This window comes from Panthera uncia (assembly GCF_023721935.1).
Source record: "Panthera uncia isolate 11264 chromosome B3 unlocalized genomic scaffold, Puncia_PCG_1.0 HiC_scaffold_1, whole genome shotgun sequence".
Classification (NCBI taxonomy): Eukaryota; Metazoa; Chordata; class Mammalia; order Carnivora; family Felidae; genus Panthera; species Panthera uncia.
The window spans coordinates 81,096,981-81,229,267 of record NW_026057582.1 but is presented as its reverse complement, the minus strand read 5'-3'; the positions used below and the strand labels follow the sequence as shown (position 1 = coordinate 81,229,267).

General features: G+C 43.8%; 1 protein-coding gene across 1 annotated transcript; it reads left to right on the top strand.

Annotated features, from left to right (window-relative positions):
* Positions 1-52,100: 52,100 nt before the first annotated feature.
* RASGRP1 (RAS guanyl releasing protein 1) lies at positions 52,101-130,380 on the top strand. The gene is made up of 17 exons (XM_049613303.1): positions 52,101-52,202; positions 56,633-56,817; positions 96,079-96,184; positions 101,847-101,909; positions 102,877-103,008; positions 105,110-105,263; positions 109,315-109,488; positions 110,465-110,581; positions 112,764-113,039; positions 114,360-114,440; positions 115,706-115,810; positions 116,527-116,636; positions 117,330-117,474; positions 118,429-118,465; positions 119,212-119,364; positions 120,516-120,901; positions 129,544-130,380. The coding sequence occupies exons 1-17, from the start codon at positions 52,168-52,170 to the stop codon at positions 129,676-129,678; spliced, it is 2,394 nt and encodes a 797-aa protein (XP_049469260.1). The 5' UTR covers positions 52,101-52,167; the 3' UTR covers positions 129,679-130,380.
* The last annotated feature ends 1,907 nt before the right edge of the window (positions 130,381-132,287 follow it).

Here is a 132,287-nt window from a genome sequence, read left to right as displayed (position 1 = left end):
AAGAAAGAAAGAAAGAAAGAAAGAAAGAAAGAAAGAAAGAAAGAAAGAAAAAGAGAGAAAGAAAGAAAAAAAAAGGAAGGACAGGGAACAGGGAGACCCCTCTGAGAAGATGATTATTTGGACTGATACCAAGTATTGACGATGAATTGACAATGAATGATAAGCAACCACTTAAGGCACTGCACAGAAGAAACTGCACAGAGAAAGTACCTTTAAGTGTCCCTCAAATAAAGGATAAATGAAAAATTTTTATATGTAAACAAGCTGTAATACACTTATTAAAAAAATTAGGTCAGTACATCTACATGTGCATATAGGAAAAGATATCTAAGATTACTCTTAAGTAAAAATAAAAGCAACTTGCAGAAGTATTTTTAAAGTTTTAAAAAATTGAAATAAAAAACATCCTACGTATACACATGTTAACCCACCCCCAAGAAATTTCCGGAAGGATACCCAAGTGAAAGTTCAGAGTAGCAACTTCTAGGGGTGATAAAGAAAGGCTCTGATACATTGGCTTTCTATTTTATACCTGACTGTGCAGCTGGAATTTTTATAAACATGTATCTCTTCTATAATTTTAAACACAAAAAAATCAATTTTTCAAGGAAAAAAATTTTCCTCCATGAAACATTCTTCAGTGTTTTTAGTCTATAACTTATGGGTGAATTTTCCCTAACATACTGGGGGGAGATTCTTCTCATTCTCTTTACCATTAATGAAGTTTTTATCCCTCTCTCCTCACTTCCCATGGTAAGGGTCCCCATCCCTTCAATACTCTTCACACACACCACATGGCTGCTCACCCTCACAGTTTACCAAGGGTATCTTGTTTTTTAAGTTTTTTTATTTATTTTGAGAGAGAAAGAGAGTACATGTGGGAAAGGTACAGAGAAAGGGAGAGAGAGAATCCCAAGCAGGCTCCACACCGTCAGCACAGAGCCCGACGCAAATGGTGAGATCATGACCTGAGCCAAAATCAAGAGTCAGGTGCTTAACTGACTAAGCCACCCGGGCACCCCACTAAGGGTATCTTTTTTGACTGTATCATTGTGTCCAGAACCATTGATTGAGATTCACCATTTTAAACAGGCTGGGGTTGGCAGATAAAATACAGAACACCCAGTTAAGTTTGGGTTTCAGATATACAGTGAATAATTTTTTAAGGTCTGTCCCAAATATCGCATACTAGAAAATTATACTAAACAAGTATTCTTTGTTCATCTGAAATTCAAATTTAAGTAAGCGTCCTGTTTTTGATTAGCTAAATCTGGCTACTTTAAAGCATACACATGCCCTAAATAAAAGATGTTAAAATCTTGAATGAAGGACATTAGATCTTCTCCATAAGCATTCCCTCCACAGAGTTGGAAGAATAATGGCGCATTTTTCCAAATCTTGACTCTGAACATAATCCCCATGGCTCCCTTTTCATTGCTTTCTTTCTCAAAAGAAGAAGAAGAAGAAGAAGAAGAAGAAGAAGAAGAAGAAGAAAAAGAGGAAAAAAAAGAAAATCTAGGGGCACCTAGGTGGCTCAGTCAGTTAAGCATCCAACTTCAGCTCAGGCCATGATCTCCCAGTTCGTGAGTTTGAGCCCCGCGTCAGGCTCTGTGCTGACAGCTCAGAGCCTGGAGCCTGTTTCAGATTCTGTCTCCCTTTCTCTGTCTGCCCTCCCTGATTCATTCTTTCTCTCTCTCTCTCTCTCTCTCTCTCTCTCTCTCTAACATTAAAAATAATTTTTTTAATCCACACATGATAGAGTTTCATTTTGTGCTTCAGTATTTATTCCACTGTCCTTCCTTAAACCTTGTCTATATCCATGCTGACTTAGAGAGTCCAGCAGAGAGAGCCCTTGTCCTCATATAGATCCACGTCCTCGCGATGGCACGTATAATGCTCCAGAGCCAGACTCTGCTTTCCTTTGGGCAGTGGGGCTGAGCCCTGATTGCACCCAATAAACTTTTTCAAACATTCCCATCCTAGATAAATGAATGCAGACTCCAAAGCAGGGCGGCCCAGTCTTTAATATGTTCTAAAGTTCCCCAGGTGATTCTAAGGCGCAGCCGGCCTGGTGAACCATTGTCTTAGCACTAGGCCACCCTCGAGTTTTAAGTCGCGTAAAACCGTGCCTCTCAAACTTCCTCTGCATGGAGATAAGCTTGGGATGCTGTTAAGTTGCAGATCCTGGTTCCATGATTCTGGAGTGAGGCCTGAGAGTCTGCCTTTTTAGTAAGCTCTCAGGTGATGCCGCTGCTGCCGCTCGACCTTGACACATTTGGAGGAGCAAGGCCCTTAAGTACAATGCGGGGCCAAAACACCTGGCGACCAAAGTCATTGCCACTTTATACTTTATAATCCATTGAAGAAGCAAAATAATAAAACCTGGTAATAAAAACTTTCTCAGGATCCACACAGATCTAAGACTAGCACCATATGTGAACTGCACTTCCAAGTCGCAACTTTTCTGGATCCGTTTCCTATCTGTGGGAAGCTAACGAGAAAATAATAATGGTTCCAGTTCCAGCACACAGATTTTTCTCAGACACAAATAGTCGGAAACCTCAGGCTAAAACTTCCTGTCTCAGGGTCATGAAACCCCAAAAGATGTGTCAGACTTACCTGTGGAATGACTTCACTCCCAAGTATTTTCAAATAGGAGCGACAACATCCTGGTTTCCACGTGCCACGGACAAGCGTGAGACTCAGGAGCCCCCCGGCCCACCCCGCTCCCCCCCCTCCAGGCTCTGGGGTGAATCTCAGCTCTCTCACTGACAGGCTGTGACCTGGGGCAAGTTATGTCACCTCTCTCACCCCTTAGAGCCCTCAGGTATCTCGTGGAAAAAGGAAATACAGGGGCAGCCTGGGTGGCTCAGTCGGCTAAGTGTCCAACTCTTGATCTTGGCTCAGGTCATGATCTCATCATTTGTGAGTTTGAGACCCACATCAGGCTCTGGACCGACAGCTCAGAACCTGCTTGAGATGATCCCTCCCTCTCTCTCTGCCCCTACCCCCTAGTGCGTGTGCTCTCTCTCAAAACTAGATAAATAAACCCTTTTTTTTTTAAATTTTTTTTTTTAACGTTTATTTAGTTTTGAGACAGAGAGAGACAGAGCATGAACAGGGAGGGGCAGAGAGAGAGGGAGACACAGAATCCGAAACAGGCTCCAGGCTCTGAGCAGTCAGCACAGAGCCTGTCGTGGGGCTCGAACTCACGGACCGTGAGATCATGACCTGAGCCGAAGTCGGACGCTCAACCGACCGAGCCACCCAGGCGCCCCAAACACTTTTTAAAAAAAGGAATACAAACGGACATGTAGATGAAATTATAGGTAAGGTATCTGGTTAGCCCAGTGCCTGGTACATCGGTCACATTAAATCTTTGCTGTCATTGGTATGGGTCCTCCTCCATTTATAAGTTAGGTAGAAATATAAGCCTTGACGTGTTAGGTAGAAAGTTAGGTCGAAATATAAGCCTTGCAGAGAGAAGTTGAATTGCTGCATTCAAGTACAGCACACACACCAAAGTCCTGTTGCCCTCCACGCTCTGGCTTTTGGTTCGAGCCCGAGTGAAGGACAGCAATTGTGCCCACAAACAAATGTAACAATAAGCACATCAGATCTGCACACATTAAGAAACCATATAAGGCTTGAAGGCAAACAAAATCCATCAGGTTCTTCTCCCACTTCATAGAAAAGGAAGTTTGTCTTGTGACCAGGGCTGCTTCCTTTTAAGGCCACGGAAGAGAGAACTAAGGACAGCTTGCGTTACTCGGTGCGCCCTTTATAGGAGCAGAGCCTTCCAGTGCGATGCTATTAGTGGGGTCTGCAAATGGCAGGAGAGAGGAGCCAGTGAAAAGAAAAGTGCCATAGCTTTTTAATATGGATGAGAAGCTGCCTGCTCTCTCCTAAGCTACTGGGTAGCTACAAGAGTAGCAAGGAATTCAACCATATTTACAGGTAGTCTCTGGAATGAAGGGTAGACGGCAGAGGTGACGTTGTTCAGAGCCATGCGGTGGTGGAAAACCTACCAGTATCGAGTCTGGCTTCTGGGAGACAATCCCTGGTTTGTTTCAGCAGAGAGACAACCAAAATGCAAAAATAGCAGATAACCCTTGAAATGCCAGTGTCAGCCCCCAAAGAACAGCTTCCAGGGATGAGGGGTGGGTGGACTTCCAGAGACACAGATTCAGATTCTAAGTTTAGCCTGGACTTTCTGAAGCTGCTTAGCAGTACCAGGGGAAAGATTTGGTGTGAAGGTGGCTAAGAATAGCAGCTCAAATCAGACTGTGGAATTAGATGAGTCTTGATCAGCCGCATGCCTCCCACCCCCCAGTCTCTCCCTTCCTCCCCAGTCCCAGTTGGACCTGAATATCCTTAACACTGGAGAGGCGGGGCTCTGAGACTGAGCTTAGACCCAGAACAATGACAACAAGAGCTGACATGTGAGTGATTAGGACGGCAGGCCTTATGCTAAGTGTTCCACACAGATGGATTCATTTAAAACTCACCCAATACTGGGGCGCCCGGGTAGCTCAGTTGGCTAAGCATCTAACTCTTGATTTAAGCATCTGACTCTTGATTTTGGCTCAGGTCATGAGCTCTCGATTCGTGGGATTGAGCCCCACATCGGGCTCTGTGCTGACAGCATGGAGCCTACTTGGGATTCTCTGTCCCTCCCCTGCTCACTCTCTCTCTCTCTCTCTCTCTCTCTCTCAAAACAAATAAAAATAAACTTAAAAAAAGAAAAAAACCAACACTTCACCCAATACTACGAGTGTCGTTTACCTTGCAACTAGGGGTACTTATGCTTAGAGATATCCAGACAGTAATCAAAGGTCACTCAGCTGGTTGTGCTGGAAAAAGAACAATGGGGTTCTGGGAAATGGGAAGAAAAGTGAGAAGAACAGGAAGTTCTAGGACCTTGAGAAGGAGGACAGACCTTTAAGTACAGAAAGGACTGGACACTGGGGAGATGTGGTTGTCCTTCTCCATGGAAAATGACCAGGGACTTCTCACACTGCAGCAAGGGGGCAAGGAATTAGGTTAGATCCAAGGGGAGAAAAAGAAATCTGGGTTGTGAAAATGTGTGACATAGGATTCATTATTGAGGGACAATGAGAAATCTGCTAAGTTAATTAAAAACACACAGATGTCGGGTGGTTTTGTGTTTCTCCAGGTATATTCCACAGGATATTGGTTCTTGAAGACATTAGTAGGTGTAACCAAATACAGACAGGAAATACTGGGCTATTCAGAGTCAAACAGCTTTCCTGCCTGAAGGAGCTCTAGGAGCTCTTAATGAGCTAATAGACGTTATGAATCTCTAGTAGTAGAATACAGTAGGGAGTGTTTCCCAAACTTATTTGACCAGAACCCTTTTTCAAACTAGCCTTTCCTCAAATACACATGAGTTTTCTAAGATGATCTAAGTCGGAATGTCCTTGAGGCCAGGGACTGGCTATGCTATTCAGAGCATGTTCCATGTATTTTGTCATCAGAATAAGGCATCACTTAGGAGCTGGTGAGAAATACAGAATCTTGACTCCACCCTTGACCTACAGAATCAGAAACTGCTTTTTAGCAGCATGCCCTGATGATGGGGCACCAGGGTGGCTCAGTCAGTTGAGCATCCCACTTTGGCTTGGGTCATGATCTCGCAGTTTGTGACTTTGAGCCCCACATCGGGCTCTGCCACAACAGCTTGGAGTCTGGAGCCTGCTTCAGATTCTGTGTTTCCCTCTCTGCATGCCCTTCCCTTCCCTGCATGCACTTGTTCTCTCTCTCTCAAAAATAAGTAAACAAACTTAAAAAATAAAAAGAAAACAAACAAACAAAAACGTATGCCCTGATGATGTATTTGCAGATTAAAGCTTGAGAAGCTCAAAACTTTTTCAAGCCTCAGGATTTGGTTACACCACATTTCATAGCAACAACAGCCTGACATCAGCTGTCTGTTGCAAAACAAACACCCCAACATGTACCGTGTCTTGAAATACTAATGATTTCTTTCTCATGATTCCGCAGGTTGATTTGGCTCAGTTGGTGGGTTCTTCTACTTCAGGTGGCATGGCTCAGAAAATCACTAGGCTGCATTCGTGGGCTGGACTGTAAGATTCGAGGTTTCACTCATATCTAGGGCCTCGGTGCTCCTCCCTGGGTTTCTCTACATGGATAGCTTGGGCTTCCTCAAAGCACAGTGTTCTTTGGGCTTTGGATTTCTTACGTGGCAGCTGGCTTGCAGAAAGTAGGACATAGGTCCTGTCAATTCTGGAGGCCTGGGCTTGGAGGACCCAGAACATCACGTCTGCTGCCTTCTATTTGTTAGTGGAAACAAATCACAAGTCCAATTAGATTCAAGGAGAGAGAAAATGGTTTACACCTCTTGATGGATGAAGTGGTGAGCATACGCAAAGAGGGAAGGAACTGGTGGTGGTCATCTTTGGAGAGTATCTATTGTACTGCCCCTCTTTGGTGATATCACATGTTGTGCCTGAGCCCTCCCTAATCTCTAAGTGCTCAAAAAGTGCTCTGGTGTATGTCCTAGACTGGCTCTTTCTCTGAGGTAACTAGGCACCTCAACCCACTTTGCAAAAGGGAAGCTATGGCCCATCCATGGAGCATGTCAGTGCCATGGGGATGGGGGAATGGGTTAGGTCTCATCATTCATCAAATACTCAAACTATTTATTCTGGACCTACTGTGTGCCAGGAACTTATCACTGGGCATATAGCGGTATACGATAGTTTCATGCCTGCTCTCCAGAGCTTACATTCTAGTGGTAGGAAACAGCAAACTAGTAAACCATCAAATAAACACAATAATTTTAGAAAGTGATAAGGACTATGAAAAGAGTAAAATCACATACCGTAATTGTGAGTGACTTCCTCACTGAATTTAGGAGACCCAACAAGGTCTCACGGAGGAGGTGTCAGTGAACTAAGATCCAAAAAATGAGAAGAAGGCAGCCATTCAAAGAACCGAGGTCAGAGTGACCAAGTAAAATAAAAAGCCCCTGAGGCAGGGGCATGCTCTACATGCTGAAGGGACTGAAGGAAAGCCACTGTGCCTGGAGCACATTCTACAAGGGGAAGGTAGGCCGAGGTGAGGCTGGATTGCTGGGTGGGGGCCAGGGCTTCGTAGGGTTTTGTGGGGCTGAGTAGACCAAGGCAGGAACATAATGACTGGACCTGGGCAAGAATGACAGGGTAATGGAAAACCACTGGACAATTTAATACAGAAGGCGACACAGTTTGGCTTGCATTTTTTATGATTTCTCATTTTTTATGAGATGACTGGCTGCTATGTGAGAGAGAGATTATCGAAGGAGAGGCACAGAAACCAAGAGAGCACTTAGGGGCTGGTGCAACCATCCTGCACCACAGTGGAGCTCTGAGTACTAAAGGACCTGTGGAATGTCCCTTCCTCTCTATCCTGCTACTGGGGGGGAAATGCAGTCAACTGTCCTCAAAGCCCCTGTGTCCACTTGAAGAAATACACCTTAATTTAGGCCTTCACAGAGTAATATTGCCCAGCATATCTATCTTTTTTTCCTCTTATTGGGTTAAGGGGACGAAGATTAAAATAAAATTTTCCTACATGTCCTTTGGTACGTAGAAATATGGTGACTTTGAGACTCTCATTTCCTTCCTTAATCATCCAGTGTCTTGACCTAAAGCAATTGGTCAGAATTAGCAAAAGGCCAGTGTGATACCACAGTGAGCTTTGGTAGCAGTTGGATGACACCAGCTGATTAACATCAGTTATCTTTGTTCATGTTTCAGATATTTTGGCAATCTCTAGCCTTCCGAGATTAAACACAAAGAAAATGCTATATGATTCCTGTCTTCCAGTTCGGACCCAGAATGTGCACAGATGCCTTAGCTAGTGCCCACCCCCACCCCCTAGCTACTCCTGACTTGTGACAATGCTAAGTGACAAAGTTTGCCTTTCTTGTTTCTAAGATAGTCCTTTTAAATCCTTTACATGTCAGTTTCTGGTCTTGCAAGCCCTGAGCATGACATCACGTTTAATTTTCTGAGATCACCAGTTTTTACATACTTTTTCTTTTCAATAAAGGTGACTCACGCAATACATAACTAAACAAAGTTCATATTTATACTGTTGCTGTTTCATGTAAGTTTTAAAATCAGAAGCAACTACTTCTCAAGCCCTCTCTCCAAATCTTGTTTCTAACACATAATCATCATTGGGTGCCTGGGTGGCTCAGCTGGGTGTCCGACTTTGACTCAAGTCATGATCTCATGGTCCGTGAGTTCAAGCCCTGCATAGGGCTCTGTGCTGATAGCTCAGAGCCTAGAGCCTGCTTCAGATTCTGTGTCTCCCTCTCTCTCTGCCCCTCCCCTGCTCACACACACACTCTCTCTCTCTCTCTCTCAAAAATAAACAAACACAAATTTAAAAAAATTTTAATAGTCATCATCAATAACCTCTTCCTCTGAGAAGGTTGTAAGAAGTATCACTTTGCACATTATTGGCTCCTTCAAAATAAAGCATTCATTGCACACCCACTACTTGCCAGGCTTGTGCCATGTGCCCTCAGGAAATTCACAATCTAATGCACTTTCAACCATGGTGCTCTAATCAATTAGGAACTTAGTAAATGACGTTTGGTCATGATAGTTATTTTCTTTCAACTCGGTTGGGTAGAAGTTATAACAAACAGCCTAGGTAAACTACATGTAGTAAACGACAAGGAGAGAGGCCAGGAGTACAGAAGATCTAGCAACACACAACTTATTTCCACCTTCATTGATTTCCCCAAAACCTCTTTTAACATTTGCAGCTAAGAGGAGAACAAGCAGTTTGAGACCTCAACCCTAATAACCACTTTTCCATGAACTGATAAGACAAAGGACTCAGTTTCCCCAAGAGTTCGTCAATAAAGGCAAAGAGTGGCTTTCTCTCCCTTATTCCTCTGAGAGCTTGGAAGAATCGTCTTGTTTCTTGCGCATTATGTTCCAGAAGCTGTCACTTATAAACAGAGGTAATAGGATTGGTAGTAAGCTGGGCTGAGGAGGGGAGGGAAGAGAGAAGGCAGGGAGAGAGAAAAGATGGTTAAATAAAGAAGAGGGAGGAAAGAAACGGAGATGAGAGATTATTAGAAAAGAAGTAATGATGGGGTGCGTGGATGGCTCAGTCAGGTGAGCGTCCAACTTTAGCTCAGGTCATGATCTCACGGTTCGTGGATTTTAGCCCCGTGTCAGGCTCTGTGCTGGCAGCGTGGAGCCTGGAGCCTGGAGCCTGCTTCAGATTCTGTCTCCCTCTCTCTCTCCGCCCCTCCCCTGCTGGCACTCTGTCTCTTCCTCTTAAAAATAAGTAAAGATTAAAAAAAAAATTTTTTTTTAAAAGAAAAGAAGTGATGAAAGGTGCCTGGGTGGCTCAGTAGGTTCAGCATCCAACTTCAGCCCAGGTCATGATCTGGGAGTTTGAGTCCCATGTTAGGCTCTGTACTGACAGCTCAGAGCCTGGAGCCTGCTTCAGATTCTGTGTCTCCCTCTCTCTCTGCCCCTCCCCTGCTCGTGCTCTCTCTGTTTCTCTCTCAAAAATAAATAACATTTAAAAAAAATTAAAAAGAGACAGAAGAAAAGAAGTGATGAGTTTAGGATCACCGTATCCCAAACCAGAAGTGCAAACTCATTTCTCCCACCGTCCCTTAAATCATCAAGAGACTGAGACAAAGTGGCAGAGGTGGGACCAGAACCAGGCTCTTCTGATTCTCAGAGCCTTTTTTCTTCCACATTTACTTTATTACATGGTGATTTTGAGGATCTTGAGAAACTCTGCCTCCGTGCGTGTCTGTGACATAGCACCTTACGTTGTGTATAGCCAGGGTAAAGAGCCTTGTAAAGCGCTGTGGCTTGGTCTTAGTTTAGAATTCCGTTCAGTTTCAGTGCCCTCAACCCATGGGGTTTCTCCCTGCTATCTGCTGGTGGGATGCAGGTGGTCATTGGAAGGAGAGACATCTAAAAGCAAATGAAAGAATGATTTTCAGTCGCTCGGGGTCAATGGCACAGGAACCAATCTGATAGTGGCAGCTCCTTGCTGAGGACCTGGAATCCAAAAGGTGAAGATCTCCGGAAAATGCCTGGCAGAGAGCATTCTATAAATTTTCGATAAATGAGTAAATAATCCTGCCCTCTGCTCCATGTCTTACAACACAGTCCTGAGCACAGAGGAGAGGCTTGAACACACAAAAGGAGAAGGAAAACATTTTAAAGGTAGAAAATAAAATCATAATGCATCGGTTCCTCTGTTGCCTAGGCGTTCAGTTCAAAGGAGATCTATTTAACAGCCAGGAATGCCCCTCCTGAAACTGTTATTTAAATACCAAGAACTGATACTTCAGTACTGAGTGGGTGAGTGAGGTGAGGCGTGGGGCACCTGTGAAGTAACGAACAGTAAACACATTAAGTCAGAGACAAACAGAAGTAGGGGCCTGTTCCACCAGCCCTGGAGGCAGGGAGAGCTGAAGACCATGGGGAGCTAATGACACGAGGATAATTTGGTCCTGGACTTGGTGGAGAAGAGGAGGAGCCAGTAAGAGGATTCTTGATTCCAGGTGGGGATGCAGCAAAGGAAGGTCTGCCAGCCCCACCTCTGGACTGCAGTCTTGACACTGACCTGAGCACACACGAGCCCTGCTGAGGTCTCTAACACCCTGATTCACGTGTGGGGAGGAGAGTGGAGGCTTAACCGAGGAGAAAAGGCAAGCAGCCCCAATTTGTTTTTATACTAAGAGGCAAATATTCAGACATTCAAGCAAATAGTAAGAAAAGAAACCAAATTTTCAGTACATGAGATATCCAAAACCTCATTTCTGACCCCTTTAAAACCAGCAGGGTTTAGGGGCACCTGGGTAGTTCAGTAGGTTGAGTATCGGACTTCAGCTCAGGTCGTGACCTCGTGGTTGGTGAGTTCGAGCACCACATCGGGCTCGTTGCTGTCAGCACAAAGTCTGCTTTAGATCCTCTGTCCCCCTCTCTCTCTGCCCTTCCCCTGCTTGCACTCTCCCTCTCTCTCTCTCTCAAAATAAATAATAAACTGGGGTGCCTGGGTGGCTCAGTCGGTTAAGCGTCCGACTTCAGCTCAGGTCATGATCTCGCAGTCCGTGAGTTCGAGCCCCGCATCGGGCTCTGGGCTGATGGCTCAGAGCCTGGAGCCTGTTTCAGATTCTGTGTCTCCCTCTCTCTGACCCTCCCCCGTTCATGCTCTGTCTCTCTCTGTCTCAAAAATAAATAAACGATAAAAAAAAAATTTTTTTAATAAATAAATAAATAAATAATAAACTTAAACAGTGGGTTGTATCCAATGGAGACAGGGATTAGCTGTACATCCTTAGCACTTACACCTATAAGACTACCTGCTCTAAGAGTCCTCTTGTCATCTCTTCTAAGATAATAAGTTCCTTGAGGGCAGGACCCAGATCTATTTCATCTCTGTATCTTTCAGCACGGAGCACAGTGGTTTACACTGTTGAAAGGCTTATCATGGAGGAAGGCTATCCCCACAGGCTTTCCCGGAGGTCTTTCCTCTCTCCCCACACACTCCATATTTTATTCCAAAGCCATATTAACCTTTGTAATATACAATTCTGAGTATATCCTATTTGTACTCAAAAGTGTCCATGGTTCCCTAGTGCATACAGTTTATCAAGTCCACTGTCACTGGCTGATGGGGATGGCCAATCTACCATGCCAGCCTTGTCTCACCCCTTCCCCTTTAAACCCCGTCTGCTTTACAGCCCTCTGCCTGCAACTATTCCCTAATTCCCAAACACTCTCCATGCTCTCCAGTTCTGTACCTCTACTCACGCCTTCCTTCCGCCTGGGAAACGGCAGCAGAAAGACCAGACGAGGAGTCTGGACTCTTGTTAAATCCCACCATTAGCTGTGTGACCTATGGCAATTTGGGGTTTTTGTTTTTCCTGCCGAGTCTCATTTCTTCATCTTTAGAATTAGAGATCATACTAGTAACCTTGCAGAGTTGTTGTGGAGAGGCATAAAATTAGATGCCCTCTGCGAAAGCGCCAGGTACTGTAGCTGCTCCATCAGTGTTTGTCCCTCCTCTTTACGATCCTTCTGGCCTGAGCACACACTGGCGAGAGAAGAGCCTCTCCCTGCACCGAACCTGAGCAAGTAGGTAGGGGAGGGTCCAGCCCCAGGTTAGCCACGTGGAAGCAGACAGCCCGTGGATGACACAGCCACCTGTCCTCAGACTCAGACCTGGAGTCAGAGAGGTAGAAAATCCTGGCAGATTATCCAGCCAATCTTCTGTTTCAGAGATAAGGAAACTGAAACCCAGCAAGGAACCAAGGCCGGGCTCCCGCCTTCTGTGCATTACTCTTCCCCATGCCGGGAATAAGAGCTAATGCTCACAGGAATGCCTCAGGCTGAGGCTGGAACCAGAATCACAGACTAAAGAGCTTCCTTCAGAAGCATCCACTCCACCACCTTGCTCCAGACAGGCCTGATGCATCTACTACTCACTCAGTGCCTATGGGGCTCCTACAAAATGTTAGCTCCACACTGACAAGAAGGGTTGTAAAATGTCTGAGATGGACTCCATCCCACCCTTAAGATTCACAACCCAGCCAGGGAGGTGTCATGTGTTTAAACAGCTGCCATGCAGCATGGGAACTGCGTCCACCCCACCGCAGGAACACCGAAGGACTGGGCCAAGCTCCCTGGTAGAGCAGAAAACACTTTCCAAAGCAGACAGATGAGTTAGGCCTTGAAGGATATGCAGGCCAAGTACCCGGGTGTTGGGAAGGACATTCTCCTTTGGTCATTGATTTTTGCTGTGCAAACAATGACAATAGCAGATGCTGGGGGTGGGGCCACACACCGGAGTCTGCCGGTGACGATCTGCTCCATGAAAGGCAGCCAGGAACTCTCTCAGGATGCGCCAGGCCCCGGAACATTTTTGAGCCAAATACCTGCTGTCGTTCCTAATGTATTTGTTTTACAAAGGTTACTTCCAAGGGTCCCTCATCACCTCCTTTATTAGCGAGACTGAAGAGGGCCTAGATGAAATAAATCAGAACCTCAGATACGGGAGTTTTCATCCAGAAAAAAAAAAAAGGCAAACACAAATGGGAAACCTCTTAAGTGAGAAATAAGTGAGTAACCTCTCAAGAGAAAAGGTATTGGTGCACAGTGGGCTGGTTGGCTCCCTCCAGGAAGAAGACAAGACAGAGTTAGAGGGGCACCTGGGCAGCTCGGTTGAGCATCGGACTTCAGCTCAGGCCATGATCTCATTGTTCATGAGTTCAAGCCCCACATCAGGTTCACTGCTTGTTGGCGTGGAGCCCACTTCACATGTGCAGGTGGGAAGGGATTTATTTCAGGGTATGAAATGGCTTACAGAATCGTTGGAAGGGCTGAAGAAATGGGCTGTAAGTAGAGCTGTCGGTGGAGCCTCAGGAAGCACACTGTCCCCACCTCTCTCTCTCTGCCCTTTCCCCACTTGCGCTCTCACGCTGAAAAATAAATAAATCTTAAAAAAAAAAAAAAAAAAAAAAAGACTGAGCTAGGAATCCAAGAGATTTGTTGGAGATGAGGCCTGTGAAGAGAAAGAAGACAGGAGGCAGGAGGGAAAGACCTCAGACCATGATAGAGGCCTGACACCTGTGAAAGGTAAAGGGCAGAAAGGAGGATTGGCAGGAAGTTCAGGTGCAAAGATTGCCTCTAGAGGTGAAACCATTGGCCCCTGGGCCTCCCTGAGCTCAGTGTTGGCGAGGGCTACCTGGGTAGTGCTAGATCAGTCCCAAAACCAAAGCAGATCCCCAGGGAACTGCTGCTGACAGCAGGCCTTGCCGTGGGTTCTCGCTTAAAGAAAGATCTCAGCCACACGTCTCCATGGCTGCTGTATACATACATGCATCCTCCTGGAGTACGAGAATTTGGAGGAGAATTTACTGTGCTGGTACTTAGAGACTTGTTCTAGGAATGTGGGGAGTAGATCCTGATCTTAAGATAACAGAGTAATTGTAGGCTCTGTTTGTTGGTTAATTATTGGTGTCTGGCAGGGAAAACTCAATCACTAGTGTTTAGGACTGGCCTGGGTTGGGAGTACAGCTTTGGTCCTGGAACTCTTGGCTCCCTAGGAACCAAATTCTTTGCTTGAGCAAGCTGCTCAACTGTCTGATCACCAAATGAAAAGAAGTAAAATGGAAAGAGTCAATGCTCTCAGCCAGGTAGACAAAATGGAGGAGGCCAAGAGGAATAATCTACTAGATTTTACAACCATAAATACAGGATTCCATTGGTCTTTTCTCCCGGTGAATAGCCAGCTGTCCTAGTAGCTGGCACATGGAGGCCCTTAATATATATATGGGATGAATGAATGAATGAATGAATGAACAGATGAATGTCACCTCCCTGTGTTTAGCTTCACAGACATACTCCTTTGATTTTGTTTTCTGTATTTGTACATACCATGCTGTATCGGCTGGGGTTAAACTTTCTAACAAGTGTAGGTGGGAAGGGATTTATTTCAGGGTATGAAATAGCTTACAGAATCGTTGGAAGGGCTGAAGAAATGGACTCTTCGGTTGAGCTGTCAGTGGGGGACTCAGGAAGCACACTGAAGAACCAGCCCATCCAGGGGGCTGCTTCCTCTTCAACCACCTTGCCGCCTCCACTGGCACCACACTGCCACGGCGGCCCTCTGGAAGCTGCCAACATCTGGAATCTTCCACCGCTGCCAGCTCTGGATCACACCACAACTGCTGCGATACCAGTGAATGCCCCATACTGCCCCCTCGCCACCCAAGAAAGTGATAAATGGACTCTGGAAAGGCTAAATGCCTCCACGTGCTTTTTGGACCTCACAAGCAGCAAAAGGATGGACCCTGCCCCATGTCTCTCTTCCAAATCGACAAGAGTGCCACATGTTGGTCAAGTTTGAATCGGAAGCCTAGCTTCCGAGGAGTTGACAAAATGTTTAATTCCAGCCTCTGCAGGATAGAGGCAAGTACTCTCAAAGCGAGGGAGGAAACCACAGAGAAGGTCCCGTTCTCTATTCTGTGTCAGTCACAACCTAGGCACCCTCAGGCCAATCTTTGGGTTGCATCCTCACTTGTGAAAAGGTTTAAAACAACTTGAGTGCATTTTCTATAGAGATAAAAGAGCAGGAATCATCGATCATTAGTTGTCCTCCACAAAGGGACATCGTCTATAGGCTTTGGCTGCCTGTACACTCCACCCCATTCGGAATGTCACGTGGCCGCTGAGGTCACTTTGTAATTGTGACTTTTGTGAGGTCAAACACTTAACAAGCCTAAGTACTCCGTAGCAACACCAAACCGCAACTTCTAGGTTTGGCCTTTGGTGTTCTTATAACTTCTGTATCTCCATGTAGAAGGTTCTGGTATTATCATTATAACCTTGTTGCCATTACTCAGGAAAAACACCTGCTGCATGTCAAGCACTGTTTATATATGTAAGAGGCATGTTGAATAAGTATGACTCGTGATGTACTCAGAATGTACTCAGTACTGTTTTTGTCCCCTAAAAAACCTTAATGTTTTTTTCAGTGTGTTAACCTCCCTTGCCCTTGGATAAAAAAAAAAACCCTGGCAGGTGTTTTGGCTTTTTTGCTCACTTCTAGGTAATAGCACAGTATTGGAGTCGCTTTAGGCACAAAGACATTCTCATTTTCATCAAAATAAGGTCTAGTCTCATGTAATGGTCAAGAGGCTGAACCCCACTTAGTATTGAATCCTCTCTCCATGGGCCAGCCACAGTCTGGAAGCCCACAGTGGAGCAAGAGGCTTGATATCAGCTTTCCTCTTCCTACCACAATCTTCCCCACTGTCAGATCTAAAGGAGAAAAGGAGGAAAGGAGTGAGGAGAGGTTAGGGCACAGGACCATACTTGATGGATGGCTCTGTGCTTCCTGGGCCTGGCATATGGTTCATGTTGGTATCCTTGGGTAGGAGAACTCTTTCTCTCTTTTGTAGTGTTGCATGGGTCCTCTCCTAGACTCACCTCTCATGCAGACCCTTTTGACCTGGAAAACACACTTCTATTCTTGGTGGCCTCTTCCAACTCCTTCCTCATCCCCTGGGCATTAAGCGGTGTACCTCTGGCTCTTTTCTATGGGGTTTCTCCTCTCTTCTCTGAGACAGGACCACTCTTATTGGATGGTACCCAGCCTCACATCTCTCCCAGGTAGCCTTTGTCTAGCCCACAGGAAATGCATCCCTGCCCTGAAAAGACCTTGATCTGCCTGAGGGGCTGAGGGACATGAAACACGTCCTCAGAGTCGCTTCTTCTGTAAATCTGCAGAGGGTATGGAAGTGGTAGGCTTTGTTTCACACTTTCATTGGTAGGTCCCTGACCCTTTATACAGTGAGTTCCTCAACAATAGAAATCCTGCTTGCATTGTTCTCCCCCGTCACTAGCCATTCCCTCCACATCCTTCAAAATCCAGCTCATTCTTTATTCCTTTCGTAAAGTATGAAGTCTTTTTAGTTCTTTCTGACTGGCTAATGTTTCTCAATCTTTCACGTTTATCAACCTTTCACAGGCCCTCCATGTTTGCCTTATCCATGAAGCCCTGATCTACCTGAATGCCCCCATCAACACAATTAGCTCCCTCCTTGGAGCTCCCTTAGGACATTTACATAAATCCATTGCTACATTTTGTGTTGCTTTCTCCCCTAGCTCTTTGCCTTACATAGTAGCCTAAGAACTCTTCAAGAACAGCACCTATGTCTTAGCCAATCGATGCCTCTAAGTCAACTCATACCATACCACACTTAGTCAGCTCCTACCTCTAGCATCATACTCAGCCCATCAAAGGCAATCAATTCATTTATCCAACATGTGCTTATTTTTTTTAATATAAGTTATTGTCAAGTTGGCTAACATACAGTGCACACAGTGTGCTCTTGGTTTCAGGGGTAGATTCCCATGATTCATCTCTTACATACAACACCCAGTGCTCATCCCAACAAGTGCCCTCCTCAATGCCCATCACTCATTTTCTCCCCCTCTCCTGCACTCCCCTTCTACCAACCCTGTTTGTTCTCTGTATTTAAGAGACTCTTATGGTTTGCCTCCTTCCCTCTCTGTTTGTAACTATTTTTTCCTCTTCCCTTCCCCCATGGTCTTCTGTTAAGCTTCTCAAGTTCCAGGTATGAGTGAAAACATATGATATCTGTCTTTCTCTGACTGACTTATTTCACTTAGCATAATACCCTCCAGTTCCATCCACGTTGCTGCAAACGGCAGGATTTCATTCTTTGTCATTGCCAAGTAGTATTCCATTGTATATATAAACCACATCTTCTTTATCCACTCATCAGTTGATGGACATCTGGGCTATTTCCATAATTTGGCTATTGTTGATAGTCCTGCTATAAACATTGGGTACGTGTGCCCCTATGAATCAACACTCCTGTATCCTTTGGATAAATTCCTGGTAGTGCTATTGCTGGGTCGTAGGGTAGTTCTATTTTTAATTTTTTGAGGAACCTCCACACTGTTTTCCAGAGTGGCTGCACCAGTTTGCATTCCCACCAGCAGTGCAAGAGGCTTCCCGTTTCTCCACATCCTCACCAGTATCTGTTGTTTCCTAAGTTGTTAATTTTAGCCACTCTGACTGGTGTGAGGTGGTATCTCAATGTGGTTTTGATTTGTATTTATCCACCATGGGCTTACTGAGCAACTACTATGAACACTGAGGTCACCATGGTGAACCATGGTGAAGGCATTTGCCTTCATGGTACTTGAAGGAAACCAAGATCATTGGTGGCATGTCACAGAATTTCCCTTGCTGAGGTCCTGGTCTGTGCTGGGCCCCTTGCAGGTGCATCCCCATAAATAGGTTCAGTGGGATTCTCCACTACTTCACATGGAGGTCCAGCACACTTCGAAACACTTGCCACAAATATCTCTGGAGAAGTCTGACCTATTCCAGAAATGTGGATTCACCCATTCAGTGGCACAGTTTATTCAAAAGAAAGCCTGTGAGTGACCTGAAAGTCTAATATTGGGGAATGGTTTATACTTCATGAGAAAAGTTATGCTCCACAGAGGGGTGTGCCCCTCCCCTTGAGTCACCCAACCACGCACCCAACCCAGGCTTCCCCAGCAATGACACTGGTCTGTGAATGCAGAAAGGGGGAAAAAAAAGGCTCACATAGCAAATGTTCTTGCCTTCGCTTCTAATAAACGAGTATGGCTTCTTGAGTTTCTAGATCATGGGACTATTTGTTTTGTTGTACTTCTTTACGTGAGGTGGAGAAGGAGTGTAACCATAAGGCAGATCATACCTGAACATTGGAAGTGAAAAATACCTGAGTCTGAATCTATAGTGATAACAAATTCTGTGCAGCAAGCACACTGGCAGCAACAGCCTTCTCATAGAGGGTGACCTAAGGGCAATGGGGCCTAGGAAGGACCTTCTATCCAAAACACATTTCTTCCCTCACTCTACAACACGAAGCAAGAAATTCTCACCATGGCACTCTGGCTAAAATAAGATGTTTCTAGACACTCCATGTTTAGATAGCCATGAAGGGCAGTGGACGTCAGAAACTCCAATGATAGTTATTGACAATAGATTCCTGGACCCTAAATATTTTCATTCAGAGAGCTTTCAGAATGCAAAACACTGTAGAATTTTCTATAGCTTTTTCTATACTTGTTATAGAATTTACTCTGTATAGATTCAATCCGTCAAATGTCTGTGCCTGATCTCAAAGGACACAGGATCGCGGAGACCTGACAAAGGAAAAGTTGACAGACCATGTCCAGACTTTGGGATCGACACAGAGGAGAGCAGTCCCGGGGAGGCAAAGCTGTGGGAGCCCAGGAGCTGAAGGAACCCCTCACAGAAGACAAGCTCCACATCATATCAATGCCTAGGCTGCTGGTCACTGGAAGGGAAGGGAGGCAGCAGGCTGGTGTTCAACATAGAGTTATAGATAGCAAAGGCACATGGGAAATTTTTCTTTTAAAATCTTCCTACTTTCTCAGAAGGCTTCCTCGCTAGGACTCCTCTGTCCTGCACAGCCCTTTCTTATAAAAGAGGGTGTCAGTACCACAAAACCAAACTGTGAGTCAGCTAAGCTGCCAGCTTCCTGGAGGCAATCACCGAGCACGAGACTGGCTCAGATTGGACAGAACTGGCTTTTCCAGGTGTCTTGACTCAACCAGCTGATCCAGAATGTCCTTGCAGAGATGAAGTGTCCCTTCAGCAAACACCATTGGTCTCCTCCTGGCATTTGGAGCTGGGATTTGCTTTACAACCCTGACAGTAGAGACCAGGAATAGAAATGAGACATTCTCAGAGCCACCAGGCCCAGCAGGAGCACTGCTCCACCTACAAGAGACTGCTGCAAAAGAAAAAAAAAAATAGGCTAAGATGATGCTGAATCTGCAAATGTATAGGCAAATTTTAAGCCTGAAACTCTGCCCTAGTGGCTCTCCCTTGTGGACCCACTACTCCTGTTTCATAGGCCTCATTATTCCACACTCCATCCTCTGCCCCCAGTAGATGCCATGGAGAGTCCAAATTCCCTGCATTTGCTCCCCCTGTTCCCCTTGTCTGGAATGATTCGCCCTTTTGTCTCTCCATCTCGCAGCTTCTAGGATGCAGGTCTAATTTTCAACCTTCTAACAAGGTATTGTTGAGAACTCCAAACTCCAAAAATCCTAACTGAACTGTAGTTCCAAAGTCCGGGACAAAACAAAAGTTTCTAAGGAGATTTTTCATATTTACCATTGCCCTCCTCAGACTGTCTGAATCTGAAATTTGGGGAGTGAGGCTAGAAAATATGTCTTTGGTTTGGGTTTGGGTTTTATTTGTTTTTTAAATGTTCTCATACATCCTCATGTAAGGGTCATTCGACTATAAAGAAACATGTCATGGGGTGCCTGGGTGGCTCTGTCAGTTAAGCATCCAACTTCAGCTCAGGTCATGATCTCACAGTTGGTGAGTTCAAGCCCCGCATCGGGCTCTGTGCTGACAGGTCAGAGCCTGGAACCTGCTTCAGATTCTGTGTCTTCCTCTCTCTCTCTGCCCCTCTCCCACTTGGTCTCTCTCGCTCGCTCTCTCTCTCTCTCTCAAAAATAAACATAAAACTTTTTTTGAAGAAACATGCATACTTGATACATACTATCACATTATTTTTCAATTGTTTTGAGTTTGTTATTTTGTTTTTTTCCACCAACCCATCAGCTCCTCTGACCAGGGGCAGGGCTACACACACACACACACACACACACACACACACACCCCAGTGCAGTATTAAGTACATGGTGAAGATAAAATAAATAATTCTTGCTGGATTGCCATACCTGATGAAAAAAGAAGGAAATGGAATGTTGAGAGATTAAATTATTTATATTGTCTTCCTTTTGTTGTGACTCTATAAAGAACAATTTCCGCACATGACCTGGACCATTCTCTCAAGAACCAGTCTTAGAAGGGGAGGTTTGTGGCCAAGAGCACTGACAACACCAAATGCTGGTGGGGATGTAAATTAACAGGAATTCTCATCCATTGCCGTTGAGAATACAAAATGGTGCAGCCACTTTGGAAGACAGTTTAACAATTTCTTAAAAAACCCAACGTTCTCTTACCACATGATCCAACAATGCCACTTCTTGGTATTTACTCAAATGCATTGAAAATTTATGTCCACACAAAAGCCTGAATGGATATTATGCCAGCTTTATTCACAATTACCAAACTTGGAAGCAACCAATGTGTCCTTCAGTAGGTGAATGGATAAATAAACTGTGGTACATCCAGACAATGGAGTATTACTTAGTGCTAAAAATGAGGTGTTAGGATATGGAGGACGTTTAAATGCATATTACTAAGTGAAATAAGCCAGTCCAAAAAGGCTACGTACCATATGAGTACAACCCCATGACATTCTGGAAAAGGCGAAACCATGGAGACAGTAAGAAAATCAGTGTGGTTGCCAGGGGTGGAGGAGAGGGAGAGATGAATATATGGAGAAGAGGACATTTAGGGCAGTGAAACCACTCTGTATGATATGATAATGGGGATACATGTCATTATTAATTTTTCCAAGCCCCGAGAATGTAAAACACCAAGGCTTCACTCTAATGTAAACTATGGACTTTGGGTGATAGGTCGATGCAGCTGCATCAAGTTGAACAAATGTGGTAACAAATGTACCACTTTGGAGGATGTTGATAATAGAGAAGGCTCTGCAAGTGTGCGGGGAGGGAGTGTATGAGAAATCCCTGTGCCTTCTGCTCAGTTTTGCTGTGAACCTAAAACTGCTCTAAAAAATAAAGTCTATTTTTAAAAAGCGGGGGAGAGGGTAAGTTATCTCGGTACCATATGACAACCCATGCATTCCCGGCAAGTCTCACTCTAGTAAAAGGAGGGTTATGGTGAGGATACAGTGCTGGAATCTTTTGGAGAGGAAATTAGGTAAAGAAATGAGGAGAACTGACAAGCCATCAGAAATATTAATAATAATGATACTGGCTGTCATGCAGTGAGTGCTTCTCCTGTGCCAGGCACTGTGCTAAGCAAGTCACCTGACACCAACAGTCCTACTTTAAAGGTGAGGAAATAGAGTCCTAGAGAAGCTAGATAATCTGCCCACTCATAATTAACAGAGTCTAGATTCCAGCCCCAGCCTATCAGACCCCAGAGTTGAAGTGTTTGGGTTTTGTTTGGTTTTTTTCCCCCATTTCTTAGTGTCCTATGGGCTCTTTCTTTCGTCTGCCTTACTCAGTGCAAGAGTTTTCTCTACCTCCTCATCTATTTGCATGGGATCCAAAATGGCTGCCTCATCTCCAGAGCTTTTATAGAGACTCTTATCTCCAGGACTCCTAATTCACTTGAGAAAATAGGACTAGCCAATGAATTGGCCGGCTTTGAGGCCAGTATCCATCCAGGATCCAATCAGCTATGGCTAGTCCACTCAGCTATGGCTGATTGGATCTTGGATGGATACCTGTCTGGTCACCCCAGAGCTACAGGTACCATAGGCAATTTGCCTGACAAGTCCACCATATTGGGACATCACTTACTATCCTTGAAACCAGAACCCTAGGGTAGGCATTGTAAACCTGCTGCTTTCCTCACATGTAGAATCAGGCTAATAATGATAGGCCCCCATGGTGTTATGAAATTTAAAGGAGATAATCTATGTGAAGTGTAGAGAATGACACAGTAGTTGCTATGAATGGTATTAATTTTTTAATGTTTATTTATCTTAGAGAGAGAGAGAGAGAGAGAGAGCAGGAAAGTGGCAGAGAGAGAGGGAGACACAGAATCTGAAGCAGGCTCCAGGCCCTGAGCTGTCAGCACAGAGGCCAAAGCGGGGCTTGAACCCAGAAGCTGAAGTCCAATGCTCAACCGACTGAGCCACCCAGGTGCCCCCTATGAATGGTATTATTATTCAAGCTGTCCCACAGGTATTCGTGCTGGTCTTCTAGTACCCTTATGTCCTTAACTTGCAACTTTGTTTGCCTGACCCACCCCTTCAGGAATATTTGTCTTAACAATTGCCAAACATAAACGTCCCTGGAAACAAATCCTTTCTTCGTGCAGGTTTGCGAACACCCCTTAGACAACGGTTAAAAAAAAAAAAATCTACTGACTAAATTTGAAGATCTAATTACCTATATCAGTCATTTGATACAGCCATCCCCTCTAGTAATTCGAAAGACCCTCTGCAAAATGGAAGGATTTTACAAGCAGAAGGAGGGTGCAGCAAGGAAGTTATTCGCAAAAGAGAAGAAAAGATGGTTTCAGGCCAGGTCATCTTTTGCGGGGAAGTGAACTGCAGGGGCCTTAAACAGATCACCTCACTCGTGCTGACCAGGAAATTTCAGATTGATTGTTTAAGGGTCCCATGTCTGGGAGAAGTCTTGGTTTGCTGTGATGGGGCAAGTAACTCCATTTTGAGCTCATTTTGAGCTCATTGTTTCTTTTCCCACACAACAGAGGTGGATGATTCCCAGTCTGAAAGCATCAGGTTTATTATTCTAAAATGACCCAAATCAATGCTAGCCGCCTTCTTTGGGAGGGTAGTTACAAAAGCAGGTCTTCAAGGAAGAAAGCTGAGTTCACAGACGTGGTAGGCAGAAATGCCCGGCAGCAAACTCTGCCCCTGAAATCACAGGTTTCACTCCACTGACCCATTTAACAAGGAAACGATTCATTAATGACTGTGAATAACAGGGGAAAAGGATGATCAGACTGAACTTGTCCAGACAACCAAAATGACTTACCGCATTTGCACGATCTCCCTAATAATGCCACCACAGTGATCTGGGGGATTTAAATATTTCCAGATGATTGCTATGAATCTTAGCAAAGTTCTTCTAGAATCAACTCAAACAGGGCTTTACATAAAATAGGCATTCAGGCTTTCGTTGACTTGATAAAGAGTAAATAAAGAACAAAGAGGCAGTGCTGCATGAAGTTTCATCCAAACAAACAAGATAAGGGATTTCTCAGCCCACATTATCATCGCAATCTCCACGTTCCATGTAGGTTATTTCAAATTTCTTATTTGATATTCCCAACGATTGCCCTGCAAGCGAAGGCCACTATTACTCAGTTTTACAGGTGATAGAAATGAGGCCCAGCAACTTGCCACTACTTGCCATTGCTAGGCAGAAGAAGATAGGACAGAGCCCTGGTCCCCTGACTCATGTTGGTTCCCTGCCTCATGATATCTCTGTGGTATGTCCTGCTGAAAATTCTGGAAGGAAACTTCCAAGTGGGGAAATCAACGAACCAGTTGAGAAATAGTCAGCGTCCCTTAAAGTGTGCTCCTTCAATCTCTAATGTGCCATGACATTTCGAGACTAAGTTTAGGAATTACTGCTCACCAGATAATCTACCTTGATGTGCACCACATCTGAGATCTGAGCAATCCTACCACACAGAAACATGTACAATATATTAACCCTGTGTTCCTCAAACTTATTTGAGGAAATAAAGAAAATTCCTTTCACGTGCATTATCTATTCAGATCTCACAGAGGAATATTGTTTAGAAAATATTTTAGATTATCTTAAAAACAGCTATTCAGTGACATAAGTAAATTAACTAAAAAATTGTGCCTCATTCTACCTTGCCTAATCCCTAGTTTCTTAGGCCCAAACTAATTTCTAGAAGTAACCCTAATTGTAAGGAACATTTCTGGACATGCAGCCTGCTATTAGGAAGTCTATAAGGAGAGATGAAACTTTCAGAAATTGAAATAGGCTTTAGGAGGGCAGATTAATATAAAAACAGAGTTTCTATCTCCAACCTCCTGGTTCCTTTTTTTTTCCCTCCACCTATAGCTTTTCGTGTATCTACAGCTATGTCAGTGTTATGAGGAGTAAGATATTTCTCCTTCTCTTCCTTATCTGTGGCCCTCCCCAAAGAGAACTTTCTCTAATTTGGAAGGAGAAAACTTTGGCTCCTTAGAGACCAGCATCTTATATGCAGTGTAGAAAGGTCACCCTGTGGTGGCCAGGAACACTGACCTGCAGTGGTAAGGAAAAAGGGACTGTAACTTACATGCCCTTTGAAAAACCTTATCAAGCATCAATTAACCAACCAACTGAAATTTACACATGAACAGAATAAGCCCTTTCATTATCAGACTTCTCTTGACCACCTTCTCATTAGTGGCTGCATGTTTTGCTTGGGGGAGGCAAATTATCTGAGACCGAATTTGCCTTTGCAGCCATTTATATAACACGGGTTCACTGTGGAAATTTTGTAAGCTAATAGCATACACGATAATGACTTTTTTTTAAAGATTTTTTTAATGTTTATTTTTGAGAGAGAAAGAGTGTGAGTGAGGGAGGGGCAGAGAGAGAGGGAGACAGAGGATCTGAAGGAGGCTCTGAGCTGTCAGCATAGAGCCTGATGCGGGGCTCGAACTCATGAACCATGAGATCATGACCTGATCCAAAGTCGGACACTTAACCAACTGAGCCACCCAGGCACCCCAGGATAATGACTTTTAATAAGTCAAAAAATAATAACACTCTAAGCCAATCACACTATTGTTCCAGGCAAGGAGAGATAAAAGGAGTAAAGTCCAGGGGCACCTGGGTGGCTCAGTGGGCTAAGCACCTGACTTCGGCTCAGGTCATGATCTCACGGTTTGTGAGTTTGAGCACCCCCTGGGGCTCCTCTGCTGTCAGCATAGAGCCTGCTTCAGATCCTTTGTACCCTTCTCACTTTTCCTGTCCCCTGCTCGTGTGCTCACTCTCTCGCTCTCTCTCTCAAAAATAAAATAAACATCAAAATTAAAAAAAAAAAAAAAAGGAATGAAGTCTAGTCTAAGTTTTGTGTGTCTTTACACAAGTTGGTACTTGGGGGAGATGCCATAGCCAACCCAAAGCTGAAGTCCAGCTGCCAGCGCAGAAGGAAATGTCTCCTGTTGCCAGAGCATGTCTCTAGGGAACGACGGAGCCAGTGTCGATGGCAACATGATCTTTGTGGGGTCACTTCATGGCTTTTGCTGCTGTTGGTAAAAGACTCACTTTTACTCCTGCAGGAGTCAATTGCCCCAAGGTTTTCAGAGAGCTGTTTAGATCAGCGAAACACAGCCTTGCCCAGACAAACATTCTCGGATAATCCTCACACACTCAGTATTTATAGTCTAAATGTCCCCTTGCTTTTTCATGTGTTTTTACTGATAAGTCCCCAGCAAGACCTTCGGCAGCTGAGCTACTGAGCTCTTATGTGAGGACAGATGAAATGGTGCCCAGTTCCGCAGCACATACGCTAAAAACTGGACCAATGCAGAGACCAGCATGGCCCCAGCACAAATTCACAAAGCATTCCATAGAATAGATGAAATGACGACATCCTGACACAACTTACTTCATTCTTACCTCAAAACAACTTTACTTCTAAAAACAACTCCACTTTTCTGGTCAGAAACAAATAAATTAAAACAACTTTGCTTAAGTCTTAACAAGAGGATATGAAATCACATCACACCAGGACACAGCCCTGCAGCTCCCCAGTTAACTACGAAAGCCCCTGCCCTTGAGAGAATTTTGACTCTTCTTGACCCCCCGCCCACCTTTGATATCCAGATTGAATCGTTGAGCCACATTGCCAATTTATGGCACATATTTCCCACTTGGGGAAACACACGAGCTTCCTTGCCTATGGCCATTCCCTGAAGCAGCAGTGTTTAGGGCTCGTCTTTGGCATCACCCAGGGGAAACTGGCTGCTTTCTGCGACTTTGAGTTTTCCTTCTTACACGATCCAAAATGGCCTCCCAGAGATCTCCCTCCTTCTCAGGTTCTCAGTTCTGAGGTTTCTTCTTCACCATCAGGACAGTTCTCTCAGGAAACAGTCTCAAGGCTTAGGACAACATGCCCCGAGGCCAGCCCCTCCCGCAGCCCACAGGCTGTGGCATTACTTCCTCAGTGGCCCAGGCTTCTCTCCACAAACAGGGTTTCTCAAGAGTGGCAATGGGTTGGGGACTTCCTGAGCGCCAGCTGGGAGACACATGGGGGTCCACAGCCACCATGTCCACCTTCCCCACCTCCGTGCTCTCCCAGCACTCCTGAAGCAGGGGTTTACCAGCGAGATGGTGCGCTTCCTCACAGCTCCCCTTCTCTGGGAACTGAGCCCTGGAAAGAGCCCCATCATTTGTCAAAACTCTATGGCCAACACTGAGCACTTTTGGGTCACCTTTCTGGGAAGGCCAGTGTGCTACCATCTCTTTAGTCCCTCTCCTGCTCAGAGCAAGAGCAAACTTAATTCCCTAGCCATTACAGAGTGCAGCATTCTTTCTCGAAGATTGTAACCACCCAGGGCAGAAAAAAGCTCAAAAGATTGCCCTTCTTAGCTGCTTGTAATGTCCTCTGTACCTTTACACCTACCCAAGTTAGAAGTGGTACGTTTCTTTCTTTCTTTTAATGTTTATGTTTGAGAGAGAGAACACAAGCAGGGGAGGGCACAGAGAGACAGAGACACAGAATCCAAAGCAGGCTCCAGGCCCTGAGGTGTCAGCATAGAGCCCAATGCAGGGCTCTAACTCATAAACCCGAGATCATGATCCGAGCCAAAGTTGGACACTTAACTGACTGAGCCCCCCAGGTGTCCCCGAGTGGTACTTTTCCTAAAGTAAAAGTATGGAAAGGAAAAGTGGTCCTTTTCCTAAAGTATTAAATAATATCTTCCAATAACAAATAGTTATTTAAATAATAAAATCAAACACATGTAAAATGCACATAAGTGCTTTATCAGTGTTAATGTTTACATTGTATAAATATAGTCAATATGAATAAACTCACATAAAATGCTATGATAGTGACTATTATTATTCCCATTTTACAGATTAGAAAACTGAGGAAGAGAACAATAAATTCCCTATACAGCCAGTATAGTGAGGGGGAGAGCTGGTGTTGCTTTTTCCCCTCCCACACTCTACCTGGTATCCTTACTGAAAGGTATTACTCTCCCTGGGAAAGTTTCTCTCTCTCTCTCCCTCTCTCTCTCTCTCTCTCTCTCTCTACCTCTCTGTCTCTGTCTCTCTCTCTCTCTCTCTCTCTCACACACACACACACACACACACACTATTAAGTTACTCTGGCTTATTGAAGACTATTGCAATAGGGGTATTGCAGTAGGAGAGAGAGGGGCGCTCAAATCCAAATACAACAAGGACACATGGGGATTTATAGCCAAGGTGCCAAGAGAGGTGTCAGTGGAGGGAACGTTGCTGAGAGGAGACATCAGGGCTAGGGGGATTCTTGCTAAACTGGCTAACAGGCCCAAGACAGGATGAGGGCCAAGGTAGAGACCTAGCTGAGAGGAGGCCTCAGAAAGGACCTCACTAAAGTATGGTCAAGGAGAGAGTCTGTGCCAACACATGTGCATGCGCACACACGCGCGCACACACACACACGTGGCCACACACTCACTACGTGAGACTTGCCCTCTGGCAGTCTCACTAGTGTTCTTCCTTTTCTAAAACAACCTGGGGGCAAGTCAGTGATCAGAAAACTTGAATTCTAAACATGACCTCCCCCTTGCTCTCCCCCTCTTTATCCTTGAGCCCTGGGGTAAAAAAGGATACACTGAGCAGGCATTCTCCCTTGCACAAGACTCCCCGAGAAAGTGTTGGGTGGTGGAGAAAGGCAAGAGAACCATCATCAGGGGTCCCCATCGTGGACACTAGGTGGAGGCAGGCCCTGTGGGGCGGAGTGCTCCAGGAGCGGCCGGAGGCCACCAGGCAAAGCAGGCTTGGGGCCCTGTGCAGGTTCCAGGAGGAGAACGAAATGCTCACTTAAACTCCTTTGGGGCTGGGCTATGTAACAATGTTGCCAGAGGGGAAATTAGTGCTTGGAAGGGTTTCCTGGAGTGACTTCAGACAAAGGCTCTCTAGCCCCCCAGCTGACTGGACTGAAGCACACAATAGGGTCAATGAACCCTGTGAAGAAAAAAAAAAAAAAACAACCTTTGAAATTGGCAAGGTGATTGTGCCTTTCAGTGGAATGCAGGATATTGTCTGGAGGACCCTTCCAGGGTTGTTGGATTCATTAGACTCATTAGAGTCTGTGCCTTTCTTGGCCTTCAACTGTTTTGCAACTCTAGGTTTTGACTTGTGGAGACCTGAGAGCCATGCAAATGATGCCTGTCCATTAAAAGCAAATGAATTTGGTCCGGTGAAATCACAACTGATTTCCACCCCTGTGGTACAGGCTGTTTTTGCATCACCTAGCAAGTTAAAATCAGCATTTCTGGTTGCCCATGTAAGTGACCATCTTTGGCTTTTCCTTTGAAGTAGTTGTAATATCGTACTAGTTCTCTCAATATTAGCGAGTTAAATAAAGTATTTGACATGGGTCCATTCTGCATCTGTATGCGAGTCATGGTTTTACTTTGAAAACAATTATTCTCTAACAGTTGAGAGTCCACAATTCAATAGCTAACAATGAAATCCTTTCTCACTCCTCTGTTCTCAGCCGTGACCCTAAAATTAGACCAGATGCCGGTTCGTGCTGGCTCTCAGAAAGACGTAGCTTTATGGTTTTTTTACAGCTTTTTATTACTTTTTTATTTTTATTTTTTTAGTATGAAATTTATTGTCAAATTGGTTTCCATACAACACCCAGTGCTCATCCCAACTGGTGCCCTCCTCAATGCCCATCACCCAACCTCCCCTCCCTCCCACCCCCCATCAACCCTCAGTTTGTTCTCAGTTTTTAAGAGTCTCTTGTGTTTTGGCTCCCTCCCTCTCTAACCTTTTTTTTTTTCTTCCCCTCCCCCATGGTCTTCTGTTAAGTTTCTCAGGCTCCACATAAGAGTGAAAACATATGGTATCTGTCTTTCTCTGTATGACTTATTTCACTTAGCATAACACTCTCCAGTTCCATCCACGTTGCTACAAAAGGCCAGATTCCGTTCTTTCTCAAAAAGGCGCAGCTTTAAAAGTAAGTAAATGAAGTTTTAAAAGGTTCCTTGCAAGGGGACTAAGGACCTCATTGGCCATGTGTCATTCATTGGTAAAGACCACCTGGTTCATGGAGGTTGCACCTGGGCAAGCAGGAAACTATCAACCAGCAGCATCTGGCCAAAGAAAGGTCCTGAGGGGGGATGTCTGCAAGTATAGCTCGTGTGTGCTAGCCTCACACTAGGAGAGCTGGGACAAAACTTTCTTAAAGAGAGGGGTGGAGAAAGCAAAAGTGCAGAGAGCAAGAAAGAGTTCTAACTCACATCACTTAAGTTACTTGAGAATTGGGGATGTTTTAGTTGATATAGTCTCACTTGTCTATTTTTGCTTCCGTGGCTTGTGTTTTTGGCATTGTATCTAAGAAATCATTGCCAAAAGCAAAGGAATATTATTCAGCCTGAGAAGGAAATCTGGCCATATGCGACAACATGGATGAACCTAGAGGACTCTAAGCAAAGCAAAATGAGCCAGTTGTGGAAGGACAAACACTTGATTCCACTTGAATAAGTATTTAAAATAGTGAAACTCATAGAAACTGAGAGTAAAAAGGTGGTTGCCCAGGGCTGGGGGGAGGGGGAGTAAGGAGTTGTCATTCAATGGGTATAAAGTTTCAGTTACATAAGATGAATAAGTTCTAGAGATGTGCTGTACAACATTGTGTCTATAAATAACAATACCATATTGTATATTTAAAACAATTTTGTGAAGAGGGTAGATCGTGTTGTGGGGCAAGAATATTCCGTCTCCTTTACAGGCAGCAAGAACTCCTGTGCCCTTTAAAGTCTTTCTAGCTGGACAAAGAATCAAATTGACATGAGACAGATTAACAGGAGAAAATAAAATTTAATAGTATTATGCATGGAGAAGCCACATAGACATGGAAATTCCAGAGTCAGGCAGGCAAAATGGGATGTATATGTCATCCTGAACTAAGGAGGATGGGTAGGGGTCTGGGACTTTGAAGGGAAGGAATGAAATTCACAGAGCAATGAGGAGAAGAGCAGATATTTGGTAGTTAGGTGTTTTTCTGGCCAGACAGATGAGTCCCTCAGATAAGAATTATCTCTGGTAGTAAATCATTATTCTGGGAAAGACCCCCAATTTAGATTCTTCTGTTTAGTTAAGGGAGGGCCAAAATTTCTCTGGAGCCTGCAGGGTTTTGATTGTCATCAGCTCAGAATAATCATCATGCCAAAGTAACCATCTTTGGGAGGCCTGCCCTTGACCCTTACAATCTTGTTACCACAATAAAGGAAGGAGGAAGAGAGGAAGGGAGGAAGGGAGGACGGTCAGGGGAGGGAGGGAGGGAGGGAGGAAGGAACGAAGGAACAAAGGAAGGTGAAAACAGAGTAAGAAACTTAAAAAAAAAAGAATTGGGGGCTCTTTCAGATTCCAGCTTTTCATTGCAATGTTATTAACCCAAACCCAACAACACAGACCAGAACATGGCTATCATGATTGGGGGGGGAGGGGGGGCGGGGGACAGGCACCAAAGTTACATGGGCAGCTACTCCATTCCATGCCCCTGAGTTTTGAGCTCCTTTGATCCTTCTTAACCTGAGAAAAAAGGGTCAGAGGCAGTGAGCAGTACTTGCCCCATCACCACACCACTGCCCAACTCCCAACACCACCACGACAGCAAGTAGCCTGGTGTCATTAAATAACACACGGGCCCCACGGATCAGCTGGTTTCCATTCATGGTCCCAAGACCACCTGCATCATAAAGCTTGTCAGAAATTCAGGTTCCCATTCTCCACCCTAAACATTCTGAATCAGTTGGTGATATGAATGTCCCTAAAAGTTGGTAAGTCATTAAATTTTAGTTCAAACATCCAAAAGAGGGAAGCATGTTGCTTATCCTCTGTGGGCCTTAAAAACCAGACAGAGCTGAGTCAGAACTGGGTGCCAGCTATCCAGCCATGCAGGCTTCTCCCACCAGGCCCTGCTGCCTCTGAGGCACAGTTGAGGTTGAGAAATGAAACCAGCTTGATAAAAGTGTTTTGCTCTTTACCATCTGTTTACCATTTTCAAACCATCTGTTCCTTCTCATGAACTATTTTGGCTACTAAGGCAGTAGGGACTGGTGATTAGGGCTGGAATCTTGACCTAGAATACCAAGATTGAAATTCTGCCTTTGCCACTTTCGAGCTTTGAAACCCTGGCTAAGCTACTTAACCTCTCTGTGCCTCAGTTTTCTCATGTATAATAACAGTATTTATTATTGTTGTTGTGAAAGGTATACTCATGTAATTAATACTCTTTAATGCAAGTTGTGATAGTTTAACACAGGCTGTGTGAACTCAAATAACAATGTATGCAGAGAGTTTAAAGAGAGCCTCATATGTAATAAATGCTCAGGAAGTAATAACTGTCACTCTTCTTATTATTGCCTTCTCCCCTCTGATTATTTCTTAAGATAGGATGAGGGTTTAACAAATAATTTGCATGTTGTGGGTTAATACTGAGAGGCAATGGCCCAGATGTCTTCTTAGTCCCCTGGCTTAAACTCCTTCATTTGGCCTTATCAGTCAAGGTCACGACCTTGAAGTCCTGCCCAGGTGCAGTTTCAGTGAGAACTGAGCTTGGCTGGCACAGACTGTATGAGATAAGAACATGAAGGGGAACCCAATTATGTTGTGACTGTGAGATATGTCACTGCTGGCTACTTTTCCCTTGGCTAGCTTTCAGTAGAATCAAAGGTCTCCTTTAATATTCCATCCCCCTGGCAAAAATCAGAAAGGCGTCAATGAAGACTGAGCACAGGCTCCTGGGGTAAGAAAAGTTTGAGACGTCTCCCTCCCACCCTGATTGGACCTTGTTCTTATATACCTCCCCCAGCTTTCCTACCAGATCCCAGTCAGAGGACTCTCTCCGCGCGGAGACTAGTGTTGTGATCAATTCTGTACACCTGGCCTCTTCTGAAGCACTTATAGCATGAATCTTGTCCTTTTAAAACATGACATCAGGGGCGCCTGGGTGGCTCAGTCGGTTAAGCGGTCGACTTCGGCTCAGGTCATGATCTCGGGTCCGTGAGTTCAAGGCCCGCGTCGGGCTCTGTGCTGACAGCTCAGAGCCTGGAGCCTATTTCAGATTCTGTGTCTCCCTCTCTCTGACCCTCCCCCATTCATGCTTTGTCTCTCTCTGTCTCAAAAATAAATAAACGTTAAAAAAAAAAAACAAAAAAAAACACATGACATCAAGAGGTGGCTATTACCAAACCAAGTCTGTCGCTTAAATAAAGTTCGAGCCCTGGAAGCGAGAATCACTTGAGGTAATAACTCTTCTTGCTGTTAGGAGAACTCATGACACTCACCATGCGCATTGGGTTGGAAAGTCATTAAAACCGCAGAAGCATGTTGTGTTACAGTGCACTCTGTCATGGAACCCCTAGACTCCTCCGCCCCCCAACGCAACATAGGCTGGTAAGCGTCACAAGTCTCGGAAGTGCCGCCGGCTTATTAAACAGCAAATATTTGTCCTACGATGCTGTGGGCACCGGAGGCCACAGGGGATGTATGAGAACCGTTCTGCGTGGCCACGTGCTGTGCTCCTGATTTGGAATGAATACTGCAGGTCTCTCTGAAGTTTGATTTCCTCATCTGGGACACGGGGGGCAAATACTTAAGTATATTAGTTAGGATGCTTTCTTTGGGCGGAAGTTACTGAGTGCTTTAATAATCATGGGAAAGCCCATCTCATGGAACAGCAAATGCCCAGGTATGCTGGGAGCCAGGGCCTGCCTCTGCTTTGCTTGGCTCTGGCCTCTTCCCTCTGTGCTGGCTTCTGTTTCAGCTATAGACATTCCAGGCAAACATCTAGATACCAGAAGGTCCAGAGTAAGGAAGAAGGATGTCTCTTTCTATGTACCTGTCTTTCCTCAATGAGGAAAACTTCCCCTACCCCCAACCCTACCCAGCCAAGCTTTACTCAGGCCTCCCTGGCTTGAGCAGGGTCACATGACTACCTCTGAACCAATCACTGATGATGGATGCCATGACTGGTTTAGAGTATTCAGCACTTACTCCTGGGCTGAGGGCAGCATCACCTTTCCCTGGGACAACGTGATAGGAAAACAAACCTACACAATAGCAGGACTTTGCAGGCACGGAGGAAGCAGTAACTGGCTGGGGTATAGACAACCCACAGTGTTTGCTCAATACCCTATCAAATTCTACCATGAATATAGGAGATGGTGGATGAAAATGGCCCACCCAGTGCCTGGAAAGTGGGAATAATAATAGCAGTTGACATTTTTGAGGACTTATAATGTGCCTGTCACTTTACATAAATTCTCTGCCCTATAAAGTAGGCACCACTGGTATGCCCATTTTACAAATGGGGAGGCTGAAGCACAGGTGAGTTAAGTAACTTGACCAAGGCAGAGTCTGCATTGAAACTCAGGCAGTTTGACTTCCAATTCCTACCCTCATGCATTCATTGTCTAAGACTTACTGGAATGGTAAGTCAAGTTCATCACCACATCTCTAGCCTAATCTCAAGAACTGTGTCAATGTTAAGGTCAGTGGGATTCACACACATGAAAAATTTGAACACACTACAATATAGCAGCTAATGACAATCTCGGTGGTATAATAGACGATAGAAGTAACCCACCCACATGCTGAGCATAGGGAAGACAGTAGGGGATGATGCCATGTTAAGAACACAACAGGGCCTGAGCCTTGGTGGAGGTAGAGGGAGGCAATGGAGAGCATGCCAGACTGGGGTAGCAGCTTATAGTTCTCAGGAATAAAAAGCTACTCTTATGTGACTTGGCCAAAGGGAAGTGGCTTTGGAATCTACTCGAAGGAGTGGAGAAGCAGAGTAGGGCTCCAGCCACATTAGACTCTGGGAGAAACCTTGAAGGCTATTTTGCTCACAAAACCTTGGACTTCTGAGGTGCATTCCAGTGGACTTCCTGAGTCATACCACTTTTGTGCAAGGCAAACCAAATCCCATCAGTAAACTCTAGAGGTTTCCTAGTGTTCTCATAACTCATGCCTGTGGGCTCCAATCTGTAGTATTTTTTTAAGTTTATTTATTTATTTTGAGAGAGAGAAAGAGCACACATGAGCAGGGGAGGGGCAGAGAGAGAGGGAGAGAGAGAAAATCCCAAGCAGTTTCCACACCCTCAGCACAGAGCCCGACTTGGGTACTAGAACTCACGAACTGTGAGATCATGACCTGAGCTGAAACCAAGGGTAGGGTGCTTAACCAGCTGGGCCACCCAGGTGCCCCTCTATAGCACTGTAACCTTCTAAGAGAAGTTTGATATAGGTGGACAAGGCCTGGAATGCCCTGCTGCCCCCATCATGGCAAGATCTCTTATAGATTTGAGTTGGATGAAAACAGGTGCTCAAGTTCAAACTCAAGGTAACTGCACATATGCTCATCTCCCCAAGGATTACATCCCATGCCTGCAGCTTGGGGGCCCAAGTCTTCTGAATGACTGGAGATTTGGACCTAAGCCTCACATTCTTATGAAGAGTACCTTGGGCTTCCCACTCAGAGAGAACACGACAGTGTTAAACACTAGATGGTATTTCCCAGAGGAATCTGACTTGAGGCAGGGAATTTCTCCTTATGTGTTACACCTTTCTCTGTAGCACCAACTTTCATTCCAGGGAAGTATCTCCAAGAATATGTTCTGGGCAGCATTTCAAGTCATATTCTGTTCCTAGGTTGATGTGTTTCAATCATATTGCTAGGTCTAGATCCTATTGAGTGAGAGTTTTGTCTCTTATCAGGTCTTGTTTATGATCTTTTACTTTATGTGGTCTTAAAAGTACTTCCCAAATTCCTTTGAAATCTGATATTTAGACAACAGGTACTTTTCTAGGTTAGCAAATTAGATCCAAGTTGGAGAAGGATGGTCTTTGTCATCAGAGCTGGAGTTTAAATTTAGAGCCTTGTCACTCACCACTGGATGCTTCTGGGCCCAGGACTGAACTTAGGAGGCAAAGACCCCACAGGCAAGACAGCAAAATGCTCCATTCAGGCAGGGTGAGCAAAGCATAAGGAAGTCATCTAGATCATTCTTTGGCACCTAACTGGTGTTTTAAATGTTAATTTCCTCCCCTCTGTCCTTTTCCCTTTATGGGGAGCAAGGGAGGTTCAAATGTAGTAAAAGCGGAAGAGTCCTTGTGTAGTTTACAAAATGCTCGATTGTGCTACTAAATTGCTGTGTTCCTTGGGGCAAAACCTTTACCTTCTCTAATTCCATTTTTCTCATCTGCCAAAAGAGGAGGTTGGATTTGATATTCTCAAAGTCACCTGTATATTTAGAATTATACTTTTATTATACACTGTGTACATTCCCCAAGTTCTGAGTCACAGGAATTTCCCCAATTCATCTGTCACATCCAGGCTCCCCTGTTGTCTCCCTCAAGCAAGCAGGTGTGGCCTGGTTTCTTCTCTTTCAATTTGGCCAGGAGGACCCCTCCTGCTTCTGACCTGTTGTGAAATGGCTGCCGGCTAAGATTAACAAGTACCTACCGACCCCTTAGGGGGGATCTGGCGGGGACCCAGTGATAGTGATCTCAGAATGGTCTAGACTGCTGGCAGTTCAGTCAAAGTACCTGACAGCAAAGATGTCAGCAGAAAGGAATGTGAGGTCACCTTGCTCTGTGGTTTACAAACTGTGGTGTCTCAAAGACCTAAAGTTTCCTCAGAGCCCCTGGAGGCTAAGGGGACAGGGAGGCAGAAACAGATGGGCCCAGCTCCCCTCCACCATAGTGGGTTTACCTCTGGTTCACTTACTTCCCAGGTTTCTTCAAAAGTTTCTGCTGGAACAGTATATTGGCTGAAAACAAAAGAAAGCTGGAAAGTCACCAATTTCATCTTAACCCTTTCATTTTACAGATAAGGAAACTGTACTTCATACTTCAAAAGCCTAAGAATGATTCCTATACCCTTTCCAATCCCACTTTCAGGTAAGTTATCCTAAGAAAGGATTGATTTGTGTAAGTGTCAAGAATGTTAACCATGCTGTGGTTTAAAATGGAAAATCGGTAATGCCCGCAAGAAAGGAGTAGTTGGACAAACACTGGTACGTCTCTAAACATGGCATATGGGGAAGTCCCATATATCATAGAAGGAAATTTTTTATATGGAGGATCATCTACAGTTGACCTGTGGCACTCACCTGTCCCTTCTCTCACCTACCAGCTCTCTCTCTTATGCATGACCTCTACCTCTGCCACCAAAAGAATAAGTATGTCCATACCACTGTCCTATCCAACTGTCCCCATGCTTCCATTACCAGTGCATGGGAAGTCTGCTGGGTTCTTGGCAAAACAGGTAACTCCAAGCCATAGTTTTTCCTGATCCTGAATCAGCCCTGCATGTGCCCAGAAGCACACAGTCTTTTTAAATGGTTCCATCCATTTCTGGCCACCACTGCCTACCCCACAGGTTTCAAGTCCAATACTTCAGCCAGAACTAGAATAGACCTCACAGAACCTTCCGTTCTCTTTCTGGTTTTACTTTTCTCTCTTCCCACAAAATAAACCAAAAATCTCCTCACTGTTCCTCATATTATAACAAAAAACATTTTCCCTGGATCTTGTCAATCTACAAACTTACATGGCAAAAGGGACTTTGCAGGTAGACATGAAAGGTCTTGAGATGGGGAGGTTAGCCTTGTAGGCTCAGTGTAATCACAAAGGTCCTCATAAAATGAGCCAAGAGGGACAAAGCCAGAAAAAGGTGATGTGACCATGGAATTAGAGATCAGAGTGCTGAGCTGGGAAGATGGAGAAAGTGACAACAGGCCAAGGAGTGCCCGCAGCTTCTAGAAGGTGGAAAAGTCAAGGACACGGATTCTCCCCTTGAGCCTCCAGAATGCATGCAACTCTCAACATGTGAGTACAGCCCATAAGACCCTTTTTTGACTTATCACCTGCTAAATGGTGAGGTTATAAATTAGTGTCATTTCCGAGTCACTAAATTTGGAGTAACTGATAGCAGTAATAGGAAACGAATACTGGAGGTTCAGGAATATGGTTGTCATGCCAGGAATAGCCAAACTATCCTATTGTATCATGGTCAGGGCAGAGTAAATATTCTTTTGCTTATGTGTGTTTCTTATCTTTACTAAAATGAACATTTTAGTAACAAAAAATGACAAGTTACTATCTTCGAAAAGAAAAGTCTGATGGACCATTGCCTTACAGTCCTAGAAGGGAGCTGGCCCCATGGCAACAGTGGGGAGAGGAAAGAGTCAATGGGAGATCCAGCATGCGGTCTGGAACATTTCTAACAACCATTATTCCCAGGGCAACAATGTACAGGAACTCTTGAGAGATGGCTAAAACAGCCCTCCAGAGCACCTGGCTTTCCCCACACTGAATGGAGAGGATAAGCAGGCACAGAAGAACAAGAAAAAACTGAGAAAAAAATGCATTAGGCAAAAACAGAAAAATTAAAATATTACGTGAAAGTGAATCCTCAGACATTTTATGAATCTGTATGAAGGAGGCAGAAAGAGCAAAGGTCAATCTGCTGGCTACGCTGAGCAGATGCATGGCTTGGAGGGATGTTTGCAGCACCTTTTTCTAGCAGATTCTGTGGGGTTCCTCCCATCAGAACATCCCATCCACACCCTTCCAAGAAACAGTCCTTTCTGCAGGTTTTTCCTAGCCCTTTCTTTCCCACCAAAATCTGTCATATTCCAAGGACTGTCCAACTGTCAGACATTTCATTAAATCAATGTCATCAGGCAGAAAGGAAAGAGGTACGTGAATGATTCTAGATCCTAGTTCTAGAGATTCTAGGATTCTAGATCCTAGTTCTAGAGAAAAGAGCTATAAAAGGCATTCTTCGGGGAATTGAGAACATTTGAACAGGAAATGGACAACTGGGGGGAAAAGGACTATAGACAAGTTATTGGATACTATTATAGAATTATTGTTGTTGTAAGTGAAAATTATGGATATGTGGGAGAGTGTCCTTATACTTAGGGGACTTAGGCTGATTGATGTACTTAGGGATAAAGCATCATGATGTCCGTAAATTATTTTTTAAAAGAAAGCAAGCAAGAGCACCTGGGTGGCTCAGTCGGTTGAGCGCCAGACTTCAGCCCAGGTCTTGATCTCACGGTTCATGGGTTCAAGCCCTGCATTGGGCTCTGTGCTGACAGCTTGGAGCCTGGAGCCTGCTTCGGATTCTGTGTCTCCCTCTCTCTCTGCCCCTTCTCAGCTCTCTCTCGCTCTCTCTCTCTCTCAAAAATAAATAAATCTTAAAAGTATTTTTTAAAAGAAAGCAAACAAACAGGGCAAACTGTTAAGAGTTATTGGGACCAGGTGGAAGGTAGGTAGGTGTTCTGTGTACTGGTCTTTCAACTTCTCTCCATGTTTGAAATTTGTAACAAAAACTTGGGGAAAACACATACACACACATCTGCCCTAGACTGCTTTCCAAATAGGGACAATTTATCTATTGAAAAGTGTTAATCTGCTGAATGAATTGTGCTCAAACATTTTTTAGGGTGAAATATTTTATGGAGGAAGCAGCATGGTTAGTAGTAAAAACTAAATTCAAAGACAAAAGATCAAGATTCCCGTTCTAGGTTTATCATTTACTAGTTCTCTAACTCGAGTAGCCCTATTTTGGGAGGTTGCAGTTCATAAATATAACCATACATATGGCTCCTTCTATAGGAATTCCATTGGCTCTTTCTATGGGAGCCAATGAGTGAGGAAGCTACTTTTGTGCAGAGGTACCCCGATGATACCGTTATGTGTCCACCTGGTTCATAATGCTGGTATCCTGGCAGGGGAGGGGTTCTCTGAAGCCTCTGTCCCCAGCCACATGCTCCTGAGCTATGGTGACAAAGTATTTGCCCTGCCCGAGGTACCATTGCCCCACTAGCAGGAGATGGATGGGCGGCCTGGGTCACCTGATAGCTGGAAATGGCTTTGAAATTATGAAATGTCAAATAATATCTAGAAGTAGAAATATCCAAATCATGTGGGAAGGGGCCATCCCCATGGACAAAGAACACCAGACATCCACTAAAACAGATTGTTTTGGAATAGTGTCCATTCATCCTCAAAGCACCACAGTCCATGTAAGATAAAGAGAAAGCAGATACATGGGTGTCCACATCTGTCATTTTAAGTCAGCCTCAGAGGAGTCAGGCAATGTCAGCATCAAAGAAGGAAAGAAAAATAAAGATTTTACTAACCGGAATTAAAGCTCCTGAAGGAGTTTTGCATGTCCGTGTTCTCCCTAGAAATTGGTTGAATTGGATTGAGTTTTTTTTTACTCTTTGCCAGAGTCAGGAATAGGATACAGGCCTCTTCTAAGTCACAAACCTCAAGACTCATTTGTTATCCCCAAACATAAACACTTAGCAAATACAGAAATAACTATCTATCTCAGAAATTCTATTCTGGTGGGTTCCATTTTTTCTTCTGCCAAAGATCTTAAGATTTCTGATGAAGTTACACAGGCCTCTAACTCCCCCTCTTTGTTTTTTATGTTGCAAAGTCTCTCTTTTACTTAATTTTAAAATTCCGAGATGATTGCTTTCCTCTTTTCTGTACAGGTAACTTCAATTGCCCTTGCTCCCTTCCTTGGGTCTGCTCCCCTGAAATCTGTCAGCACTAAATATCTATCACCACAGCACACACACCTGCAGGGGTACACACCCTCAGACACACATACACACACACACACACACACACACACACACAAACACATGCACCTAAACAGACTCATACATTTGAAGACCACACTCAAATCCCAGAGGTTGAGATTGTCCTCAAATATGGTGGGTCAGGCAGCCCTGGTGACTCTTTAGGTTAAGTATCCAACTCTTGATTTCAGCTCAGGACATGATCTCACAGTTTTGAGTTTGAACCCCCGTTGGGCTCTGCACTGACAGTGTGAAGACTGCTTGGGATTCTCTCTCTCCCTCTCTCTCTGACCCTCCTCCCCACCACCACCACCCCCCCTTGATCTCAAAATAAATAAATAAACATTTGAAAAGAAAACTCATGTTCAATCAGTCCCTCCAAACCTTATAAAATTATAACATCTAGATAAACTTCTCAAGTTTGGACCAACTGATGTGAAGAAGGTCAATGTCATATTTGTATTTATTTTTTTTAACCTAACTTATTGTCAAGTTAGCTAACATACAGTATGTATACAGTTATGCTCTTGGTTTCAGGATTCCCATGATTCATCACTTACATACAACACCCACTGCTCATCCCAACAAGTGCCCTCCTCAATGCCCATCATCCATTCCCCTATCCTCCCCATCAACCCTCAGTTTGTTCTCTGTATTTAAGAGTCTCTTATGGTCAATGTCATTATTTTTATTTTATTTTTATTTTTATTTTTTTTAAATTTTTTTTTTCAACTTTTTATTTATTTTTGGGACAGAGAGAGACATAGCATGAACGGGGGAGGGGCAGAGAGAGAGGGAGACACAGAATCAGAAACAGGCTCCAGGCTCCGAGCCATCAGCCCAGAGCCTGACGCGGGGCTCGAACTCACGGACCGCGAGATCGTGACCTGGCTGAAGTCGGACGCTTAACCGACTGCGCCACCCAGGCGCCCCCAATGTCATTATTTTTAAGTCTCATCTATAGAATATCTTTCAGGATATGGATTTTTGGGTTTTTTTTTTTAACTTCACAGGACATGTATTAATTGAAGCTTCTTTTAGAATGTTGGCTCTACTTTGCTCAACTTCTCTGTATTAGTAGCAGCAGCATTTAAAAAACATTTGTATCTCCAAAGTAGTGTTCTTCTTAGCAGCTGAACTCCTTGCTCATCCAATCATATACTTAGGCTTAATAAATAATTTCTCCATATATATGTTTTTAAAACAGTAAGCTTCATCTCATACCTCTGGAATTACTAACCTCTAAAAGGATTGAGTCTGGAATAATGATGTTTTACTGTATTGCTTATGTAACTGAAGATCAGGGTGTTCAGTCAAGATTAAGTGAGATGGGGACACCTGGGTGGCTCAGTCGGTTAAGCATCTGACTTTGGTTCAGGTCATGATCTCACAGTTCGTGAGTTTGAGCCCAGCATCAGGCTTCGGATCTTCTGGCTCTGCCCCTCTCCCACTCTCTCTCTCTCTCTTAAAAATAAACATTTAAAAGAAAATATTAAGTGAGATTGGAAATTATCACAGATGCTATAAGTAGAGCACTGCCAGGAAGACTAAGATTTCAGGAGTGACCTGTCTAGTGTGCAAAGCAAAGAAACAAAGAACTGAACTAACAACCCACCACTGTTTACTTAAACGCTAAGGAAAACACTACAAATCTCAAAGTCTGATGGTCCCTGACCTGCCTTTTGAAACTAGTTTAAGGGTATCCTGGCCTTTGCAGCTCCAGAGAAGGAGAAAGGAGGGAAGTATACCTCTGGGACCATCTAGCCCCTCCAGAAGTTCATTGTATTTCTGATCAGTGCTCTTTGGGAATTTTTTCTCAAGAAAACAAGGTATGAAATTCAGGAGATTTTTGACATTTATGTTCATAGTAAAAATGAATGGATTCTTCCAGTTTATATACACAAGTCCCTATTAAAAGACAAAAATGACATATTCAAGGTCAATACTAAAACTGCTCTTAGGCATCGAGTTGAGTACTTGCTTCCCTAAACTATAAGACCAGACATGGCACACAGCAAGGGCTGCAGTAGGGATGATTTCCAGGATACACACAGTCTTTGATAAGTCATTTTATTTTATTTTTTGTTACATGGATTTCTGCCTTTTTAAATGAAACAAAATGACTTAGCAGAGAAGGAGTGCATAAAAATAAAATTGTATAATGCTGATCAATTACGAAGGCTAACCAGACTTTGCAAATACCTGCTAGAAACCAGGAAACAGAAATGAGATGAACAAAGGCAAAGACAAAAGTTTTACTACCTGTGACATAATCTTTTCCAGAAAGACTCGATGCTGTTTCGGTCAAGAGGCCAAATTTGAAGACATGATGCAATTCTCAATTTGTTACTGACTCACCTTGCAGCCTAAGACAAGTCTGTTATCTCTGTGCCTTGGGAAGGACTCTGGTGAGTAATAAACAAATAAAAACGGAAAGTCCTCTATGAACTAAGAGGCACCTCCTATCTACAGAAGTCCCAGGAAAAATTCGGGAAGATTTGGGATTCCCCACCCCTCAGCCCTGAAAGTCTAGAACTTCCCTGTGCTAGACAGTCCCCAGTCATGAAGACTCAGTCTAGCATGTTTCCAGAGGACTCCCACAACCCTAAATTTCCCCCAGCAAACCAGTGCATATTTAAACATTTTTTTTTTTATTTTAGAGAGAGGGAGCATTTGGGGGAGGAGCAGAGGGAGAGGGAAAGAGAAAGAGAGAGAGAGAGAGAGAGAGAGAGAGAGAGAGAATCTCAAGCAGGCTCCATGCTTAGTGCAGAGTCCAATGCCAGGCTTGATCCCACAACCCTGGGATCATAACCTGAGCCATAATCAAGAGTCAGATCCTTAACCGACTGAGCCACCCAGGCGCCCCACAATGACTTAGATTTTTAAGAGGACTTTCTAAACAACTGTCAACATCAATTATATATAATTGTCCAGGTCCATCCTGAGTCCAACCCAGATTCCTCACCCCCTCCCCACACAAATACAAACTTCTGACATCAAAGCAATAACACTACAGCGGGATCACACCTGCCTGGGCCAAATTAAGATCCAGCATGTGCTAACCTTCCTCAGTGAGCAAAGCCTCACTTCTGGGGCACTTGAAAAATCACAAATAATGGGCACTGACTGGATTTATCACAACATATGGCAATGCTTTTAACCAATTAATTTAAAATCAATTAAGCAGAACACTCAGTTGACTATTGACAGTGAGGTCTCTATCCATACTTATGAAGCCACAATGCAGACTTCTCCATCCAGCTGCACACTTTGCTCAGAGTTCAAAGTATCCTCAGTTTGATACAAAGCAAAAAAAAAAAAGGGGGGGGGGGGGGGGGGGGAGGAGTAATATGAAACAGCTTTCTTTCACAGTAAATTTTGGCTATCATTTGGCTGGACACTGAGATCAGTTGCTAATTAGACATGGAGGCAGATCAGTCTTGGTCAATATTTGCAGCAAATTTAAGCTTTGAGCTTTGTTTTTTAATCAATGCATTTCTAATTGTCATGTTGGTTGCTCTCTTGGGTGTGACTTTGTTATTCGTGAAACGCAAACTCTGTACTCAGGGAACACAGTTACCCACAAGGTTGAAGATACACCCTTCTGAACATACTTAAAGATCATAAAGGCCATTTATGAAAAGCCCACAGCTAACATCATCCTCAACGGGGAAAAACTGAGAGCTTTTTCCCTGAGATCAGGAACACGACAGGGATGCCCACTGTCACCGCTGTTGTTTAATATAGTGCTGGAAGTTCTAGCATCAGCAATCAGACAACAAAGGGAAATCAAAGGCATCAAAATTGGCAAAGACGAAGTCAAGCTTTCGCTTTTTGCAGATGACATGATATTATACATGGAAAATCCGATAGACTCCACCAAAAGTCTGCTAGAACTGATACATGAATTCAGCAAGGTGGCAGGATACAAAATCAATGTGCAGAAATCAGTTGCATTCTTATACACTAACAATGAAGCAACAGAAAGACAAATGAAGAAACTGATCCCATTCACAATTGCACCAAGAAGCATAAAATACCTAGGAATAAATCTAACCAAAGATGTAAAAGATCTGTATGCTGAAAACTATAGAAAGCTTATGCAGGTAATTGAAGAAGATATAAAGAAATGGAAAGACATTCCCTGCTCATGGATTGGAAGAATAAATATTGTCAAAATGTCAATACTACCCAAAGCTATCTACACATTCAATGCAATCCCAATCAAAATTGCACCAGCATTCTTCTCGAAACTAGAACAAGCAATCCTAAAATTCATATGGAACCACAAAAGGCCCCGAATAGCCAAAGTAATTTTGAAGAAGAAGACCAAAGCAGGAGGCATCACAATCCCAGACTTTAGCCTCTACTACAAAGCTGTCATCATCAAGTCAGCATGGTATTGGCATAAAAACAGACACATAGACCAATGGAATAGAATAGAAACCCCAGAACTAGACCCACAAATGTATGGCCAACTCATCTTTGACAAAGCAGGAAAGAACATCCAATGGAAAAAAAGACAGTCTCTTTAACAAATGGTGCTGGGAGAACTGGACAGCAACATGCAGAAGGTTGAAACTAGACCACTTTCTCACACCATTCACAAAAATAAACTCAAAATGGATAAAGGACCTGAATGTGAGACAGGAAACCATCAAAACCTTAGAGGAGAAAGCAGGAAAAGACCTCTCTGACCTCAGCCGTAGCAATCTCTTACTCGGCACATCCCCAAAGGCAAGGGAATTAAGAGCAAAAGTGAATTACTGGGACCTTATGAAGATCAAAAGCTTCTGCACAGCAAAGGAAACAACCAACAAAACTAAAAGGCAACCAACGGAATGGGAAAAGATATTTGCAAATGACACATCGGACAAAGGGCTAGTATCCAAAATCTATAAAGAGCTCATCAAACTCCACACCCGAAAAACAAATAACCCAGTGAAGAAATGGGCAGAAAACACGAATAGACACTTCTCTAAAGAAGACATCCGGATGGCCAACAGGCACATGAAAAGATGTTCAACGTCGCTCCTTATCAGGGAAATACAAATCAAAACCACACTCAGATATCACCTCACGCCAGTCAGAGTGGCCAAAATGAACAAATCAGGAGACTATAGATGCTGGAGAGGATGTGGAGAAACAGGAACCCTCTTGCACTGTTGGTGGGAATGCAAATTGGTGCAGCCGCTCTGGAAAGCAGTGTGGAGGTTCCTCAGAAAATTAAAAATAGACCTACCCTATGACCCAGCAATAGCACTGCTAGGAATTTATCCAAGGGATACAGGAGTACTGATGCATAGGGGCACCTGTACCCCAATGTTTATAGCGGCACTCTCAACAATAGCCAAATTATGGAAAGAGCCTAAATGTCCATCAACTGATGAATGGATAAAGAAATTGTGGTTTATATACACAATGGAATACTACGTGGCAATGAGAAAAAATGAAATATGGCCTTTTGTAGCAACGTGGATGGAACTGGAGAGTGTGATGCTGAGTGAAATAAGCCATACAGAGAAAGACAGATACCATATGGTTTCACTCTTATGTGGATCCTGAGAAACATAACAGAAACCCATGGGGGAGGGGAAGGAAAAAAAAAAAAAAAAGAGGTTAGAGTGGGAGAGAGCCAAAGCATAAGAGACTGTTAAAAACTGAGAACAAATTGAGGGTTGATGGGGGGTGGGAGGGAGGGCAGGGTGGGTGATGGGTATTGAGGAGGGCACCTTTTGGGATGAGCACTGGGTGTTGTATGGAAACCAATTTGACAGTAAATTTCATATATTAAAAAATAAAAAATTAAAAAAAAAAAAATGAAGATACACCCTTCTTAGTGGGGCCGACAGAGCCTCATGTCCTACTTCCAAAACCAGAGGAACACAGAAGACGGATGATTCCAGCTCACTCTATACTTTCCTAAGCCTGCTCTCTGCCCAGAAGAGTTTCACTCCTGTTCCTATGACAAAGAATCAGACTGAATAAAAAGACACTTACACCCCATGTGGGGTGGGGGAGACTGGGTTTTGGCACAGAGCAGTGGGATGGGGGTGAGAACCCCACCTACTGCTTGTAAGTTGTGTGTGAAATAAGTTACTTCAGTACTTCTTAAATATGAATAACGTATGACCCATTTTAAAGGGAAAATTGTTTTTTCTAGATTCTTAACTATATGTCTACAGATGACCCCCATTTGAGAAACACTCACCCCTTAGGGGCGCCTGGGTGGCTCAGTCAGTTGAGAAACACTCACCCCTATTACTGTACAGTGATTTTCCCCACTGCACACATGCAAGTGCATCTATTAATATTCAGGAGTTTTCATTTCAATCCTATACTTATCACAGTGCTTTTTTGAGTGTGTATTAAACAGTTTTTGTACCCAGAAAACCACATCCTTTGACTGGTCCAGGCCATTTGAATCTTTCTATGAACTGTTTTTTTCCAGCTTTTACCCATGTGTCTTTGTACAGGTTAAATTATTAAGCAGTAACGATGCTGACATGGTGCCAGGTACACAATAGGAGTTTTAAAAATAGTGGTTGCATTCCAAAACTAGCTGTAGCATTTAGATTATTGCCATTCTGTTTGCAATGCCAGCCATTTGAGAGGGAGCCCGGTGTTGGAGTTTAATTAACTCCGGTCCTTTTTCAACAGTTCCTTTCAAGCACCCAAAGGCAGACTTGAGGAGCGGTGTTAATTGAATCACGTCTAAAGTGGAGGGGATTTAAAGAGCTCATGGGGGGACTCATCAAGGTGTGAAGCCTCTCAGATTCTGTCAAGGCAACAAGATTAAGTCAGACTTGAGAACCTTATTTATCCATTGGCAGGGGGTGGGGAGAATCAGAGTAATTTCCTGAGTGTCCTACTTAGTTCAGCAAAGCACTTGTTCTTCCTCCTCCTTACTTCCACATCCTCCTTTTCTCTGAAGGACTCTCCCCTCCCCTCCCCTTCCCTGGCCCTTCACCTTCTCTCTCTGTTTGGCTCACTATTCACCTTAACCTTTGCATAGTAGCCTAGACCTCACTTCCTCTAAGAAGCTGGTTCCCCATGAATAAACAGCTAGGGTACTATCCCTTTGGGTGTCATCGCATAGCACTTACTAGGTTCTGGAAGCATTCACTTTGTATGCCCACAACTTGGCACCGACTCATCCCTCAGCGGTTGCTACGTGCTAGGTCTCGGCCATGTCATATCATCACCAGCAAAGTTCCATGAGGTAGGCCTTGTTTGTATCCATTTTCACAGACATGAAAATGGAGGTCTAGAAAAGTTAACTTGCTCAGGGTCACATTACCAGGAGGCATGAGGGCTGAAATGCGTGAAAAATATACTCTTTGACTTTATATATATATATATATAACTTGAACAAAGCAGATTCACCGGCAACTCACCTTTGCTGGTCCCAGCCTCTGGTTTTTTAAAGCCACTCAGGCCGGAATCAGAAGGTAAGCTCTATGTCAGAATGATTCAAAATAGGATTTATTTATTGAATAGATGCTTGTGCATAATACAAAAATAAAAGCTACAAAAGAGGAAACAATGAAAATTAAGATTCCGCCCCCCCCAACTCAGAGCCAGCTAGATGCCTTTTCCAGAAGTAACTATGAAGATCTATTGTTATCACGAGAGGTAGATCTAGAACTATATTTTATAAACAATGAATCCAGCCTAGTAATGGATCGATGCAGTGGGTCCAGAGCAGCATTCATTTTTTAAGGTGATTAAAAAGTTATATTTGAATGAGCACTGGGTGTTGTATGGAAACCAATTTGACAATAAATTTCATATATTAAAAAAAAAGATATATTTGAAAGGATTATGTTTCACACAGCTTGTGTGTTGGTTTTACACATAGTGTAAATGTACATCGGAGCCACAGAGTGTAAAATGTAACTTTACAGTTCTCATCACAAGGTAATGTTCCAAGGAGTCTGCAAGCCACTCACCTGGTAGACCGAGAAGTTGGAAATTATGAAAGCCACTCCCACACAGAACCTCCATCCTTACCTCCATGAGTCACTTTGAAACCCAGAAACCTGAATGACCCTAATGAAACAAGTCAGATCCATTTCTTCTCTGTTCAAAGCCCTTCAGGGGCGCCCGTCTGAGGAGGGCAACAGCTATAAGGCAGCATGTATTTCTCTTTGTTTGTTGTGTTAGCATCCTAATAAAAAATATATCCCAAATCAAAAATATGGGCTGCGTAATATAAATAAATATGGCTTTGTGGGGAAGGGGCTCTGGGAAGAGACTTCACAGAGATCGGCAGCATCCTTCAAAGCGGCTGAAATTAAGAATGGATATTCACAACTAGGGTCTGTATATGAGATGAGCCATTTTAAAAACAGGACATTCATACAATTCCCCTGGAAGAATTCTGGGCGTACCTGAAGGAGAACACTGCCCAGAACAGCTGGCCCATAGACAGAGAGGCTCCCAGGGAGGCAGGACTCTGCATCCATGAGAGGATGCCGAGGACCAAGAAATGAGCAGGGGTCCCACACAAACCCCCAGTCTATAGGCACGAAGCAAGAGGGGCTGCTTCTCGTGTGGGCAATTCCTGCAGCCTTGGTCCAAGGTGAGCGGCAGCAGGAACGCAGTGTCCGGTGTGCTGCTGCACGGGACAGCAGCACCATAACAAAATAATGAGGCCAATTCTCCGTGCCTCAGAAACAGGAGCAGCACTCAGCAGGAGAGTAAAGCGTGATGCCGCATCGGCTCCTTCCCTTCCCTCTCCATCCCTCTTCGCTCTTCTCTGGAGCTGTGGCAGCTTTGTCCTCTCAGTTGCATGTGGGGCCTCCACTGGGACACCTCATGGTGTCCCCAGCAGCACAGGGGTAACCAGACTCTGAAGGGGCAGCTCCTGGAAGTCAGAGTGTAAAATCGTGGTGCATTTGTTCATTTGTTGACTTGGTTACTGTCTGTCTGTTGGATTAGTGAGCTTGCATGAACAGGGATCTCATCTGTCTCGTTCTCTACCAAATTCTCAAGGCCACGGACAGCATCTGACACAAAGTTGACAAGCAGTGAATATATCTTAAACGGATGAATGTTCAGCAACAGAGAAAGTGGGAGCTGTGGTAGCCATAGGTTCTCCAAGGACAACTAGGCAGATTGCGAATGGTTTGTACCCCTCTGTACCTGGGAGGTAGCTGTGTATATCCCCTCTAGGGTGACTTGACAGTTTGCCATGCATATGGTGTAGCTGTGCCTTTGTGTGTTTACCAGGTGAAAAGAGACGGCAGGCGGAAGGAAGTTCACAAGCAAAAGCACCAAGGCTTGTAAGAACACAGGGCACAGCATTATCAGGAGTGACGGAGGTGCCGCCTAAGAGGTCAGGTGCCCGGGAAGGCATGGCTAGAGGCTAGGCTGGACAGGTAAGGTCCGGTTGTGGAGACACATACCATTAACAAGTTTGCACTTTATTCTGTAGCCAACTCGGGATCCCTTAGTGGTTTGGAAGCAGACTAATGATGTGATCAGGTAACTCTGAAAGCAATATGAAAGAAGGATCAGAGAAAAGGAGGTTCTGTAAGTAGGGAAGCCAATTATGAGTCTATGACGCATGTCCAGATTCAGAGATAATGGGGGCTGAGATCAACGTGTCGCCATGGAGATGGCCTCTGGGACAATGAAAAGAGGTGACCAGTTGGAAATGTGAGTGTGTATGTTAGATATCAATGTCGAATATTCAGACCGAAAGTCACATGGGTCCTGTTGAAGTCATGGAAGAAAATAAAAACACCTAATTTGAGTAATGTATCATTTAGAAAATCTGATGAAAACTGGTGTTTTTAGTTTCAGAGGCTTTGCACATACCCACCAAAAAAGCCAAGTAAAGGTCCATGGACATCAGTTAAGAACACCTGATTGAACAGAGGAAGAATGACGGAGCCCCAACCTCTCTCAACGACTACAGTTGGTATTGGCTACAGCCCATCCGAGAGGTAGGAGAAAACAGGACCAGAGAAATGGAGAACTTTTTCTTGAGGTCAGAGGTGCCTCACACAACACCAGGGAGACTAACCACATAGCAGAAGATGAATAAAGAGATAGAGCTCACTTCTAATTTTTTACATGTTTAGAAAAGATAAATTGTTTAAGTAGAAATGACCAGAAAGCCTCATCAAAGAACTCAGGTGGGTTCAGACACAGTCGGGTGCAGGTGGAGTGCAGCACTCTCAGGAAGCCAGAGATAAAGACGCTTCCCAGGCAGAAGCAGGCCTCTTTCTTCAGTAAACTCAGCAAGACTTGCTTACCAACTGAATCACTAATAATTTCTATACTTCTATATGTAACGGACTCTGGTGTTCAGGTGTGTGCAACTGCCTACATGTGTGTATACACCAAATATATACACGATACACAGTATTGTGTGTATACACCAAATAGCATATTTATCTATATATGTGGATATGAACACATATTTACATATAATTTTTCATTTACATAAAGGTATGTTTATCCATTTAGCATATATACATATGCATATGCCATATAGTCTAGAAAACTGCCATAATTTAATATTTAATAAATATCCACATGCTCCTTTTATATACATGGCTTGGACTGAGGACACCTTGGCTGTGACCCAATGTTTATGATGATTCTCTGGAGAAATTTCTTTGTGGTCTTACTATTAAGAAGAGTTGATACTCTCTTGAGTAATTTTTTTTGTCTTGCACGTGACAGAAATTTTATTCTACACCAAGCTCCCTTTTGAACATGGCTACTAGAAATCTGGGAGACAAATTTTGGTCCCAGTTGTGACCAAGTGCATGGGGATCTACGTGGTGAGTTAAAAAAACAAAAAAACAAAAACACGACTTTCACTTCTGGCTCCATTTTATATGCCTTATTTTTCACTTTTCGTTTCACTCACTTCTTTCTGTAGGTTATGTGCCTTTGTAAGCTTTTCTTTTGGCATATAAACATGAAGAAATATAGAAATGACATCACAGAGGGAGACTTTAAGGTCCAGAACATTATGGCTGGGAAGAAACCTATTATTGTGGCTGGAGTTAAGGCATGTAACGATGATAATGGGTGTGTTATTAGGACAGCCCAGCAGCGATTACAGGGAGTGAGACAGATCTCAGCCCAGGTCCCAGTTCTCTCTGCCGTTTACCAGTCCTGTGGTGGGAGGCATCTTATTCACCATGTCCTCTCATCTCGAAAACAGTGACTTCTTGGGATTTGGGGGGATGGCTTAAACGAGGCAACGTATAGAAAGCACTTTAGCACAACGCATTCCATCAGTTAGCTACTGTTACCACCACTATCTTTTGGACAAGCAGAGCTAGGCCGCCATTCCTGGCTCGGTCCGCTGTAAGAAAGTTCTCTCCACCGCCCCCCCTCCCCGCATCTCCCACACCCACAGTCGCCAGGCGGCCAGCCGTCTCCCGCCAAATACGGATCACACTTCTGGAGCGCACCTCCGCTCCCGCCGCCTCCCGCGGGAGTGCAGGGCGCCAATCTCCGGCCAAAGTCCCGCAAATTGCTACCAAGAAGGCCCAGGAGGAGCGGGCTAAGGCAGATCCACACCTGAGCGTTAGTTCCTTACCCCACCCCGGCTGCCCTCTGACACGTACAAGGGGGCCTGCGAAGGGCCCCGGGGTCCTCCGCGAGGCCGGACTGGAATGCGGGGGCGGGGACCCCAGCGCGCCGCCGGGCTGGCACCTCCCCCGCGGTGCCCCCGGAGCTTCCCCAGCCCTCGGCTCCCCTTCAGACTTGACCCGGGGGCGGGGAGCGGCGGGCTGCGCCGCGGGGCGCTCGCGCTGGATGGGGGCGGGCTTCGGAGAGGAGCCCGAGAGCGCCACACATTTCCTACACCGATAGCATCAGCGCGTGTCAGGTGGTTGGTGCGGGCGAGAGAGTGCGCGCGCGCGTGAGGGCGAGAGGGCGCGCTCACAGAAACTTTGTGCCTGCGGGTGCGCCTCGGGCGGGCTCGCCGGCTGCGAGAACGGCGTGTGGGCGGCCGGGGGCGGCGGTGGCGATGCGCCGCGCCCCGCGGAGCCCGTCCCGCCGCGCTAGGTGAGGCGGCCGCGGGAGCGCCGGCCGCGGCCATGGGCACCCTGGGCAAGGCGAGAGAGGCTCCGAGGTGAGTAGGGGCCCGGGGCCTCGGCGGCGCCGTCTTCCTTCCTTGGGGCGGGCGACCCCGCGAGCCCTCTCAGGGGACGGGGGGAGGGGGTGAGTGGGGCGGGCGACATGGGTGCCTCCTTCTACGGGAAGTTGCTGACCCGGGGTCCGGGCGGCGGCAGGCCAGGGTCTCGGCTCAAGTCCGGGGAAGCGGGCGACCGGGCAAGAGGGGCGGGGAGCTGGGTCGTGCGCGCCACGAGCTCCGGAGTTGCACCGACGGCCCTCCCCACCCCGTCCCGGCTCCCCGGCGTCCGGCACCTGGGTCTCTCCCACTCGCGGACTTTCCGTACCACCCGCACCTGCTGCGGTCCCGGGGCTCCGGCAGCGCCACCTGCCGGCCTCTCCCTGCCCTGCGGATCCGGGGCAGGGCCCGGAAAGGCCAGCGGCCGTTTGCAGGGAGCGAGTGGCGGTCCCTGAAACATACAGCCTTCTGGGTGGAAACTATGCGCCCCTCCACCCCCACTGCGATTCTAGAGAGATGTGTTAGGAGCGTCTCGAAGATGAAGTTAGTGTGGTAGTGCAAAGTCTTTTGGCAGGGGAAAGAGGCCTGGGGGGGGGGGGTTGCAGGCAACTTTGAGTGTGCCCCCTTAGAGCAGGGAGGGCCTGGGCACAGCACGTCAGTGCGCTCTTCCCAACTTCCTCTGGACTCTAGTGTGACCGGCTCGCAAAGACATGCCCGCGAGAGGCAGGAAGGTTTGCTCTGCTGGACTTTTTTGGAGCCGAAGGTTCTTGGCCCTTTCTGCACTCCGGCACCCTGACGGTGTTTGCCCCGGGGTGCAGCCCTGCACCTTCCCTAGATTGAGGGGAGGGGTGTCTGTAAGTTAAATTGAGTATACATTAGAGGGCTGAGGGAGAGGACAGGACTGGAAAGAATCCTAACCAGAAGCCAAGCAAAGCCATCTTCTGCTGCAGAGAAAGTTGTGGAAGTCTGTGTTCTCATTCCTCCGTTTCATCGCTTAACTCACTCTTCTTGGCTAGTTTTCCTAAAAAGTTCAACCTGAAAGTGTGTGCCCTCTGCTGAGGCACCTGTGCTGGAGAGGATTTCACCTGAGCCAGGTCAGAGTTTCCACCGCCTCCTTGCTTCCTGAGGCAAATTCCATGCAGCCTTGGCCACTCATAGTCTCAGAAAACCCCTTCAAGTTAATGTGTTTCTCTTTGGCCTTATTTTTTTATTTTATGTTTTAATTTACATGGGAACATTTGGCTCCAGTCCTTTAAAAATATGCCTTTGGAGACTTAGAGTATTCTTTCTATGATTTTTTAAATACTCTTAGATCTACCTATAATGAAACATTTTCTACATCCTTATCTGTAGGCCTTTCACCAGAAGACCGAGTGGTTTGAAGGTTTGTCAGGAAGCAGCAGTCAAGAGACTGAGCAGCCAAAGAGCCAAGTTTCCTACTTTATGGCGCAGATAACCCTATCTTCCCAGACCTCTCGGGATGCAGTGTGGTTTTTAGTAGCATCTCTTCTCCCTGGTGTTTTGGGCCCAAACTGTGCGTCTCTTTGGCCTCCATTCTCCCAGATTACATTTTTCACCTTCCCTTCCCCCTACCCTAAATACTCCCTTCACACTCTTTTTCTTTCTGTGTGGATCTACCCTTAGTTCCCTCTTAGTTCTGATAAAAGCATCTGCCTCTAAGAATCACCTTGTGAGCCATAGTGGTTTCCCCTACGGCTGACATTAGGAAGCATTACCAGAATTAGAGCCAGCGCACTTTTCAGAGTCCTCAGTGGTCGATGCCACCAACCGAGAGAGAAAATGGAATGTTTCCTGGATCCCACAGTTGAGAGACAGAGATTAACACCTCGCAGCCCCAGGGGAAAGAGCCGTATATGGAGATAGGGCCTGTGGCCTGCGGTTGAGTCCAGTGGCCGCCTCTCTTTGGAAGGCCTAAGAGAAAAAGACTTCTCTTGAGAAGGACTTCATTTTCATCTTTCCTGCCTTTGCCTTGGTGGGGGGTCTTCATGGTGGAAAGGCAGCAACGGAGGCAGAAGTGTTTCCAACACTGGACAACGAGCACCAGGTTTAGAGAGTTGTCTGTACTTCTAGGAGGGGAAGGGAGCCTGGCCGGGGAACCAAGCGTGGGGCGGAGGAGGCCCAGCTTCTACCAGCCTCTGCTCCAGTGGCATTGCCTTTCTGAGCCTGGACCTCCACATATGTATATGAAAGTTTGGAACGTGACCATCAAGAGCCTGCCCAGCTCTGAAGACTGTTCAAGGGGCCCACAGGAGGGTATGAGGTGGAGACTTTATGTTATCAGCTATGCTTTTGGATGATTTTTGAGTCTTAAACTTTTCAGCCTCTCTGTGGCAGTCTCCTTCTAATTCTAATGTAGTGAAAGTTGTATGGTCCCAAGCACAGTAAATATTTATCAAATAAAGCCAGAGAGGCATCAGGTACAAATCCCAGATCTAGCACATATGAGCTGTACAGCCGTAGCTATGTCATTTAGCAGCTTTTAGATTCAGTTTCAACTTCATGTAATGGAGGTGATCTCTTTCTGGGGTGTAGGCTTTAAAAATCATTTAAACCTCCCAGTACGGTGCATGTGATATCATAGGTGCTAATTTCATTATGGTCATTATTACTTTCTCTTGATTTCAGATACTGATCTGATCCTGGGGTTATCACAGGGCCTGGATAAAAATCAGTAATGGTCAGAAACTTAAGTCCTGTAACACCAACTTGATCTTTCAGAAATCACTTCCTTGGGTTAGTAGATTCTGAGTAGCCAGTTGTTGATGCAATTTCACTGGGCCCACCCCAGGCCAAAAGCAGAGTCCAGTGGTCACTGCCGGACCAGCGCCATGGAGCTAGTTTGAAACAGATCAGAGGGCATGGTCTTCCCTCCACTAGTCTGGCTGTGTACCGGGTGGCCCGTAGTTCAGTACACTCTCTTTTAGCAGAGAATCCATGTGTGCCCCCAGCATTTCATTTTGATCAAAGCATTTCAGCCCCTTCTGGGGGATGAGATTATATCTTACTGGAGCAGCTTCCCCCAACACTCCACCTGGAACTGGTTCTCTCTCTTCTGAGAACATCATGCTTCTTAGGCTTGACACCCACAGGACACTTAAGATTTATAGAGCTGTCTTTTCATGGTGTAGGTCTGATTCTCCAACTAGACTTTTGAATTAAGGAACTTCTAGTTTACCTTTCTACAACAGCAGCAATAACTAATGTAAGGAGTATGTCTTACAGTTTACAGAGTACCTCACATAGACTGTCTCACTCCAGTCCCCTTCCCCTCTGGCTTATCACAGTGTCTTACTAATAGAATAAGTACTTATTAACTAATGCCCTTATGTGTTTATCAAAATATATAGTGAGTGGCTAAAGTTATGGATTTGAGGTACAAATTTTTTTGTCTCCTCTTCGGTCGTAAACTCTGAAAGAACCAAAGCCACAGAATTAATTATATGTTCAAAGAAGTTAACCAGCAACGACACCCATCACTATTAAACCTGAAAAGATTATAGATATGCATCTGTGTATTTAAATAGGAAAGAAAGTAAAATACTTCGTCATTTTGCAAACAACTTGACCTGTACTGATGAGGTCATGACCAAAGACAAAAGCTAATTGAGAGAGAACATAGGTGACCTATTGGATTCCTAAGCCATTTCCGGATCCAGACCTCTCCTTTTACATTCAATTCTGAAATAAAGCTCACATAAGCTCTGCTTTTTTTTTTTTTTTTTTTTGAAATCAGTATTCCCCAATTAAGGACTTGATGGAATGATAATATTTAGTGGTAAAAACTGACATATAATGATTGCCAGTATTATCAACAATGGAAAACGGAATCTTCAAGATTTGTGAGAAAGGCAAGATTAGCTGAAAATCTGAACACCTCCACTGTAAATCCTCTCCCTTGCACATGGGTCCTTAGTCTTTGACTTCTCCCCTAAAGTTCAGAGGTGTTTTTGAGGCCACCTGACCTTCTGCAGCATCTCTGGTATTACTCAAGATGAATGAATTTAGTTGAAGATGAGACCAAATAAAACAATGCTTCAGACCCAAGTCAGTGGACTTCCAGCTAAAATATTGGTAGGAGCTAAGGACTACCTACGTGGCCTGGCCTCTGCCTCTCTGGTTCAGGAGCCAGAGCCAGCAAGCCAAAGCAATTCTAATCCCAGACTGAAGAGCCCTCGTTGCAGCCCTGAAATCTTACCTTATTATTTGCTTGGGAGATGTCTCTTTAACAGCCAACCAGTCCGTTTGGTGCGTTTGCCAAGTGGGAGGGGTATGTCTTCTATCAGCCCAACTCTCAGGATTAATTGTCTTATCTCTACTCCTTTCCTGCCCAATCTGCCTTCAGAGCTTGGAGCTGCCAGTCTGTCCCCTGGCTGCTTGGCTTGCACTCACTGCCTCCCCTCTTTCCCCAGGAAACCTTCTCATGGCTGCAGAGCTGCCACTAAAGCAAAACTAGAGGCAAAGTCAGCCAGCAGCCCCTTCCCTTCTCATCCCAGCCTGGCCCAGATCACCCAGTTCCGCATGATGGTGTCTCTAGGACATTTAGCCAAAGGAGCCAGCCTGGACGATCTCATCGACAGCTGCATTCAGTCTTTTGGTGAGTTCGCTAACTACCCACATGCATAAAAATCTATTACTTTGTTCTTCCTTAAAAAGTTGCTTTGTGGAATATCAACCTAGATTGTATTTTGGCTTTAAAAATATCTTTTGAGCCTTTGAAATGTTGGAGACCATGTGCAGTGCCTATGGCACATGACTGTGTGGGTGTAATAGGTCGTGATGAGAGGCGTGATTTCAAGTGAGAAAAGTTACGGAGGAGAGTTTGCATTTCCATTTCTCTTAGGATGGAGGTTGTTCCTGTGATGAGAAATCTCATAAAATGCTACTGTGCCTCTGGTGCTTTGACATTCTTCTGCCCTTGTGTTCGTAGGGCACACAAATACAAGGTTACGTGAGCAAACACTGTTATCAAACAGAAATTTGAAAGCCTTTGGATCATGTGGATGATAGAGTGTAATAATCCCCCTTACAAATGGAGGGTAGTTGTGAGGGACTAGGAAAGGACAGGATTTAAAGCCAGAATGTCTGTGACTGGAAGATACTGGTTAGGAAGTATTTGTGATTGGGGGTCAGGGATCTGGGCGGGGGGTAAGCAGACACACACATGGACCGTGACTTCTCTAGAATGCTGCCCTCTGTCATCACCATTCTCAGCCTGAAGGGTGCACGGTTTCATGCAGCTCACAAGCGGTTATCTGCAAAGATGCCCATTTTTTTAAAAAAATCTTATAAGCACTGTCTTTTTTTGGATTGTGATTTGTGAAATAGTGATTGAAAAATACTATATATTGGTTCCCCTCAAAAAAGGAATTATTAAGATCGATGGAAAATTCATAGATTTCCAGCATCACTGCTCCCCCCTCTGTGCCCCCTTTGAGCCCCTGCGTCTCCCACCAGGAAGCAGATGAGCACAGGTGGCTCAGCTCAGAAGTGCCTGCCCATCTTAGACCCTCGTGGAGCCTCCTGGGGGATGTAGGGGAGGCTCGACCCGATCCCAGGCAGCACAACACGCAAATCAGTTAGAATTCAGAACTAGGGATTCTTGGCTGGACATGTTTACCATTGGGCCAGACCTTATTTATGGAATCGGGAAAGATTTGACATCTTAGGGATACTTGTTTAGTACACTACAAGTACAAAATTGAGTAGTTCTTATGATTTCCACATTGGTTTAAAGCAGCAGTTCTCACATGTTGGTGCAGAATCACATGGAGGTTATCTTTTTTATGAACACAGATTGCTGGGCCCTGCCCCCAGAGTTTCTCCTCTGGTGGATCTGGGGTGGGGCGCAAGGATTTACATTTCTAACAAGTTCCCAGGTGATGCTGATGTAGCTGATCCACTTACTCACTTTGAGAACACTGCAATATTGTTGTAGGCTTTTTAACTTGGAAAAGAGGGAGCACTTTTATTATTACTAGGTGAGCCTCAAATTTTAATTAAATTTGTATGTATTTACACTCTAATTTTTCAGTTAAGAAAAATTAACTGAATGAATGGAATGAATGATTGTCTGTTTTAAAATAATCTTAGAAAATACACGAGCAAGGAGGTGAACCTAGAAGTCAGGAGACTAGCGGGCAGGTGGCTATGAGGAGCCATTGTTCTTCCTGGGTCTTACTTTCAACTGGCTCCCAACTGGAATGAGCTACAAAGATCCTCACGCAGTCTTGGTAGTCCTACATACCAGTCTTTTTGCAGGGCACTGTTGCTGTTTCAGGAATAAGGATGTTTATTCTTTTTCCATTTCACTTTTGAGAAAATGGGGACCGGGAATGTATTTATCACTAACTTTCTTCCTCTTGTGCCAATCAGGCAACTGCTGGCTGAGGTCAAAGCTGTTTTCCTAACCTTCCAATAATCATGACATCTACCTGAGAAATAGATGACCAGTTCTGAAGTCCTTCCCCAAAAGAACCAAGCCTAATCCACTCCCCTCAACAAATCCTACAGAGGCAAAAGATGTATTGTTTTCTGGAATATGTTGAACTGAAAAAAGTACCCTAAAACCCAAAAGCTTTAAAAATCCCATAGAGTCCAAGAGTCTTATCCACCCTGAGGAAGCACTGATTAAGCCCCTAATGGCAACAGACACGGGCTAGGCAGTGCACAAGGAGAATTAGTGTGACCAGACCCCTGTTCCAGTATCAGAGCTTAGAATACCTGAGAAAGGCACCTTTCAAGGGAAAAAAGATAGATACACAAGGCAGGGAAATAATCCAAGGCATGTAGGAAGAATAAATTCTTTATACATGTGGAGTTTTGAGAAAGTTCATTTCAAGGGTAAGGATGGATTAGGGAGAACAGCCACTGTTCAAACTCCTCTTTGGCCATGGGATTGCAGGGGAAAGGTGGGTAAGTAAGATCTCAAAGTTTTGCATAGTATGCATGCACGGTTTCCTGCCACAGAATTTATATGAGAGAGATGGAAAAGAAAAGACATGCTATGTCTGGAGGGAGTGAGAGACAGCACGTGATTTTCACTCATGGGGTATCGTGGCCATGTGTCGCCGGGGAAGGGAGGGGAGCGGAGTTCGAACAACAGAGGTGAGCAGAGCTGGGGATCATGAGCAGCTCTTGACAAAGAATAATCCGTGGCAGAGTGCCTGCCGGTGCTTCTGGAGGTCTCCTCGGAGGTGATCCGAAAATAGTAGAGTGAGCCTTCTGTTTCCCTTGAACCTCTTCTTACTAGTTATTTTCCCATGTTTGTATCGGAAAGTTTTGCTTTAGAAGAAAGCAGTCTAGCTTAGTTTTTTGTTAATGAGTTGAGATGTCTTATTTTAATGCCTGTGAAAAGAGAGGGAAATGGTACAGACATGTGGGGAGACTTTTATTATTGGTTTGGTTTTGGTAATCTTGCACTTCAGACTCTGGTTGCAGCCACTCTCCCACCAACTTGGGGGGAGGAAAAAAAAAGGAAAAAACACCTGTTTTGAGCATAAAGACTAATTAATTAATTTCTACTACCTTTTCAGCCGCACCTTCATGCAGATGCTTTGAGGAGGTTTGAATTAGCTAAAGCAGTATGGTGCAGTATGGTTTCTATTAGCCAGATCTGGCTATTTACATATACATTTCAACTAATTAAAATTAAAGTAAATGTAAAATGTAGTTGCTAAGCCTCACCCGGCATATTTCAAGTGCTCAGTATCTGCAAGTGGTAGCTGCTGCTGAACAGAGTAAACAAAATATTTCCGTCATGTATGGCAGAAAGTCTGTTGCGCAGTGCTGGATGGGGTAGATGGTTGACTTGAAGGGGGAAAGCAACAGAGAGACCTTCTGGAAACTGTGGAACTTGCATATTTCTAGCATCTCTAGGTAATAGCCTGAATACTCGCTGAGGTATCATAGACATTTGGATTTAGCATCTTTACTGATGCCTCTCTCTTTAGTGTTATTAACCATTAATTACCACCCACACTGTTCTCAGAGAGAGGACTTATGACAGTGCTTTTAAGGATGGGTGACCAGCACATACATATTAAGGGTAGTCTTGAAGGTCTCACAGCAAGCCTCCTATTGTCACATACAGGGTTACAGATCTGTGATTAGAAACTCAGAGCCTTGAGTCATAGTTCATTGCTTTAACCATGAGACAACCCACTCCCACCTTCTGTTTTAATTGGAGGTCATGCTTTACATTCTCAGCAAATTATTGCCCGTTAATCCACTCTTCAGCTGAGCATAATGAGGCAAATCATCACAACCTGGTACATTTATGTCAAATGTATGTGAATCACACCATCTGTTTCAGGGGTAGAAAAGACCTATGAGATCATCTGGTTTTTAATGTTTTCACTTTTTAAGAGGGCTGCCAGCATTTGGGACCAAACGGAAGGCTTCTCATGTCCAAATTCACAAAACTTCCCTTGTTCCCTTCTGAATGCCAGACAACTTTCAGCAGCATCAGAAAGAAAGCTATGAACGTGTCCCAGAAAGGGACCCTCAGCAAGGAACCCTCCTGCTCCCAGGTGGGGTGTAGGCGGACATTCAGCGTCTCTGTCGTACCTGTCAGTGTGAAGGGAAACGCAGCTTAGCTGATACCTTTATATTTATAGAGCGTTGTTTATTTTTTATTGGAGCTCCATATGTATTGGTTTTCTTTTAAACTCAAAACAGCTCTGAAATTGGAGGGTCAGGTGGTATTGTCTCCCCTGGACAAATGAGAAAATAAATTGGGCCTCTGAGAATTGACGCAATTTGCCTCGTGCCCTCAGTCTAGAGAGAAAACATGCTGCTCGAGTGCTTTTTCCTCTGTCCCCAACAGCCCCTTGCAACCTGAGCTGGGGCTCACTCAGACCCCTCTCCCAGGAAGGCCCCTCTTCGTGCATGGGATACCTGCATGCCACACGGGACATACCTGAACCCTGTGCCCACCTTCTGCAGGCCTGGTCTCCCCCAGATTAGAAGTTAAACTCATTCAATATGAGGACTGTTCATTGGACCCCACATATATATGTCTGCCTGAAATACTATCTTGAGCAAAGTGTTAATTAAAATTTCCCATAGGTATTGTGCTAATGCTATACAAAGGCCTCCCAAACTAATAGGTATATTTTCTGCAGCACGGAACACTTAGATGTTAGACGTATTTTATAGACCTCAGCTTGTTAAGGGCAAAACATTACACCCACTTTTAAAAATTGGAGCCAAAGAAGGCAAACACACACTTTTTGGGACCACACACAGTTCCCTCTGTGGCAAAGGGAAGGCTAGGGATTTCTTACCACTCTGCAGGTTACAGTCTGTGCACTACAGTGAGGTGTCCAGAGGCAACAGTAACACAAGACCAGAAGCCAAGGGCCATGATATCGAAGGGCACTCAGACCCAAGGACGGGCAACTCCAAGGAACAAAGCCAAGTGTAGTGTCAAGAAGGGACTGAAAGCCATGTCCATTGTCGAACACAGGTCCTTTGTGAAGAAGACCCAAGGTGACCCAGTAGCCTCCTCAGTGGAACCCCCAGGTGCTTGGGTGTCACATACAAAGGATGGTCCTTGGGACACGCATGTTCTAAGGCTTCTAGGCATCAGAACAGCTCCAGGGCGTCCCTGTCATTAGCCCTCTGGAGCAAATTCACATCCTGTGATCCAGATGCTATTTATTCCAAGCAGTACCTTTGCTGCATCTTCGACAGGCTGGCATCACCCAGTGCCCAGCCTGGCGTGTCCGCCTCTCATGGCTGTGAGGTACAGTGACTGCCAGGCTCAAGAAAGAAGGAGATAGGAAACCCCTGTCACTCGAATCTGTCTCTCCTGCCTGGTGGTGTTGACGGCAAGCTTTCCTCTGTCCAGAGAGATGAGGGTTACCACTGGGAGACATAGACAGACAGTGGACTGACGTTGGTTGAACACTTACTTCTTATGGGCTGTAGGGTACTGTGCGTTTACCTGAACTGGGCCCATCAATCTTTACAACAATCCTAATTAATAGGGAGTGGGAGCTCGGGGTGTCACATAACCTGGGGAACTTGGCCCAGTTCATTAGTTGGAGAGCCACTGGGATCTGAACTGTGGTCATCTTGTCCCCGATGCTCTTGTTCTTTCTACTCTACCAGAGGTTCTCCAACTTGAACATGAACAGTAATCATCAGGGGTGGGGTGTGTGCATTTAGATTCCTGAGGGTCAACTCCAGAGATTTTCATTCAGCCAGCAGTCGCTGTGGTTTTGATGGAGGTGACCCATGAACTGATTGTGAGAAATACTGTCCTACAGCACACTTGCTATCCCTTCTCAACTGTGCCAACTTCCTTCCAAACTTCCTGCCTGTCAGCGGTTTGGCCGTGGAAATAGACAGCGTGGGTGTTCCTTGCAACTACAGTTTGGTTCTTTGCACTCAAAGGCAGCATTCCTCGCCTGCATTTCTGCCTTTAAGCCATGCTCAGACCAGTTTACTGGAGTGCTTAGGGCACTGGACCCCGTTGTATGCTTGTCCCCCATAGGACAGAGCGTGGCAATGCTGGGAAACGGGAGAGGTGCTTCATCTAAGTACTTCTCCAAAAGTGCTGCTTTGCCAACAGATGTTTTAAATTTTTTTTATTTTATTTTATTTTAGTTTAGTTTAGTTTAGTTTTGGGACAGAGAGAGACAGAGCATGAACGGGGGAGGGGCAGAGAGAGAGGGAGACACAGAATCAGAAACAGGCTCCAGGCTCCGAGCCATCAGCCCAGAGCCCGACGCGGGGCTCGAACTCACGGACCGCGAGATTGTGACCTGGCCGAAGTCAGACGCTTAACTGACTGCGCCACCCAGGCGCCCCTACCAACAGATGTTTTAAGGCCACTTGTTGACATGAAGGTTGTTGAGTCTGTGATGGAAACACATCAGGAAAGGATGTGAAAGCAAAAGCACTGTAATCAGTAGTTGACCGAAACAGCAGTGATTGGGCGGAGGCCACTGGAGGTGGTCTGAAGTGCGGGTCCTGCCCCAGGCCCTCCTCCTGGTGGTGGGACCGACCCTCTTCTGCTGGCGCGGTTACAGCTGCTGGATTTGGTGGCTTGTTCTTTAGGTAGTTTGGGCTACCACCTAGCTGGGGTTGTCCTAGAGAGGGAGACAACAGGGGAAGACGAAGAGCCCAAGCAAGGCTGGCTTCACCAGCACCATACTCGGTTTAGTGCCGTTACAGTGCTGAAGCTCTTAATCTGCAAAAGCAGTATTAGATTTTCAGGAGTTTTCAAGCCAGTTGTTAGACACAACCACCATTAAAAACCTGAAATTATATATTAAAAATGAAGGTAAGAGGGGCACCTGGGTGGCCTCAGTTGAGCGTCTGACTCAGTTTCAGCTCAGGTCATGATCTCACGGTTTGTGAGCTCGAGCCCCAAGTCAGGCTCTGTGCTAACAGCACAGAGCCTGATTCTCTGTCAGAATCAGGGATTCTCTGTCCCTCAATCCCAGAGAATTGGGATTCTCTGTCTCCCTTTCTCTCTGCCTCTCCCCTGCTCGCTCTCTCTCTCTCTCTCTCCCTCTCCTCTCTCCTCTCTCCTCTCTCCTCTCTCCTCTCTCCTCTCTCCTCTCTCCTCTCTCCTCTCTCTTTCTCTCTCAAAAATAAATAAACATTTTAAAAAATGAAGGGGCTCCTGGGTGGCCTCAGTTGAGCATCTGCCTCTCAGTTTCAGCTCAGGTCATCATCTCATGGTTTGTGAACTCAAGCCCCAAGTCCGGCTCTGTGCTAACAGCACAGAGCCTGCTTGGGATTCTCTGTCTCCCTCTCTCTCTTCCTCTCCCCTGCACACACACACACACACACACACACACACTCTCTCTCTCTCTCTCTCTCTCTCTCTCTCAAAAATAAACAAACATTTTAAAAAATGAAGGGGCTCCTGGGTGGCTCAGTTGGTTAAGCCTCTGGCTTCCGCTCAGGTCATGATCTCATGGTTTGTGAGTTCAAGCCCCATGTCAGGCTCTGTGCTGTCAGCTCAGAGCCTGGAGCCTGCTTCAGTTTCTGTGTGTGTGTGTGTGTGTGTGTGTGTGTGTGTGTGTGTGTCTGTCTGTGTCTCTGTCTGCCCCTTCCCTGCTCATTCTCTGTCTCTCTCTCGTTCTCTCTCTCAAAAATAAATATTTTTTTAAATGAAGGTAAGAACCCTCAAAACTCATCATTTCCTAATGCATGACCACATTTTACTATTATTCTCTATTCTCCCGAGGCTATGCCTGTGGTCCCCACACGGTATGAATGCTACACGGTGGTATGCTGTAGTATATGCATCTCCTCCCCGCCCCCTGATCCGTGAAATCATGCTGATTGCTTGAAATTGGCCTGGGTTTGGGGTATTTATACCATGGAATAAATGTTTGTCTACTAATCAGGGCTTCACATACACTAGTTACTAATCAGGGCTTCCTGTTGAACCCTGTCCCTGGAAAGGCCACTGTTAAAGGTTTCTGAGCATAGCACTTACTCCCAGCTGCAGGGTTTACTTACATAGCGAGGTGTCTGTGGTAAAACCAGAAATGTTATTTTGTATCCCCTAATTAGGAGAAATATTTTGTCATCCTTTGGCTTCCTTCATGTAACAGTCATATACAACAACTCCATGTGCTCTTCAAAGAAAAGGAACAGTTCACCTCAGCTTAGAGATAAGAAAATCAAATGTGGCTGAAGTTGAAAACTTTTCTTAAAGTGACAGTGGAACTTAAAACTAAAACTCAGTCTCACTCAGAAGTTGAAACTGTTTGTTTTCATTTTTGCCTTTTTGGTTTACCTCCTCTAAACATTCCCCATGATTCAGCTGTCTCTCATTTCTGACCAGCCAGACCTCAGTTTTGTGACCTCCGTTCTCCACGTGTTATATGCTCTGTTTCTGAGTCCATCTATGTACTCGTTTGCCTCCATTTCCCGCTACGTGGTAACAGGTGCTATTGGTAGTTGGATAGATAGGTAGATCGGTATTTATTATATATATAAATAATTCCAAGCTTTTGTTGAATATGTTTTCATAAGTTTCTTTTCCAACTATATTTCCAGTTTTGTGAACTATTCATACCCTTTATCACTCTCTGTTTAATGTTCTTATTATTAGAGGTTTGCAAAAGCTTTTTATTTATTTTTTTAAACATTTTTTTTAACGTTTATTTATTTTTGAGACAGAGAGAGACAGAGCTTGAATAGGGGAGGGTCAGAGAGAGAGGGAGACACAGAATCCAAAACAGGCTCCGGGCTCTGAGCTGTCAGCACAGAGCCTGACGCGGGGCTCAAACTCACGGACTGTGAGATCATGACCTGAGCCGAAGTCGGACGCCCAACCAACTGAGCCACCCAGGCACCCCTGCAAAAGCTTTTTAAATGAAAAGCTCTTTGAATACCATTTTCTATAGGCATCCCTCCCACCCCAATCCTATTTTCATATTTTATGTTGGTTTTGGGATATTAATGTCTAAAAATTTTACATTTTTATGTAGTTAAATTGCACCACATGTTTAAAATCTTTTGCTTTATTAACTCAGAATTTTCTTTAAAAATATCCTTTTTACACAGATACAGCGAATGCTCCATTGTCATTTTAATCAAAGTTTGAATAAATCTATTGTATGATACAGTTCTGTAACCCACTCTTGTGAATGATCAGTGAAAGCTTGTCAGTAGGTTTTTGCTGAAGAAAAAGAAGCCTCCAGTTTTGTTTCTGAGACTCATTGGCTTAAAACCAGAGAGTCTGGACAGTCACTTTGTCACTCAGGGCCTCAGTTTCCCCTCGCCATGATGGCGTTGAAGTGACTTCTGAAAGTGACAGTGTCTGGGAGAAGGTATCATAAGGTCTTCTTGATCATGATATTGAATGTGAATTTGAAGAAAGTTCTTTACAAGTAATTTCTATGTTTAAAGAAAATACTTTGTTCTATTTGAAGCCAGTACCCTTAGGGTGGAGACTTAGATAACCAACCAAATTTAAATCCATTTTTTCCTAAGTTATTAATATAGAGTGAGTCTATATTCTTACATGTTTTTACTATCATAAAATGTACATAGCATAAAATTTGCCACTTATATAGACTTTTAAACTATTTTAGTAGTAGTTAACTTGAGTATTTACTGTGAACAATATGGTGTTTGTATTAATATGTTATAGATACATATTATCACTTAATCCCCACCCTTTTATAAGTTCTTGTATTTACAAAGATCTGACACTTAGCTCTCATATTTACTTTTCACATTTTAATAACTTTAAAAATTGTGTTCACTACGGAAAATTTAGAAAATACAGATGAGCAAAAAGAACAAAATTGCAGTCCTCCTTTCTACCACCAAGAGCAAGATAAGCACTATGAACGTTGTTTGGTATATCTCCCTCTATTCTCTTCTGTGCATGTTTACATGTACTGTAGTCTTATTGACTTTTCTATGGTAGACTTACTGTTATTAACTCTTTGTTTTCCATAATTCACATTTTAAACAATTGTTATCTTAAAACCAATATTAGTATTGGTAAAGAGGTATGCTAGCATACAAAGTTGCTACTCAATCATCAAATTGATTTTTTTTTAAAGTTTTGCCATAATCTCTTCAAATGTGGGACATAAAGTTGAAGGTTGTTTGGCAAGTAAAATGAGCCTAACAAGGATCAAGAAAAGTAGCTACTCATTTCTTTCTAATGCTAAGTGCTATAAGCATGACTGATTAGAGTTATGATAAATCAAGGAAACAAAAAAATGCTTCCATTAGCTTAAAATTCTAGATGTGAAGGTTTGTTTTGTTTTTAATGCACAGAGAAAGTCAGATGGCTTTTGTTGAAGAGAAGCTTTGCTTTGAGAAACAATGAAAAAAATCTCCTGTCTTTATTAACTTTCTGAGAGAATCTTAAGAAGTAGCCACTGGGAAAGATACATAGCAGAAACACAAAGATGCCACAGTTTGGTACATCTGTGATTCTTCTGCAGAGTAAGAGAGGTGCTGGGCAGTGGTGTGGCATAGGCCACGTTGAGTACTTTGGTTTTTTCCAGAGAGTGGTCAAGGGCCTTGCTGAGGTTCTTTCCAAAATCTTGAAGCAGAAGATACTGCCAGGATGGAGTTTGGATTGGAGGGATACCAATGATTAATTGAAGTGGACAAAAAAAGTGAGGACTTTGAGGCACTATCCTTTTTTTTTTCTTTAATGAAATTTATTGTCAAATTGGTTTCCATACAACACCCAGTGCTAATCCCAACAGGTACCCTCTTCAATGTCCATCACCCACCCTTCCCTCCCTCCCTCCCAACCCCATCAACCCTCAGTTTATTCTCAGTTTTTAAGAATCTCTTATGGTTTGGCTCTCCCTGTCTAACTTTTTTTTTTTTCCTTCCCCTCCCCCATAGTCTTCTGTTAAGTTTCTCAGGATCCACATAAGAGTGAAAACATATGGTATCTGTCTTTCTCTGTATGACTTATTTCACTTAGCATAACACTCTCCAGTTCCATCCACGTTGCTACAAAAGGCTATATTTCATTCTTTCTCATTGCCAAGTAGTATTCCATTGTGTATATAAACCACAATCACTGAATTTACCCAAGGGATACAGAAGTGCTGATGCATAGGGGCACTTGTACCCCAATGTTTATAGCATCACTTTCAACAATAACCAAATTATGGAAAGAGCCTAAATGTCCATCAACTTATGATTGAGGCACTATTCTTGATGGGGGGAGGGAGAAGCAGAGATTGCCAGTTTCATAGTGAAGGAGAGAATGGGCTAACCAGAGTAGTCAAGCGCTCAGAGATGAAGTCATCTGGGAATTTCCGGGGTGGAGGAGAAAAGGTAGCCATGTCTGGCTTCCCTTCACTGATCACTCTGAACCACCATCCAGGACTCATTTTTCTAAGTTTTAAGAGGGCATCCACAGCATTTAGGAGGCCAAGAAATATTCCAGAATTAGCATTTATGAGTCTGTTGTGTTAGACTTTAGTACAGTCTACAGAAAGTTCTTAAATCTGATGAGCAGTTAATCATTTTGGTCAGTTTTACCTCCAGTTATTTAATGCCAGGTATATAGGGGGGTTTTCGTGCTCCCTTGCCCTCTTACTCCCCAGTTCATTAGCATCATGGGTTCCAGATTTACTCCATCCAAACCTGCCTTGGTGGGTTTACCATTTACCTCTACTCCCAGGTAGTTCAGGTCACACAGTGAGTCCCTCCAGCTTCTATGTGCTGTCTCCCAGAACTTAGTTGTGGTACTCATGCTGCTGGCTGCCGGGCCCTTCAGTTAATGCCAAGGGTAAGCTGAGTACTTGATCTCAGCGCCTGACTCTGGGCTTCACCTGTTTGGTCCTGCTTCAAGCCCCAAAGGAAAACTCTCTACACTTACTATACCCATGGTTCCCCAACCCTCTCTGTCCCCAGTGGCTTTGAGTCCCCTTACCTGGTCTGAAACCACCAATATCTACCTGAGATGGACTTAGCTTTAGTTAACTAAGAAACTGTGCCCTAAAAATTGCAAGAAAGCTAGAGAAGAACTCTCTGGATTGAGAGAGACTTAAGGGACATTTCACCCAGTCATAGTGTATGAATATTTTTTCTAAAAATTGTGTGCATGTGTGTATGTGCATATACATACACACATACACTGGTAATTATGTTAGTATATGATTATTTGTATTTGGAAATTTGTATGCTGACTGGATAATTCTCATGTTAGGGAATTACTATTCATTTTGTTTTAGGCATGTTAATGCATTTTTTCTTAAGAGTCCTTATTCTTAAAAGTCTATACTGAAATAGTTACTGTTGAAATATCGCATTTGGGATTTGTTTTAAACTAATATGAGACAGAGAAGTGAGTGGGGTACACATGGACCAAAATTGGCCATGTGTTGATAGTTGTTGAAGCTGGCCAAACCCGTAGAGGTTCTCCACATTGTTTTGCCCATTGTGGTAAACGCTTATAATTTTCCATAAGATCTTGGAGTGCCAGTCGGTAGATCATGCATCTCTTGAGGTTGTGAGTTCAAGCTTAGCATTGGGTGTAGAGATTACTTAAAAAAAATAAAATCTTAGAAATAAATATAACTTTCCATAAGATCTTGAAAAGTGTTCTCAAACCTAAGAAAAGTAGATGATTAAGAACTAAAGAAAATTCAAAGGAATGTATTGTTCTAACTTTCTTGGATGATGAGCTAGAGTACCAGGTTTGTGTTAAGGAGGGAAGCAGAGAGTAAAGAATAAAAATGGGGTACTTTGTTGCCATATCACTGAAATTATTTATTCATGTCCCGTGCTCGATTTTCCCCATCACATGCAGCCTGTTCTCTATTTCAGCATAGAGATGTTGAATTTCTTGTATCCAGAAAGACAAAAAATAAAACCGAACACTTTCATCTTCAACCCCATCATCACAGGTGGGAGTTGGAGTGAAGTGAGAGAATGTTGTAGTCTCTCCCCACCGCACCTCACCCTCACACAGCCAGTTTTGATCTGGAAAATGCCATGGCTTTGGCACAGCCTGATTTCAGCAAGGTAGTGAGCAGACTGCAGAGGGACCCATGGGAGACCACATAGCACCATGGTCTTTGGGATCTGTCCTGACTCTACCACTCACCAGAGGCTGGCCTGTGACAGGCTGTTTTACTGTCATTTTCTCATCTGCAAGATAGATGGTAAGGGTGAAAAATATGAAAGGTTTTAGTTTGGGTGAAAATTAAATATGGTCTCTTATTATAAATAAAGCATTTATGGAAAATATTATCAAAATGCCATTACACAGTAGATACTCAAAAATAGTAGTAATCATCATTGCCATGGACTCGAATGTTAGTGAATCAGTCTCTCAGATTAATACAAACTGCCAAAGGATCCAAAACCACATTTTGGAGATTTAAGATGGAGATATGTGGCTGGAATGGCTTTGTCAAAGAAATAACCAGGATGTTTTAATGATAGACAAGCATGAGCCTAAGAAATAGTGCTATACATATTTTAAAATTTTACATGAACTTGAGCTACATTAATAGTTCAGCAAATAAGTTGTTCAGTAAATAAAGCAATTCTCTCATTTCTCAAACTATTAGAACAATGACAGAAATCTAACATGAACTATCCTATGGAATTTATTAAAAGGAATGTAAGTATTTCATATAACTAAGGCACGAGAAGATGCCTTAGGATGCCTATAGGATGCCTGTGGAGGCCTTGGGAACATCTGAAATTAGGGACTAGAACATTATCAGGAGACACTAACATGTCTCTGTCTCTTTCTCTGCCCTTACTGTTCCCCTTCTTCTATCTGTTCTCTTTCTCTTCTCTCACTGGCTTGCTTCTGTTTGGCAGTTAATCATTCTCTTTCAGTGAAGATTTGTTTCCTTCATGGACAGGAAGTATGGCACTAACATCTGCAAATCTTGCATCTCTTACCATTAGAGATTTAATTTTTCCCCCCTCAAGTTCAACGAAAAAATTGCCAGGGAAGAACTTGATTGGTTCCAATTGAGGCTGTTGCTTGAACCAGTGATCTGTGGTCACAAGGGTGGAGTCATTTAAGAATGGAGCCTTTCTCTCTAGAACCACATGAGTGAAGTTGGGGAAGTAATGTTTCCCAAAGGAAGGCTGATGTTCTGGGCATACAAAACAATATCTGTCTATTGCACCAAGACCTGACCAAACACTAGAGTACAAAGTGTTATTAAATTCAGGTTTAGTCTCTGGGTCTTAAGATAGGAATGGAATGTTAGAGACAGGATAGAGGAGATAAACAGTTAAGAAATGATATAGAAATAGAATCTATGAGAATATAAGATGGCAGCACCTGAAAAGAAGACAAATAAGTGGCTTTTTCTTTCTTCTTTGACTTAACAGTGTTGGGCATACATATGCCCTGATACTGTTAAGCAAAGAAGAGTTGGTATGAATTCTTTACCTCCGAGAGGATGAAGAATAAATGGATTTAAATTTCAGCAAACAACTGAAGCTTCCCATTCGTAAAGGTATTAAACATCAAAATAAGAACTTCCAGGTTTGGCTGTAATTAAATATTGGGTACTAGAATTATTTTCCTTCTGTAAACAACTATGTAACTGGACAAAATATGTGAAGCAGGTATTTTCAGGTATTGAATGACAGGACAGACTTGTAATTGTGGATGAAATCAAAAGACACAAGGTAAACCCAAAATTTATCTTGGCTCTCTGCTTTGGGGCACTTTACAAATTGTGGTATAGGGAACTAGGGCCCAGATAGCAGTGTCTTACCTGACAGAAGAAACAGAGTTTATATTCAGGGCTTCTGGGATGGCTGGCATTGGTGGAGTTGGGTACTAGGGAGAAGGGATCTCCTTTAGTCTTAGGCCAAATACTAAACATGGTGGGAATCCATGACACCAAATAGTTAAGGAGGTCTGTGAGACAGAAGAAGTTTCATCGCCTGAGAAATACTGCAGTTACAACTGGCCAGAATGGAGAGAGAGAACACTTTGGGCATTCAGTTGAAACATAAAAAAGATTGCAACATAGGCGTTGAGGTACTCTAGCCCTAGAATAAGAGCTAGTCTTGACCCATCCTAATAAAGCCTAAATCTAAGCCTTGACGGGATCAGTTTGAGGTTCCCATAAATTAACTGCCTCTGCAAAGAAATGTGATCCAAATTCTCAGAATTGTGTCCACTGTGTCCAGCATGTAACATCAAACTGCAGGAAAATATGACCCATGACCAGAAGAAAGAAGGTTAATAGAAATGAACTGAGTTGATGCAGATGTTGGAATTAGTATATAAGGAATTTAAGACAACTATTATAAAGATGTTGAAGGATTTAAAATAAGATGAATGGGGAGTGGGGTGCCTGGCTGGCTCAGTTGGTGGAGTGTATACTCTTGATCTTGAGGTTGTGGGTTTGAGCCCCACTTTGGGTAGAGATTAAAAATAAAATCTTTAAAAATAAGGTGAACAGATGGGCAACCTCAATAGAGAAATGGAAACAATAAAAGGAATCAAGTGGAAATTCTAGAAGTGAAAAATACACCAAAAGGAAAAATTCACCAGATGGGCTTAATATACTCCATTGGATACTGAGAAATGGAAGATCTGTGAATTTGAAGGCAAGTCAGTATCTCAGAAAAGACTGGGGAAAAAAATGGAACAAAAACTAGAGTTTCAGGTGACACAACTAGAGCTGATATGGAGATGAAGGGACCTGGGACAGCCAAAACAACCTGAAAAAGAAAAGTAAAGTTGGAAATTTTACAGTGCCTGATTTAAAGATTAACTGTAAAGCTACAACAATCAAGACTGTGAAGAAAAATATATCAGTGGAACAGAATAATGAATCCAGAAATAAATCCACATATATGGGCAATGTACCAAAGCAAGTCAACGGAAAAAGGAATGTCAACAAATGGTGACAGAACAAGTGATATCCATGAAAACAAACAAACCATTACCTATATTTCATACCATATACAAAAAATAATTTGAGATGAGTCTGGGACTTGAATATAAAGTTAAAACAATAAAGTTTCGGGGCGCCTGGGTGGCGCAGTCGGTTAAGTGTCCGACTTCAGCCAGGTCACGATCTCGCGGTCCGTGAGTTCGAGCCCCGCGTCAGGCTCTGGGCTGATGGCTCGGAGCCTGGAGCCTGTTTCCGATTCTGTGTCTCCCCCTCTCTCTCTGCCCCTCCCCCGTTCATGCTCTGTCTCTCTCTGTCCCAAAAATAAAAAATAAAAAAAAAAAAAAAACAACGTTGAAAACAATAAAGTTTCTAGAAAGAAATTTAGAGGAATATTTTTGCAAACTTGGGGCAGGTATTTTTAGACATAATGCAAAGAACTTGCCATTAATGATATATTTTGTAAGTTGGACTTCATAAAAATAAAAAAATTCTGCTCATCAAAGGATACCATTAAATAAGTAAATGGCCAAGCCACAGAATGGGGGAAAATGCTTGGCAATACATACCTTTCAAGAACCTTTATTCAAAATCTATATATAAAGAACTGGAACAACCGAATAGTAAAGACCAATGTAATTGCATGGAAAAATAGTTGAACTCCAGCTTCACAAAGGAAGATACATAAATGCAAATAAACACATGAAAAATCCTCAACATTACTGGAAAATGTGAATTATAATCTGAGATACCACCAGGCGCCCACTAGAAAGGCTAACACTGAAGACTGACAACAGCAATAGGTGAGGAGGCGGAGCATCTGGAACTCTTAAACATTACAGATGGTGTTGTGAAATGATCTGATCACTTTAAAAACTGTTCAGTTTTTTATAAAGTTAAGTATACATCTACCCGATGGCCCATCACTTCCACTCCTAGGTGTTTACGCAAGAGGAATGAGAACATGTATCCACAATATGACTTGTGTAAGAGGGACCATAGCAGCTGTAGACCCAAAAATCCCATGCTGAAAGCAACCCAAATGCCACTGAACATCAAAAAGAATAAGAAGAATGTTATTTATAGAATAACATACCCACCCAGCAATAAAAAGGAATGGACCACTGATACAGTTAACATGGGTTAACCTCTAAAACATTTTGCTTTGTTACACACAAAAATACATACTGTATGATTCCAATCATGTGAAGTTCTAAAATAGGCAAAACTAAATCTGTGATATGAAAAAATTACAATAGTGGCTTCATGGTGGGTCGAGTCGGAGGAGCTGACTGGGAAGATTAGGGAATTTACTGAGTCATAGAAATATGCTAAGTGTTGAGAGGAGTCTGGGTTACATGGATGTATGTATTTGTCAGAAGATGTCAAACTGTACATTAAGATATGTGCCTTTCATTGTACCTCAATTAAGATAGAAAAAGTTATTTTAAAAAAAGACAACGGCAGCACCCAAACAGGTGATGAGAAAACTGTAGAAGTTCATTCTGTAGGAACTTTAAGAGAGGGGAGGTCTCCTTTTAGCAATCTGTGGCCCCATGGCAGGGTTTGCTAGAAGGCAGAGCAAGACTTTTGAAGGCAGCAGCAGATGACTAACTTCTGGTTCACCTCTGGTCTAATCCTTTGGGTTCCTCTGTGGTTGTGTGTGCTCTAAAATGTGAGGAACAAGATCTGAGGGACAAAATGTCTAGTAACTCAGAGGCCAGGGCTCCCCTGTGATGACTCGTAGGGCAAGGGTAGGGAGATAAATAAGACCACCCACAGGGGCGCCTGGGTGGCGCAGTCGGTTGAGTGTCCGACTTCAGCTAGGTCACGATCTCGCGGTCCGTGAGTTCGAGCCCCGCGTCAGGCTCTGGGCTGATGGCTCGGAGCCTGGAGCCTGTTTCCGATTCTGTGTCTCCCTCTCTCTCTGCCCCTCCCCCGTTCATGCTCTGTCTCTCTCTGTCCCAAAAATAAATAAAAAACGTTGAAAAAAAAATTAAAAAAAAAAAAAAAGACCACCCACATATTTTGTTTTTTAATCATTCTTTTGAGTTTGTTCCGATTGCTTTACCAGAGTTGCTGAAATGCTATAAAATAACTAGCGTTCAGTCAATCCCCCTGTGAGTTCTCTCCCTGGCAGAAGTGTTGTTAGTGGTAAAAAGCCAAGAATTGGGTGGTGAGAAAGGGAATGAGAAGTGTTTTAATATCATGGATAAAATGCCCCAGTTTAAACAAAGTAGACCAGGGTCATCCGTGGGATTGAACTTTTGGTGTCCCTTCATCACGCCTGGGAAGTGATAGACCCCAGTGAACACTTCCTACCATACCAGGGGCAGAGGGGAAGAAGACTGCCTGCACATCACCATAGACAAACACCATTAATGAGGAGAGCCTGTGAAGACCCCAGGAGAGCTGACATCCTTATTTTGGAGAGTTTGAAGGGCCCTCATCTCTGCTTCAGGGGTAAAATACCACCTCAGCATACGGCTGTGCAAGCCCGATCGAGAAGAAAGCTTTGCTAGTTAACAGTAGGAAGCTCCCTGTGGCCCAGATCAATTACCTTTGATCATGGTCCTCTGGCACACCCCACATTGATTTCTGATGTGCTTCTGATTGTGCTTTATAAGTTAGAACTAACCAAGGCCCACTGGGCATCGGTAATGTTGATACCAGGTCGCCTGTTTACTTCCCTTGTGTCTAGCCCTGAAAACAGCCAAAAGACCTCACCACTGATCTCTGGAATTGGATGTGTCCTCACGGGGTCATATCATAGCTTGCAGACCTACCCCAGGGTGTGGAATGAACTAAACAGTCTCAACCAGCCTAATCAAACTTGACCGATCATCAGATCCCTAAAGAGATTTAAAAAAAAATTCTGTGCCCTATCCCCAGCTATCTTGATGCTAGCAGGTATGAGATGGGGGCTTGGAACCTGTTTTGGGGGAGGTTGTCTGGTTTATTCTTGCTTGTTTTTAAGCTACCCAGGAGGTCTTGAAAAATCAGGTTTGATACGTTCATTTGCTTCTGGATAAGCCTGAACATATTCTTTCTAATATAGAAAACCACTGATTTCCAACCCCCCTCCCTCCCTGAAACTCTTCATTAAGGCCTCCTCACGGTGGGGGGATCCACTTCACCTACCAAAGCCCAAAATTTTACACTATTGGGAACATTTTCTATTATGTTATCTCTTTTCAGAATGACTGTTATTATGTAAATAGTGGTTGACGATTATTGAAGTCTCCAACACCTTAATAGAGACACCTTTCCTATGGTTTCTGTAAGTAACCACATGTGCTGAGAGGCAGAAGGGAAAGGGAAAAAACACACCAGGTAGGGAAAGCATTGAAGTGCTCACCTGCTTCATATTCAGCTCTAGACCTCTCTGGACTGGCCGAAAATTATAATTTTACTTAAGTCACTAGTATGGATTGGGCAGATATGCCAGGTGGTGCTTCTAAGGGACCAAAGATGAAATGAGGATATTTACCCCCACTGTGATAAAACTCAGCCCAGCAGGTGAAGCGAAAGCCTTGCCAACTTTCAGCCCCCCTCCCTGCTGACTTCTTACACATTTGGGGGGTCTGAATTTGTTTGAAAGTGAGTGGTCCAGCATCTCTGTGACAGATCCAGGGAGCCCTAAAGTCTTTGCTCCTTTGTAATCATGGATGGCTTCCGTATGGTTCCTCAGCTTCTAGAGCAGATGGGGAAGGGTGTGGATGGGGAAGGAAGTTCAGAATTAAGATGCTAAGGCTGGCAAAGTGAGGTGGGAGTGATAATAATTGCAAATAACTGTCTTCTTTAATTGAAAATTAGTTGAGTTTAATGAAGAACAGCATTTCATACTCTGATATGACCTCACTGTGACAGCAAGTGCACATACATATACATACACACTTTCTAGCCTTCCCTTGGTGGCTGGGTCTCTTTGGGTCTTTGTGGTTAGGGGGAAATATGCACATAGAAATTAAAATAAGTTCAAGGTTCTTTAGAGATGATCCACCTTGAAAAAAGAAGGGCCAAGGTTGTAAGGTGCAAAATGTGGTAATTGGAACAGAATGCTAGGTGAGAGGACACTGCTTTGCTTCTTCTGTAGACCATCTGTTCTGGCAGAAGGTGAAGGTGAAGGTCACAGTAAGGGCAGCTCCCAAGTTTAGTGTGTGAAGTCCCCACAGTGCAACCCTAATCTCCATTTCCACATTTCTCTCCCTGCCTGACCAGTGCTTTCTGATTCAGCAAACTAGGCTTTACATCTTTTCCCAGATATACTTGTAACTGTCTCGTTTCCCACAAAGCCATTTCTCCCCCAGCCCAGAATATGCTCACTTCCATTTTCATCTGTCAAAATTTGAGCCCTCCTCCACACTGCCTTAGTGTTCTGTTGGTACCTCTCTCCAGGCCCTTGCTGTATTTGTACCGTATTTTTTTAGACCTGGTAGCTCCTGAATACTTCGTGGGACAGGATCCTGGTTCTCTTTGCACACCCCCCACCCCATACCTGTCACAGCACTCTTTAAACAAAATCCCTCGACTGATGATAAGAACATCCAAACCTGAAACTCCCAACTCTGCTCTTTGGTGATGGTGTTATCCATGAGCCAGTTGTTTATCCAGGAGTGATATGCAAAATACTTAATAACCCGTATGGCACAGGCCCTCATCAACCTGAACAGATGCCAGTTGGGCAGATTGAACATCTGCCCTGTTGTGCCTTTCTCATCTGTAAAAGAGATAGAGTCCCTAGCCACCTCCCAAGTTTATTGTGATAGTCCAATGAGATATGCAGGTGAAAATATTTTGTAAAGTGAAAAGTGTTACGCAAACCAAGTCAGGGTTGTTGAGTGGGATTTCTGGGGTATGTGTGTGAGGTTGGTTGTCCTGCCCGTTTGCATTGCCTTGTCCTGTGCTCTGAGCAGGATCCCAGGAGCTGACTGAGGAGGTGTTGGTCAGTTGAACAGGCTACAAAATTAGAGAAATCTTGCCATCAACCTATTACATCCCACAGAAACTCAGGATCTCAACTTGTTCAAGCATCTCCCCTTACTTTTCAGTTCTGAAAATGTAAATTTTTCAGTAAATAAGTTTTGGAAGATCTGATCAAAATGAAAAGACTAGAAAATGCTTTTTGAACATTAGTCTAAAAATTTTCTCACTGAGGGCTTTGTCTTATTTTTTATTGGAGTATAGTTGACATACAATATTATATTAGTTTTAGGTGTACTATATAGTGATATGCTATATGGTTACCATCTGTCACCATAAAAGTGATTACAGTATTACTGACTATATTTTCTGTACTGTAGTTTATATCCCTGTGATTTGTTTATTTTATAACTGGAAGACTGTACCTCTTAACCCCTTTTGCCTATTTCACCCATCCCCCTAGTCTCCTCTCCTCTGGCAACCCTCAGGTTATTCTCTATATTTATGAGTCTTTTTTCTGTTTTCTTTTGTTTGTTCCTTTCTTTTGTTTCTCAGATTCCACATATAAGTAATCATAAGGTATTTGTTTATCTCTGGCTTATTTCACCTAACACCTTCTAGGCCCACCCATGCTGTTGCAAATGGCAAGATTTCATTCTTTTTTGTGGTTGAGAAATAGTCTATTGTATATGCATACCACATTTTCTTTATCCATTCCTCTATCACTGGACAAATAGGTTGCTTCCTAGTTTGGCTATCATAAATAATGCTGTAATGAACATAGGGTTGTATATATCTTTTTGATTTACTGTTTTTGTTTTCTTCAGATATATACCAAGAAGTAGAATTGCTAGATATGATATTTCTATTTTTAATTTTTTGAGGAAACTCCATACTGTTTTCTATAGTGGCTGGACAAGTTTACCTTTCCACTAGCAGCACAGGAGGGTTTCCTTTACATTCTCACCAACAATGGTTATTTCTTTCTTTCTTTTTTTTTTTAACATTTTTATTTTATTTTTGAGAGACAGAGAGAAAGAGAGAGCTAGCAAGCATGAGCGGGGGAGGGGCAGAGAGGGAGATCCAGAATCTGAAGCAGGCTCTAGGCTCTGAGCTGTCAACACAGGGCCCAATGAGGTGCTTGAATCCACAAACCTTAAGATCATGACTTGAGCCGAAATCATATGCTTAACCAACTGAGCCATCCAGGCACCCCAACACTGGTTATTTATCTTTTTGATAATAGCCATTCTGACAGGGATGAGGTGATAATTTATTATGGTTTTGATTGGCATTTCCCTGATGATGAGTGATGATGAGCATCTTCTTATTTATCTGTAGGCCATCTGGATGTCTTCTTTGGAAGAATGTCTATTTGTGCCCTCTGCCTATTCTTTAGTCACATTTTTGGGGAGGTGTTAAGCTATATCAGTATTTTACATATTTTGGATATTAACACCTTGTCAGGTATATCATTTGCAAATATTTTCTCCTATGCAATAGGTTGCCTTTTTGTTTTGTTAATGGTTTCCTTTGCTGTGCAGAATTTTTTAGTCTGATCTAGTCCTAATTATTTATTTTTGCTTTTGTTACCACTGCCTGAGGGGACAGAGCCAAAAAAAAAATATTGCTAAAACCAAGATGTCCAAGAATTTACTGCCTATGTTTTCTTTTAGGAGTTGTAAGGTTTCAGACTTTCTATTTAGGTCTTCAGTCCACTTTGAGTTTATTTTTTGTATGGTGTCAGAAAGTGGTCCAGTTTCATTCTTGTGCATGTAGCTGTCGAGTTTTCCCTGCACCATTTATTGAAGAGGCTGTCTTTTCCCTATTGTGTCGTCTTGTCTCCTTTGTCATAGATTAATTTACTGTATATACATGGGTTCATTTCTGGGCTCTCTGTTCCATTTTTCTAGGTGTCTGTTTTTGTGTCACTCTCGTACTGTTTTAGTTGCTATAGCTTTATAGTATATCTTGAAATCTGGGATTGTGATACCTCCAGCTTTGTTCCTCTTTCTCAAGATTACTTTTGGCTCTTGGGATGTTTTGTGGTTCCATACAAATTTTAGGATGATTCATTCTAGTTCTGGGAAACTACTGGTTTAATTTCATTAACGGTAATAATTCTATACAGATTTCCAATTTCTTCTTGATTCAATCTTGGAAGATTATGTGCTTCTGGGAATTTATACCTTCTAGGTCGTCCAATTATTGATATATATGTACTTATTGTTATTTTGTAAATTGTTTTGTACGGTTGTTTTCATAGTTCATCTCTGTTTCTTTCTGTCTCTTCCCATATAATTTGATGACTTTCTTTAATGTTATTTTTGGGTTCCTTTTGTGTGTGTGTATCTATTTTAGGTTTTGGGTTTGTGGTTACCATGAGGTTCATATATAACACCCTATGTGCACAGCACACAGTTCAAACACATTCTAAAAGCACTACGTTTTTACCTCCTGTCCCCTAAATGTTTTATGTATTTGACATATTTTACATTTTTATTTTGTGTATCACTTAACTAATTATTGTAGATCCTGTTGTTTTTACTACTCTTTTCTTTTAGCCTTCATACTGGCTTTTATAGATGGCTGATCCATTACCCTTAGTATATGTTTGCTTTTACCAGTGACATTTTTTCTTTCCTAATTTTCTTCTACTTATAGCATTTACTTTTCTTCTTAGAGAAGTCTCTTTGACATTTCTTTCAAGGCCAGTTTAGTGGTGATGAACTACTTTAGCTTTTGTTTGTCTGGGAAACTCTATCTCCTTCAATTCTTAATAGGTAACCTTGCCAGGTAGAATATTCTTAGTTGTAGATTCCTCCCCCCTGTTACACTTTGAATATATCATGACACTCTCTTCTGCACTGCAAAGTTTCTGCTGAAAAATCATCTGATAGTCTTGTAGATACTCCCTTGTATGTAACTAGTTGCTTTTCTTTTGCTGCTTTTAATATTCTCTCTTTAACTTTTGACATTTTATTTTATTCTTGTTTTTTATTTATTTTGAAAGGCAGAGCACAAGCCAGGGAGGAGCAGAGATAGAGGGAGAAAGGATCCCGAGCAAGCTCCATACTGTCAGTGCCGAGCCCGGTGGGGGTGGGGGTGGGGGGCGGGTGGCCCTCCAACTCACGAATTGTGATATCATGACCTGAACTGAAACCAAGAGTTGGCCGTTTAACCAGCTGAGCCACCCAGGTGCCTGTAACTTTTAGACATTTCAATTATCATGTGTGTTGGTGTGGACCTCCTTGGGTTCATCTTGTTTGGAGCTTCCTGCAGTTCCTGGATCTAAACGTCTGTTTCCTTCCCCAGGTTAGAGAAGATTTCAATTATTTTTTCAAATAAGTTTTCTGCCTCTTTCTCTCTTCTCATTCTGGGATTCCTGTAATGCAAATGTTAGTACACTTGATGTCCCAAGGGTCCCATAACCTGTCCTCAGTTTTAAATTCTTTTTTCTTTCTGCTATTCACTATGGATGATTTCCACTGTGCTGTCTTCCAGATTACTGATCTGTTCTTCTGCATCTTGTAATCTGTTGTTGGTTTCCTCTAGTATAATACTGGTATTATATTTTCTCTTTGTTGAAATTGTGACCATATTCATCCATTCTTCTCCCAAGTGCAGTGAGCATCTTTATGACCATTACTTTGAACTCTTGATCAGAGGTATTGCTTATTTCCATTCTTTTAGTTCTTTTTCTGAGGTTTTTGTCTTGTTCTCTCTTTTTAACCATATCTCTGTCTCCTCGTTTTATTGAACTCTCTGTGTTTTTTTCTATGTATTCAGTAGATTAACTCCATTTCTGGGTCCTGAAGGACTGGCCTTATGTAGAAGGTGTCTGTGGGGCCCAGAAGCACAATACCTCTGGTCACCAGAACAAGGTGCTCCACAGGCATCTCCTGTGTGGGATATATGCACCCTCCTGTTGTGGATAGGCTGCAACTGCTTTGTGTGTGGTGGAGGGAAGGGCTGACTGTAAAGCCTAGCCATGACTGTTATGGGTACACTGGTGGGCCAGGATGCTACCCCCACCCCCCCCCCAATGGTAGGAGGTGTTTTGGAGGGGCGTTGGTCCCACCTGAGGCCACCTGCTGGGTGTGGCATAGTGGGAGACACTCGGGCCTGGTGCCAGTCCTGGCTGAGGCCAACTTCTGGGTGTGATGTGACAGGAGCCACTTGGAGAGGGCATTGTCTCAGCCAAGGATGCCTGCCAGGTGTGGCAGGGCAAGAGCCCCCTTGGAGGGGTGCCTGCCAACATAGGCGAGTTGGGTGGGACAGGTCTGCAGGGGAACAGTGGTGTTGGATGACGATTGCTAGCAAGGTAGATAGAGAGTGTCAGAACTGGCACCCACCACTGTTGGACCAGCTAGACAAAAGCAGAGGGGGGACAAAAAAAAAGTCGTGCCTACAAGCACTTCATTCCCAGAGAAAGTTCCTACAAATCCCTACCCCTCTAGCACGTGCTCAAAAATCAGTAAATCTCCTTTACATGTGGCCCAGACATTTTTTCATCTGCCATCTCTGTGCTGGGTCTTGGAGCGAGTGAGATTATGTGTGGACCCTTTAAGAGTGGAGTCTTGATTTCCTTTAGCCCTCTAGTTCTGTCTGCATTAAGCCTTGCTGATTTTGAAAGCCAGACTTTATGGGGGCTCATCTGTGGGGGTGCAGGTCCCCAGTGGTGGGGTGTGCCCGAGGTGGAACTCAAGCCCCTCACTCCTCGGAGAGGACCTCAGTACCCTCTCACTTGTGCACTGCCATGCTGGGGGTGTAGGTGCTGCCCAGACGGCATCTCTGCCACACCTACCCCTCTCTATATGACTTTTTCTTTATATCTTTAGCTGTGCACGAGCTGTTCTGCTCCAGGTCACTCTCAGAGTTACTGTGTATGTAGTTGCAGGCTTCTTGTGTCTGTGGAAGGCGCTGAGTTCAGGACCCTCCTACTCTGCCATCTTGATCCGGCTCCTCACTTGAGGACATATTGTTCTATGGCACAGTGACCTTAAGACGAAGGATTCTTAAAGGTATCTGAGAAGCTCTTATTGTTACTGTGTCAAGGGACTGTTCTGTCTAGATCTGTGAATGGAAGGAATTAAATGCCAGTGACATTAACACAGATTGAAATAACAGTCTAAATCTTAGTTCCTGCTTTGTCCTTATAGTTTCTCAACTCTTGTTTTCACCCTTTCTTTTTAAAAACTGTGTTAAAATTTCCTCGTCATCACCCCCCACCCCCCCGCATCCTCTCACATTCTCCAGGTCCTGGGAATATAAATCCTTAGCTGTTTCTTCCTTCTAAAGGCATTTAACTCTTCACAGTAAGTGTGTACTTACTGTTGTGTGTTAACAGTGGTTGCTAGCCAATGGCTATTCTTATACACTATGATTTAAGTGAAGGTAATGAACCCAGTGTTAATGGGTACAGTAGGGGACTAGAGACTGTAGGAAACTGATGGTTTCCATCATAGACTAAAAACCCTGGAGTCAGAATTATAACCAGGACAGGGGTGCCTGGGTGGCTCAGTCGTTTGAGCATCTGACTTTTGATTTTGGCTCAGATCATGATCTCACAGCTCATGAGTTGGAGTCCCACATCAGGCTTGCTTGATAGCACAGATCCCGCTTGGGATTCTCTCTCCCTCTCTCTCTCTCTGCCCCTGCCCCACTTGCATGCTCGCCCACCCGCCTTCCCTCCCTTTCTCTCTCTCAAAATAATTAAATATTTTTAAAAAACAAACAACGATAACCAGGACAGTAGTTCCCTTTCCTCCCAGCCTCTTCTCTTTGGGACCAGTCCTGAGTTATTTTACTTCTCTTGAGTGTTTCTTCATGTGTGAAATGGAGAATCATCTAGCGTACATAGGTGGTAATAATTAGAATACCTGGCACATGGGATGCTCAATCCATGGTGGCAGTTGTTGATGTTAGTATTCTCATTTACAGTCTAAGCTGGATCCAGCAACCGTCAGGTGCTGAGGTGAAGGATGTGCCTTTAATCGTCACGCCTCTCAGAATGAGAAGCAGTGGCATTCGGTGGAAAGGGCAGGGCTTGTGTCAAAAGACCAGAATGTAAGCCCCAGCAGTCACTCATCAGATGTGTCACTTGAGGCAGATCACACTGCTTTACTCTCCCATTTCCACCCCCCACCTCCCAAAAAATAATAAAAATAATACCTGTCCAACCGATTTGCCATGAGGCTCAAAAGAGCTAGCATCTGAGGAGACTGTGGTCAGCAAGAAAGCACCAATAAATGCACTTCAGCAACAGACTGAGGGTTTCATGTGCCTACGTGACAACTGTCAGGCAGCCTAGATATTCAGGACCCACAAGTCAACCAGATGTTACATGGTTTGGACTCAGTTCAGGACCTTGTTCTCCCCAGAAGATATCACAGCTCCTTCCTTATCTCGACTGATCTCCTGATTATCTCTCTACTGGGCGGCATGGGGGCAGGACATTGCCAAGTTCTCACTATGCAAATGAGCAGGCTGTGGCTCAGAAATGATCAGAGCTATCTGAGGTCTTGGTAGCCTGGGTTCAAATCCCTGGTCTGCCACTTCATAACTGAACTCGGGGAAGTTAGCTCAGCCCCTTTCTGCTTCAGTGTCTTTCTTAATCTGTCAGATAATAATATCACCTATGTCATAGAGTTAATACACGTAAAGACTCTCTTACACACAAGAAGCATTTCATGTGTGTTAACAAAAAGACGCAGAGAAGGAGACAGGGTCAGGCTAACATGTGAACGTGGTTCATTTCTTCTAGTCCAATGCCGCATTTACTCCAGCAATGCCAAATATCCTCCTGGCTCTTCCATCTTCTAGTTGGTATCAGCATTGTGTTTCACTGCTGCATTTGGGCTATTTCTGTAAGATGATGACAACACCAGTTTCTGTAAGGTGGTGACAGCACCCAACACCAGTTGGGGTGTTTTGGAACATTCTTATTTGGCTCTTGGCTCCTGAGTAGAGGGAAGTTTCTTTTGTCCCTCAGACTGTAAGAGATTCTTTGCCCATCCCTGCAGTTCTCTCTGGATAGTAAGGCTGTCTTACTATCTGTTCTCTCTGGATAGTAAGGTGTGTAGGTCTATTAGGACCAGACTCGTTTCTCAGGTCCTCATGCAGATTTCTCTGGCACCTCACTAAACTCTGAGCTTTCCTTCTGTCTTGAGAGTCTGAAGGGTAGGTGCACTTCAAACCTAGGATTGCAAGGAAGTTAGGAAGGCCCCCAACTAACTCTGCCATGGAGCGGGACCGTGCCTGAGAGGAAACCAAATCCAGTCTCATTGGCACAGGCAGCATTTCATACCACAGTGGATAGCCACTCTTTGAGTTATGGTTATAGTGTTTCATGAAGAGTCAAGAGTTCCATCCGGAGTAGCTGGAGACTAACAGGAGCAACAAGAAAAACAAAACGGTATTCCAAACCCAGCAAGAGAAATAAGAACAATTCACCAACTGTCGGAGTGCCTCACAGTTTACTGAGCACCTTTCTGTATTTAGTCAAACGTAATCTAATCCTATACAACCAAAGAAGGAGGGATGAGACTTTCACAGTAACTTCTGTCTGATTGCAAAAGACTTCGCTGAGTGGCTTTCGCCTACATGGTGATCTGATGATGGTCTCGTATAGGACTGCTCGCTGCAGGGGATTATACACTGAGAGCCGAGTCTTTGGTGAAAGCACAGTTTGTGATGAGACTATACTCAGCGTAGTGCTTTCTGATGTCAGTACATAGCGATTGCCTCAGTTCTGTCATGCCCTGGAACGAGGTTTGTTAGGATCAAGTCACACACACTGAGAAAAACTTGTTGAAGAAGGTGGACTGTGAGGCTAACCAATCCATCTCAGTCAGGCCTTGTACTAATTCTTTCCCTGGAGAGCATTTGGGAAGTTCCCCAGGCTGCTTCTTAGTACCTATTCGGCCTGACAACAAATATGCAAAAAAGGCTCAAAATGTAACAGTCAAGAATGAAGCCATAGGAATGTGCTCCAGCGAGCAAGGGAAGAGTGCTGTCCCAGATTTTCCTCCCTGTTTTGTTTGCGTTTGTCTCTTTTTCTTTGTGTCCACTCCCTCTTTGCTGGCCTCTCTCCCGGCCACCTGCTGGCAGCTGTCTGTGTCCTCTGGGGAGCCAAGACAGGTCTCTGCCTGACACATCCTTGTGCTGCTGTGGTGGGGGAAGATGACTGCGTGAGCCAAGTAGGCTCTACTGACAGTAGCTCACCAAAGACTCAAACGGCAGCATAGCTACCCAGGCAGATAATTTGCTCCCAGGGATTTGGACCCAGAGAAGCAGCTGCATGCTGGGTTTGGTTGGTGCTATCTTCCAACAGTGGCTCACAGAGTTTGAGATCATGGTGTTGTCCCAGGGTCAGATCACGGGGGCCCACCCAGCACCTGTCACACCTCTCCCTCCCTGTTCTCTAGGTGCCAGCCCAGTTCCCCAGCTCCCATCTCAAGAACTGTGTGCAATCTGCAGAACTGACGAGGACAGCTTCCCTCAGCCCCCTTGTTCTTCAGACGTGACAGGTCCAGATTGAGGCAGCAATCTCCAGGGAAGGCCAGCTGTCTTGCTCAGCAGAGGCGACACAGCTAAGAGCTCTTTTTCACATTAGGCGATTCATGCACTTGGTTAGACATTTATAGATTGCAGTCGCTCATCCGAAAAATCTGGGTCATCTTTTACATAGAGCTTCACACTTTGGAAGAAAAGCCGTGCCCAGGGAGGAACGTTCCTGCTGATGGCTTGGCCAAGGGAGTGGAGAGAGCACCTGCTGCACCAGAGAGGGGGAGGCAGGCCGACACGGGAGGGCTGGGAGCTCCCAGGGGCCTTGGCATTTCCACCCACATGGCCGCTGGCTCACCAGGCATTCTGGGTTCTGGTTGTCCTAGTTAAATTGTGCCAGCAATAGCTGCCTTGTGTTGATGCCATGAAAAGTGGTAGGTTTGCTAGGCTCTCCAGGGTGATTGTTAGGGAATGTGTCGTGATTGTAGTGAGAAGGTTGGTCTGTATGGGTGCAGGGCTTCTTGGACAGAGAAGCAGAAGTGGGGCTGCCGGTAAAGGAGTTAGCCTGGTAGCATGGATGGCCAAAAAGGTAGAGCTCTTCCCAATATAACCAGTCTTCACCCCATTCACCTAATCCCTGAAGAGACACTGGTGCCAAGGTAAGAGCCCTGGGCTGGGGGCCAGAGGATCATTTCTGTCCAGGAGCCTCCACTCACCAGCACTGTGACCATGGCCAAGGCATGATTACCTTATTTCTTCATCTTTAAACTTGAGCCAACGGTTCCTGAGACAGCACAGAGTTGTGAAACTCCCATGTTCCACACAGGTGATTCTGTATGTGAAAACTAAGTGCTATAAAAACAAAGTATTGCTATTAGGTGTTGTCATCTGGGGGAGACGAGCGCGGTTCTCCACTGGCTTCAGGGACAGCGTGTGTGTGTGTGTGTGTGTGTGTGTGTGTGTATGCATGCGTGTAAGTAGATGCTGTTCCACTTGAAATGCCTGCCACCCCCTCCCCCCAAATCCACAGCTCTGCCCTAACAGGATGGAAAGTAGGTAGAATGAAGGGATGGTGCACAGGTTCTTTTCCTTCACCAGGCATCTCCCTGGTTGGCCTTTCTGGGTCAGGAGTCGAGAGAGGCCTAATTAGACCAGATCCCCTTTATTGTAGAGGCTGCTGAGCCAGGTTTTCCCCTTCTCTGAGTCCTTCGCCTTGGCTGTCATCACCCCCCAGGGGTTGGGTGGGAGCAGAGAAAAGAGGTGAGCCTGACTAGCCTCTTCCCCACTTGGGTAATACTCTGCTTTTTAAAGGCCAGTTGCAGGGGCGCCTGGGTGGCGCAGTCGGTTGAGCGTCCGACTTCAGCCAGGTCACGATCTCGCGGTCCGTGAGTTCGAGCCCCGCGTCAGGCTCTGGGCTGATGGCTCGGAGCCTGGAGCCTGTTTCCGATTCTGTGTCTCCCTCTCTCTCTGCCCCTCCCCCGTTCATGCTCTGTCTCTCTCTGTCCCAAAAATAAATAAAAAACGTTGAAAAAAAAAAAAAATAAAGGCCAGTTGCAGAAGTTTGAAATTGCAGGTCATGGTTCACTTGAGGCTTGTGTATTGTCTATGTCATGGCATTCCCCGGCCATTGCAAATAAATAATTAAAAGCCAAATTCAACCAAGATACTCAGAGCTCCTGGACACTGTACTGGGCCACAGAATAGGAAATATTCTAACTAGTCCTACATCCTCGCACTCACAAGGCAGGCTCCATGCCTTTGGCCTGGGTGTGATATGCCAGGTTATCCCAGAGGGAGTAAGAGCAGGGCTGGATTTACAAGGCACTGGGAGCCTCCCTTCTGCCACATCCTCACCTTACATTAAAATGTTTGTCCTGGGTTAGAGCACTAACCACTTCAAGAAATCGCTGCTGTGATGTAGATCTCTCTGAGAGGGTTCACCCTCCTCCACCCGAGGAGCTTCTTGATCTGGATTAACTGTTCATTCTGACACTAGGCGAGGCCCAGAAGGCATGAGGTGAGGAGTCAGGAGCACCTGATAGGAAGAAGTACAGCAGGACGCTGGGCAAGACCGATGGGTGTCGACTTTGGGTCTGCTGCTAGAGTTTGCATCTGGCCAGAGCTGACTGCGAGCATCTCACCCCAGCTCCGCGCTCAGTGGCTTTGTGCTAGTAGCTTGGAATTGGCCGTAATGGGAGTATTTAGGTCATGGAAGTCTGCAAACACTACAAATCAGGGTCCCCCTCACCCCCAGGAGAGCTGGTCTCTAAACTCCCACCCGCGTACCGCTGGCAGTGGCCGTACTGATTGTCTCCCTTGCCCTGTGAAGTATGACTCCATCCTGGTAGATCACTCGCTTCCTCCTGCTTGTTCTCCTGCCCCCAGGCTTGAGGGGCTGGGGCACCAAAGCAAGAGCAAGGTGGTATCCGACACGTGTTGGAAGCTGTGCAGGTGGTAGAAGTTGTGAGAGTTGAAGGCATGCATCACCCTGTTCCTCCTTCATGTGCACTTGCTGCCCCAGTGGCAGCTGTTGGCACCAGAAAGCAAAACAAAACCAAGGACAATGACAAACTGTTAAGTTGTTTTTTCAGCTTGCTGATTTTTTTACCTTCTCCAAACAGGATTTAATGAATGTAATAGTCTTGCTGTCAAGTAGATTTTATTTCTTTAAAACATTTATGAAGTGTTACACTTCATAATTCTGTGTGTGTCTGTCAGCTTCTCCCTGGATCCATTCTTCTCATTTCTGGAGACACTGACCTCCATTAGCAGCTTCTGCCCTGCTCTGGGTTCTGGATTCACCTCTGCTGTCATGGTTTTCCGTCCATAGTGTTCCCATTACCATTTTCTGGTCACTGGTTTTGACATACCTGTTACTTTGTGTTATGCCCCCAATGGTGACAGCTGGCCTACCTGTGATAAGCCAATTTCTGACCTTTTGTCTTTGGTCATGAGACTTCTGTGTCAAGAGATTTCTGTGGAAACCAAAACAAAGAGGAAGCAAAGACTCTGTTCTGCAGTTTCTCTCGGGTGGGCCATATTTTATGTCCATCTTGGAGCAAGTGATTTGTGCCTCATCCCCAGGTGAACCTGTGCTGTAGGCAGGTCACCCCACTTGTCAGCAAGAAGCAGGGCCTGGAATGTGGCTGAGTACAGATTTACTCTCACGGGATTCTAATCATTAGGGAGTAGTTCGTTGCTATGAGAGGCAAATATTTAAGATTAAACCAAGGAAAGGAAGAAAAGAGTGTACAGAGTGATTGAGGGGCAAAGGACTGAACCATATGATCTCTTGAATAATCTCAAAGTTCTGGGTCACTTCACCACGGGTATCAAGATGCTTCCTGAACCATCATGAGTGGATGGGTCTCTGCTTCCTCTGAACTTTGCATCCTTCTGTGTGCTCTCTGTAAGAGCTTCGCCCTTAATATCTACTGCCTGATATTATCATGTGTCTTGGGTATGTCTTATTCCCCAACCAGATTATTGACTCCTTAATGACAAGGGGCTTCCTTAGAGCTCCTCAGCTTTCCTTTGGGATCTAAGATAGCACCTTGCACAGAGTAGATTACGGACCACTATTGGTTAATTGCATCAAAAATGTTTCCGGTTGAAGTAGAATGAAAAGTCACTATATGGAATAATTAGGGAGCCATATGCTTCCATTGGAAATGTGCAAGTAGATACTAGGTAACAAGTTACCTGTGGTGCTTTTAGGAAGAAACAATGCATGAGATAGAAGGTTGAGGTAGAAGATGTCAGAGGTCTTCTCCACCCTGAGATTCTGTGATTCCCTATAGTGTAGTCATGGCCGCCACTGAGTCTAATGATGGAAAATGGGTTTTTTGGTTCATAGACACACGACTTTCTGGAAGCCACATGGCTTTTCTTTTTTCACAGGTTGGGTGGGTCTTTAATATACCTCCCTAACAGCGTACGTTACTCCCCAAGTCTAGTGATAGATTATATAAGATTGACATTTTGTACCCACTGAGGTTTCAGCCCTTTAAAGAAGTCTCCCCTAAAGTGTTAGGAGGAGCAGATGGTACTGAGAAAATATGCACATTTTATTATGCATTGCACATTTTACTTATTAGAATTTTTAGTATGACACCCTGCATTTTTAAAAGCCTAAAGATGCAAACAAAATGAAATTATTCATTGAAATATTTAAATCAGCTTACAGCAATTATATCAAAATATCAAAATTAAATCTTGCAGTCTGGAAGGTAAATCCCCCTTGACCACCCACTTAGAAATCTGACTTTGAAAGGGAGGCGCTTCCTCTCAAAAAGGAAGAGGTGCTTGTTCTGTGAGATGAAGTCAGGAAGGGAATACATCCTTAATACATCTAGAATCAAACAGACCTGGAGCCAGATCCTAACTCTTTTTCTCTTTGACCCAGAACAGATTACCTCATCTTTCTATACTACGATTTCCTCGGCTATAAGTTTTGAGCAATATTGCCAAATTATTTTCAGAATTAGAAATAACATCATGAAGGTGCTTAGCACAGCTCCTGGAATTGGTAGGACTTCAATAGATAATAGCTGCTATGCCAGTCAAAATGATGTAATCAAGTGTCCCTCTCCAGCCTCCTCGTGAATATCTCTGTGATGGGAGTGCTTCCGTTGTCGCAGTCCTGTTGGTTCGAACCTTCTGCTCCATGTGGTACACAACCCTCTTTCTTTCTCATCCTCTTCTGTTTCATTCTCTCTGGTTCTGCCATTTGTGGCCACACAGAACAAATCTAAACCTTCTCCCACAAATAGTACCCCAGATATGTGAAGACAATCCTGGTATCCCTCCTTGATTTTCTTGGTGGCAGACCTAGTTAGCTCCTCGAATCCTTCCATAGGTCACTTGGTTTTGATCTCACCCAGGACACTCCTAAGCCCCTTCCCCCAATACGTGAGCATGCACAGAAAGATGCCGGCCAGCCACAAAGAACATAGCAAGCGTGTCTATACTGAAAAAGCCTGTGACTGTGTCTGTAGCTCCTGTGATATTCCAGTGCATACTCTACAAATATGTTTCAGTTCCCCTGCTTTTTACCCTAGTATTTGGAACATGACACTACTACCCTGGTGAGGAACGGAGCATTATAAAAACTATATTGTCAGATGCTGAACTGAAAAGTTATCCCCTCATAACTGTGGTAAGATGTGATTGCATTAGCCCCTTACCCCCATTTTCCACTTTCTCAGTGTCAGTGATATTTTTCACGAAACTTTAAGGTCCCTGCTCCTTCACTGGAGACCCCGCAGTGTGACTTGCTGTGGCCAGCAGAATAAGGCAGAAGCGACAACATGCCAGTTCCAAACCTAAGCTGAAGAGGCCTTCAGTATTTCCAGATGCCCTTTGGTGCCCTGCCGTCACCATGAAAGAACATACCGCAACTAGCCCACTGGTCCAGGGCAGCTGGGAGGTCTGCAGAACAGAGGCCCCCAGCAAAGCCCAGCCTCTATGTGCCGATCCCCTGTCCGCAGCCAATTCATAGCACTTGAGAAAAAATGATTACTTTCTGAAGTCACTGAGTGTTGGGTGGTTTGTTATCTGGAATTTTTGTGGCAAGAGATAACCATTACAGAAGTTAAGCCAGAAAACAGAGAGAGGAAAACTAACCAGTTCCGTGTAGTTGCTGTACAAACACACTTGCCGTGAGCATTTTTACCACAAGCATTTTCACTGCATAACTAATCAGCTGAAACACAATTTTCCAAAAAAGATAAAATCACAAAAAAAAAAACAGAAGAGGGACATTCATTAAAAACATGAAAAATGAATAACAAAATTAAAAACAGTATTGCAAAATACAAAATGTTTGAGTACATTTAAAATATGTGTTGGCCATACTGTGCAAATAACGGAGTTTATTTTGTGTATTACATCTAAGCATAGTCTTCAAAGTCTTTCATTCATAGTATTATCGTTTTTTTTCTTTCTTTTGTTTGATTTGTCTTGTGGCTAAAATTTCTTCCTTCATTAAGAGAGGTATCCATTTCGAAATACTAGGATGCATACTTGTAGCTGAGATTTGTATTGCGTTTTGAAAGCCTTCTCCACTGTCGCTTGTCCTTGGCATATTGTCACATGTCCACTAGCAGACATTCCAAGTTTGGCTGGAAATGTAGGTTCAAAACTCTGCCACTGTATAGACCATTATGAGGGCTGAGCTTTATAGCCTGTAAAATGGAAGTGCTGCATGAAGGAGAGATGAGGCCAAACTGTCCACCAGTTATTTTTTCAATGTTTGTTTATTTATTTTTTGAGAGACAGAGTGCGAGCAGGGGAGGGACAGAGAGAGAGGGAGACACACAATCTGAAGGAGGCTCCAGGCTCCGAGCTGTCAGCACAGAGCCCAACGCAGGGCTCAAACTCGAAAACTGCGAGATCATGACCTGAGCCGAAGTCAGATGCTTAACCTACTGAGCCACCCAGGTGCCCTCTGGTTAGTTTTTTAAATCTTGTACGACAAAATGGCCTTAAAGACTATTAGTTTTGTGGCAAAAACACTTGTGGGCCAAGATGCTCGTGGTGAAAATGCCCAACATGATATTAACTCTTCCTCACTAAGTTGAGAAGAATTGATGAAAGAGTAACAGAACTATAACCAGCCTAACTGAATACTTCATAAAGATGATTTGCCAAGTTTTGTTTTTTTCTTTTTAAAGTTCATTTATTTTGGAGAGAGGGGGAGAGAGTATGAGCAGGGCAATGGCAGAGAGAGGGAGAGAGAGAATCCCAAACAGGCTCCGTGCCATCATCAGTCCAATGCAGGGCTCGATCCCGCAAACCATGAGATCATTACCTGAGCTGAAATCAAGATTTGGATGCTCTGACTGAGCCACCCAGGTGCCCCAGTTTCTCAAGTTGTAACCTTGAGAAAACAAGTGTGTAGATTATGCATCTCATCAGCAAAATAGCTCATGACAAAGCAAACTGAATATCCAAAAACATGAAAAGTTAGGGGTTCTCCTGTTTGATACAGTTCACTCATTGACTCAACAACTATTTAATGAATACTTGCCATGTATCCTCCTTGTTCTAAGCCCTGGAAATATGGTCATGGGAAAAACAGGGCTCAGGTCTCATGAAGCTTATATTTCTAGTGGAGACTCAGAAAATAACAAACAAAAAGATAACTTCTAATAATGGATGATAAGTGCTGTGCAGAATCTCAGGCAGGGGAATGGCCACCTCAGGTGGTTCAAGGAAGACCTCTCCAAGGATGTGATGTTGAAACTGAGACCCGAATGACATGAATAGGCCAAGAGAAAAAAAGACCACATTGCAGGAAATATCAAATGCAAAGGCCATAAGGTGCATGAATAACCTTGGAAGGTCTGCGGTGTAAATAGAGGGATGGAGAGGAGTGATGTGGTGTGAAATGAAGTGGGGGATAGTAGAACGGGGCAGAACATATGGAACTTCACTGGCTACAGCAAGGATTTTGTGTTTTGTTACAAGTGTAATGGAATCCATGAAAGTGTATGAAGGACATGACCTGGTTTATGGGTTTTAGGGGCTCACTCCTGGCGTGTGTGTGGAGAATGGATTATAGGGGGACAAGACGGGAAGCAGGGGGTCTTTTAGGTCACTCTTGGGTGATACTGGTGACATTTTGCAAGTAGAATTCAAGACTTGCTGATGGATTGTGTGTGAGGGAAAGTGACAAATTAAGGATGACTCCTAGGTTTTCTGTTGGGGTAACTGAGTGTAGTTGGTGCTGTCATTTCCTGAGAGGAGGAGGAGGAGGAGGAGGAATGGGCTGGGGGGGGGTAGAGAGAGAGAGAGAGGTCAAGAGTTTTGTTGGGATGAGTTAGTTAAGTTTGAAATTGGACGTCTGAGTAACTTTGCCAAGGAGGACGTTGGACATGTTAGTTTGGTACTCAGGCTACAGATAAGAGTTGGGCAGTCATCAGCAAACAGATGTGGGATTTTAGCCATAGGAATAGATGAGTTCACCTAGAAAAAAGTTAAAAAGTTAAAATTTTCAATTTAAAATTTAACGAGTTTCAAAATTTTTAAATTATTTTGAAAAGAAGTGGGAGGATTAAGCCACAGAGCGTGGTGACATTTAAATGCTCAGCAGAGGAAGAGGAGACAGAAGACGAGCGTGAGAGAGAAACTGAGACAGTGTGATGTCGTGGAAGCCAAGAGAAGCAAGTGTTCCGGGAAAGATGGTTGTCAACTTAGGTTGGGTTGGGCTGAATGCAACTTGACTCATAAAGTTAACATGAAGCCAGAGAAAGAAACTATTGGATTTGGTGACCCTGAGAATAAAATATTTAGTGGGAGGACGGAGATAAAAGTCAAAATGGGACGGTTGAAAATAAATGGCAGGTGAGAAATTGATGACAGGTTCTGCTACAAAGGGGAACAGAGAAACGGAGAAGTCTTAGAGGTGGTGAGAGCTTAAGGTTTTGTTTCATTTTGTTTTAAATAGGAGATTGGGGCAAGGCGGGGGTAATGTTTAAATGCCATGGGTAAGTAAGGCAGGAGAGAGAGAAGAGTTGAGAATGCAGGAGAGAAAGTGGGCGAAGGCAGGATCATCACCCTAGAGAATGGAGGAGACCCCAGGCATGGTGGAAACCATGACCTCTGCGAGGCCTCTCATGGAAATGGGAGGGCAGGCAGTGAGAGTAAGAGCATGCGCACGAATTGGCGGGGTTGGTGAGGGGAAGGTAAGTGATCATGTCCATTCACTCATATTTTCTCAGTGAACTGTGACTTCAGGTCATCATTTGAGGATGAGCCAGGACTTTCTGAATCCTGAGCCCCATGTCCTTCATTTATCATTTGGTGCCCTCAGAGAGATGAAATGGCAGGGCAAGTCGTGTCTGTTCTTCCATCTGATACTGTGCCCAGAACCATTCAAGTTCCCGTCAGAGAAGCGAATTCATGTGGTTTGTTTAAATGAAAGCACTCAAACGAAGGAACTCCTCACAGAGATGAGGATGCTGTTAAGGGACGCTGCACCCAGGCTGTCAACAACCACAAGTTACCCCCCACCCCCATCGCCACCACCTAGGGCCACAGGGTCAAGGAAGATTAAAAGTGTTAGATCCAATGAGAGCTGGAGTCATGGGGAAGTGGCCAGCCAGTGTGGTCATTCATTGAAGAGGCCTATAGCTGCTACCAGGGAAGTAGCGCCAAAGCAGAGAGGGGATGAGAGAGAAATATCTTGAGTCCTCCCCCCTCCCATCTGTTGCTGATGCTTCCCCATGGCTGAACCCAACTGGAAGCTGGCTGGCAAGGGTTATGCAATCCATGGTGAAGGACAGAGAATAGATCTGGCCGCAAATAACCAACACTTCAGGCCACAGCTGTTGAAAAGATTTTGAAAACCACTCCAAGGGGAGTATTTACACCCAATGCCATGTATAGAATGCATCTCGTTATTTGGTTCCTGCTGAGACTTGGAAAACCTAGCTAGCCATGATCTTTGAAGTGAACCATCATGGATACTTGTAACCCACCCATAAATCTCCAAATGTAATGTTTGTCCATAGTCTTCCTCCTTTATTTTCATCCAGAGGCATATTGCTCTAAAACTAGGAAAGCTTGTTCAGGGCCCCTCACTGGCGTGAATACCTTCCAAGGCCATGGGAGAGCCACAGTCATGTATTCTTGCCATCGTGTGTTCTTGTCAATTTTACAAAAGTAGTATGTTTAACTGTAATCTGTTAAGACTGTGTTTTTTCACTCTGACCCTAGAAAGGCCCCCCCCATTATATGCACTTTAGGCCCCACAAAACTTGTATCTGCTTCTGCTTCCAACAGAGGCTCAAGGATACAGTGCAAATTTTATCCCTTTCCCAAAATTCTCCCATCTTTCAGGTGGGGTGGTTAAAGAACATCAAAATGGACAATTTGGGAAGCGGGGAATGCAGCAGAAGGGTAAGAAGCAGAGAAGGGAGGGGTGTGCAGTGCTCAAATCGGGAGAAGAGCACTGTGTGGAGCACCCCCTCTCTGGCCGTCCGTCCACCTTCAAGTGACGGAGGGTTGTCACGTGTCCCGCAGGGGACTCATTTCTCACGGGGGCCTCGCTCAGATGCTGCTCTTTATGCTTTCAGATGCAGATGGAAACCTGTGTCGAAGTAACCAACTGTTGCAAGTCATGCTGGCCATGCACCGAATTATCATTTCCTCTGCTGAACTGCTCCAGAAAGTTGTCACCCTATATCCTTTAGCACAGTAGCTGATGGTCCCCAAGCGGGATTCATTCAAAAGTATTTCAAATCTTGAGATTTGAAATTTGCTTTCATGTTGATTGGTTTGGAATAACCCTGAGTGGTAAATGGGTCCAAATGTCCTTTGAGAGGTATGGGGTTTGTCTGTGTGTCTTGGGTGTCCGCGTGCACACGCACACGTATGTGTCACTTCTGTTGGGTGGGGCAGTGTTAGCAATGCTGATTTCTCTGGCAAGTAGTCAAAGCAATGGGCAAACACAGTGGTCTTCAGCGTGTCTGGCTAGTAAAAATACGTGTCCTATAGGTTAGTAAGAATCCCTGTTCATCCTGTGCAAACTGACGGGGGGGTGCAGTCATAACTCAGATGAGAAACTGGCTTTCCTGTCCAATTCCTCAATTTTCCCCAGGTTCTGGAAAGAGCTGCACGACACCCCAGTAGCTGGAGTCTGCTGGTGCTTCTGCTTCAGGCAGAGATGGCTCTCAGCCCAGCAAACCTGGCTGGATTTTAACTGTCTTACGGGGTGCAAAGTGAGAGGGTGGAGAAGGAGCCTGCCCTCTCCTGCTCGCGGAGCACAGTGTAAGCTGTGGCTGTAGTTGGGGTGAGACCGTTGAGCACCTGAAGCCCGGGTCCCTGGCACTGAGTCACGAGTGGTGGCTCTTCTGATCCTTTACCCCTCCCCTGACCCCCCTCCCATTTCATCTCATGGCACACCAGAAGGTAAAAGCCACCAGAAGAGACTGAATCTCTTCTATAACCCTACTTATAAATCTTTACGTTTCAGATCAAAGGAGATGTTTCCAGCAGCATTCCAAGGGAAGAGCATTGGGAGGGGTCTCTGTAATAAGAGGTGCAGGTCGTAAGTGGGTGTCTGGTCTGCAGAGAATTTTTAAACCGTCATAAAGCTGACTCACAGTCTTCTGACTTTTTGTTAACTCCACGTACCAACAGTTCTAAACAGTATCAGTGATTAAAAACTCCTCAGTGAAACACTTGTTGGTCTAGGGACTCAATTGTGCCCCTGGCTGTCCCACCCCCCAAAGGGGGGCAACCCTCTCCCCTCCCCCTGGTCTCTCCCACCCCCCAAAGGTTTGACCCCTCACCCCTGTCCCTTTCCTCCACTTTCACCTCTGCCTCCTCAATGGCACCTGCCCCTCAGCCTAAAACGCATTCAAGTCTCCCCAACCTAAAAATAAACTTCTCAGCCCTGCCTTCCCTCTGTTCCATTGTTAGGGTTAGAAATTTGATGCACAAATGTCTTAAAATAGTCTGCACTCACTATCTCCAATCTCTCAACTCCCACTCACTCCTTAACTGAGCCTGGGCCCCCACCCGTGCTCAGACTTTCCTCTGATGTCACCAGTGGCCTCCTGGTGGCACCAGTGGCCTCCTGGTGGCTAAGGCCAGGGGCTCTTTTCTGTCCTTGCTTACTCCGGGCTTTGTGGACAATCTCCTGCTTCTCCAAACCCTTTCCCGCAGGGCTCCCAGGCGGTGCCCCCTGGCTCTCCTCCTTCCTGAGCCGCCCCTCCTCTGACTTCCCATCTGGCACCTTCTCTGAGCACATCTTAAATAAGGGGACAGTGTCCTGGTTTACTTCTCACTCTACCTCCTTCCTGGGTGATTCCCCACCAGGCTCTCCACCTCCATTCTTTGGTGCCATGGACTTTCAAATCTATATTTCTTTAACCCAAGCCATTTTGTAAAAAATATCTGGACTAATTTGTCCTGCCAACACTTGGATCTTAATATGCTCAAGCCTTAATTCGTTTTCTCACCAGCTTCATCTCCAACTACTGCCCATTAATTCTGCTCTGACACCTGCATTTTCAGTTTCAGTTTCAGTGCATGGTGTCATCGCCCATCCAATCGCCCCAACCAGAAACCTCAGAAGCACACTTGACTCCTCCCTGCCTTTCACCTCCTACAGAGTCCACTACTCAGTCCCAGGGCTTCTCCTTCAGAAATGACTCTTAGCTGTTTTCTTCTCTCCCCCTGCCCCGCCCCCCCCGCCACTCAGGGCTTCATGTGGGCCTCCATCTTCTCTCCTAGGCCCCTCTCTGGGACTGCTGTTCTCCCCCACGTGCCAGTTCACAAGCCACCTTGGACGTTACTTTCCGGAGAAGCACGTCACATAAGCCCGTTGCTCCAGAGCCCCTGTAGGCTGCACGGGTAACGCCCCACTCCTCAGCTGCCAGGACAAGGCCTCCACAGTCTGAGTCGGGGTGTCCGTTCAGCTCCACCCTGCAGCTCTCCCAGAAGCCCTTTCTTCCCGACCTGGAACTGCTCAGTACACCTGTGCCTGGGATGCCTTTGCCTCCCTCATTGCCTAGCAAGCAGACTCTTTCAGGATCCTTCTGTGAAGTCTTTCCTGACCTTTTCAGGCCTCCACACACCCCTCCCTTTTAAAGATACATCTAGTGTTTTTAAATAATGCTTTGAAAATCTAATTCCTGTGACTTTAGTTTTGTATTGCTAAAGTCATTGTGTCTCACCTCTCTGGTCCGGATGTAACCTGCCTTGAAAAGCTTTCCATCCGTGACTGCAAAAAGTGTGACGTATTTCTATTCTGTTAGCTAAATAAATTGACCTACCAAGACTTCTGTCTGAGTTTTGCCAGTGTGATACATATGTGCTCTGATCTTTATAGATGACTGTTTCAAGTCGATTGCTGAAACTTTGCGTCTAGCTGCTGTTTGATTTGTGTTAGTAATATAGGAAGTTGCAAAGGTACTAAAAATTAATTTGATTACAAGTCAACTTAAGAAAAATATATAGATTTTTAACATATATTAAAAATATATATGCTGTAACTTATCCACTTACATGTCTCCTCTACTAATCTGTGTGTCCATCGACATCAGGAACCAAAGCTTATTTATCTTTGTTTCTCTAGAACTTAGCTCAGGGACCATCTCATGATTGGACACAACAAATGTTGCCTTACCATTCATGAAAAACATTGGATACTCTTTCTATATTGGGACTTTTAGGTGAAAAACTCAAGCTTTGCTCAGGTCTGGGGTGGTGGAAGAGATTCTAAGAAGGGAATATGAAATAAGACTGCCTACAATTGAAACCCAGGTTAAACACTGGAGGCAGAATGATTTTCTCTTCATGTGTCTGTCTCTGTTTTCTGACCTGGGAGTAATAGAATTATTAGTTAAATAAGCTAAGGGTTTCCTGTTGTTTCCTGATTTTTCACGGTTAAAAAAAAAAAAAAAAAGATTGGGATTTTGAAACATGCTTTGAATGGCTCAAATGCCTGAAAAGTACAGTCAGAACTGTACTGTACTTCATAGTCCTGGTACCAGCTGTGAAGAGAAGGAAAATGCGTGGAGCCTGAAGCTTCCAGCAAACAATGACCTTAAGCCTTGCAAGGCAGACAGACCCCTGAGCCTCTTTTACTGGCCTGCATATACTGGGTGTTCCCCTTCTCTCCCAAAGGGAGAAAGCGGGTGCTCTACCTCACTTCAGGGCTGCCTTCACTATGGTTTAGGGGCTCTGATGAGCGGGGAGGTTCTGCCCTTAGGATGGGGGCCCTGCCTGCCTGCCCCCTGCATGCGGAGCACCCACATGCACACTGACCGGTTCACACAGGTTCTGCCCCGCCCTCGGCCCTTGTCCCACAGGGATGGATGGTCAAAGGGAGGGAAGGACAGGGAGTGACTGGGAGGAAGAAAAGTCTGTAGTAAAGGGCACCATGTTGATTTATAGATCTACTTGGTTGTTTTAAAGGAGAAGTATGTTTTCTCTGCCTTCCCCATTAGAAAGGAAGACAAAAATTTCGAGAAGTACATCAAGTAATAGAAGTATAGAACCTGAGACCTATTGATCTGGAATGTGCCTTGTGCTTGAATCTCTTGGCACTGAAGGCAGACATTTCCTCAGCAGTGCAGCATAAGAAATGTAAAGTCATTCTGGTTCACTCTTAACTTTTATGCCCAAAGAAAGGCAGTCATCAAAGCCTTTTATTGCATGCAGTTTGCTGGTTTCCTGGGGTTTTTATTTTTATTGTCCATGTTGTTATGCATGTGGGTTTTTGTGTTTTGTTTTTGTTTTGGTGCTTCTGAAGACAGATTTTATAGGCAGTGAATCTATTAAAATTTAGTTTTTAAATTCAAGTCATTTTGTTAAAAGTACAAATTTTACAACCATAGCTCTTCTTTAGGGATTCAGGTTTAGCTTGCAAATATTATTCTTTCTATAAGCCTAACATGTTTCACCAAGCATTTTTAAGGGACCTTGAAAAATGTTTGGTTAATTTGAATAATGGTAATTAAGTACTTCCAATGGTTTTAAACTACAATTATGAATTTTAAATTTTGGATTATTTTTAAATACTTAAGATGCCTTCCTGAATTCTAAATGGTTTTTATAATAGTACATTGAAGTTATAAACAGTTACCATTATTTTAGAAGTTCCAAAACTATGATTAAACTTAGTAAGATTTCAGTTTAAAAGCACAAGTCTAAAGCACTTAATTATATATTCCAAATCAAAGTTTCAAGACTATCGTTCTAATATGCTCTAAAATATTATAGGGAGACAAAATCCCCAAATGCTCAGATTCCTTCCTAATCAAAAAACACTAATCCTAAGATGTGGACTTTCCCTTTTCTGTATTTACGTGTGAATTTTTCAGAGGTTTAGGATGCACATTCCCACTGAAGGAAGACCACTCCGTCCCATTGAGATCTCTGCCATCTTACTCACTGGCCTCCTCACTGGACTACTCCTACTGCATTCCCAGTAGGGCCTGGGAATCACCGAACCCTGTATTGCAGTTACCGTGGCACAGTTTTTAACAGGGAAAGAAGGCATCGCCTTGCGGGGGCGCACAGTGCACATACCAGCCTGATTCCTCAGTCTGTCGACCAAACGTGGTAGATCCACCTAGGTTCACCATTGGATTGGATTTTGCATTTCTTTGGCTCATAAAAGAAATATTCTTCCCATGTATTTCTAAAGACCTGCAAACTTAATGGGATCTTACTATTCTTTGATATTCTTAGGATGGCACCCTTCTCATGGAATATTCCGAATGCCATGGATCCTTAAACGTGATCAATGATTGTATTTTGGATTGTTCACATGGCTTTGTCTGACTTGCCATCACAACTTACGAGGTCCATCTACTGAGCCCCTTAGGCGCATATGTTACCATTTTTCACATTACTGCTTTTAATTATCATGACAATATATCTGAATATTCATTCCCCTTCTAACTTAGAGCACAAATTGTTTATCCATTACTGGAATCACTTTAAAAGAGAGGGGCTCCTCTTTTTAAGTTGTTTCAGTGAGAGTCCTCATCTCTTGGGCATGGGCAGGAGGCCTTTTGCCCCTTCACTTCATAGAGGCCACTTGTGCTGGGACCTTTCCATGCTGTTGGCTTCCCACTTTTCCTTCTGCAAAGGACTTCTCCTTCTTTCCACAAGCCATTTCAGTGTGGGCTACATGGAAGGTCACCACTGTCACCCTTCCAAGGTGATAATATGCAGACAGCTGCACACATCAAGTTGGTTTTTATCCTATGGCCAGAAAGAGAAGAAAACATCTGGGAGGGGGGTAGTTTTAGCAAATACTTCCACAGATAAGAAGTTGTTTGGTTTCTGTAACAGAGGCTTTTATTTCCCTTAACCACAGCCCTACCTATAAGGATGCCTTGGCAAAGAATTCGCCAGGGCTTTGCCTGAAGATCTGCTATTTTGTAAGGTAATGTTTGTGGGTGCAGTTCGGACTTGTGGAGCGGGCGGAAATGAAAGACTGAAGCAAGGGGTGTTAGTTTTTTCCTTGTGCTCCCCACCTATCCTGTCCTGTCCATACATCACCTCTGGGAGACTGGAAAGGGCAGTGCTGCGTGCTGGAGATCCCTTATTGGAGCAGTGTTTTTCTAGCATGGCTGAGCTTTACTATTTCATACCAGCCTTTTCTTCAGTCTGATAGCATTTTGATATCAAATGGCAGTAGGGAGAGATACAGAGATAAGGAAGGATCTCTTCTCTTTTTCATTTTTATTCCTAATTATAAAAGTAACACAGGTCATATTAGAGCATTTTGAAAATACAGAAGAGAGGGTAACTTTAGTAATAGTTATTCATATCCCACCCCACATTTTGGGATATTTCCTCTGTCCTTTTTCTAAGCAGATTTTTTTTAACATAGCTGAGATCAAAATACATATAGAATTTTGTGTCCTATATTTTTCACTTGACTTCATATCATAGGAATCTTCTTCTGTCATTAAAAACTTTTTGTAGACAGTATTTTTAATGGCCATATAATATTGTGAGATCTGATAGAGTGTAACTTACATGTGCACTACCCTGTCTTTGGACATTTGGTCTGTCTGTAGCTGTGCTCCTTCTAATTATCTGTGATACACATGCTTGTGCCTAAATCTTTGTCATGGCTTTTTCTGTTATGACTCGCCCCTCCTATCACAGCATGCCGGTGTGCAGGGGCAGAGGACTGCCAGCAGGTGGTTTTCTTCCCATCCCCCACCCCCTCATATTCTGTATATAGAATATATATTCTGTGTTCCCAGGCATGTAGAAGGACAGGCCAGCCTCTGTGTCTTCCTCATTCCTCTTCATGGGGAAGAACCCACCAAAGCACGAGTCCTCGGCTGCAGTTTTGGATTGTTTTTTTTTTTTTTTTTTTTTTAACTCCCACCTTTTAGGTACTGGATAACAGAATTCTGGATCATGTTTAAAATGGATGCCAGCTTGACACACACCATGGAGGAGTTCCAGGAACTGGTGAAGGCCAACGGGGAGGAGCTACACCGCCGTCTGATTGACACGACCCAGATGTGAGTGTCCGGGTTCGGGCTCGCCTTTCCAAACCACCCCCCCTTCTGTGCCGCCTCTGACAGCTGCTCTTGGCCCACTCGGAGAAGCCCCTCACACAGGCTCAGATTGCATCTGATCAGCTGAAAAGTGAAAAGACTGACATTTAATAGGAAAGCACATAAAGCTATATAAGTGACTAATATCCAAGAGCAGAAGAAAAAAAAAGTCCCAGTGGAAAAGAAATCAGGTAGCAAGGTACTGACTAAAATGCACCCAGGTCCTGAGAAACTGAAAGCACCTGCCTAAGCTTCCTCAGCAGCACATGCCTCAGGTGTGGGCCCTTGTCAGTGAGGAAGGGGCGGTGCAAAAATGCATTGAGGGTTTCTAACCTGTATGGGTGTCCACGACAGACGCTTAGACTTGCAGAGATGGGAAGGCTCACAGGAATATTTCAGATCATACCTTGGATTTTCTATCTATGAGACTGGCCCACTCTGGAAGCAGGAGAGCCTTTCCTAAGTCAGGGAGAGGACCATGCACACACACACTGCGTGCTAAGGTTTTCTCAGTATGGCCACTTTGTTTTGGAATAATACACATCCCTGGAATATAGACTTCTAGGATTGAAGCATATTCTGGAGATCATTTCATCCAACACCCCAGGAAATGGAGGCTTGGCAAGGTCATTTGGGGTCACACAGTGGCAGAGCCGAAGCAGTACTGTGACAGCCCTGGCAATGTGCTGTCCCATAGCCACACAGAAATGACTTCAGAATCACATTTCACAGCCCCAAATATTTTTCTGTATGCCAGTTTGGATTCTCTGTACTTCTCTGCTTAGAATTTACAACTTGAAAGATAAAATTTCAAAGAGTGGTGCCTTGGTGGCTCAGTCGGTTAAGTGTCAGACTTCGGCTCAGGTCATGATCTCACAGTTCCTGGGTTCGAGCCCCACGCTGGGCTCTGTGCTGTCAGTGCAGAGACTGCTTCAGACCCTCTGTCTCCCTCTCTGCCCCTGCCCCACTCACACACTCTCTCTCTCAAAAATAAATAAATTTTTAAAAAACTTAAAAACAAAATTTTTTAATATAAAATAAAATTTCAAAGTAACAGTGTTCTCTTTTTAAAGTTATAGAACCTGGGGCACAGGGCAGTTCTCACACCCCAGTGTCTTCGTCCCAGTATGTACCTAGCTGGCTTTTTTCTACCAGGATTTCCCACAGTAAGTTCTTTGGGAAGTAGTCAGTAGGATAGTGCCTGACTAGATCTGCTTGAGAGGTAGTGAGTGAAGCTTCCCTTTTGCAGCACATCTCACCCTGTAACGTGTTCATTAGCCAACGGGGCTACAGAATCTGTAGCATTTCCCAGACTCATTTGAGCACAGAACCCTTTGTCAAGAGACAGGGTGCTCCTAAATACCAGTTTGGGAAACACAGATGTTCACCCTGCTGCCTCTCAAAATATGGCTGCTTCCTTCTGCTAACTTAGGGAAATTGAAACACACCGATCGATTATAAGAAATTATAAGAATTACAAGAAAATGTAGGGATTGGGGGGGGCACTCTAGGGTTAGGTAGGCTTCCTTGGTCATTGCAGTGGCTGGGAATATCTGAGGGAAATGCCACAAGTCTGCTCAGAGTGACCACACATTCGTGCACGATTCCCTGAAGCACAGCTTCTCATCTCTGTGGTTCTCTGCGCTCTCCTGGCACCAAAGCTGAGATCTCCAACCCAAAGAGAGAGTCCCCATCACTGTCAGGAGAACGAAGGGATACATGGAGGGCATGGAGACAGCAGACATGCCAGGGCACAAAGGAAAGCAAGGATGAAAGGCCTGGAAACTGTGACCAATGCCCGAGACTGTCTTTCCCACGGCCTTAAAGTAGACACATTCTACCCAGTTCCCCTTGACATGTTCAGAAGGTTTGTTGAAAACAAGCAAGGCTTTCCTTGTTGATGTCCTAGAAAAAAAAGTTGATTTGAGAAAAGTATTAATGCTTTGTTTTGGTCGAAGACAGTTCGCTAATGGTGCTTTGTATATTGTAGATTTACTCGAATTAAAAAATAATTCTGACTTACTCTTTTTCCCCATCTTCTCCCTTTCATGTTTGCCCCCAAAAGCAATGCCCGTGACTGGTCCAGGAAACTGACTCAAAGGATAAAATCGAACACCAGCAAGAAGCGTAAAGTCTCCCTGCTCTTTGACCACCTGGAACCAGAAGAGTTATCCGAGCACCTCACGTACCTTGAGTTCAAGTCCTTCCGGAGGATATCCGTATGTACCCAAGGGGCGGGAGGAAAACTTCCCTGTGCTGTTTCAGAAAATAAGCAGAGCAATTCAGCAGCTCATCTGCCATCTAACCCTGGAGTCCCTCCACCCCTCCAAAGCTCAGGCTTTCCCATCAGACTTTGTAGAGTCTGGAAAACGAGTACACTAGAAATTTCTTTGTTTCTCCGCTGTGTTCCTCAACTCCTGTCCTCCATGCCATCCCACCACTCACTCAGGTGACAGTTCTGTGGGCACAGGTGACACCCTGCATGCATACATAGACAAGTATACACACGCACACGCACACACACACACACCTTACCCTTGATAACCATTAGGCTTCCAGATTTTTTTTTTTTTATTTTTTTTTTTTGCATGGAAATATGTTTATTTGAACTATACTTACAGCAGTGGGACATTATATAGGATAATTGTGTATGCTGTAAAGCTTGTATATCCATACAAAAAAAAACCCGTGCAACTATTTGTGGGATAATAAGTGGATACCACTTTAAATTTTCCTTAAAAAAAAAAAAATGAGGATATGTCCTTACAGAGTTTGATTCTAGGATAGGCTTTGAATAGCTCTGGGAAATCCTGAAATAAAGTATATACTAATTTTCTAGCCCAGAATATAGGCGAGTTCTTGACAGAGTGCTGACAGGGCCCAGCAGTCACCCATGATTCTAGAGATAAACCATGCTGACCCAAACCTTGCTCCTTAAAACTCCCTATGTGATACCAAAGAATGCTGGTTCTGTACCAGAGAACTTGTCAGCATGTCAGATGCCAACAGACCCTCGCTGGCCAGTATGCTTTCCTGAGAAATGACACCTGTCGTCCACTCTGTGTCCACCCCTGCCAAAAGACAGTCTTCAACTTTGCTCTAAAAATACAGACTACCTAGTTGCCGGATGCGTTTCTTAGAATGACCTGTGTTCCCCAGATGAGGGGACGGGCTGCTCAGAAAGTGGCCTAAACAAGGTCACTCGGCCTGTTAGACCAGGGCTGGGGCCGCATGACTCTTTGTCACTCAGCGCCAACTTATTGAGCCTGCTTGTGTCTGGAAGGAGAACTACAAACCAGGTTACAGAGTTATTTCATCTTTTCTCCCATGCTGTTGACATCGTCCCGTTTACATACAGCCGAGCGGCCATTCAGCCAGCCCCCCAACTCCCATGTGGAGACAAGCCTCCAAGCACTGATTCACTGGCAAACCAACCCCCGCCCCCCACCCCGACAGAACCACAGGCCCTGACTGGGAAGCTCCTCCCGGGGAGTTTCTATTTGGCAGTGCCTCCCGTGTCACAGGGAGGGACACTGAAAAGAGCCATTTATCACACAGGGAATCTGAGCTGTGCCAGGCCCCAGCTGGCGCAGTGGCTCCAGCAGGCCTCTGGGATGTCTGCACGACACCAGTGCTCAGACGGGCAGAGGCGGAAGAAACTGCTGTTGAACTAGGACTCTGAGCTAGTGCTCTGCCCGAGTTGGGACCACATTCTATTTGCAAATGAAAACATCAGTTTAAATTTTTATTTCTTCGGGGTGGCATGATGCCTTCACAGAAGAGGACTTGGGGTATTTTGTTTTACCTACACAGTTCTAAGCAGTTTTCCCAAACAGTAGTGTCCCTCCAACATAGAAGTGGAGGGAAATTTCTCTCTGCTATGAACTGAGTGTCATTTGCTATTTCCTGCTTATTATAGTACTTATGACAGTACTACTTATATTTAAAAACAAGTGGATTCAGTGTTATAGAGAGAAGGGTATATGAATGTATTCACTGGAGTGAGTCATGGGAACTTTGTCTCAGAACCAGTAAGATTGCTTATGTGTCCCTCTTTTGTTCTTTCATGGATTGATTGATTGATTTAGAAAGGGGGAGGGGGAGCCCATGGGGGAAGGGCAGAGAGAGAGAATCCTACGCAGGCCCCACAGCTCTCAGCGCAGAGCACTGCGCGGGACTCAAACTCACAAACCCTGATATCATGACCTGAGCCAAAACCGAGAGTCAGATGCTTAACTGACTGAGCCACCTGGGTGCCCCAACTTATGTGTCCGTCTTGAGTACTTTTGGTCTGCTCTTATTTTTCCACCCATCAGCAATCACAGCACAGCAAAATGGGGCTCAGCTAATTTGCATGTATTTGGTTTAGGTTATGAGTTTTTCTCATCAGTGTATTGCTTACAAGTCAGGCAGGACTACGGTTCGTCTACTGAAGTAACAACCCCCCCACCCCCACCCCGCCCAATCTCAGTGGTTTAACAAGGCAAGTTTATTTTTTACTGACAGTAGAAGGCTAACGTGGGTCAGCAGGGCCTCTGCGGATCCCAGTCACTCAGGGACCCAGAAGTAGGAGGCTTCATCTTGACACGAATTTCTGCCATCTCTGTGCCATTGGAAAGGCAACGCGGCACATCATTCACTGGCTCTTATATCTTTCCCTCAAAAGCCCCATCACTTGCACCCAATGTTCTCCTGGCTAAACCGTGTCACATCTGATTTCAAAGGGGAGTTCAGAAGCAGAGAGCTCAACATCCCTGGGAAACCGCACCAAAAGCTTCCACAGGCCTGCTAGAGCAGAGTAGACGACTCGTCCCTCGTGGTCTTACTATCTGAACAGAGGATGGTTTGCAATAGGGACAAGATAGCTGCAATCATTGCTTAGACAGCGATCTCCTGACACATTTCCAGTTTCACATAAGCTGTTCACCATCAGCCATAGTCAGTACCTTTGTCCACTTGGAAAACTGTGGTCACTATGTTGTAATAGCTAAGCAGGTTTCATGTACCCCACTCATGTGGCCTCTGCCTGAGCTGATGAGTTGAAGGAAATCCAAGCAGGTTTGTTTCAGCATGAGGTTAATAATTACCCTGTCAGTAGCACCTCACGTGTGCAGCGCTCTGAAAAGGTAAAGAGCTTTCACACGTTGTGTTCATTAACAATTCCGTGACCTGGATAGGCCAGATTTTATTCTCCCATCTTTTTAAGATGGTTGTTTATTTTTGAGAGGGAATGAGAGCATGAGCAGGGAAGGGGCAGAGAGAGAGGGAGAGGATCCGAAGCAGGCTCTGTGCTGACAGCAGAGAGCGTAATGCAGGGCTCACACTCACAAACTGTGAGATCATGACCTGAGCCGAAGTCAGACGCTCAACCAACTGAGCCACCAGGCACCCCTATTATCCCATTTTTAAGTTAAGAAACAGTTGGGGGTGCAGGGGAGAGAGAAAAAGATTTTTGTGAGAGGATTATCTGCTCGTCCCCTTAATTTCAGCAACAGAGTTGGAACTAGTACAGATCTTACTCAAGTTGAAAATATCGTTACCTCGAAATGCATGTAATACATCTAAGCTGTCAGCATCATAGCTCGGCCTAGCCTACCTTAAATGTACTTGGAACACTTACATTAGCCTACACTTGGGCAAAATCTGATGCAAAGCCTATTTGTAATAAAATGTTGAATATCTGCTGTAGTTTATTGAATACTGAAAGTAGAAAACACTGGTTATGAGTACAGATGGTTGTAAGCAGATCAGTTGTTTACCCTCCTGATCACACGGCTGCCTGGGAGCTGCAGCTCGCTGCCCAGCATCACAAGTTTTGTACTGCATATGGCTAGTCTGGGAAAAGGTCCAGATTCAAAATTCAAAGTATGGTTTCTTGTGAATGCATATGGCTTTTGCAACATTGTACAATAAAAAAAAAAAAAATCCTAAATCAAACCATTCTAGGCAGGGACTGTCTATACTGAGATTTCTGTTCTATATTCTTTAGAATTTAGAAGGGACACAATCAGTAGCTACTCAAATACAGTATTTGGGTTAACTAGTGTGTGTACACATCCACTTATGCCTGATGACTTTTGATGGAGAGAGGCCATGCTGTGGGTAGAGTAAGAAACATTTCCTTCCCACCATTCTCATCAGCCAAGTGGAAGACATGCAAGGAGAAGACGAGAGCTCCCCTGTCCCGTAGAATCAACTGAGCAGAGGTGATGTGCCCCTCGGATCTCCCAGAATACCAGAGGCAGTCCTGATGGATTTCTTTTTCCCCAGTTCTCCGATTATCAGAATTACCTTGTGAACAGTTGCGTGAAGGAGAACCCCACCATGGAGCGGTCCATTGCCCTGTGTAACGGCATCTCCCAGTGGGTACAGCTGATGGTTCTCAGCCGCCCCACCCCACAGCTCCGGGCAGAAGTCTTCATCAAGTTCATCCAGGTGGCTCAGGTGAGTGATTAGAGTTAAGAATTTTGGCTTGGGCAATGAGCTAAAGTATCCCCTCTTTCCTCCAACCTAGTCTATCAATTAGGGCTGCTTTCCTCTCCTAAAGCATGGTGGAGTTTATGTGCCTTGAACTGTTCCCAGATTTAGATATGATAATTGTCTCTTTCCCACATAAGGGCAGTATGGTGAGGACCATACATACTATCTCAGGGATCAGGATACAGTTTTAGATCTGTTTAGATCTTTTAACATCTGATTTCAGAAGATGCTTACCAGCCTGTATTGTTGCCCCCAGTCTGGCCCTCACAGCAAAGGGAAATTTTCCAGGATTTCCTGGAGCTGGACCACCTCAGTTCTTAGGTCTTTGAGCCCATATCGTGTCGAATGGCTGCGTTTAATGTCTGAAGGCAGAGTTTAAGCATTTGATAAGAGGAAAACAAGGTAGTACGAACACAAAATTGAAATTCCCGAGATTCTACCTCCTTTCCCAGTTACTGTCTTGCATAGACACTGACATTGCACAGAAAATACAGTCTTTGTCCTTAAAAATACAAGTCTGGTTATTTAGGATCAAGGATATAAAATATTAGCTCTAGGTGGTCAAGACCAGTGCTTCTCAAAGTCAGTACATGGCCCACCTACTCTGATATTACCTAAATGTTTATCCCTAAGGTCAGCCGTAGATCCCAGGAATCCAAATAGCTGTGCTTGGATCCAGAAATCTTTGGGTTAAACAAGTACTTTGGGCGGTTCTTAGAAACCACTGATGTAGAGGATGGTCCGCAGATCCAGTGCAACAAAGGAAGATGTGACACTGCGCTAAATTTGGGACCTTTGGTCTGAAATTAAGCCTAAGGGGGAAAGTGGTCCGACAACTGCAACACCTCATTGCTAGGCTTTGGTATTAGGAAGACTTGCAGAATTGAGAGGCATGTAACTGATATGTATATTGACTACTCTCATCTCTTTTGTGTCACAGAAGCTCCACCAGCTACAGAACTTCAATACATTGATGGCTGTGATAGGTGGGCTGTGTCACAGCTCAATCTCCAGGCTCAAGGAGACAAGTTCGCACGTCCCACATGAAATCAATAAGGTCAGTGCTACTGGCTTCTCCGGGGCCCCTTAGTACCATTCCCGGGACGAGCATCAACATTTCCCCCTTAAGAGGCAACCCAGAGAGCCTTTCCGGAGCACATCACCCTTTGTCAATTAGGCAAACTGCCAAGGAGGCAAACCCCAAGAAAACCCATAGGATGGGAACGACCCAGGTCTGAGAGTCACTGTGATTCAGTCTGGGCTCAGCGTTACTACACGTTCCAACTGATCAATTGAAAGAATGTGTGTCTCTCTCCACGTCTGTGAATATTCGGAGTCACCGTCTTTAATACTGACTCTCTTCCTCCAGCAACTTGTTCCAAAATGTTTTCCTAAATAGTGCTTCAGTTGACTGTAGTTCAGTTTGCATGTGAGACGTGTACAGCGAGCAACACATTTGAAACCTACCTATTCAAATCCCATGGAGAATGACATTCTGGATAGTTGAAAATGACCTTTTCAGGTGCCACTTTGTAACAGATAGTGTTTTGTTGAGGAGTATTTTTCTTAAATGTCCTATGCACTTTTCTACATTCTTTAGATGTTACAGAATAGACTTTAGCTCTTTATAGCATAGGGCTGTTGTGATGAATACAAGCCACTAAGACGCACTGGAGATAAGAACGCAGCTCTGGTGTGGACCAGATTAACTGCTCTTTTGAGCACTTCCATCTTGTGGGAGAGGACCCCCTTACTAACCTCAACCCCAGGCCTCCCAAACTGCATGGACAGAGACTCTTCTTAGGGAGACATGCCTGTGTCTCATTGCCCTGTTTTTCCCGGGTCTTCAGCCTCCTTCTGGGGAGTCTCAGATTCATCATCCCTGCTCTCACCCCACCCCCACCTCCCAATTTCCTACTAGTTCTGCCAGAACTCGGTGGAACCACTGAAAAGGTTCTTCATGTCTCAGAAGTCACAGAGGGAGACAGTCATGGAGATTAATCTGCTCTTGTGCTGTTTCACTTACAAGATACACCTTGCTCCTCTTAGCCTTGGGTCCCTCCACAGCAGTGCTTTCTTGTCTGTAGCTGCTTGACCCTCAGGGTGGTCTGCAGCCAGACTTAAATCAAGTATCCCCTCATCCCCTAGTAGTTTATTTCACCTTCTAAGGAGAACAAAACTATCTCATTTTTGCTGCTAGTCTCTCATCATGTGAGCACTGTTGGCTCAGAGGTGAGGAAGAGGCTGTCTTGCCAGCTCATTGTGAATGGGGGAGGCTAACTTCAAACCTCAAATTCTTCACTGAGGAGAAATGGTACTTCTTAGGCCACAATTTTATTAAAGGAATTACCAGCAGTGTTTAAAATATTTTGTGCTGTAACATAATTAGTGGTCTTTACTTCCCATCTTTGCCTGTGAGGAAGCCAGCCATCGTGCATGGGGATTGGGGTTCTGCAGACTGCCACCTTGAACCAGGCGTATTTGACAAGAACACCAGAGGTGGCTGCTCCCTTTTTATGCTGTACAGACCTGCCCTTTCCTGGGCCGGAAGCCCTAATGAAGAGCTCCCCAGGGCCTCAGCCTCACCTTGTCACATGCCTTCTGCTGGAAATTGGTCTATTGGTTCAGTCTCTGGTTCAGGATTTCAGTCTGTGAGTGGAACGTCACCTGCTTCCTTGACGTAGGCCTGTTCTGAGAACCGCTGAGAGAAGGCCCACAGAGGGCAGCGTAAGTCAGACAAACGCGCAATAGACCACTGAAGCTCCCAGCTGTTCCCCATGCCTGCGATGGTCAGCACTTTTCCAACATCACATTCCACACGTCTCTGGAAGCATTCAGAGGATACTAGGGAGGGGAACTGCATGGCGTGGGGACAGAGGTCAGGGGGACACTTACTCTCTGCTGTATATTCTTGGACCGTTTTCATTTTTATCTCAGGTTTTTATTTTTATGTTTAAATTTCAGTATAAAAGTAAGACCTCACTTAAAATTTCCCAGTTATATAGTACAATCAAGTAAAGCATACTTTGTGTGTGTAAATACACTCTTGACATTTGAAATCAGCTAGACATTTTTTAATCTGGGAGTCACAGTCTGTAGCTTTTAGCGCATCACCTCCTGCCTGACAAATTAGGGATGGGGTGAAATAGTGGGAGAGGCTGAGAGGAAACAAGGTGGCCTCTGCGGACAGTACACCCTGCCTGGTGGGCACCTGTGAATGGGTCTCTTCTGTTTTGTAGGTTCTGGGGGAGATGACCGAGCTCCTGTCCTCCTGTAGAAACTATGACAACTACCGGCGAGCCTATGGGGAGTGCACCCAGTTCAAGATCCCCATCCTGGGGGTGCACCTCAAGGACCTCATCTCCCTGTACGAGGCCATGCCCGATTACCTGGAGGATGGGAAGGTGAACGTCCACAAGCTGCTGGCTCTTTATAATCATATCAACGAACTGGTCCAGCTGCAAGAGGTGGCCCCACCCTTGGAAGCCAACAAGGACTTGGTGCACCTGCTGACGGTGAGGCTCACACAGGAGGCAATTACTGAGGGCTGTCTGTATGCCACACACCACTCTCTGCGCCTTACCAAGTATTAGCTCAGTTCATTCTCATGAAACACAATGGAGTAGGTACTACCATCATCTCTGTTGTTTGGACATGGATACTGAGGCATAAGGATATGACGTGTCAGAGGACCACACGTGAGTAAGCAGCAGAACCTGGGTTCACACCCAGGTGGTAGGACTCCAGAGGTTATGCTCCTGAGCAGTATGCCCTCCAGAATCCTAGAATTGTTTCTTGCCCCCAGCTACAAAAGCATTCCTCAACTTTCTGGGAGGAAGGAAGCTGATAACAAATTAGGATACAAAGCTTCGTAAGAGAGATAGTGTATTCTCAGTTACAAAAGGGTAAGGCAGTGAGTAAAAAAAGCAAACAAAATGGAGGCATTCGAGTCAAGAATAGGTGAACACATGTGGTGGTGCAGGAGCCTACTTGCGTGGTCAGATAAACTCCCTTCCAGAACCATGATTCTGTAGCTCACCACTGTGTGACTGTGGGCATGTAACTCTAAATCTGTTTTCTCCTCTGTAAATCAGAGATTACTCTCTGGGATAACTTATAACTTCTCAGTTCCAAAATTATACAACTTTTTATCTGTATTTTTGTAGAATGGAGTAACTGTTACAGCCTCTTCCTCCCTCCCATCATGATTCTGATAGAGCCCCAGGATTCACAGCCAGCTGGGGTCTAATGTTAGCCCTTTTGCTAAGTGGCCAGATGACTCTGGCAGGCCTTGGCCTTAGACATTGTCTGTTAAAAAGATGTACCAAATCTTAACTTTCTTGGATCACAAATCATGTGATGAAAACCATGAACTTCCCAGAAAAACAGACACGAGTTCTGGACCTCTTGAAGCCATTCGTAGACTCTAGGTTACAAACAAGATTAGTTATATGAAATTGATTAAGTCTTAATATCATTTTATAATACCTGTTGTCATTTAAACTGGATTGTTGTAGAGAACAAGTGAGGTGTGGACCATCTGACCACATAGGGCCTTTTGCCTAAGCTCTAGATACAGGCTTAATATTAAATCAGATCTTAAAAGAGGACATCTTGAAACTTCTCCAAAATTTAAAACATTTTAATAAGAAGGAGCTAATGTTTGCCTTATTGCAGTACCAAGTGTTACGCCCTCTAAGCTTTGCGAATTTTAAAAACAAATAGCCTAGAAGAGTAAATAAACAGGAGGAGGAGGTACCAAGAAAGAAACCCATCAACCCTGGGAAAGGCAAACAACATCCTAGCAGTTAACCCTGTTCTGCTTTCATCTGCAGTTGTCCTTAGATCTCTACTACACTGAAGATGAAATCTATGAGCTGTCCTATGCCCGGGAACCAAGGAACCACAAAGCCCCAGTGAGTTGTTCATATTTTTATGCTAAGATTGCTGCATGTAACAGGTGCTTTACAAGTTACTCATTGAGGTCATCATCTTAAGGAACAAATCTTTATGTGATAAGTACTGTGTTTCCACTTTGCCCAACCTTGTGCTAGGCACAGAGAAAACTTCACCATATGTACAAGTAATTCTTGGCCAGAAAGAGCCTGCAGTCTACTTGAAGGGATGAGACTAATACAGGAACTGTAAATATATGCCCTAAGCACATCCAAATGACAGGTGCAGTCAGTCAGTGGTTTACTGAGGAGGGAGATGGTGTCACGGGCCATAGTGACATCTCCTTCCTATTATAAAGTATCCTCACATCATTCGTTTCTCTTCTCTGATTTTTTGATGATAAGTATATACTAGTTAGTAAAGCCTTAGAGATCATCCTGTATTCATCTGGGTCAGAAAGGACAGTCTCCTGGGTCTTTTGACCTCTTGTGCTGACAAGTCCTCACAACAGTGCAGTCCTGGTGCTGCACGGAAGGATCTACACAGGTTGTCTCGCCCCACCTCCCGTACAGGCAGGTGAAAATTTCAGTTTTCCTTGTGAAGGACCAGAATTCCCCTGCAGTCTCCAGGGAAGCTGCCCAGTCCCCAGATAGTACTCAGGGGAGAGAGTTATCCACACATAAGAAATGCAATTTGTCTGTTCAGGTGGCTACATGATACTGTCTGTACAACCGAAAAGATCAAGTTCTAGCTCCTACTCTAATGAAAGCTGTTCACTGAAAATACTTGGCAGGTTCCACTTTCAGGGTGTTAGAGGCATTTCCATGGAAAGGGTACCTTCCCCCATTTGGGTCAAGTCTCAAATATTTAGGAATGGATTCCATCTCCGCTTGTCCAGGCCTCAGGCTTTTTTCCTTGTGTTATCCTGCCTTTTAGCTGTTTTTCTCCTCATCCACATCTTTATTAACCAGTAAGTAGAGAACAGAGAGAAAATTTAAATGATCCAGTCTTGCCGACAGTTTGACAGAAAGTCTAATGGGTAAGTTTAAATTATCTGTAGATGGAGATAATATACGTGAAGAGCATTTTGTCAGCTATGAAGCACAACAGTTGTTATTAGCCAGGATTACAGCTCAAGATTTCAGTTCTACCGGCTCTCAGCTCCTGGCCCTGGCACATAGTTGAGGGCTGTCCATAGATGCAGCCATCAGGTAGTGGGAAAGGAAGTTGCTGCTGGTTGTAGTGCTTTATAGTCACAGGGATTTCTCTGAATATTTCATTTCAGCCACTAACACCTTCAAAGCCCCCAGTAGTAGTGGACTGGGCTTCTGGAGTATCTCCCAAACCTGACCCAAAGACCATAAGCAAACACGTCCAGAGGATGGTGGATGTAAGTACAGCTGTGCTCCGGCAGACGGAAGCAAGGCACATACAAACTGGCATAGTTCTGTATGCGGCCTGGGGGGACATGGTGGCAGACACGCAAAGGTGGGAAACCTGACACTTGTTCCTCGCGCACACCTCATATTGTGCCTGCAGGACAGTTCATAGGTTACGTTTTGCCACCACGCTTTGACCTCCTGTTGCCGGGGGGTGTGTCTCCTCTTAGAGACCAAGCAGGAGAGCATAGCCGTGGATTTGGGGGCAGAGAGGTGGTAGAAGGGTTTGAGTAGAAATGAGGATAATAAGGAGAATCTAATACTGCAAATTTGGCCCTCCTGATTCTCTTCACGGTTAACTGCTGAGGAGAGGGTGTGTCTACATTCATCCTTATGGACCAATCCAGCATAACAGAAAAGTGAGAGCCAGTACATGCCAGAATAATTAGTAGAGGACTACAGGGCAGGGAGCACTTGCAGCTGGGCTGTTCACAGAAGCAATGGAAGGGGGGCAGAGCAGAGGGGACACCCCTGTGCAGTGAGCTAGGAGCACGCAGGCACCAGGCAGACGGCACGATTGGTACACTAATGGACCTGAGGGAACCGTGTCCTCTCATTCAGGCTGAGGAGAGGCTTTTATCAGATGCTCAACCTTTTGTCATTTGGCTAAAGGGAGAAACGATCGGTTTCGCTTTGGTAATCACCAGAGAAACTCCTTTTTTCACAGTCGGTCTTCAAGAACTATGATCATGACCAGGATGGATACATTTCTCAGGAAGAGTTTGAGAAGATTGCCGCCAGTTTCCCCTTTTCCTTCTGTGTGATGGACAAAGACAGGTGAGGGTCTGTGTATGGAATATGAGGCTCCTGGTGCTAAGGGAGCAAGCATCATATGAATGCCTGTCTGGTTTTGGTTCAGATCACAACGGACAATAAAAAACACATCTGTGTTAAATGCCTCAGAACTGAAAATTTCATAAACCTGCCAGTTTAGTCAACAAGAAACAAGAAAAACTATAGTCTTCCTTCTGGCTACAGATTATGAGAAACAACTATTTATTAATACCTTGCCTATTTTTCTGAAGTTGACAGAAGCTCTCTTGGTTCTCTCCCTATACGCAGTTTCCATTTCTTTTTTCAAGTCTTTCAATTTGCTAGGAAAACCTACTTTGGCCAGATAACACCGCTGTAGAAGTGAATACTACCACGTCACCTCTTTATTACATGCTGTCCATGTATCGCTATTTAAGAGGGCTCATGGAAGTAATCCTCAGTCCTATGTGCTGTACTGCCATGCAAGGATAGAAACAAAAGTGAGGGGTGCCTGGCTGACTCAGTCGGTGGAGCATGTGCAGCTCCTGACCTTGAGGTAGTGAGTTCGCGCCCCCACGTGTGGTATAGAGATTGTTCAAATAAATCAACTTAAAAAAAAAAATTAAAAAGTAAAACAAAAAAGGTGAGTTTCTAAGGCTAGAAGCCAGTCTCGCTACCTCAGACCCTACTCACACCTGGTCTGTCGCTCGCTGGCAGGGAAGGCCTCATCAGCAGAGAGGAGATAACGGCCTACTTCATGAGAGCCAGCTCCATCTACTCCAAGCTGGGCCTGGGCTTTCCTCACAACTTCCAAGAGACCACCTACCTGAAACCTACTTTCTGTGACAACTGTGCTGGATTTGTAAGTTGTTCCTAGAGTGCTTCAGGTCGAACTTGAAGAGGGGTATGAGACGGTATGAATGAATTTTAGGCCAGGCGCAGACCTCATAACCCTTATCAACTATGCCCGCTTAGAGCCTAAGCTCTAATAACCTTGTTCTCAAATGGTTTGATGCATGGTTAACTTGAATTTAATGTTACCATTTCTTCCGGATATTGTTTTTACCTCTGGTGCATGAGGCTTGGGACAAATGGTAAGGAAATGTTGAATATGGGACATACTTTTTAAGTAATTATATTCAGATGCTGTTTCCAGTGTTAGAAAAAAAAAATAGGAGACATCCCTGCTCTTCCCCCTTCAAAAGGAACTGCTGTTAGGAAGCCATGTAGCTCTGGCCCTCCTCTGTCCCAGCCCTGTCCAACCTAATCCCTGACCCCAGAATTCTGTATACTTTTTCTTTAGTTTGGCGTTCTGAGAAACCGGTTTGTTCTTTGATTCATCTACTTCAAGCCTCAAGAAGGCCTAGACCATAGAGGTGCCTGTGTAGCTCAGGCTGTTAAGCGTTCGACTTCGGCTCAGGTCATGATCTCACAGTTTGTGAGTTTGAGCCCCTTATAGGGCTCGGTGCTGACAGCTCAGAGCCTGCTTCGGATTCTGTGTTTCCCTCTCTCTGCTCTTCCCCCACTCATGCTCTGTCTCTCTTTCCTTCAGAAATAAACATTAAAATTTAAAAAAAAGGCAGCCTAGGCCATAAGTCCACACTACTGAGCTTCTTGAGAGCATGAGACTGTGATCACAAAATCTTCGTGTTTGCAGTTTAAACTCAGGAGGGTTAAGACAGGAGATAAGGCTTTCCTTTCTTGAGGAAGAGAGCACAATGAGGGAAAATAAAGAATGGGTATCAATGTCTCGCCTAATACCAGATTGACGAAGGATGTATAGTGTGCTCTAACTGTCTCCTATCTTGTCTCATAGCTCTGGGGAGTGATCAAACAAGGATACCGATGTAAAGGTAAGGCTCAGTTTTGTGGATTGTCTTGCTTTTTCTGGTCTTTGAGGCTCTCCTAATAAAGCATTTTTTACCCATAGTAGTTGTCCATTGAATCCACTTCTCAGTGCAGCTTACAGCCTCATCCCCAAACTGGCTTCCCTAGAGCACCCACTGAGAGTGACTGCCACCAAAGAGAACAGGAATGCCTGGGTGACCAGTTACAAAGCTTCCCCTTGCAAGGTCCTTTCTCTGTGTGGGTTGTTCTGGAAACAGAGATCGCTGGTAGGAGAGGCTTTCATATGGTCATGAAAAGGTGGGTCCCTAAAGAAAGGCACTTTGGGAATGGAAGTGATTACCAAAGGGCCTTGCCAGTTTTCCTTTTATCAGTAGATACCTCAGGGCCTAATTGTCCTTCCTTATGACTAGAAAAATTCAGGAGTGGACAGGAGACGTTTACTGCAAAGAAGAAAGAGTAAGAGCTGGGAGCCTTTAGGGGGTCTCCTTAAGGTAGGCAGTATATGCAGGATGACTAGGACATGACTTGTCTCCAAGACAGTGGATGCTGCTTGAGACTCATGATAAGGGCTACAGCAAGATGGTAAGATCCAGAGTTGACCAAATACGACTACTAGGTTCATTAGGAATAGCAGGTGTCCTACCTCCAGACTAGGACAGGCATGTGTGACAAGACAGCCCTGCATGAGTGTGGTTTTGAGACTCTGGAAAAGAAAGCCAAAGCCTTCCTGACTAGGCTGTCTTGTCCACAGACTGCGGGATGAACTGCCACAAACAATGCAAAGATCTGGTTGTGTTTGAGTGCAAGAAGCGAGCCAAGAACCCAGCAGCAATAACCGAGAACAGTACCCTTGGAGGGCCAACATCCAGCCTTTGCTCACTGGGAGCCAAAGACCTGCTCCATGGTAAGCAGACACTGAGAACATTCCTCTTGGAAAGTGAAGTGGGAAGAGTAAAGTTTTTGGGGAGGAAAGATGACCTTTGCCCTTCCCATTCTTAATAGAAACCACCACAGACACCATTGTGGAAGACACATTTTCAGAGTTAAACATCTTTAGGGACCACAATTCTGTCACATAAAATACAAATTTTGGTGGGAGAAAGGTGGCAGAGAGGTCTGGGGCCTATTAAAGAAAAGATTAAAAGATGGAGATACAAAATATCATCCAAAACGCTCCTCCAAAAAATACAGGGTTGTTACTTTAGGATAAATACAGTAATTTAAATATTCTGATACTTCTGTTAATTACAGTTTTGAACTTTATTTCGGTAAAAATTTAGTGTTAAATTATGTCCTCTGGGGGAAAGTTAAACTAGGATCCTTATAAGGTTTCTAGTGTTAGAAATTTTTTTGTTGTCCAGAAGCCACGTTGGATTTGTACACTATCCAGGCTGGGTCCTGGGCAAGGGTGTTGGGTGGAAGAAGAAAACCAGAATGATTCCTCTCTCCTTTCCAACCAGTATCTCCCTATGCTATTCCCACTATACAAGTGGGTCCCAAAGAAAACTCCTACCTGCTCCTATAATAGGACCAAACCTTGAATGCTGTGAGAGCTCCCAAATCCCAGGGTCCACAGAAAATATTTATGGACTGGGACCCCTGGGTAGCTGTTGGTTAAGCATCGGACTCTTTATTTCAGCTCAGGTCATGCTCTCACGGTTGGTGAGTTCGAGCCCCATATCACCTGGGCTATAAGAGTGGATCCTCCTCAGGATTGTCTCTCTTCTCTGCCCCTTCCCCCTCATTCACATATGCTCTCAAATAAAAATAATTTTTTTTTTGAAATGTTTACTTAATATTCATAGACCGTTTCTCTTGCACTGAGGCAGGGACTTGAGCTTACCTGCAGAAACAAATCTTCTAGGCAGCCTTTGTGCAAATAGAAAAATGCCTGTTTCTCTGGGTAGATGCAGCCTGGCACCAGTGGCTCTGGTAGCCTTTATCCCCTAAAGAGGATGCCTGCAAATGAGTCCACTTTGGGCCTAGAATAAGAAAGTTGTCAGTTGAGTCTGTTTTTCTGACTAGAGTACCAACATGCCACATATCTTCCTACAGCACCTGAGGAGGGACCTTTCACATTCCCTAATGGGGAGGCTGTGGAACACAGTGAGGAAAGTAAAGATCGGACCATCATGCTCATGGGAGTGTCCTCACAGAAGATTTCTGTTCGGCTGAAGAGGACTGTGGCCCACAAGGCCACCCAGACGGAATCCCCGCCTTGGCTTGGCAGTGAGCGTCCCTGTGGTCCCTTTGTGCTCTCTTCCCCAAGGAAGACAGCCCAGGATACTCTGTATGTGCTTCCTAGTCCCACATCTCCTTGCCCCAGCCCAGTCTTGGTCAGAAAGCGGGCTTTTGTCAAGTGGGAGAATAAAGAATCCCTCATAAAATCAAAGGAGGATCTCCGTCATCTCAGACTGCCAACCTACCAAGAGCTGGAACAGGTACCTTCCTTTTCTTTTCTTTCAGACACCGAGAGAAGTGGGGCTAACCCAGGGAAGAGCGCTGAAGACGCTGACCAGGTTGATTACTCGTAGGATAGAGCCACAAAAGAACAGAAAGGATTCTGCCTGTCTTTCAAACCAGTAGAGGCCCTGGCTCACATTACATGAGTACAATAAGACCTACAGGGCTCCCTATATGCCAGAAAGGTACCATTTTAAAGTGTTGGTGCCAGGCCCAAAGTGTGTTCACAACAGCCTCCTTGAGAAAAACCAGTTTCTACTGGTCAGCTCTGCTGTGCTGACACCACACCCTTTTTCTAGATGAAATTAAATCCTCCTCCCCTAGAGGTCATTGTTAACCTACTCATCAGGATGTTTTGGGACTTTTACGGTTGCCTAAGCATCTCCCCAAAAAAGCATGTAAGCCTTCCTCTTAATATAATAATATAAATGAGCAAGTAAATACATCTTGTACATCTTGTAATACCTTGATCTTGTAAATACATTAGACAGTATCTGGCAGATACACAGCTGTATATAATATAATGTATAAACTGGTAACCATTATAGTACCAGGAGCTTCCTTTTTTTGGTTACGCTTAGGAGGTCCTAGTTATAAGATGCCCTACAGAGAAAAGGGCACAGTGCAAGAAGAGGATAAGTAAAAGGACAACAGGCAGTTGTTCAAACAGAAAGAAGAGGTTAGTAATTGGCTGACAGGATTGAGTATTTGGAGTCTAGAGGTCATGGTGAGGACTGGCTCAGGTTCCTACCAGTGATGTTACGGTAACTAGGGATGCTTAGATCTAACATTATCACTCACTTTTGGAGGCCTATCAGTACAAACTCAAAATCAACATCCAGTAGCTAGAATTCCTTAAATAATTCTATGTAGTGAAATTGCCCAAAAGGGCCTCAGAATTCCCTACCTTGTCCTCAGTGTTGTTCCTTCCCTGTCAAAGACTCCTAGAAACTGAAATACAGAAACATTTGAAGAAACAAGTTAGATAATGTATGTGAAACTCTGGGTGCTTTGAACAAAACATAATGTTAAGAGGAACAGATGAAAAAATACCAGGTTTTCTAGATGAAAAGTATTCTCTTGCCCAGAATGTTTTAAGACACAAGAACTCTGGTCTTGGGGACAAAGACTTGTGATTCTAGTCCCAGACATTTCTTAAACTAGCTGTTAAACTGCACCTTACTTGCTCTTGTGTTAAAATACAAGGCCAAGAATCCATATTCTCTACGAATTGCTGCAGATTGTGAATAATTACTGTTATCGTCTGACACATTACCTAGCACATCGCTAGCTAATTTTTGTTGAGAAACAACTCATTGTATGCAAATCACCCAGAAATTGCCCACATTTGTGGGGAGGGAGTCATCAATCTAACAACACTGGATTCCAAGTCCGAAGACAAGAGACGTCATCATGGCAGCGGGAGTTGTACCTTTTCACTCGCCCCTTTATTTACAACAAACTGGTTATTCATAACCAAACAAAAAGTGACTGCGTTACGTACCCAGGAGACTTTTTTAAATAGGTGGCCAGGACCTCAGAGCAGGCTCTGGATCCAAGGGAACTGGTGACCATGCGTGCCCGTCTTGCCGTGATCAGGTGAGAGCACTACTGGAGAGTGCAAACCAGGGTGGACATGCAAGGAAGATGGAGGTCCTGCCAGCCAGGGGGGCGTTTGGAGGCATCCTCCCTCACAGAGGACAGGGAAAGCACAAGTGGTGACTGACCAACCACCTGGCTGCACAGGCTGCATTTGGAGGGACCCCTTTGTCTCCAACAGCGCTCAGATTTCTAAACAGGGACCTCTGGGACTAGGGGGAAAGAGAGGAAACGAAAAGAGGCAGACGAGAATAACAACTGGCACTGAAGGAACGCATTCCCCGCTGCCTCCCTTGGGGTTTCAGCAAGTTTGCCCACGGACCTCCAGGAGCACCCCCACTGGAGGATCCCCTCTCATGCCACGGGCACCCCTCCAGCACTGTGTACACCAACTTTAGCACACACTCCCAAGTACACCACCAAAGTCAGCTCAGGTAAAAAACCCAAAACTTGAGCTACAGCATGTGGCCACCTTAGGAAAAACAGAAAGGATTTAACTGCCTGTCTGTTGAACTGTAACAAAATCAGCAAGAAAAGTGTGTGCTACTTCACATGTGATGGCAGAGGCACGTTTCATCGAATACTCTGAGAAATCACAGTATATTCCAGCAACCAAACTCAAAGGCATGGAATATTGGGATCTTAACTGATCAAGAATTCAGAATAGTTGTTATGAAGAGATTCAACTCAGAAAGCTAATTCAATAAACCAAAGAATAAAACTAATGAACAGAAGGAGTTAATTACCACAAAGATTGAAATTAAAAAAAAAAAAAAAAGATTCCAGAGCTAAAGAATTCAATGAGATAAAGAATAAAGAATTCAATGAGATAAAGAATGCAGTAGACTAGAAAGCTTAGGAAATCAGATCAAAAACTAACAACTTAGAGGATAGGAATTTAGAAATGATTCAGAAGAGGCAAGAGAACTAAAAAGTGAAGAAACCCTGCAACAGCTATCAGATACAATGAGAAAACTGTAACAGGGCTACCAGAAGGAAAAGGGAGCAGAGAGCATATTTAGAGAAATAATAGCTGAGAATTTCTTCAACATGGAGAAGAAATTGGAGAACACAAGTCCAAGAAGCTAATGGACCACTCAATTACCTTAATGTACAAAGACCTTATTCAAGACATTATAAGCAACTGTCAGAAGTCAGTGATAAAGAATCTTAGAGACTGGAGAAAAAGGAGAAACCTACAAAGGGATCCCCATTAGCTATCAGGTTTCTCAGCAGACACTCTAAGGCCATGAGAGAGTGGAATGCCAAAGTAGTAAAAGATAAAAATTGCCCATCAAGAATACCTTTCAGTCAACTCACCTTTCAGATACAAAGGTAAAATGCTTTCTCAGACAAAATGTGAAGGAACTCACCACCATGAGACCTGCCTTGCAAGAAATGCTGAAAGTAGTTCTCCAAACTGAAATGAAAAGATGCTAATTAGTGACATAAAAGCAAATGAAAGTACATAAAACTCCACCAGTGATGAGAAATAAACAGAAAACTGTGACTATATTAGAATGGTGTATTCAACCTCTTAGAGTATAAAGGCCTCAGGAAAGGAGCATTAAAGAGAACTATAGCTACTATAATTTCTCAATGAATTCACAGTAAAAAAAGATAAGTTGTGACATAAAAAATATAAAAAGGAAGGAATAAAAGAGTAGAACCTTTATAGGTAAACAAAGACAATAAAAAGGACCAAGGGGCACCTGGGTGGCTCAGTTGGTTAAGTGTGTGACTTCAGCTCAGGTCACAATCTCGTGGTTCGTGAGTTCAAGTCCTGAGTCAGGCTCTGTGCTAACAGCTCAGAGCCTGAAGCCTGCTTTCAATTCTATGTCTCCCTCTCTGCTCGCATGCTGTCTCTCTCTCAAAAATAAACACATATTGGGGTGCCTGGGTGGCTCAGTCGGTTAAGTGTCCGACCTCACCTCAGGTCACGATCTCACGCCTTGTGGGTTCAAGCCCTGCATTGGGCTCCGTGCTCACAGCTCAGAGCCTGGAGCCTGCTTCCAGTTCTGTGTTTCTCTCTCTCTGCCCCTCCCGCACTCACACTCTGTCTCTCAAAAATAAAGTTAAAAAAAACATTAAAAATTTTTTAAGATAAAAAGGACCATTTTATTTATGATTTATACATAAGACACATGGTAACCACAGAGCAAAAAAAGACCACCACAAAACATTAAAAAAAAAGACTGCAAATCACCACGGAAAAATCACTTTACAAAGGTAAATAGAGAGGAAGAGAAAATGGAGATATAAAACAACCAGAAGGCAAATAAGATGGCAGTGGTAAGTCTTTACCTAAGAATAATCACTCTACAATATAAATGGATTAGTTTCACCAATCAGAAGTCACAGAGTGGCTCAATGGTTAAAAAATAAGACCCAATTCTATGCTGCCTAAGGAAACTCATTTCAGCTCCAAACAGCTGGAAGTAAAGGAATGGAAGAGGATATTCCATGCAAACAGAAATCAAAACAGAGCGGGGAATAGCCACACTTTTATCAAAGAAAATAGACTTCAAGTCAAAAATCATAACAAAGGTCGTCATATAATGATAAAAGGATATGATACATCAACAAGATAACACAACAGTAATATGTACACACCCAATATTGGAACGCTAAAATACGACCATATCTAAAGGGAGAAGTAGACAAAAATAGTGATAACATGGAGTTTCAATACCCCAATGTCAATGATAAACAGGTCACCAAGACAGAAAATTAACAAGGAAACGTTGGAATTGAACCAAATTCTTGAACAAATGGACTTAACATATAGAACATCTAACAGCAGAATACAGATTCTTCTCAAGTGCACATAGAACATTTTCTAGGACTGAGTATTATGATAGGCACAAAACAAATCTCAGCAAATTTAAGGAGACTGAAATCAGACCATTTTTTTCTGACCACATGGTCTGAAACTAGAAATCAACCAGAGGAAAGCTGGAAAATCTATAAATATTTAGAAACTAGACAACACATTTCTGAACAAATGAGTCAAGAAACCAAAAGGAAATTTAAAAATTGTGGACTGCAGCAAAAGCAGCTCTGAGAGAGCTTTTACAGTTAAATGCATATATGAAGAAATTATTTCTCAAATACACAACCTAAAAGAATTAGAAAAAGAACAAACTAAATAAGCCCAAAATTAGCAGGAAGAAGAGTCCAGAAAAATAGAAAGGATCAACTAAACTAAAACCTGGTTCTTGGAAAAGATAAAATTGACAAACCCTTAGCCAAACTAAGGAGAAAAAAGTCTCAAAATTAGAAATGCAAAAAGAGGAGCACCTGGGTGGCTCAGTTGGTTAAGCGTCCGACTCTTGATATCAGCTCAGGTTTTGAGATCGAGCCCAGTGTTGGGGCTCTCTTAAGATTCTCTCTCTCTCTCTCCCTCCCTGTGTGCTCTCTCTCTCTCAAAACAAACATACATACATACATTTAAAAAAATGTGAAAGGAGACACTGCAACTGTTACTACACAAATCGGACCATAAGAGACCACTACGAAAATTATAAGCCAACAAATTAGATAACCTAGAAATAAATTTCTAGAAACACACAACCTACCAAGACTGAATCAGAAAGAAATAAAAATCTAAACAGACCAATAAAGGGCAAAGAAATTACATCAGTAATCAAAACCTAGCCAACAGAGAAAGCCCCAAGATCAGACAGCTTCACTGGCAAATTCTACCAAATGTTCATCTCACAATCTTCCCCCAAAATGAGGAAGAAATGCTTCCAAACATATTCTAAGAGAACAGCATTACCCTGATACCAGAGCCAGATTAGGACACCACAAGAAAACTACAGACCAGTATTGCTGATAAATACAGATGCAAACATCCTCAACAAAATATCAAACTAAATCCAAGAACATATAAAAAGGATTATACACCATGACCAAACTAAGATTTATCCACTGAATACAAATAGATAACATAGGCAAATCAATAAATGTATCACATTAGCAAAATGAAAGATAAAAATCACATGATCATCTCAGTAGAGGCAGAAAAGGCATTTGACAAAATACAGCAAACATCCTTTCATCATAAAACAAAACAAAACAAAACACCAAACTGGGTATAGAAGGAACATACCTCAACATAAGGGCCCAAAACGATAAACCCACAGCTAACATTACACTGAATGGGGAAAAAAGTTAAAGCTTTTTCACTAAGATCATAAACAAGACACAAGGATGCCTACTCTCACCACTCTTATTCAACATATCACTGGAAATCTTAGAGCAGCTAGGCAAGACAAAAAAAATAGCATCCAAATCAGGGAAGAAGTAAAATTGTCAATAATTTGCACATGAGTCTGTATATATAAAATCGCCAAAATAACCAAAATACTGTTTGAACTAATCAACAATTTTGGTATAGCTGCAGGCTACAAAGTCAACACAAAGAAATCAGCTGCATTTCTACACACTAAGGATGAAACATCTGAAAAAGAAAACTGTCCTATTCACAGTAACACCAGAAGCAATGAAATATTTAGGAATAAATTTAACCAAGGAAGTGAAAATTCTGTACAATGAAAACAAGACTCTGCTGAAAGAAACTGAAGACACAAATGGAAAGATATCCCATGTTCATGATCCGAAGAATTGTTAAAATGTCTACACTACACAAAGCCATCTACAGATTCAATGAAATCCCTATTAAAATACTAATGGCATTCTTCACAGAAATGGAAAAAAAATCCTAAAATTTGTATGGAACCGCAAAAGAATAAAGGCAGAGGTATCATACTTCCTGATTTCAAACTATACTCAATGCTACAGCAATAAAATCAGTATGGTACTGACACAAAAACAGACACATAGACCAGTGGAACAGAGAGCCCAGAATTAAACGTTGCTTATACGGTGAGCTAATATTTGATAAGGGCACCAAGAGCACCCAAGGGGGAAAAGGATAATCTCTTCAACAAATAGCGTTGGGAAAACTGGACAAGTACATGCAAGAGCAATGAAATTAGACCCCCTATCTTAACACCACTCACAAAAATTAACTCAAAATGGATAAAAGACTTAAACATAAGACCTGATAACTATAAAACTCCTAAAAGAAAACATATGGAAGAAGCTCCTCAACACTGGTCTTGGCAATGACTTTTTTTTTTTTTTTTTTTTGATGTAACACCAAAAGCAAATCAACAAATGAGACTACATCAAACTTAAAAGGTTTTGCAAAAGCAAATGAATTAATCCAATAAAAAGGCAACATACAGAATAGGAGAAAATTTTCACAAACCATAAACTGGATAAAGGGCTGCTATCCAAATTATATAAAGGATGCCTACAACTCAGTAACAACAACACAGTCTGATTAAAAAATGAGAAGAACTAGGGGCACCTGGGTGGCTCAGTTGGTTAAGCGTCTGACTTCAGCTCAGGTCATGATCTCATGGTTTGTGGGTGCAAGCCCCGTGTCAGGCTCTGTGCTGACAGCTAGAGCCTGGAGCCTGCTTTGGATTCTGTCTCTCTCTCTGCTCCTCTCTTGTTCACTCTCTCTCTCTCAAAAATAAACATTAAAAAAAATTTTTTTTTAAATGAGAAGAACTAAAGACACACTTTCCTACAGAATACATACAAATGGCCAACAGGTGCATAAAAAGATACTCACTATCACTCATCATCAAGGAAATGCAAAATCAAAACACATTGAGATACCAACTAACACCTGTTAGAATGTCTAGCATCAGGAAAACTAGAGAGCAAGTGCTTGCAAGGATGTGCTGAAAAGGGAGGAACCCTCATGCACTGCTGGTGAGAATGTAAATTACTGCAGTTGCTATGGAACACAGTGTGAAGGTTCCTCAAATATTAAAAACAGAACTATCATATGATCCAGCAACTCTGCTTCTGGGTATTTATCTGAAGAACACAGAAACACTAACTCAAAAAGATATCTGCACCCCACGTTTACTGCAGCATTATTTACAATAACCAAGATATGGAAACAACCTAAGTGTCCATACCTCATCAATGAAGGGACAACACACACACACACACACACACACACACACACACACACACACACACACAGTATTAGCCATAAGAAAGGAATTTGCAACAACATGGACACTGAGCACATTATACTAAGTGAGGTAAGTCAGAGCAAGACAAGTTCTGTATGACATCACTTGTACATAGAATTCTAAAAAGCCGAACTTATAAAAACAGAAAAAAATGGTGGTTATCAGGGGAAAAAGGGTGGAGAGTACAGATGTTGTTTAAGGGTACAAACTTACGAGTGGTAAATAAGCCCAAAAGATGTAATGCGTAGTATAATGAATGTAGACAATACTGTACTATAATGAAGCCTGCTGACACCAGATCTTAAATTATTCCAATTATTAAAAGAAAATTACTAACATGAAAGGTGCTGATTATTGCTACAATGGCAGTGTTAAAATTTAACTACCAAATTTACATGTTGTACATCTTAAATTTATACAATGTCATATGTCAAATATATTTCAATTTAAAAAAAAAAGTGGAAATTAACTACCACAGAGAATTAGATACCTAAAGTCCCATTTAGGGGGTAGGATAAATTCTTTATCAAGAGAGTCCATTAGTTTTCTATGATTTGGGGGGGAAATTAGAAAACCATCATATGACATAGTTCATTTCATTTAAATCACTATTTTCATACCTCAGACTTGACCACAGACTGTTTCTGCCAAGTTTAGGTCTCCCACTATACAACATCCAAAGGTTTTATTATCCACCTATCGTCTGGGAATGATGTATTCTGCTTGCTACCCATTCATATCTTTGATATGATAACAAAAACTAATTGCTGTTTGCACATGCTCATTTGGTATTTAACTTGTTATGTTCTATTCAGAGCAAAATAACTGCCTCGAAAATAGTTTTTAATTCTCAGCCACAGTGAATAGAAAATGCCAATCAAGTGTAGTACTCCCAATATTGGAACTGATTTGCTATTCATTCCTGCTTTATTAACATACATCTCCTTTCCCTTTAGGAAATAAATACCCTGAAAGCAGATAATGACGCTCTAAAGATCCAACTGAAATATGCACAGAAGAAAATAGAAACTCTCCAACTTGCAAGAAGCAATCATGTCTTAGCTCAGATGGAGCAGGGTGACTGTTCTTAGCCAAGAATCTCAAGGAGCACAATGTGTAGATGAGTATATCAGAGATCTCACTTAACTAAAATAAATAACAAACACCTGGTGTACCTTAGATCAACCAGCTCTTTTAAAAGGTCACTTTAAAAGAGAAAAGCAAGTTACTTTTTTTTTTTCTTTAACCTAGTAAGTGGAACTGTCTTCTCTTCCAGTCACTTGAATCAAAGGGGAGGAAAGCTGAAGAATGCAAAATTTTTGCCATTCACACCACAAACATCTGCCACCCCCCACCCTGGGACTAATACCTACAGCTTGATAAAAACATGGCTGTAGTTTTCTGACAAGGTAGCTTCTCCTATGTGGCCTGCCTAGCTACTTCCTCCTTAGAACTAAAATCCCTGGTAAATGAATTTGCTTCCTTCTGTGGGTTTTCTGGGAGCTGAGGGATTTACCCTGTTCCATCCAAAGCTTGCTTACAGTGGAAAAATACATTCCACAAACAGCTTCACTTCCTCTATATTCCAGCATTCTTTTTGAATCTGGTTCCCACTTCACTACCTCAGATTTGATCAACTAGCCTTCTCCCACTCCTTCCTCACTAGGCTCATACTCACATGAGAATATCTACCTACGAATAAACATCTAGAGATGAAGCCACAGATCAGGGGGGAACATTACCCAATTACAGGTCAACTCATAGTTTTAGTCACATAGTCATAAGTAGCCAAACTAAACACCTAGAAACATGGCAAATACCACTTCAGACATGACTGGCCAGGTAGCTAAAATAAACATACTACAAATATGATGTCTGTCCTCACAGATAGATGTACATTGGTTAGAATTAGGAACTTCAGGCAAACTTTTCATGTGCCATCTTTTTTTTTTTTTTTTTTGGAAGTTAACTATTTTGAACTGAATTTGTGCTTATACGGTCTTAATACTATTTAGAAATAAGCTAATTGGATCAGAGGCTTCAATAACAGCCCAGAGTGTATATGTGTATATTATGTATATACAATATCAAGCATGCATGTGGCTTGGAATTTTGTCTCCTCCTTCATAAAATGTGGAATTAAACAACTTTTAGTCATTTACACAAATCCACAAATTTAAAGTTGTTTGTTACAAGATAAAGAAATAGCTCACCACATAAATTGTATTGTTGAGCAAGATCACAAGAATCCAATGAGCTTTCTAGTAATGAAGGTTAATGATAAATGGGCTTGTTTAGTTGGGCAACTGTTTATAAACTCCTTTATCAGATTCTTGATTTCTCTAAAAAGTTCAAATTATCATTCTTTTTGAGGAGAACTTACCTTCCATGCTGGAAAGCTTGGTACCAAGCAGACTTGAAATTCATACAAGTTGACCAACAGCCAAGAACTTAATCTCAACAATTTAAAGTTCCAAACCTAAAGCCAACAACACCAAATCTTAATCAGAATACAAAGAACATATACAGTATAGTTTCCTTGGGGGATTCAGACTATTTAAGAAGTTTCTTTGATGAAAGACCAGTTCCCATTTGCATACCTCCTTGCTCTGAGCTTTAGTGACAAAGTTAGTGAGTAGCTTTCAGTTAGTGTTTCAAAGAATTACTTTACACACAAATTTACCCTTTCCTAAATCTAAACTCAGAAATCCCCCCAGAAGGCTGCTTAAGTCCATCACCTGGTATCTAACTTAAGAAGCACTTTGCTACTTACCTTATCTGGAACAAATTTATGATAATCTTTAAAATTCATACTCTTCACTGTTCTTTTCCTCTGATAAAGACCAAAGGCGGTACAGCTCAATTTCTTTATATAGTTATCTAACACAAATTTTTTTTTCATTCTCCTTACCCTCCAAAATACAGACCCTAGGTTAGTTTCTGTGTAATCTGTAATCCTAGAACTCCAAAGGTCAGAACTCCGTTAATCAGTCAAATGTGTATGGCTAGAGGTCTCAAACATTCCAGAGTTTATCACTGAAATGGATAAGAAGCAGTTTTATCACAAGTTTTTGCAGTCCAGGAAGGGCCAAAGAAGAACAGTATGTAAATTAGTATTATTTGCACTGAGTTACATGGGATTAGTGGAATATAGAAATAATCTGGAAAAAATTTTGGTCAAGCCTAGGATACAATTTTTGTCTTGTACGGACTTGAAATAAGTTTGAGCACATATTTATCTGTCAAAATAAGGATAAATCTTGTTCTGTCAACAACATTACTTCTCATTTTCTTCGGTAATTGACTTGCCTTTTTACTGACCACTTGTGAATTTCTGTCTAAGGATGTACAATGTAAAAGAACTGCAAGGAAAAAAACAAGTGTACAGATTGTAAAGGTTTTTTTTTTTTAATATCTAATGTAAGTTTTCTTTGTGTAATATTTATATGATAAAAGATATTAGGATCTCTACCACATAGCTGTCTTGTGTTTCTTCTAGTTCATGAATATATAGAAGCTTCTCTTGAATTTTTACTATAATCCACAGCTGACACCACTCACTTATTAACCAAACTGAGTTTTCCTGGAAGGAAAAGCAAAGCAACTAATTATTCAGAAGTCTTATCTAAATCGTTTCAGAACATGCAGAAATAACAGTTCAAAAATATTCGACCTTTTCCCATCTTACTGCATCAGGACT

Coding starts and splice junctions, on each gene's coding strand:
- RASGRP1 (XM_049613303.1), top strand. CDS start 52,168: ATGGGCACCCTGGGCAAGGCGAGAGAGGCTCCGAG. Junction 103,009..105,109: donor CTGATTGACACGACCCAGAT/GTGAGTGTCCGG, acceptor TGCCCCCAAAAG/CAATGCCCGTGACTGGTCCA. Junction 109,489..110,464: donor AGTTCATCCAGGTGGCTCAG/GTGAGTGATTAG, acceptor TTTGTGTCACAG/AAGCTCCACCAGCTACAGAA.